At 39.8% G+C, this 144179-nt stretch overlaps 2 protein-coding genes across 7 annotated transcripts in view; one reads left to right on the top strand and one right to left on the bottom strand.

Moving 5' to 3' along the window:
- Positions 1-43886, bottom strand: part of sema6a (sema domain, transmembrane domain (TM), and cytoplasmic domain, (semaphorin) 6A) — a 134883-nt gene extending 90997 nt beyond the window's left edge. For both annotated transcript variants that reach the window (XM_042487873.1, XM_042487874.1), the window contains exon 1: positions 43552-43886. The gene's annotated coding sequence lies outside the window, so the exon portion shown is untranslated. The remainder of the gene's footprint in view (positions 1-43551) is intronic.
- Positions 43887-67699: 23813 nt separating this feature from the next.
- LOC121944183 (dmX-like protein 1) lies at positions 67700-140971 on the top strand. 5 transcript variants are annotated; one of them, XM_042487890.1, is made up of 52 exons: positions 67700-68048; positions 70353-70578; positions 72649-72774; positions 77277-77354; positions 77814-77892; positions 78909-79053; positions 80113-80179; positions 81178-81362; positions 82853-83054; positions 87159-87339; positions 88298-88462; positions 88612-88850; positions 90303-91020; positions 91362-91483; positions 91971-92060; positions 92522-92624; positions 92761-92880; positions 93226-93447; positions 94901-96117; positions 96692-96947; positions 98086-98219; positions 99307-99493; positions 99618-99728; positions 101806-101975; positions 102991-103088; positions 103239-103404; positions 104578-104706; positions 104851-104989; positions 105823-106619; positions 108273-108371; positions 108811-108978; positions 112157-112348; positions 112967-113043; positions 115833-115954; positions 116562-116819; positions 117923-118125; positions 118669-118817; positions 119082-119167; positions 119293-119494; positions 121144-121261; positions 121650-121712; positions 124304-124390; positions 125713-125831; positions 127165-127333; positions 129670-129730; positions 130210-130337; positions 130899-130976; positions 131168-131259; positions 131462-131514; positions 133422-133639; positions 137042-137295; positions 137397-140971. In XM_042487890.1, exons 2-51 carry the CDS (start codon positions 70492-70494, stop codon positions 137279-137281), a joined length of 9315 nt encoding a protein of 3104 aa, XP_042343824.1. In that variant the 5' UTR covers positions 67700-68048; positions 70353-70491; the 3' UTR covers positions 137282-137295; positions 137397-140971. The 5 variants fall into 5 exon arrangements, with proteins under 5 accessions (XP_042343824.1, XP_042343825.1, XP_042343823.1 ...); XM_042487891.1 differs by having other exon boundaries at positions 127165-127312; positions 137042-140971; XM_042487889.1 differs by having other exon boundaries at positions 137042-140971.
- The last annotated feature ends 3208 nt before the right edge of the window (positions 140972-144179 follow it).

The raw sequence follows: 144179 nt of genomic DNA, 5'->3' as shown, positions 1-144179 counted from the left end.
CACAGTCACTGACTGACAACACATTGTACCACAGTAGCTGTTGTCTTGCCAATGTACAGAATGAATCTGTCTGAATGTTGTTATCTCCGCGGACCATATTGTAGGAGTGATGCAGCTCGCATCCAGCTGTAAAACTAATGAACGAGATGACAATGCTCAGGCAGGCAGATCATCGAGACACCCCGCCAATGTGAAAAACAAAATGTATGAAAAGAAAATGTATTACACAGCGTTGTATAGCCCAGTGCAAATAAATGTTGTCAGTTTGCAGCAGAGTGGTGATTGTCATTACCATTATGTCACAACAAGATGAGGTAACACAACACAAGAAGCAAAGTGATCAACATGGGAAATACTTTTGAAGGCTGGTTTAACTGCCAATAAATAACACTGTAAGAGGAAAGATGTGGAGGAGAGAGAGGCGGGAAGAAACGGAAGGAAGCAGAGGGACAAGGTTTAAAAAAGATTCCTTTAAAGACACATAACAGAAGTGATATAAGCACGTAATCCCTCAGGAAACCAGTGTCTCTGTCTCTAAACCTGATTAGAGCCAAGCCAATCAGTGCAATTAGACAAGTCGTGTCTCTGTACACACAATGCTGCAGACTAGCATGAGTGTTGCTAGCTAGCTGTCACTTCTCATGGCAACAGGAATACAGCCAAGCCCACACTCACACCCTGTTTACACTTGATTTTAAAATGCTCTCCACTTATCTGAAGACAAGCAGACAGCCAAGACACATCGGCGTTCACACCTGTGTCATGCTTCTTCAGCTGACCACTTGTGTTCAGTTTCATTGTGTCACTAGATGTTCACAGGGCCCCACGCCAGAGTCCTGCACGGGTCTGATCAAGACTCACTCTGCCAACCCTACCAAAACCACACATATGACTAATTAGTACCACAACCCAGCCCGACCTACTGATACAAGATCCATGGCCCAACCTGACAATCCATGCGCTTTTCAAATGATTTATTTAGACACAGTTAAAGTGATCATTCGGGAATATTTCATACATGTGAAATTACAATGATATATTTTAAAATAAAGGTGCCCCAGGGATGATGTTTTTTTTGTAGGCCGACAAAGAAGTTAATGTCACTCTGGTTCTCTTTTCAAAAAGCCTGTGAGATTTTTGGATTTTTGTAGAAAATAAGTTCGTTGTCAAACAAACATTTTTGATTCTTACTCACTTTGTTCAGCAAGATCATTTGCACAAATGAATGCTGCTTTTAAGATTTTTGAAGCCTAAATGAAATCGCCAAAGTAAGATAGTTTTTATTTTATTATTTTCATAGTCTGTCACAACAGACATTATAAAGGTAATTTTTAAGGCAATAAACAAATACACTACAGTCACATGATTTAACATTGCCACCACAACAAGGCTATACAGCCATGTTCGGCACAGCTCGGCGCAATTATGTTATGTCTGTCTCATTTAGCCACTTATTTGCCACCGCTTTTTCTAAGACACACAAAAGCTTCAAAGTTCATGAATGGGGTATTTTACAATATTCTTGGATATTTTATGTATTTTATGTTGAAAGTCTCTTAAACTTTACTTAACCATAGATCTTAGTTTAGCCATCTAACTAAAACCCATTCAAAAAATCCATTGACTTCAAGACAAGGTAACTGGAAGTGCTGAAATACTAACTTATTTCTGCATTTTAGGACCCATTACTGGGGCACTCTCTTCCGGAAATACAACTTTAATAAATATTTAGTAAAATGTATTTCCCAAACTGTCTCTAAAAGGCAACAGATATATTAATGTTGCCAAAAAATGCAGTTTTCTTATCCAAAATGTTGTCAATACATTGAAAGTAGGCAATTTATGAACTCAATATGCCAGTGACCTGTGTTACAAATACATCATGAGCAAGCATAAAGAGTAGCCATTAAGCTATAAATAAGTCAAATCTATATGCAACATGCTGAACATATTAACTACAAAGCCTTCTTAGTAGCATAGGCTAATTATCCATTAACAATTACCTACGAGCCTGCAACAAAATCCCTTTAGGTAGTACGTACATGGGGCTGGATTATGAGTTAACCTCAGTTAACTCAAGATGTGTTTATGGCTGCTGTGCATGCAGCACTCTGGGTCCTGCATGCACTCATTTGACTACAATTAGCATTGCAACAAACAAGTTAAAAAAAGTACATGATGTTTTTTTTAATGTCAAAGAGTTTTTACATGCATGACTGGCACCGAAGCATAAGTTAATAAACACTGAATAACAGGTTTATGTAATGGGCTGTATGAATAGCCTACTGGTGCCACAAGAGAGGTACGTGCTCTATAATGAGACCACAAAATCAATACAGAGAAGCAGCTCTGCAGCAACACCAGTTCATTTATGCAGCAGTGTAAAAGACAGCCCCAGGATAAAAGTAAATCAAGTAAAAAATGTTATGTGATCAGCATGGGGAAAAGAAATACAATTCTCCATATGTTCGTCCTGTTGCTGCCTACTGTAAGCGATGTAATGCAAGTGCCTATAGCACTTTAAACGCTTGGCTGTTTGGGTAGCATGAGCAAAATGCACACATGTTAATTATAATTGTACAGTCATGTGACAACTAAAAATACATGTTGTTTTCTTAAGGAGAGTCATTTTGAAACAGACCAACATTGAGGTCTCAGAGTTGACACAAAGATACGTTTTATAAAATGAAGAAAGATAGTACAGTATGGTGAGAAAACAAAGAGAATCTGACCTTCTGTTTGTTTAACAGCTGTTTGAGACTGAAATGTGTCTCATGTGCACGGTAATTATGCTATAATTACAGTGTGAGGTTTCAATGAGCACTGGTTGTACTTTAGAGACTTCAAAGTCCCGAACAAACTGGTAGAGAGCAGGATGAAATTACATCCAATTCACTTCTTTGGATTTCATAAGTGTTAGAATATGTAGAACCTAATTGACATTTATGTTGAATTTTATTTGAAGTGTCACATGAGACTTTTTACAAGCTACAAGATCCCTCTCAGCATCTCGCTCCCTCGGCTCTGCCCTTCCACAGGAACGTGTACATTGCAGTCTGTGTCTCTGCCTCCCGTCACAAATTTCAGCAAAGCGCAGATGACGGTTCTCCGATAAGTAATTTTCCATGCTGTGTCACAGCGTCTTTGTGATCGCTAACTTCTTATATCAGCTGTGTCATGCAATTTTTCTAATGGAAATGTTGCATTAATTCAGCGGCTACGGCTATACATCACGGCTGTAAATTTCCCTTGCGAGGGCTGAGTCGGACCAGGCCAAGCCAAACCAGGTTAGCTTTCAAGGAAGAGGCCACATATGAAAGGACTCCGTCTGGACTGTTTAAAGCTCACTGCTGTCTTTGTATCCAGAGAGGACACAAAAAATTAAAGATAGAAAACAAAAGCTGCCCACACACTTCAAGAAAAGAAAAACACTTTTTTGTTGCTGTTTCTGGTTCATGAAAAACAAAAGAATGCCAGCTGCATTTTTTAAAATTTCATATTCTGATTTCAATTGAGAAGCACTTGCATGATTTAAAAGATTAGGATAATTTCATCATCAGATAAAACTTTAATACCAGTTACATACAAATAAACTGCGTTTTGAGAACACCAGGTTGTTTTTCTTTGCTGATCATGGCTGACACTTTAGAAATGTAATATTGCCACCCAACAACTGAGAAATATGTGTGGTCAAGAGTTAACAACTAGTGCTTTTAAAATAGTTAAACAAAGATAATGGACTTTGCAGAATTAGTATAATTTCCAGAGTGCAAGTGAGCAATGAACTGGAAGAAAGCACTGTTAACAGTTTATGATAACTCTGCATAATTGCTGAAAACTTGCAATCTGGAAGGTGGGGGACACAATTATTCTTTCTAATCTATTTTCTCTTTTTCACACCATAACTCACCAAGTGTTGTTCCTCCAAAGTGATAAAAGCTTTCACAGCCTCCCATTTCACGCTTACAAATCCTGATTACTTTTTTATTTTTTAACTTATTTCAGCCACCGGCCAGAAGACAAAGAGTTTATATGAATACACCACACCAAAGCCATAATTATACATATACTGGGTGGGCACATGCCGCCCAATATTTAAATATGCTTAAAATTTCTCCCAGTATATTGATAAGACACATAAATATAAATAATACAGTAATGGTATTTAATTATTATCAGCAATAAACTTACCAAATTGCCTTTACTGCTACCATATCTAGTATTATGGTGAACTGCAGATCTAACACATTCTCATTCCAACTATTCAAATATCGGCACTTGGAATTTCATGTCTACATTATAACATCTGTTGTTGACTTTCCAGGACGCCGTTAAACTTACGTTAAATGCATTGTGGTGTTTCAAAATACACTTCATCTCGTATTTCTGTTCCTTTCCTTGTTCAACAACAAAAGCATGTGGTTAGGTTTAGAAAAACACATCATGGCTTAGCTCAACACTCAGATGGGAAGCCAACAGCAGGCTCCTGGATCAAAGTCCGGGGTTTGTTAGACCTGTCCACCTCCCATTCCACCCACCCAATTGGGACCTTTTGGCTCCTTATATTATGTTGTGACTGATGGCGTTTGAAACTGATGCCAGCGGTGGCGCATCATACTGCCAGGAAAGGTGCCGTCCGGCCATGTTATAAACCAATGACGCCCAGTCACCTATCATGCCACCACAGAAAATATAAATTCATGCTGCCAGGCTGCGTATTACACCACCGTGAAAGGCACCCTTTTGCATTTGTGTCTGATACCAAAATCACTGCCAAAGCAGCAATATTTGAAGATTTGGGAATGAGAATGTGCTGATATTTCTGTGTGTGGTTTGTCCTAGTGGGGTTGCCATACCTCAGCAGAACATGGCTCACAAAGTGTTCAACTAATGTTGCTATCTTTATTTTGTTACATTTGTCTGATAGCTCACATTAAGTCTGAGTAAAGTGTCAATTATTTATGGTGCACTGCATATGTAATTTGTGTAAACAGTAGTAGTTTTATTTATTGCATATTTTTATGGTGTACTGTATAGCCGAACGAAGTTATGATAAATAGTATGATAAAGTTGGAAATTAGTTTTCCCAATCATGAATTTTTTCCCAGATCCCTTGGCGCCTATCCCCACCCCAAATGTTGACTCCATGGTTCCGGCCTTGTACCACACACGAGACCTCTGCAAAAAAACTCAATTCCTCTGGCTTTCATCTTTAACCTCGTAACCCTCTAATCTCTTCTGTTACCCTACTCTGGCAACATCTAAAGATCTGCTTTTACAACTTCCTGTCAGCATAAGGACGGGGGGGGGGGGGGGTTAGAAAGCAAAGGGAGCCAGACGGGAAGGTGGCGAGAGCCTCAGCCCTGACCTATTGTTCTCAGTCTGAGTGATAATGAAGGATGGAGTGTGAAAAGACTCGGGAGAGAGACTGCAGTGATGGTTTGTTTTGCGATCCAGCATGTGGCTATGTGCTTGCCCTTGCAGGTGTTCTGTTACAGTCAGTCGGTCAGATGGTGGGCGTGTGCCTACCTGCAGCTCCCAAGCTTTACAAACAGAGAGGGGAAACCGGAGCCTGTCAGGCCCACTCACTGTGATGTTAGGCTAATGCCAAGATTACTGCTTCCCTTCAATCAAAACCATGAAAAAAATCAAGCTATTTCTCTGTCTGCCCGCCTCTTTGTCTTTCTCTTTGTCTGTCTCCTGCTCTGTCTGCCAGACAACAAAACTACAGTGCGTCAGGTATGAAAATGGTTTAAACCGGCTTCTCTTAATTATACGCTCTTGCGGTTCATGGAGAGATCTGAAGAGAGAGTTTAAAGAGAAGTTAAGGAATGGTTGCTGAAGTGTGCAAGAGAAGGGGCGGATTTAAGTGAGAGAGAGAAAGCAACAAAAAAAGTTGCCTTTTTTGGTTAAGCAGACACATCTATCATAACTGCTTATTCAGTGGATGAAGAGTTGTCATGTCAATCCACTTTTCAGGAGAGTTTGATGAATCATGCAAAAGGAGGCCCCCTTTTTTGTCTCAAACAATCTAGTTTTTGAAAGAGACAACACAACAGCTACTCTTTCTGAACCTGAATGACTGAAAGCCAGAAAATGTTGATATATGACTGCAGCAGCAGGTCTGTACACCTTTATTTTGCAGTACATTCTTCTATAGATGACTGATGATTGTTGTTTTGTTGAATGTCTACACCAGATTTGGCAATCCATCACATAGTTGTTGAGATATTTCTCTCAAAACGTCAAATACAGAAAAGACAGAAAAAGGCAGAAGATCTTCAAAGTAATTTGGTGTATTTAATGAATGTTAGTACAAAATGTCATAGTGATACAGCAGATAGTTGTTGAGATATTTCAGTCTGAACCAACTGACCAACCAGGTTTAGGAACTTCTGCTGGTAACGGCCAAAGCTGAAATCATCAGACATGTTCACGAAATGTAAAGAAACACTGTTATTTATGAATAAACTGGGAACAAGCTACATAACCGCGGTGTAATCTACGTCATGTCCTGTCTGCCGAGGCGTCATCTCTCACCAACACCTAACGGAGTTCTTCCAGTTGGTTAGAACATTTCTGTCATGGACAATCGCCTGTTTGCTGCATTCATGTGTGAAATAGAAAGTCCAAACAAGATCCGGACTTGATTTTACAGACGACGTGTGGCGTTCATATGAGAAAAGTGTTATATAGACATATTGAACTTGCATGGAAAACAAATACTGGTAGCTTGTCATAAATAAAATCAGTCCTACCACAATTAACTTAAGGCCTACATTTCAAGTAAATGAAACGAGACAATCCTCTGAATAAAATTAATGTAAAGTGCCTCTTTTTTCTTTCTTCCCTTTCTCAAGAGAGAAATGTGCATGTGATTGCCCTGCCTGTTGTTCGAATCTTGGCTTGAATGCTTGAATTTGTGCCATTCTCATGCACATGTGTACACACCCATCAGGTAATCCTGGAACAGTACTTGATGTTTTTGTGTTCATAGCGGAGAAAGCTGACTCTCAGCTGTAAATCAATCCAAACATGGTCAAGGTGCTACTTTGGTTTGACCAGGAAACACAGTGTGTAGCCACAAAGTCGCAGGGTCAGTTACACCATGCCGTCATCTCTCACATCTCTCTTACACTGTTGTTCTCTCTAGTGAACTGTCTTTGCACGGTAAACAATTGATTTGATTGGCTCAATTGAGTGAAGGTATTAACTGGATTAGCTGTGGCCATGGTCTATAGCCACGACCGTGGAAAAAAAAAAAAGATGATCATTTATTATCATTAATTTAATAGAAATTGGTCATGGGTCTGGATGATACAGTCACCCGGTCCAGGCCTGGACTGCGGTTATTTAGTGATAACCTGTTTAGAAGAATCAGCAGGCATGAGAAAACATGCAGCCATTATTTCTGACTTTAGGCTCCTGCAAAACTCCCATCATTAAAAAAAGATCGAATGAAAGGAAACAGCGTGCCCAAAAGTTTTCTTTTGTTTTGTGACAGCATATCCTGAGATTTGAAAATATGGATTTGCACGTAAGGCCAGCAGCCCACGCAGTCTCTGGTACACTGTGTGAATATCTCCTCTTAGCTCGAGAAGCAAACACTGTCCAGACAAACACACACCTACTTTGTGCACAAAGGTCAGCGGAGCAGTGGCATTTCATACATTTCATCCCTCACTGCGGCAATATATATACATGAACAAGCAGACAGCAAATATAACTTCCATTTCCTCAGTGATTTGTTGCATGATATCTGGGCGAGCATGTGTGCGTCTGAGTGCGTCGTCCTCCGTGTGTTTGTGAGTTCTAACTAACCATCTCATTTCCCCATAGGAAGACTTAGTCTGGCTGTGACTGCATCCTCTGGCACACTCGCATTAACATTTCATCCTGATTGTCTCTGTCAAAGTAATTCATCATCATCGACTGAAAGACTCTAGCTGGAGCCTCCCCTGACTCCACATCTCTCACTCTCTCTCTCTCTCTATCTCTGTTACTTTCTTTCACTATTCCCATTTCTGCCCCCGTCTCTGGCTTCCCCTCTCTGTCTTTACCTCTCGCTTCCTCTCTCGGTGTTTCTCTATCTCTCTCATGTCCATCTGGCTCTTGAGATAAACACAAAGTCTGGCTCTCCTCACGCAGACAAACTATCTATAAAGATGAGGGTAATCACGGTGAACTGCGCTGGTTTGCCTGTTTAGTCCGAGCGACCCTCCGGCAGAACATAATCCATCTGTCTACCTCGTTTTTCCTTACCTCAATCGTGCTTTTTTTTCTCTCACTTCCCTCCCCTCGCCCTCGCTGCAGTTCAGATTGACAAGCAGATTATATCCAGGGGAAAATGTGATTAATGAGTTTGTCTGAATAATGTAAATCAACTTAATGGAATTGAAGACACAAAATGAAGAAGGGAGGAAGGGAGAGAGGAGGAGAGGGTTGTTCAGGGTTCAAATATCCACTCAGCTAAAAGGCAGAAACAGTACGCAGGCCTCAGTTGCTGTCACACCGGCCTTGGAGAGAAAAAAAGGGAGGATAGGCAATGTCCTCTTTTTTTTCCCCTTTCTTCTTGTTTCCCTCATTCTGTTTTTTTTTTTTTTTTTTGATGAGTCCCTCCCTGGGGTAACCTGCCCCTCCCTTCCATCCATCCCTCCAATCCTCCCTTTCATCCATCCAGATATGATCCCATCCAAACCATTACCACCAGCACCACCACCATCTCTAATCCAAGGACAGCGCCCACTGCATCGCACACGCACCTTCACGTGCACGCAATCACAGAGAAAGCCTGCAAGACAGCTCTTTACAGTCTGCTAGCTGCAACAATGAGATCTGCGCTTTACTGACAGAGTTAGGGTCCCTGAAGACATAAGAGGATCAAATTGCTCATCCGGTAACTTAAACCATTTAACTGTTTGTGCATTTAATTCCGAAGACATGCAATTTTTAAATGGAAAACAATGCAAAGGAGCTATCTTGTCAGACAATGCTCGGGCTTAATACCCTGATCAAGCTGGCTTAACGGAAATACTCCGGCAGAATTTAGAAGACTACTTATGTGAAAGGGACTTTGACAAACCAAGCAGTCATAAAGTTGCAATTTTCTTGTGTATTTCTTCCACTATGTCAAAAGGACTTCAAAAGCTAAAAGCTCCCTGAAACCAAAACTCAAGAGTAGCCTCTTACTCTGAAGGCAAACTTTGTCTTTGTGTAATTGACTTATAAGCTGTAGTGCAGCCATACGGATCCTCCACATGCATCCAGTCTCTTTGTTGTTTAAGGAGGATCTGCGGATTATTATCTCTACCTTAAGCCTCTGTGGAAACTAAATCTGTAAATGGAGGATAGTACAACAATGGGATAATTAGCAATACAACTAAGAGGTTTTTTAGACTTTGTCTCACACAGCTCAGTACTACTGTACCTTTTCAATCCGAATCATCATGACGTCGTGCTAACACTCCACACATATCCATTGTTTTGAATTAAAGAGATTTGTAAAATCAACAAACTTGTTGATTTCTGTTGTCACTTTCAACCATAACCATAACGTCTGAAGATATATATTTAAACACGGTGGTGCGACCTACCAGACGTTTCTGTTGTGAAAATATTATGTACTGCGTTGTGTCTATGATAAACCCAATCTGCCAACATGGAAGCGAAGCACTATACTGCTGGGGGTGACCCCATGCTGGACGAGGTACCCACATCCTGAAAACGGCGTTTGAACATGATCTCCTCTGAACTACTCTTAGTTTGGCCCCTCCCCCAGGACCACTTTGCCTTGGGGGAACCTAAAGCCCCCAGAATCACAGGGGCACACAAACCCCTCCACCACATTACAGTGGCAATTCACGAGGGGGCCAGCTAAGGTGGTTTGGGCATCTGATCCGAATGCTAAAAAAACTAATCAACTGATGCATTGTTTGCTCAGCACTGTTTTGGTTTATATACTTGACACAGGGGTTTTCTAACTGAAAGTTGTTGTAAACAAACAGTGATTTTGACTATATTTAGTTCCAATATTATATCATCTTAAAACATTGAAATTGAGGGTCTTAAGTATAAATAACACCAGAACTGCAATAAGACCAGCCAAACGTGTCATGTGTTGCATGTGTGCAATTTTAGAATATAAACCTCAACTCATTAAAATCTCCGAATTTGCAGCAACAGTATAGAGAACATCACTTTTGTGTCCTTAATAGTAACAATACAACCACTAGTCTTTTACAAAGTATTTTATGTCATTCAGCTGTAACCCTGATTTTACAGGTTGTCCAAAATACACCAGCACCACTGCAGAAGATGTGAACTTTGACAGAATTCATTATCATGTGTTAAAAACATTTAATGTACTGTGTGCCTGATCATTAACTATCTTTTGTTTCTTTCTCAACCCGGGTTGTTAATCCGTACCAGTTCAGCAGTTTCTGAAGGAACAAATTCAGTGTTAAGTTTCCAGAAGACTTCATTTTTCATTTTCATTTTTCCTCTGCAAAGATAAGCCATCTGTGAAATGATGCTGTAGAGATTCACTCTCTTGTGGCATATTAATGTGATGAATTAAAATCAGGCACTGACAGGTTAAGAGACAATTACTACCGATGGTTATGAGGATTTATTTAATGGAAGTATTCAGGTGGATTTGGCAGAAGGAGTTCAACTTTAAACACTACACATTTAAATATTTTTAATCGGCAGGGAATATTATTGTATATTAGAGTTGGTGTCATGATAAATGTTATCTACAGTACAGGCTGGTGTGGATATTGTGTGGCCAGCATCTTTCTAGGAAGGGTAACTTCTGTATTTTTCAACCTGGACAATATTTTCCCATGTTTTGTGTCTAAGTGACTAATGGGAACAATTTTTGAAGTTGGTCCAGGACTGAGCAAGAAGGCTGCAGCCATATGTTGCAAAACAGACTGCATGTAGCCACTCAGGAACTCAGGACATAAGCATCCTCTTTTGTCCACGAGAAGCGATTTTTATTTATTTATTTATTTGCCTCAGACTGGCTCAGATTGTTATTCTTAGGGACTGGAAAGTGTCCCTATACATAAACACATTTTTGTTAAAGAGCAAGATTATTTTGATTATTTTGCCAAATGCACCAGACTCCATTTAAATAAACTGTCATTTTAAAGCTTATAGAGCCAGTGCGTTTTTACATCTAACTGGGTGAAATAAAAGTATATTTCAACCAAACCAGCATTGGTGATAGTTGGAACAGCGAAAAGATGAATGAAGACAACTTTTGTGAGTTTTATTCTGTTCCTGCTGACTTTGAAAAAAGTGTATTTTACGATGATAAAATTGCTCTTTTTTTATTTGGAGTCTGGTGGCCTTGGTGATTATGATTTCTGGGCTGTTCCTGGTTAAAAAAAAAATCGTACTCTTCTTCAGAAAAAGTCTACCTCTGTAGGGATCATTTCTATCATGTTGTCAGATACTTAAAGTAACAATATGAGCCTGGCAGTGACAAAAACAAGCACTTTCAGTGGATGTAAATCATCATAAGAACATGCCTTGAATGCTTACATTGCAGCCTGTTTTGTGGCTTCACTCTGTAGTGGATGAATTTCTAAAATTGTTGTTCATATTAGTCACTTAAACACAAAAACAAGTGAAAATAGGGTCCACATTATAAAATGTACCCTTTATAGTTACCCTTTAAAACTTGGTCAAAGCACTTCCTCTATTGGGGTGTAGGGAAACATAAAAAGACACTGGATTTTTTTGAAATGCTGACTCTAAGCAATTTCTGCAAAAACAGTCCAGGACACACAGGTATGCCTGCTTCTGGCATGTTTTTGAGAAGCACACAGACATCTCCTTTGCCCTTTGACACCATTTCTACATCTGTCAAAAGACTGAAGCTGACAACTGAAGTGCTGTCAAAACTGTCTGTGTGAAGTCAAATGCTCCTTCAGGACTGCTCGACTACAAGTCCACTGCTGCCTCCTTGGTGTCTGTTGACTGGCTGATGAAATCTGTTGGTGAACAAGACAACACCAACAGGCAGCAGCAGCTAATCCCCTCGTGCCATAGCAGGAGAGCGTGCCACGAGGATACACAGCTGACTCACTGGAGGTGGGTCCAGTGAGGAGAGAGGTCAAAGGTGACAAGTTTTAAAAACAAAGGCTGCTACAAGTATAGGAGACCTTCACATTTAAGTAGCATGGTTTTATAAAGGGACAATTTAAAAATTTCTCTTCTAACCTTTATTATGTAAACCTTTTTGCCTCATAAGAGTTCACTGTGAGGTCAAACCATACGAAGAACCATAGTTTAATATTAAATGAGCCAAAACGAACTGGTGGAAAGTACATTTACTCAAGTGCTAGGCTTAAGCACAAATTTGAGGTACTTGTACAAGTATTTCCATGTGCTGCTTCTTTATACTTAAACATAAATAATCAGTTATTAAGAAAGAATTGTGATTTTTACTCCACTACATTTATTGGATAGTTTTAGTTACAAGTAAATTAGATTAGTAATACAAAATATAATCAACAAATAAATTAGGATTTATTTATCTGGTTCGCTTTGCTCTCAATGTACAGGAATTAAACATTAAATATAAAAAAATTAAAAAATCACAACAGATAAAAACAGAAAATTATAGTTTTAAATTTACGTATGTACAAGTCCTAATTAAACAATTTCAGCTAATATATATGAGTCTGTGTGCGTAATAGTTCCGTTATAAGGAGTGCAAAGATGCTGAGATAAACTTAAACAGGATAACGAACGTAACAATGTGGAAATTTACACAAGGTATTTAAAAACAGTGCATAGGGTCATATGAGATGAAAGGTTATTGCACAGCGATTTTTATCGCATCAATAATCACAGTCCATTACTGTATTAAATCTGAATTGGGCCATTTTGCATAATGAGTACTTTTACTCTTGATAACTATATTTTGATGATAATACTTTGCAATTTTACTGTACAATTTCAAATGCATGACTTTTACTTTTAACAGAGTACTTCTATTTTTATTCAAGAAAAAGGCTCAGCTGAGGCTCAGGAGGTCGAGTGGGTCGTCCACTAAATGAAAGACTGGCAGCTCGATCCCCAGCTTCTGCATGTCAAATTATTCATGGCCAAGATACTGAAAACCAAAATTGCAAATATTGTGACTGAGTGTGAATGCTCAACTGAGTAGCAGCTGGCACCTTGTATGGTAGCCTTGGCCATCAGTGTGTGAATAAATGGGTGAATGTGACATGCTTTGAGTGGCTGGAAGATTAGTAAGGCACTATACCAGTACAAGTCCATTTACCATAAATGGTATAAGTACGACTTCCACCACTGCAAGTAAATGTCAAACATTGTATCTACATGACCCTCATACGCACTCTCAGCCCTGTTGTGGTTATTTATTTTGGTGCCTTCTGGAAATGTTATGTTCATATACTATTTATCTGCAACAGAAAGAAATATCATATCCATTTTGTATTACCATAATGAGGAAACTTTGTTAATTAACAAAGACAACTTTCATTTGTTTCCCTGCTCTTTTGTAAAATCGGCTCTTGCATACAATACCTCCTAATAGCAACATTCCCTGACCACCCCCCTATCACTTGAATGCAGAACGTAAAGGTAGCACTTGGGTTGCCAGGAAACATAATCCAGGCGGCAATTACGTTTCTGTTCAAAGCATAATTGGAAAAATAAATTAGCACTAAATAAATGTAATTTGGAGGAGACAGGGTTGGACGAGGGCCACTTGAGGTCAGAACATGATTTGAACGGCGCCTATGTGTATTTACATGTGTCTCTATAAATGTGTGACCACATCATTAAAATGCATATAGTGCATCGCATTAATCCAAATGGACAGGATAATCTAGATGCTGTGTGAAATTTAAGCCCTTTCAAAAACACAGGATATGTCAGTACAGTTCATTTCATTATCACCAATGATATTACAATCTCTCAGATGACAGCACAAGCAGCGGAGTGTGCTGTGAAACTACAGTAAGATGTGAATCAGAATTCAACCAACCACATTTGCCTTACATTTTTCAGATGGGTCAGGGTAAAATTACCCTCCCAACAAGAGCCTAAATACAGTCTGAGGGAAATGACATAGAAATTGCAGCCAGAGAACATCACTGGGCGACTTTTATTTGCAACACTGAATACTATTTTTAAGAGAGCCCTGGTGGCTGACTTCAGCATGAGATAGATCCACAGATTACAATAAAAATGTGATTTCAACTTCTTGTTGCTTTTCACTCAAGTGTAACATGAGGCAGGAGGAAGCTGTGTGTGCTCCTTTAAAAGCAATATATGTTTAGCCAAAAGCTTAAACGTCCCCAGATTTATGTTTTCTTTTCACTCTGTCTATGCACACCCCGAGATTATCACCACACTCAACTCACAGATAAGCATCTTACCCTCATATGCTCTGCTTTCCTAGTATATATAACTGCTGCATTTGCATCTCGAGCTGGTGCTGTAGAGCTGAGGAGATGCAACAACAACACAAGCTAATCCGAGCAATGTGCCTCAGAGGGGTTTAGCTCATGGGAGGGACTTATGAGAGAGTGAGAGAGTGAGAGAGGGAGAGGGGAAGAGGAGAGGGACTTAAAGCAGTCATTGTCCCTTCAGGAGCAGATTAACTATTTTAAAAGCAAAGGTGACGTCTATTGCAGGCTCGCTGTGCAGCCCGGAAAACGCTCTCAAACGCTGTGTGAGACGCCGTTTTTCTTCTTTGATTGTTTGTCTCTCCTTCGTCTGCACTCTTCCCAGAGCAAACACATCTTTTGCTCAGTCTTTATCTTTCTCAACTCACTCTCCCTCCTCACTCTCTCTTTTCTTCTAATCAAGTAGGAGGCCGGCATAAGCTCGCTGAGAGCGGCTCCGGCAACAATCAGGATCGCCTGTGCAGGGAGCTCAGCCAAGGCCATAATGAAACACTGGGAGCTAAGGGAGGACTGACGATTAAAAGTTGCCACGATGGCACCAATGAGTGAATGGGAGACGAGGAGCCATGGGGGCTCTGTCCACAGGGGAGCAGCACAAATGGGTGACGAGAAAGAAGGAAAGCGCACTCATGGGATACAGGGGAGCGAGGGGGGATGACACCACTTGAGAGAAGAGGGAGGAGAAAGTAGGGCATGAGGGAGCAGAGAACCGGTTGTAAATATAAGGGTTTCTTATGAATGTGTGGGGGGTGAAGTGAGGAGGCGCCACAAATAATCTACACAAGGGAGTAATGAGATAAGTGCTAGACTGGAGAGGTGGAGGGAGGGATGGTGAAGGTAGGGGGTTAGGGAAGAGAGGGCCCTGCACACAGGATACACTCATGTGTACTTAAAGGAAAACAAAGACTGGCACGGAAAAGCATGGCATGGAAATGCAAACATGTCCCCATCGCAACCAAAGTGTTTTTATTAAGTCTAAGAAGCAGCATGAAAGATGGAGGGAGGCGAGGGAGAAGTAAAAAAAAAAAAAAAACTCCAATCATTGCATGCCTTTTCTTTCTGAATATGTAAGAATGTGTAAACAACATTGTGTGCTGTAATAATCCACTATGGAGTCATACTTTTGTCTCCTCACACAGAAAACTAGTCCTCTTGTGCGATCTGCATTATGCATGAGTTCTGTGTATAGATTGGTCAAGGGAAAATTGTGCACAATGGAAAGCAAGCAACCTTGCATGTATATGTGCATAATATGTAGTCCTGATGAATTATTATATAAGCCCTTTAGTGCTTTCGTAGAAACTGTACAAGTCCTCTTTCTTATGAAGACATCCTATAAGAGTTCACTGAGAAGAAACATCCTGATGATACACTCCAGCACTCCTGCACATAGGAATACCCCAGTAGCAAGGCCACACACACACACACACACACACACACACACACACACACACACACACACACACACACACTGAATGAACATGCTGCACATGAACACACATGGAGATGAAGGGTTTTTGTCGTTGTATCTGCCTTTCTCTTGCTTTTTCTCAATTGCAATTATACAAACACACACACACACACACACACACAATTCAGCCTCATCATAATGAGGCCATCATGATGAGGGCAACAGAGTTAACAAACAGCCATTCATACACAGAGCTGTGGAGTCTCCTAAAGTCTCTATCTGTGTGTGTGTGTGTGTGTGTGTGTGTGTGTGTGTGTGTGTGCGTGTGCGTGTGTGTGCGTGTGTCTGTGGTTGTGGCTGCCAGGCAGGGTGGGCCCCAGTGTAGAGGCCTACATGGCATGACCTCAGCAAGAGACTTCCCTCCTCCAGGCCCTGGCACACTCACTCACACACACCAACAAACACACAAATACGTGCATGCACAAGCACACACACACACACACACACACACACACACACACACACACACACACACACACACACACACACACACCACACACACACACACACACACACACACACACACACACACACACACACACACACACACACACACAGTGTTCCCAGCGTTCCTGGCAGCACCAGTCAAACCAGGCTGCTCTTCAATATCTTTCAGTTACTGTCTCTACTGGCTCCCTTTGGGTCTGCCCTCATCTGTTTTACTGCCATCACTTCTATTCATATTTATTCCACCGAGAGACATAAAACACTAAGTAGAGTGTCCAGTCATATCTCCTGAGGACATGTTTGGCACATCATAAAATATCTTTGATTTCTACTTTTATTTAACTACCTAGAAACTGTAAAATAATTCAAGGGCAAGCAATGCCAGTTTCGTCATTCATGCCATTCATATCTTTCTACTGTCGGTCAGAAGGAAGAGCACTGGCTTTTTCCAAGGTTGCTATTGATGGTCTGCCGGCTACGTGGTCAGTCGGGCGGTCAGCTCGAGCTCTTTTGTTCTAAGAAGGAGCATGAGTAGCTGTCTTGTTATCTTTTGTCCTCCAATACAAACATTTGTCTTTCATCTGTGTGCGGTTTGAGCAGCATGAATGCATGTAGTCTGTGTAATTTAACTCTCTAGCATCTTCCAGTATATAAATCATTTCCTGTGAGCTTTTGCTGAAGGCAGAATACAAGATTTGCATAACTATGGCCGGAGACGCACGGTACCGTTCTGTACATTGCTGCTGCATAATTCATCTCCGTTACAAGGTATCATCCAAGGAAACTAAATATTAGAAGCTTGAAAACAAACTTACAGATTAAATTTGAATGAGGTGATTTCTGAATAGCAGTGCCGAGGAAAAGACACAGATCTTTGTTTAAGGACAAACAAACTTTCTTGTGAATATTTTATGAATGAGCCACTTCATCATGAGGACAGATTTTAAGTTCAGGTTCCAAAAAAAGCACCAACCAACAACCACATGCCAGATTCCCAATCTCATACTCTACGCATAATACCAACACTAAACTAGACCTGAATCAAGGTTGAATGAGGTGATTTTCAATGCAAATAAGGTCACACACCAACAAGAATACTCAGTTGAGAGGAGTTTGTGCTCGAATGTGATGTTAGGTTGCCATGCTAACGAAGAGAATGAATTATAGATAGCCCGCATCACCCCACCAACCCTCTATCTGTCTCTTCCTCTCTCTCTTTGTCTGTCAAAATGTGATGAGCTAAGAAACTCAAGAAGCAGCTTTGGGTGTGAAACTGTATCCCTCTCTGGGGGTTTCAGCCATTTTGTTGAATTTGCATCTTAACAACCTTTCTGAGTAATTGAAAAAGTGGTGTCAGAGCCCAGAGTCTTGATCTCTGATATGGTAATTACCTTCCATTTATGCCAGAGACTTTCAGGGAGTCCTGAGATCCAGAGGCAGCAGCTGTCTTTGAGGAAAAAGCGTAATGGCCTGCATATGTCTCCCTCTTCTTGGGAGCTATCAAAATGCATTTGTCTGGGCATTTTCATCTGTGGTTGACATCTCTGATTATAAGATCCAGTAAAGTTGTCTAATCTTCTAACAGCAGTGGAGAGAAGCAGGCAAGGGTAAAAGAAAAAGAGATGGAAGGATGGGGGTATGGGCGGAAGGATAGGGGCAGACCTTTCATGTGGTTTTACCCCACTCTAAAATGGGTTGCAGAAGGGAGCTTGCAGCACACACACAGCGCTTAAGTCTAAGCTTTTGATGACATGCTACTGGTTTTGTGTGTGTGCTGGAAGACGCATATGAAGATTGTTCATCAACAATAACCCACACAATGACACACTGGGTCAGAACCATGTAATCCTTTGTTTTTAAAGAAAAAGTCAAGGAAAAGCAAGAACATCAGCCAAGAAAAGAAGCTTTAACGAAACAACATGAAAGTGTTGCTGAGTGAAGCAGACAAAGCATGTAAATCAATACTTAGCCATACTTTCTTCAACGCTACAAACAATTAACTGCAACAACGCCTTTGATATGAAACTATAATCTAAAGATGCCACCTAACGCTTCCACAAAGTCGTTACTGTCCAACATGAACAAGCGTTTGATCTTTACAGATATACCTAAAAACATGACAGCTGACATACATCAGCTGCCTGTGAGAAGCCTTTATCATTCCTTTCAGCACCATCTTTTCATCTATAACTGTGGACACCAATGCTGCAAAACGTCAAAACAAATACCTCGGAGGGACTACTTCAAGAAATGGAGATCTGACAGATAAATTTGTTTGCCTTGGGTAATGTAAACATCTATTTCAGTAAGTGTGTGCATGCATGCAAGAACATAATGAAATACATACAATATGGGGCAATTTTACTATCTTTAAAAGACTATGGCATGGTAATTTTTAAGCAAGTGAAAAGACAGTGGTATCTTGTGAAACTAGACAACATAAGGGCTCATTTATGCTCAATGTAAGATGTGTGCAAGGACACAGATGGGGCCTCTTGTGCATTCATTTTGTACAAATGTATATTTTCTGAAATCTTACATATGCGAATGAAACAGAGCAGTGACACAGGATATTGTGGGTGCAATGTAGCGTAGTTCAAGCAAGGTAGGGCCAGGAAAGCAGGAACACATTTAAAAAATTGACAGAACAGAACAAAATGATAACATAGTGAAAAGAGATCCCAGTCCATATGTTATGTATTTAATTGCCTCAAAGACCACCGCCATTTACATCACTGCCTCATTTAAAAGGTACATTAGTTCAACCTCCTACACCGTTGCCGCGTTTGTTCTTGCCTGAAACTTTTGGCTCTGACTTCTTGTGCCATCTATCGGCTGTATCTATGCCGGCAAAAAAAATGTATGAACGCAGTGACATTTACAAAGTTTGAAACAGAACAAACATCTATTTCTGTACAACGGGAGAGTATAAATTAGCCCTACAGCTACCATTAGTACCAACCATGTCAGCAAAGCTTATTGGTAACAGGACTGGATAACTAAACTAAATTTTGGTGAGGGAGCAACTTGTTTTGCTATATTTAAGGGGGTCCTTTTAACTCTCACCTCAAGATATCGGAATGAAAATGGGTTCAATGGGTACCCCCATGTCTACCCTACATTTGAGCGGGCCTATTCCCAATAAATGTTTTGTTGCTAACAATCAATGTCCTCCTTTAAATTAGAGCTATTTGCCTTTTTAAGGAAAAGGACAATCAACATTTGTGCAGAACGATGAATCACCAAACATGTACAGATGCATAACTCATTAAAACATGATTGTTTTGGAACTCAAAACATTATCTGTACCGGTATTAGTCCATGCACATCAGCTTATTCATAATACTTACTGTTAAAAGGGTAAAACTGTAAGAAAATAACATTTATAAGTATACGGTTGCTTAACTCTCACACTGACATAGTTTTCAATGAGTAATATACTTAAATAGCAGTATAGGATTCCTTAAATTCAGTAATGGCTTTTGGTTTTGGTGTTCCAACCCAAGATTTTCAGTGGCCCCATCCAGCCACCCCTATAAATTTCTGGGGGCGCCACTGCATATGCACTTTTTAATTGAGTGTGCGCTTGAGCTGCATATGAGGTAACACTTTCTCTCAGCAATTATCACCACAATCACTTGATTAGCTGAAGTCATTTATCAATTATATTGCTCTCTTTGAGAGCTGGGCCAGTCACTAATCATGGTCAAATGGAGAGGGAGAAACGGTGGAAGCGAGGAGAGAATGAGAATGTGTTAAATGATCCTTGATACAGTCGTTGCTCCCATTCCCTGATTTATCCTTTTTATGCCTTTAAGATAAACTATCAGTATCAGCTTCATCAGCTGCTTTTAACCGCCAAAAACACCGGAATCTTGATTGAATATTGGTGAGGGCGGACAGGCTAAAAGGCTCATAAAAACTGGCTGGGATAGAAATTATGAAATTAAGCTTTTACTTTTTACATCTTTCTGATTCGAATTGATGGTTTCGTCCTTTTACTATGTCCTGTGCAATGTCACTATTGGAGCAATGGTGCTAATCACATACAGGACATTATCCCATGGTATACATGTAAGTCCTCCTTTAAGTCTCAATCAATACAGAGTTTGTTAAAGAGCCACTAATGTCCGTGGCTCCATGCTTCGCAGACACTAACGACCTCGCTCTGGATCCAGCTACGACAGCTGAAGACACCCAGCACACGCTGCAATCGATATGTTCTCATAGCGGCCCAGCCGTTTTGCTTGCTGTCCATCTCACCATCTGTCTCACTCTTTCTATCTCTCATACCTATCTTTCGCTCACCCTTCACCTCTGTCATCTGAGTTTCTTATCTCGTCCCCCTCCGCTACCAAAGATGCAATCTCTCTCTGTCTCGTTTACCCCAAACACTTTCTATCTCTCCATCTGCAACCGTTCCCATCCTCTCTCAATTATTCACTCAGTCCATCTCAATCTCTTTCTCCCTCTCCCCCCTCCCTTCCCTGTCTCTCTCTCTCTCTCTGCCCAGCCAACAGCTTCATTGTCCTTGGGTCGGGGTGAACAATGTCAGCCCACATGGGGCCCCAGTGCAGTCCCAGCCGAGAAGGCAGGGAGCACCAGAGAACACCCATAACTCAATGTTTCAACTGGGCTGCGGGATAAAGGGAAGCCTCACACATGGCTGACTATGTGGGTCAGCCTTGGATCATTTGTAGAGGAGGAGGCCAGCAACTGGCACCAGAGTCCCCCACTGAGAGTGTGTATATGTGTGTGCGTGAATGAGCAAGTGAATGAGTGTGTCGTGTCCCCTTGCAACCCAGTGGCGAGGCCCCCCTCTGGTTCATCCCAGCCAAGTATTCTATGGGAAACCTGCTCCTCTCTCCATCCCCGCTGCTGCCCCCCTCCACCCCCATCCTGTGTGCGACCGCACCCCGACGCCTTTGTGAGCACTGGGGACAAAACAGGGGGCTCTTTGGGGCCACCAATTAGTCCTCCCCCATGGGGTGACATGGCCGATGAATAGAGGGACCTCCAAACCGTCCACGCATATAATCTCAACCTTCCCTTTGGAGGCTTCGCTGTCATCGCCACACAGATTCAACCTTGTTTTCAGAAAAGGTCTCCCTCTTGATTTAAAGGCACGGCCCGCTGGACCAAAAAAGCGAGCATCCGGATGCTAGTGAGTCACTTTGTCGGGAGAATAGGATGGAACTTGTTCTTCTCACTGTGTTCATCCTGGAAGGCATACAAGGATGGCTTTGGGAGGGGAGGGGGTTAAGAGAAGGTGAATTTTTCCCATCAATCACCAAGTGACATAAACAACAATAGGAACTTGGAATCCATTACCAAAACAAACAAAGACATAGCAGGAGAGTCTGCAGACGGAGGAACAGGCTATGTAAACTAAAGTGGTGATTGAGGAGGCGCAGGGGGGACTTTTGCACGATTGCTGGTGAACCAAAACACATGTCAAAGTGACGAGATGTCTCAATAGTTGCATTACCACAGCTAACCCCTCCCCCACCGCTGATTGGAGCTGGATTAGCATTTAAGGGGAAGAAAGGGTTTTTGCAAGCCATCTGATTATATTTATTTCAATATCAGCATTCACTGAAAAAGCAAATTTCTCCCCGTCTGTAGTTTGGATAAATGCTTTCATGAGTCAAAATGATCCATTACGTCTCGACTAAGACTCAAGAGGATTTCATCTGAATGACTTAGCTTGAGCCTTTCAACTATTTTAACATTCAGACATCCCTTAAGTCTCCTTGTCTTTTTGAAAAACAGATTCTATTGACTATTTATATGAGATATTAGGAGTGAGAGCTACATGCAGACAGTTTGGAACCAACCTTCTCTAAGGACACTAATACACACATTTGCACACACACAGTTCAGGATGTACTATGCCACTTTCTCCCCTCACCTCCTCCTAGACTCACCATAGGCAGAGAGCTCAGTGAACGTAACGCCAGAAAAGAGTCAGACAGAGAGAGAGAGGGGAGGATGAATATAGGATATTTGCAGGCCTTAATTTTCTGCAGGGATCCTTTCTACTGCTGCTCCCCCATCTTCCCCCAATGTCACTAAACTGAGTGCCAACAAGCCAGAACAGGTGAAGCTTGCAAAATGACCTCATACCTGGTCACATAAACTTTACAAGTCATTGGAAAAAAACACTGTGACGTTTATTGTGACATTTATAGAGAATTTTATGTGCAATTGCAATTAGTTCACTAAAAAAACAGGATAGAAAAAAGTTTTGATGTTTGTCTGAGATCAAAAAGTTGATGCATCAATGAAAACAAAATGCAGCAACGTGAGATGGAAATGAAATTAGGGCCTAAATCATTATGTACATGAATCATGTTACTCAAATAACCATAAATGCTATATTGCTCTCAGGTTTTCTACAGTTTACCATAACTTGAGGTTTGAAATGTGCTCTTTAATTAGATCACCTTCTTCTGCAGTGGCTTAATGGCACCCAGCTAGACAATGTGCATCACAGGCTGTTAATCTAGATGCCCTCAACACCTAATGTTCCCACGCATTCATTCACAGTTTTTGCAGATTCGAGGCAGCCGCTGTCTTTATTATGTGTAATTTTAAGCCCTAAATTTAAACAGGTGAGTTCTAAAAAAATTCACCCCAAGTACAGTTGTCATGAATGGGAAAGTTTACTGTAGAGACCATGTTTACCAAGCTGCAAACATGTTTATTTCTGCTGTAAAGTTGTGCATTTTAACATGGGTGTCTATGGGGATTGACCATCTTTTGGAGCCAGCCTCAAGTGGCTGTTCAAGGAATTATCATGTTCAGAAGAAAAGTACTTTTTTAAAGCCAAACCATGATGTTTTTTCCAAATGTTATTAATATAGCGTAACTGGAATGGAAATGACCTATTGTCATCTACAGCATTGAGAAATTCATCTTAAATTTGCACAACATCTGGATGACTGACTGTAGTGCTAAGGCTCATCCAAAGCTTATGACGTTATCAGTAATTTCACTGTGCATTTTCCATAGACACAGCTTCAGATCCGCAGCTCTGTAAAGGGTTATCCAATGCAGAAAATGTGCGTAGTCACTCTTCAGTTAAATGATCCACTCCAAAAAGTCTTTATAATAAAGAACAGCCAGCAGCTCCCCTCTGAACAGCAGCAATACAGTAAAAACAGAAACCAAAAAATATCTACTTCTCACAGAGAGGCTCATGTGCTCTTTGTTCATCATCAGCAGCAGTAGTGCTCGGCCAGGCTATTTAATGCTTGGCTGGAGAGTCAGGCAGCATTTTATCTTTGTTTCACTCCACATACCTGAGGAATACTTTTCTATTCCCCGACGCTGCATGGGGCAAAGGTCTCAGGGTCTATAATTTATGAACTACAATTCATAGCAAGCGTTGCAAACGCTAAGCAGAGCCATCATTCATGGTGTTGTGATGTCAGGCTGATGGACTTAACGCATTTTCAGCTGATTTTTTATTCACACTGATATTTTGTTTCCTCACAGTATAGCTGGTATGCCATCTGAAGGTGAAAGCTGCAGGGTAGAGATGCTTTGTGGGTTCTCAGTGAAAGGAGGAGGGGCTGGGGGTGCAGAAGGGCTGCGAGGCAATAGATCAATGACTTCGTGTTCCCACTGAGAGATATAGGAAGTACAGGGCAAGCAGCAGCCGGCGCCTTAAAATAGCTCCGCCGATTGCAGCTCAGCTTTAACCCAAATAATGGGGAGGCTGACCAAGGTCTGTGGAGGTCTACATTTTTGATTAGCTCATGACCTCGGGGTAGAGTGGAGACAGAAGACAGATTTCACACTAAGGTGATAGAAAAATGGCACAGGACTGATTATGTGACTCGTTCTGTCTCTGTCTGCGGCCTTGACAGTCTTTTTTGAACTGTTTTGCAGAACATTTGAGTAAAAGATCAGGGTGGAAGGTGACAGTGCAACACACACACAAACACATACACATGCATTGACTTATTGTGTGTGTGTGTGTGTGTGTGTGTGTGTGTGTGTGTGTGTGTGTGTGTGTGTGTGTTTGGCTGTCTGACATTCCCCTAAAGCCATTACTAGGTAGGTCTAATCTGACAGATGTGATGGATGATGACACAGATGCACACACACACACACACACACACACACACATAAACACACACATAAACACACACATAAACACACACATAAACACACACACACACACACACACACACACACACAGAAAACACACACACAGTATCTCTGTCCACTTAACACTTTGTGTTCTTTAGGAAAAGAAACAGCTTGACATTGAATATGAAAGCTTAGACAAATAAAGTATTATCAAAGCTTCTTCCAATGGGGACTGGTGCAGCTGAGACTGAGTACACATTAAGATTAAACTTTAATGATCTCAGTGGGTACGGCAGTCCCAGTAACGGCTCTTTCATCACAAAATTGTGAATAATAGTTCAGTTAAACTCAGCTAGATTGCCAGGTTGGACATTTAAATTCTGTTTTTAGCCATGCTAGCGGTGTCGTTCTGGGCAATGACGGCGATGTCAGTCAGTCTGGAATATCTCAAAAACTATTAGATGGATTGCCATGTGTTTCTGTACAGACAATTATGATTCCCAAGAGGAATAATCCCAATGACTCCTCTGACTTTTCACCTTGTACCATTTGACGATTGTGGTTTTGAGTGAGACGTCGCCCAGTATTGGATAGATTATCACAAAATCTAGCACAAATTTGCATTTCCTGGAAACACAAAGGAATGGTCTGCCTTACACTGCCTCTGACTGGCTTATCCTGAAATTCTTTCCTAACCCTTACCAATATTACTCCTCTAGCCTAAACCTAACCAACCATCAAAGGCAACAAGCACTAGCCAATCATTGGGAGGTTAATTAATGCAAATTAGTTAACGGTACACATGTGGTACATACATGGAAATGTCAGTTTAACGCACACTACAAGTCACATTCATCCATTCATGCATACATTCATACACTGGTGGCCAAGGTTTTCATACAAGGTGCCACTTGCTACTCAGTTTTTAACCGTACGTACACATTTACAAAGTAATCGAAAAGCCATCGGGAGCAATTTGGGGTCAGTATCTTACCTAAGATAGGTTGGCTGGAGGATCAAACTGCCAAACTTGTGGCTAGAGGAGGACCTGCTGTACGCCTGAGCCACAGCCGCCCCAAAGTACAGCAGTCGGCACCTTTAAAGTGCCTAAAGTACAGTTAATACCCCCATGAAGAGATGCTCCGAATAAGGAGACCTCCACATACTATAAGTACAGGTCCATGATCCCATAGAAATCTCTGTTTTGCCAAAAACCTTTCAAAATGTTTCCCTGCTGAGCCACAGCATATTTTTGACTGTTATCTTAATGTAGCTTAATGAGAAAAGACAAGACTCAGCTTTTTCCTGACCCAGAAAATAAAAAAGCGGATCAGCATGCAATAAACAGAAAAAGCATAAATGGAACCATAAATAAAAATGAAGTAAATAATTAGAAAGATGATGATTCTGGACAAGTTGGCTCATTAGCAGAAGATACTTCAGAGGAATCCATCTCATTGTGCTGTGCGCTCACCAATAAGACTTTTCCTGTCGACTGAACAGATAAACAGATTCCAGCAGAGAGCTGCTTCTGCCATAATGAAGCGTTCGCTCTTTTCTTTCTTTCCGTCTGTCTCTCTCAATTTATCCTTTTTCTTTTTGTCCCCCACTGCTCCGACCATTTCTCTCGCTCCCTCCCTCTTCCTCTGCCTCTGCTTCTTTCTGCACTCTCCTCCTCCTTCACCCGCCTTCGCTCGCCTTTCTCAGGGTCAATTAAGCTACAGTAACTAAACAGCAGTGCACCCTGTCACATTCCATCCAGTCCCCCTCAATGAGTGACTACAACTTTCACTAAAACAAACGGGCTTTGAAGGAACCCGCTCCAGCAGCTATTACCATATGAACAACTCACTTCCTACCACACAATGAACTACCTTGACAGACCTTCTCTGGCCTCAGGCTGTCCTTCGTGGAACTGTGTTATTAATGGGGTATAAAGAAGGGTCTGTGTGCAGGTTGTCTGCCCTGTTTTGCCTCCGCTGCTCCGCTGCTCCGCTGCTCCGCTGCTCCGGCCCAGTCTGCCTGGCTCTGCTTTCCCAGAGCCGCAATATTTACTTCATGGGGGGTCGACAGAGCAGCAAAGACGCTCGCTTACACACACCTAAGTACACACAAGCTCACAGTGGGGCGGGCATACGCACAGAGAAAACACATGAAACAAAAAAATGTTTGATGTACACACACTCGCACACATGTTTGCACTAACACACGCACACACTTTCAACTACAAGAGCACCATACTGTGCACTTGAGAGGCCAACCTCCACCAAAGGCAGATCTATTTCTCTTCTCTCCTCATCCACCTCCTCCTCACAGAAACACTTCAAATCTTACAGTATGTCAACAACTGAAATCTTTAAGAGGGAGGAGAACAGGTACTTCTTGCTCTCCTTTTTTTTTCAATTTTCAAGCAGACATTCTCATGTAAATAGATGTTTGTTTTGCTATCATTGCTGATCACAACAGAATTGTGATTCAGCTGCTGCTCTGTTCGTGAAAGCTTTTTCCATTTGCTTTTCTAAGGACCCAGTGGAATTCGGACCTTTTCTTGGAAGCATCCTCTTGTGCACAGTTGATGTAATTCTGACAATAGGTTTGTATAGAAAAATAGAAAAAGAACAGCGCAATTAGCATGAGATAAGAACAAGACCAATCTACATTTTTTCATTCAAATACAGTAAAGCTAAATGTTCCTGTCTTGTCTTTCCTACACAAAATATCTGCAAGGGCAAACGGTAAATGTGAGTAATGTTTCCTGTGGTGACAAATCTGGAATTCACACCCTGCAGGAAGGTAGATCTGCTTTTATCGCGACTCGATACCTTCCTCTGCATCTCTATACCTTAAAAGCCAAGAAAACAGGCGTGCTACATACAAAAGAACGGCCGTATCGACTGTCAGAGAGAAGGAGGAAATATCATGCCGGTTTGTTTTTCTTATCTATACATTTGATCTGTTTAGGGGAGGAAGTTTCTTGAATGGCTCTTTGTGATCGACCGCTATAGCTTACATCCTCAGGCCGCAGGGTGGGTGGGCAGAAACACAACCAGATAGGTTCGATTGAACACCCAAAGGAATCGTGTTCTTCTCTTTCTGAACATGAAAATATCAGATTTATGGTATGTTTCAATACAGGAAACACAAAATGCACCCTGCAATCAGATCTACCTACACCCACCATGACATGTCTTTTCATCACATCACAAAAGAGGGAGAAAGGCCATATTTACCGCATTGCCAAAAGCTGTAATTGAGGAAATTGTCATGCTGTTTCAAACCATGACTCAGTGTTCTTTCTTTGGCCGCACTTTGATGTTCAAATTCGCGAACATATTGTAATTGAAAGAAATTGGGAACAACAGATGGTGTGACAAAGTGTTATATTATGCAGCAGCATTGTGTCATACCTTAGTGCTCCCAGCTGAGTTGTAGGGAGTGATGGTGCCAAAAACCATCCGCCAGAACAATCTTCTGATTGTGTTGAATGTTCGAGATTCACCATCCTCACTGTGACTGAGGCATTAGATTGATTACATTTTAGATACCGGTCCTGCACTATGAGCGGGTAATATGGATAAAATGTTCTACCTTGATAAATGTTATTTTATAGGATGGTGATGATTGCAGAAGGGCGTCACTTTGTGTCAGAAAGTGGTAGAGACGTAAGGGCCCAGATGAAAAAAAAAACTTTGTTAGATGGTCTTCAGCATGGGTGATTTTAGGCTATGTAATGGAGGGATCAGTATGAGGTCAGAGTACATTATTACAGTGGGAAAAAGTGACCGTCATACACCTCATTTCCTGTATTCTGGTGAATTTTCAAGCCAGTATTCATGGCTGGAAACCACAAAATTCAGGTGCCAGGTGACAATTCAATCTACAAAAATAATTGTTAATTTACGTCTTTGTGTAAACTTTTTTTTAAGAACATTTTTAACAAATTGTATTTTCAAAAAGTTGAGGGGACATCGCCCCTGTGTCCCAAGTGTAAACAAAAGATGCGTGATTGCATGATGCATTAATGATTTTGAGGACATACTAATAATGATTATTACCTTAGAGATTATCACTTTGTCACTGAAAAATAGCCAATATAATTTTCCAGAGCCCATATGTTCAGTTCAATATCATATATGACAAAGACAAACACCACATCTTCATAATTGAGAAGCTGGACAGAGTTGTGCATTTTCTAGATGATTAATTGGCTATCAAAATATTCCTCAATTAACTTTCCATTGATCACCTGGTCAATTAATCCACTAATGGTTTCAGTTCAGTTCTGACTCACCTCTTTCATCATTTCAATGTGTTCATCTGATGCCAACAAAACAAAGAAAACCTGAGTCAGAGAATGGAGCTTCTCACGGATCAGATCTTCATCTGAGCACAGAGTCATCCGACCCCGAGCACATGTCCGACTCACAGACACCTGATACACAGAACCCAGCCCAAAACCCTGAGAGTAGATACCAGAGAGGGATACATATGCAGCCAAGCCCATAGCATATCTGTGTAGCTCTCAATGTATATGTGTCATTGAGAGGCTCTATCTATGATATACGATTGCTTGTGTGCACATACTTGCATGCCTGAGTGTGTGTGTTCGCATATGTGCGCTCATGCATGCATGTGTGCGTGCACTCTTGAATGCACATCATCTAGAATTTCCAGCCAACCGTCACAATGCCATAAAAGCTTGTCTAAAGCTTGTTATCTCTCACACTTATTTGTTCATCAAAATCATAAAACCCCCTCAGAGGAGGATAAAGTTCCATCATCCAGCAGGTAATGAAATACACTATTTGTCCTCTTATACAAATGGGTGCAATACAGGTGTGCTCTTCTCCGTCCATTTGAGAGATAGCCATCAGTTAAAGGGGTAACCAAAGCCTCTCCACTTGTCGGGTCTCCCTCTTTTCTCTGCATTCAGCTCCTCATTACATCCCACTGTGAATAATATCTCCTTTTAGCTTTGTTTACTTGAGGCATATGGCAAGCCTACTGTAGTCAGCAAGCTGTTCCAATGACTAACCTTCCCGCAATGGTTTTGTTACTGCACTCTTATGACCATATCATATGATGACGATATCGCAGCACATTTGAGCCATAAATTGAACTCGTGATAGCAGCAGTTTGGTATAAAAGAGGAAGGAAGGCAGTGGTCATGAGAAGAGGAAAGACAACAGTATTAATGCTTCTATTGATTACAATCGCACGATCATCTCCTACACCCTCCTTTGATGTAACACAATGCATCCCGGGGAATGAATAACTATTGCTAATGGCTATAAAAAGCTCCAGAGAATCAGCTACCGTTCCAGCCACCAAAATCGATATCTCCCCCGACCACAATCTTTATTTAATCTCAATATAGTGGCACAAAGAATTAAGGATGAAAAGCGGATGAGAAATTGCTCAGCCTGAACAAAATGGGAGACTTTGCTCCTTTTGTGTTATCCCAAATTGACTGAGGCGCTGCCAGTACATCCTACTACCTATTCAAAGTTTGCACACTACAAGAGTATGTTAAGAGACTGATTCACCCATGCTAAAAAACCCACTCTGTTGCCATCCGGTGAGGTGCTTCAGATAAAAATAGCGCCCCTCTTCCTCTGTTGTGTCAGACTGACTCCAATCATTCGCAGAGGATCCCAAATAAAAATCAATTAATTAAATGCATCTCCCTTGTGCTCACCCTTCCCATTCAGTTGTTGCTGTAGTCGCAGCCCAGGCGGTATTTACTATAGTAATTAGCCCGGTGTTACAAGCATGGAAATCACCGTGATGAAGGAATAACTATCTGACTGCCTCCAGGGTGGGACAGGCAATGAGAGCACTCAAATAGAAAGTCACGCCTTATTATGCAAGTGGTGGAGGTAAGGAATACAGCCTCCCGAGGTAATTGAGGCCACGTAGGTTGCTTCCAACAGACAATCACCCTGAACGAGGCTGAGACGCTGGTGTAAAGTGGAAATGTAAATAGCTGAAGCCCCGCAGTTTTCTGCCCTCCGCAATCAACATATCTCACGGCTCAGACTGCAATATGAACTATTCAAATATTAGAAATCGGGGAATTATGAGTGGGTTACACTATAGGTGAGTGAATTGCCTCGATGAAATTTAAATAACATGCTTGGAAATGGCTGACAAATTATTCATAAATAAGCTTATCTCAGTTTTTAGTCTTAAAGCAACCATATACATTGTACAAAATTGTGCTGAACATGTACTAGAAGCACATAAAACCAAGGTAGCCATAAAAAGGTGGAATCCCAGCTACGCACTACATTCTGCTATGAGATGTATTTCAAACCTATCATTTAATTGCTCAGCTGACAGGTTTATCAGCTGAATAGAATAGAATAGAATAGAATAGAATAGAATAGAATAGAATAGAATAGAAATACTTTATTAATCCTGTGAGGGAAACTGTTTCGTTTCAGCAGCAAATAAGAGAGCAGCAACTGAATAAAATATTTGTTAAAAAGGCAAAGTAATACAAATATATGTACAATGGAGGCCACTTAACATAGAATAAAATGGAATAGAATAAAATAAAATAACAATAATAATATTAAAGATATGTACAGTATGTACAGCGCACAAAGAAACACAGAAACAAAGAAACAAAGCAATAAAAAGATTAAATAATGTGCCAATAAGTGTGCAAAAAGTGAAGATGGGTGTGGTTCATGTGTTTGTGTTAATTTATACATGCTTGTGTGCATACGTGTGCATGTCAGGACACGCAGGCATGGGCAGATTTTGAGACAGTGGGGCCCCTGGGCACAGACATGCAAGACGCCCCACCACCTCTCCTACACAGGTGCAAGACACAGACTTTGAGGTGGTTTTTCCTTTTTTTTTTTGTAGTTTTGCATCTATATGTGATTCTTTTGCTTGTTATTGTAGTTGCTGTGTGTCTCTTTGCAGATCATTTGTATTTCTTTGTGGCCTTTCTCCATCTTTTTATGATAATTTTGAGTCTATTCCTGGTTGGTAATTTGAGTGAAATTTTGTAGGTGAAGATCAAGGGGGTCCTGACACTTTGGGCCCCTGGGCCTGTGCCTGGTGGACCCATTCAGTAATCCATGCATGTATGCAGCGGTATGCAGGAACTGTGTAGATCTGCGTTCAGTGTTGGAATGTAACTTCGTACATTTACTCAAGACTTCTACTTAAGTACAAATTCGAGGTACTTTTAAGTTTCTTTCTCAGCACAGTTATAAACAATGGGGTTTTAGTGAACATGCATGTGTCTGGGAAGTACTGAGCACATGTCTGGATAATCTGGATCATAGTGCACAAGTTGTGGGAGAGTTAATATGTTAGCTGTTTTTTGTGGAAGCATGTGAGAATCACAGATTTCCTTCATCTATTCAAGGTAACACTGCATGGCTAACTGTTATACAAATGGGCATTTTGTGGGTGAAGTATTCCTGTAAATAAAGAGAGACAACTTCCTCCACTGTCTGTGTACATGTCATTAGTAAAGTACACAAGTGATCTAATAATCTGTAACCACATACTCATTCTTCGCAGTGTTGTAATGACAGCATATATCTTTGTCTGAGTGCTCTGTGCTATCTGTGACTGTTCATTTACCAAAGTCTGGGTCACCCAGAGTTGGACAGCTTGAGTAACACAAGAGCACACACACACTTACAAACACACACTAAGTCCTTCACCTGTTAATGTGTGATACAAATGACTGCTGCAGCGGTGCCAGTGTGAACACACCACTATGTCCCATCTTATCAGCTGGCTGCATGAAAACCTGTTTGTTCTAGATAGAGTCTGCAACAATCCACCAGTCAGCTTGAGGGAATTCAGCCGGCCCTGGATGACTGCGCCTCACAGGACCGAGCCGAGACGCAAATCCACCACACAGGGGGAAGGATGAAGATGAAAGTCAGGTACAGACTGAATGACAACAATAGGCCTACACCGCAGGATCAACTCAGCGCTCCAAACTCAAAATCTTATCTAGGTCAGAGCTGCACCTCTGAAGACTCATCCCACCTCCTTTCGTTGCCGTCTGATTTCTTTGTTGTCATGTGAGGTGATGTAACATACTGTAACTTTGCAGTGTAAACTCGAGATGGAGACGAGGTGGAATCATGTGATGAAAACAAGACAGAAGCAACGCTACTCTCTCTAATAACCGAGTCACAGAGGAGGAACTAAGAAATGGTGTTGAAAAACATGGACAAATTGTGGTTTTCTAATTCACATTTAAAAATAGCTGAAAACATGGTTAAAATCTCCTGATATGGATATTAATTAAAAACAAAAGACAAAACATAACCTAAAGAAACTTAGTTGTGCAAAGTTATAAAAGTAACACCCAGCTACGCTGTAAATGATTTACGGATGTGAGTCTACATCGCCTCACCTGCTGTCCTGAGTTCCTATCTAGTTACCAGGCTAGCATTACTAGACTAGCTAGCATTACTAGACCATGTGCTCCAAGACAAACATGCAGAAGGACAAAGAAAGATAGGTGAGAAACTGAAGAGGGGGCGGCTAATGAATTGGCTGTTTTCTGTTTTTCCTACCTGTCCAACAGCTGAGAGCAGCAGTTTCAAGCCTTTATGCAAAACAGGACTCAAACACACACAGTCTAATAATCTCCAAAAACAGGAATAATTCTCTTTGATGATGTCTGACCAGTTTTGACTCATCAGACTCTCTTCAGAGAAGCTGGGCGCATAGCCATGCCTCCTTCCTCAGACTCCAAACCCAATTAAATAATCAAGGGTTCAATTGCAGTATAATACTACAATCAATAAAACTGAGGATTTGTTGGTTATTTGGATGAAATTTAACAGATCCCACAAGAAACAATCACGGAGAACTTATCAGTGAAACAGATGAGACGGTCCCAGATTAGTTGAAGATGGGAGTAGATCAAAAGACACAGCGTTTCAGTATGCAGCTGCTGCGCTGCCCAATCAAACCAAACTACTCAGAGACCAAAATAGGCCTCATTGCAGAAATCTCAGTCTCTACACACACCAATTTATGCACCAAGTGTGCATACATACACAAATAAGACTCTAGCTAAAAAACATAGCACATAGCCTTACACACCTTCACAAAAGCCAGCAGCAATCACCTCCTGATTAATCCAGTCAGCGCACAAATCAAAACCTTAACAGGTTTAGAAAAGCAAAGAGGCTTTTTAACAAATAATGTAAAAAGGCCCCCAGTAGACTGTGATGAATGAATCAAGCCAAGCATGCTGCGAACATTATCAGAGTGGGGGATGAATGAATGCATTATCATGCAAGGCACAACTTCTCTTTTCCTGCTTCACAGCTTGTCTGTCTTCCTGCCTATCAAGCGGCTCGGCTGATTACCTGCCCACATACAGAGCACCTTTTGTCCAGATTAAAGGGGCATGGATGGGGGCGAGGTGAAATATTATTTCTTTTCACAAGAATTCATTTTGAAAAGGAGATGTGTTGAGTTCCTTTGCTCTTTGCGCCTAAAAACCCAATCGTCCGCCTCCATTGCTAACCGTCCAGCCTCTTTCTATTACTCTGTCTGACAGGCAGCCTTCCTCTCTACCTGTCTGTTTTAATGTCCCAGTTACCTCTGTGAGTCTGGGCTTTCCTCTACACACCCCTAACCCCTGAACATCTCCATCACCGTCTGTCTTTTTTCCCAGCTTTTCCAAAATGTTTCCTCCTGCTTCCTGAAAATGTTACAATATTGTGGAAAAGTCTTAGGCCATCTTAAACGTTGTTATTTTAGCAAGGTTTTAATGATTATACATATTTATTTCTTAGTGGTCACTAAAATACAACAAGCACAGGAAACTGTATACAGTTTATTATTACAGTTTATTACAGTTTATAGTAAAAAAAAAAAACAATTTCAACAGGCTAAAGTTGCAAGTATTTAGTGTGACCTCCTTTTCCACTTAACATGCCTTAAACTCTCTTGGGCAGACAATATGAGATATACAATACTAATCATCTGGTGTATTTACACCTGGTTGCGTTCAAGACATGTCCAAAGCTCAGTATTGATTGCCTGAGCCACCTTTTGTTACGGTTGTACAATTCCATGTTTCACACTAAATATTAACTTCAGTCTGAAGAATCCATTTTATTCTGATTTTTTAGTGTTTTTATGCATTGTACATGCTCTCTGTATTTTTTGTTTGTATCTTCAAAAAGAGACTAAGACATAAACGTCAATATCCTCATTACAACTTTGCTTAAACAACAAATCTATGGAGACTTAAGACTTTTGCACAGGGCTGTACAACTACAGTCGTACATAAACACATTTTCAAGAAAACATACTGATATAAGAGGAAATGTTCATATTGAACATATTGTACCATATACCACAAAACTGCAATTTTTTGGGGGGGATACAACTCTCATGTTTGTATGGTAGATATAAAACTGCAGCCAGCAGCCAGTTAGCTTAGCATCAAGACTGGAAAACAGGTGAAACAACTCGTTTAGCTTTGTCCAAAAGTAAGAAAATCCGCCTAGCACCTTCACAGGTTTACTTAATATCTTGTGTGTTTAACCTGTGACACCTTGTGGTTTTACAGTGTTCTGTTCGGGGAACTTCCTTAAGTGTCTGCTGCGGGAAGTTACTCTAGCCAAAAAAACAGTCTGGCACATAACCCCCATAAAACCACAATGTGTTGTTTTAACACTATGGATAAACTTTATTTTTTTAACTTCAGACTGAGCCCCCTTTTTGTGCAAACAAAGACTGGAAACAAACTATCTACTGGCTATAACTTCATATTTGCCAGACAGACATAACAGTGGTAACGTTTTTCTGGTCTAACTCTTAAAATGTGCACACTGTACGATTTAACGGTGTTGAAGAAATGTTTTTCTTTAATTTCAACTTCTACTGTGCAAGTCGACCCCTGAGAACTGTTCTGGCTATTGAAATTTTAGATTTATGAATAGATCAATAAAGATTTGTTTGAAAGCTTCAGGCAGGTAAAAGCATGTTTGCTAGTGGAGGTCTATAATGTCATGGCAGCATGGTTCACAATAATGTCTGGTTTAAATAGGTCGTGAGAGGTGGAGGAGGAAACATTAAAGAGGCATTTTTGTTGTTGCCACAACTCAACTAACTTCGCCTCCATATTTTCTATCCACATGCCGTATCTTGTCGCCATGGCACTTTCAAACGCTCTACTTGTCAATCTTGCAGTGAGAAAAAAAGGCACTGATCTTGGGGAATCGACTGGTGGCTCTGCTGTGTTAGAGCCTGAAGACGGCTGACCAAAACTTGATATGTCAGAGAAACATCCGAACATCAGATGACCAGTCAGAAGCAGTCAGCTGCTCTGTGATTTTTTTTTTTTTTTTTGCTCCTCTCTGTACTCTGCACTGTGGACTACAGCAAACGGCGCCCAACGAAGACCAATGAAGCTAAAATTCTTCCTGACTCTAAAATGATTCATGTGGTTCAAAAATTGGCTCAAATCATTCAGTGTATGCCTGGCTTTTGCAAGAAAGTAAATTGTTATTTCCCAAAATGTCAAATTATTCCTTTCACATTTTTAGAGTTATGTTGAGGCAACTCAAAGGGCTTAAGGTTAAAAGTGTGCTCTTGGTTTAAAACTGAAAAGGTCAATGCTGACTTGAGGCTTAGATGTGGAGAGTGCAAGCCAACTTTACCAAAACCACAATTTTATTCTGGGTTTTGCATACCAGTCATTCACCTTGACCTTTTCTATGTGACTTCTGCTTGGTATGAAGATGTTACACTCCCTGGACTGTGAAAATAGTACCAGTAAATACAATTGATACAGCAACTGCATTTCCTCTATGAGGTGTTTGGCCAAGCAAATTTAAAGTATTGAAATGTATTTCACTTGAGATAAGGTTGCCCTTTTACCTGTCTACCTGCTAGTTTGCCTATCAGGCCTCTTTCCTCCCAGTGTCAGCTCAGGCAGCTGTCACACCATACATTTAATCAGTCCAGCGGCCCTGGCTACATCGAGCAGCCTGCCTGTGCTGACTGAATTGTGTGTGTGTGTGTGTGTGTGTGTGTGTGTGTGTGTGTGTGTGTGTGTGTGTGTGTGTGTGTGTGTTTGTGTGTTGTGTGTGTGTGTGTGTGTGTGTGTGTCTGTGTTGTGTGTGTGTGTGTGTGTCTGTGTTGTGAGTTGGTCTTTTGTGAGGCCTCCACTCAGCAGAGTGATGATAAGTACTCCCAGCCCAGCGCTCCGCATGAGCTGATGGACAGACAGGCCAAGAACACTGGGGGCCTTGTGGTTGGGCGTGTGTGTGTGTTGTGGTGAAAAGAGGGAAAGGGGTAGACAGTGGCTGGGGACTTCAGTGTGTGTGTGGTGTGTGAGCCTGCTTTTTTTCTTCAGCGGCCACGCCACCAGGCCATGCCACATGGCTGCAATTTGTTCATTAGCTATGTAATAAATGTACACACACACACAGAGGTAATATTGTTCTGAGTTCTGCCTGATTGGATTCTGAAATAGAGGACCCTCGGGGGAATCACTTGTAGTCTGCCAGCCACTGTGACCAGGAGAAGACTGGTTTCTTAACAAGGTTTCAGGAAAACTGCAGAAACACATGTAGACTGTGTTTGTCTTTTAGCTGTAAGGAAATCTGCAAATATAAATAATGTTAATAATGTTGTAATGTTTCAGATTTTAGTGACTAACTTGAATGCATCTAAATTTCTTTTGATTGCTTTCGTATGTCTCAATGTGAAACTCTTTCCTTATTACGTTTCATGTTTATGTGTCAGAATAACTACAGGTCATTGTAACGATTTACCAGTCACCTGGAAATAATTAATATTCACCCAGGGGCCAATTACAAGCCATTTATCATCATCATCAGTGTGTCAAATGAGCTTGGGACAGTTGTTACAAATTACCTGCTGTCTAGGATATCAGTTAATGCTTGAGCCGAGCCGAGCCCATCCTGCCAGGTTTAGGGCCAGCTAATAAATGTTTGCATCACCAAATAGAAAGCAATATTAGATTATGTGAAACTTCATCCCCGCTGACAGATAATTTGAAAAGAAATGTTGCATTGGAGGAAATCCAGAAACATGGATAATAAACTAGGTCTGTCTAGCCTTGTTTGGCCAGCACGTGGAAACCAGCAGCGGGTCGGTGGAAGAAGAAGCTGCTTGTTCCACATTCAGCGAGGCTTATAGCCTCTGGGAGAGTATGACTGCCGCTCTGCCATGAGCATACAGATCACCTTACACACTGGCTTTCCTCTGCTTTGATGACTGATGCACACACACAAATCCAAATCCACATACACACAGTCATGCATGCCTGCTTCCACAGATACTCAAGAGCATTACCACGGCAGATTTGCACACATACACACACACACCTTTACCTCATCCCCCCACCTGGATTAATTCACCTGCTGCACCTGAGAATGCGACCGCTATGATGTCACCTGCAATCCCATCACTTCAAAGGCACAAAAGCACCCTGGTGCCATCAGCACAAAAAAGCAAACGCACCCTATCACTTCCTCCTTTGTCCTTCTGTCTCCCTAATGGTAATTCCCCTGCAGAAAGTCCATACACAGTGAAGGGAGAATTACACTCTACAATCAGGTACTCTTGGGTTTCTGCCCATTGGCACTCACTGTGCACCACTGCAACAATGACAAGCTTTCTTTTATTCCTCTGACATGAAAGAAACCGCTCCAGTGCGCGAATATGTGTGCACTTACATGTGTCTTTTGTGTGCATATGAGCAAGTTTGTGTAATTGTGTATACACGCGTTTGAGCGAGAAGAGGTTGCGTGTGTGTGTGTGTGTGTGCCCTGAGTATCCCATGATTACAGTGCTGCCCGCTCTCCAAAAGCTCCCATTGGAAATGCTCACTAGCAGGGTATGATGTGATGAGACAAGGCGATAATACAACCACCACATTAGTGCATGGTTAGCCATTAAAAGACCCAAATGAGATTATGAGGTCATATGGGAGGTACAAAGCCTACAGCCAAAACAAGACGCTGTTCTCTGAAAGTAGCACTGTGTATTCAGTATTCCTTCTGCACGGAGGGGAACAAAAAATGTAAGAGAGAAAGAAAACAGGACAGGAAAGGGGAGAAAGACAGGCAGATAAGTACAGAGAGACAGAGATGGAGAGACATGGCCTGACAGCAAGAGGTGTTCCCCGCCTTGGAAATTTCCATTGTGGTTTATTTCCGTGGTAATCCATCATTGAATAACACATGAATCCAGCATGATTTACCATCAACACATCCAACTGAGCATGAAACAGGAGGCCTATCTTCCATCTCAGCTCAGTGAAAGAGCTCTCCCCATTGTAAAGCAAGGTGAAATAACAGCCGCTCAATGTACTGTAACACACTGGAGATGCACCAGCCCCACGAGCACACTATTCACAAGATGATGCCTACTGAGAAAATATTCTTCTGCTCTCTTTAAGAAGGAGAGCACAGAGAGAGAGAGAGAGAGAGAGAGAAAGATGATGCACACACAGAAGGAGACAGAGGGTTCACTGCTGAGATAAAAATGGAATCCATTTTGGTTCTTGAAACACACTTGTGCACCGTGTAAGGACCTGCTCGGTGCGTTAGCCCACCATTGCTCTTTCAATCACTTCCTCCTCTTTTCCTCCTCTGTTCTATTTCAATTGTACTGCCTTCCCCCTTCGCTACACTGTTTACATCCTCATTTCCTCCACAGTCACACCTCTTTCCTTTCCTTTCGTTTCCTTTCCTCCTCCTCTTCCTCTCACTTCTCCTCTCTCCAGGCAGCCAGGCACCCCAACACTGTCTCAGGTCCTGAAACTATGGCAACGGAATGAGAGAGCAAGCGCTCTCTATGATTAATAGATGAGAGATGCAGTGCCAATCGCAGGGGCCTGGGGAGGAGGGACAGATGCACTCGAACAACGGCACGCAAACATGCACGCTTAGTCACAGAGTCACACACACTGAGTACACACACTCAAACCCCCCAACCATTAGCCACCCTGCGTGCTTTGTGGAAATATACACACAGAAAATGGGAAAGGACTTAACACATTGACACACAAGTGATCAGCAGGGCTAAAAGAGCAAAAGGAAAAGTTTAACATCCTCATGCCTCCTTATTGGCTTCCAACAAGCAAACTAACCGCAGAAATAACCACAGCCCTCAGCAGCGGATGCAGCCCTAATGAGTCTTAACAGACTGTGGCTCCCTCTGTGACTCACCGCTGGCCGCTCTCACCTGTAAAAGCACAACAGCAGGACAGGAACTAGGACATCATATTTTAATGCTGTGTGCTGCGATTTACATCATCTGATCCGTAGTACAAGACTCGGCTCTTTTCAAGGCCAGTCATTCATCCATCTCCCAGGCAATCACACAAAGCCCTGCTGCTTTTGGATTATCCCTGCAAATGCATTTCCTATCTGTTCCATTTGAGTAATGACAGGCGACCAAACTCTGCTCCAACAAAGGTATTACTGGGCGTTAATGTTCCAAGTATTTAAAATTCCCATGAAGAGAAACCTGATGTTATAAGCTGATTTTAAATGTTTTCATTTGGCACGCACGTGGTAAAAGTTTGGCTCCTCAACAATCTTCCTCTAGATGGGCTGGCTATCACTTTCTAATTCACTTAATTTCCAACAACAACGCTTTGCCAAAGGAGCAACAGCCAAAACACCAACAGACACGGCGCCAATTCTACCACTGACTTGCAGCGCCTGGCCCAAATAAGCCTTTGCGCCCATTTCTTCATGCCTCTGGCTTTCTTGGCATAGACAACACACTCAATCAATTATGCTAATGTAACAAGTATGAAGAGTGTTTAACACATGGGCGGTTAATTCAATGGATGCACAGTAGAGTCATTTATAGGGAGCCGGAAGGGTTAAGGGTAAGTGGAGGGAAGCAGCCAGTTAGAAGACAATGAAGCACCGTGCATCCGAGCATGTGTGTGTGTGTGTCTGAGAGAGAGCATGAAACAACAGGCTGAAGCAAGTGATCAGCGAGTGATTACATTTTCAATGAGCCATGCTGTGTCTAGAGCACACCGGACCATACAGCACGGTGAGATATATTAAGTCTAGGTCTAGGGAGTATCATTTATCATCTGCTATAAACAAGGGGGCGATATGTTCCAAGTTAACTTGAAAGGATGGTGGGTATAGAGCGAATAAACAGCTGGCGCAAATATATAAACAAAGCACGGAAATCTGAATGTAGGTGTGCCATCTCCTCTGATCCGCTGTAATATCATTCAGTATGTTTTCTCAGATGAAATGAAAAGCATTTATCAAATAATGGGTTCAACATCAGAGGGTCAGGGAAATCAAAACCAAAAAAAAGAGAGATGGAACAGCAGAAGGTTAAGTAAAATGTTTGTTCAGAGAGGAAGTTGTGTAATTTGTTATAGCATGTCAGAATCTCTTCCTGTTTCTTTTTTTCACCTTCTGAATCACAACAAACTCCCACTGACTCTGCCAGGAGAGCCAACTTGGGCGCAGCTAAAATCAGCAAATGTGCAATGTAACATCTGTGATGGACAGCTCCATTAAAGAATTCTTTGATTACGCTGACCTGAAACGAAATGTGCTAAAACACAACCTTGTGATTATCCCTTTTTTTCTAAAATGTTCCACTAGACTAGAGCGCATTTGTCATTTATAGGCGGCATAATTGAAGCAACTGCAATTTAGAAAAGATGCGGAATCTAGAAAATGGGTTAAGCATCAATAAATCACATCCAGATGAGTGAGAGTGGTTTGATGCTTTCTCGCACTTTAATTGTTTGAAAAAAAACCTCACCAGCCAGCCCACACACCAAGGACAAGCATCAATAAAACATGGCTTTTATAAAATATGCATAAAAACACACACTATTGAATGCTGGGTATTGACACTATGTGAATGAGGAGCAATGGTTAACAGCAGCTGACCGCTCTCATTGTTTATAATAGAGGGCCAATTTGGGAGTAAAGCCATTCATCAATTATTCAAACCTACTGTATTCACATCGCATCTGTCTTTAACTGGCAAAGGTAAATACTAACTCTGCCTCTCTTTCCCTCTCTCACACACGCACACACATGCAGTGTGACAAATCCACATCAGTCACACACAATGCCATCCCCATTGCTATTGTTAAGGGATCGGCGGATCAAATGCTCCACGGAGCATTGCTCCAAATACAAGCAACAACTCTGCTCCACTCTGCCTCTCCAGGAGGAGAAGAGGCGGGCGGCTGTGACAAAGGTAATCATGCTGTAATTCATGTATCAGCAGCACCACAACATGTCAATGTATAATGTGTTAACAGCAGGATTAGCACTCTGGTTTGTGGTGTTGTAGCCTTTATGAAACAGTGGGGTGGGATTTACAGCCCCGGCAACATCTCAAAAAATGCCTCCAGGACATTTGAATGCCTTCAGGCTGATCTTGTAGAATGAGCAGCGGTGAAATTCTGTTATTTCACATTCGAGATCTATGTGTTATACCCACCATAGTATGGATGCTGACTGCAATAAACACAGGTCACAGATGAAGATAATATGCACAGGAGCACCAAATATTTTCACGATTTCAGGAAAAAACAGATGAAAAACAACAGCCTTTCCTCCCAGAGCTGGCTTGAAATCTCTCTTTTTTTCCTTTTTTTTGTAAAGGCTGATACTAGAATCATGTTTCCAAAACACTATGTCAGCTAACAAGAAATGCATTTTGCTGTGGGCATTCAATACTCCTTAGATTCACACATTTATATCATCACTCCTTGCACACTTGGTAATCTATAACCTACATTTAGAGTTGCTGAATCCTTTTTCCAGCTTTTCCCCTGTGCCTCTGGAGGAAAGGGGTCTATCATACTGGGAGAGGAGAGGAGAGGAGAGGAGAGGAGAGGAACCACTGGGAGTGACTGGGTGTTGGCAGTTGGGCTGCTGGATGTGGTTTGTGAGGCCTCTATCTCCTCTCCCAGCTTGTTAAAGAAATAATGTGTAGCAGCACTTCATTTAATAGCAAATCCACTTCTAAGACCGGTGCAATTTTGTCTCCCGGTTCAGAATTACAAACATTTGATTGATCTTTTGGACCAGAGTAATGGTGACCACTCCGCCTCACGGTAGCTTGATATCCCTGAACACACCCTAGCCAGTGTGTGTGTGTATGTGTTTGTGTGTGTGTGTGTGTGTGTGTGTGTGTGAAAAACACAGAGAAAGCCTCCAGTCTGCAGAGTAACTCACTTAAGAACGATTAAAATCTGCATGTAAAATGGCCAATTAATTCACAGCACATCTCTGTTTCAGATTAGTTTTATGGAAAGAATGAAAACAGGGAGGAAGACTGTAAACACCGGCTGCATCATTAGTCCACATGTAAATTGCTGCTCTAATTCAGAATTTCCAATCATGTGAAAATTAATGGCAAATGAAAATCCCATCATGCACTGTAATAATGGAGCAACCACTTCAGTGTTTCGTTTTAAATCAGGCATGAATATGTTATTGGGCTAGTATATAAATACTGCAATGTTTCGTTTTTATTTTTAATTGTTTTTTCTGCAGTTTTAATACATCTTTAAGAGTCAACGTGGGTGGAAAAAGCACTTTAGACGGAGCACCAAGAGGACAACAGTCGGTCCGAGCAAGTTCCCACAAGCACATTTCTTATTTGCCGTTCATGTACCTGCTACCCGAGATGATACTGTTATTGTTTTGCTTGCGTTTAGACTAGATGTGATCCGCAATTGATCCTCTGAGACTGACACTTCTTTATTCCATATGGGTAAACAGCATAAAAGGGATTACGCACGAAATTGTGCTCTGTTTGTATCACCAGAAGGTGTTTTACCTCGCAAGAAAGCATCGCCGATCTAATTTGAATTGTAAAATAAGCACTTTATGGTTATTTTCTAACTTCAAATTGCTGTATAAATACGCGAAATCACACAGAGTTATTAAAGTAACCCGTGTGAAGCGTGTGCACTTGTCGTCCGGCAGCCTGGCTGTACAGAAAACAAGCCTCCGGGGCTGGAGGAAGACTGGTACAGGCTCTAAGCGCACCTAAAGTTTGAAAAAAACAAAGGAATCTTACCTTCAGCTCATGAATGGATATGCCTCGGAGTGGTTTTACAGTTCTGTCTTTTAGTAATCCATGAGGTACGGCTCTCAAAAGCAGTTCAGACGGTGCTCGTTTCGGAATAACAATACGAGCGCTACTTTTCTCTCTCATGCGCTTCTTTTTGTTACATGCCGCGCTCAAATCACACCTCTTCAAATCGGAATATCCATCGGAAATCCACTCTAGAAGAGAAATAAGCGACGTTTTGGCTTTTAAACTCCCTTCAGGTACAACTGGGCGAACCGGGTGTCCCAACTAGCTACGGAGCTGAATGCAGTCCCTTCCACAAAAGCCGACGGTCATCCTATTTGGAGATGAAGCTTCTTACCAGACTGGAGCGGAGCGCAGCGAGCCCAGCTGTCACCCACCCGCTACACACACACACACACACACACACGCTCTCACACATACATAGGGAGGAGCTACGGCCCTGGAACGGGAGGTATTGTGTCAATGGGTGCCAGTTATGGACAACTGTATTTCTATTTTTACGCAATGGCATTTCATAAGAATGCGCGTTGAAGAAGGAGAAAGCCTGGGCGCTATTAATAGTTTTGACATGGAAAGGGAAAAAAAGAAAAATGTTCAGAGGGTAGTTTTAAATTCTAATAAGATTAAGTGGCGTTTTGTAGCCTTTCACTGACTCTATGTCATGCAACCTGTCAGAGATGATTTTGAAGACACAATAAAGATTCAGGCTTTGTGTGCAGACGATGCGGATCGGAATGTGATCAGGTTCAAAGCCTCTCTTGTCCATTTCTTTCTGGTCTCTGGACTGGACCTTTCGTCCCTGGTGGTCCCAGGCTGGCACGCACGCGCGCACGCACACAGGAACACATGCTCTGCAGTTTTTAACAAATGGGCCCTTACTTTCCTTGGCACTGATAACATCAGAGGGCATCACCAGGTGAAGCCTGAAAACGACAGCAAAGTTCAAAAACGTGGTTGCTTTATGGTACATTTAGGCCACAATCTGATGTCAGGAATGCACACTCCTCATACTTTATTTCTCACATGCAAACATGCACACTTACTTTCCTTAAACCCAGCCAAAACCAACACCAATTTGTCTGATGGAAAACTGCAAGCCTGCCACAAAACACAAATTTTCTTGCACATGCTCTCAAACACGCAACACACACAGCGCTGCACACACCTGTGTGGACATCATAGGTGTAGATTTAGGGGGACACATGTCCCTCTCAATATTTAGAATATGTGCATTTGTCCCACCACCAATTAAAACATGAAAGTAGAAGAGGACTTCATATTTAACAAAATTAAGGGAGCAGTGTGTGGGATTAAGTGGCATCTAGTGGTGAGGATAGCAGATTGCAACCAGCTGAAATTTCTCCCATGTGCCAAGTGTGAACTCCCAGTTAGGATTCCTTCAGTGTTTATCAATCAGGAGGTTTTTATTGGGAGCGAGAGGTCTCTCCCTCTCCAAAATAAATGCACACGGTCATTTTAAAACAGGTAAAAAGACTGAATAAAGCATTTTAATTTTTCTCTTTGGCTCATGGCATACAGGCCGGTAGCCCATCTGCTAATGTGTGCTCGCCTATTTTCTATAACAATTTAAGATCCGGACATTAAAGAGGTTTTTACCTTGAACCAAATTATCTGCAAGAGGTATTTTCTGTTCAAAAACAACTGGTAAGTTAAACCAGTAAAAACACAGAATAAAGCAGTTTAACATAAAAAAAAAACTGTTTTTGCAGGTCAATGTGAGAACGTGAATGGACTCATCTAGAGCCAGTGTTTGGTTTGTCCGCTGTGGGCTACTGTAGAAACATTACAGTCCAACATGGCAGACTCTGTTGACAAGAACCCCTTCCCTATGTAGATATAAAGGGGTCATTTAAAGGTAACAAAAACAAGGTGAATCTTATTTGCAGGTGATTATACACGAAAGAAAACATACTTATTATATATTTTTTTCAATTTCTATCAATATAGCCTATATCCTACACACTTAAACTTGAAAGACATATACACTGTAAACTGATGCAGAGAGGCGTGTCTTAGTGCACAAAAATTCACCACAATACAGGAAAGTCTTTGCCTGAATGTAAAAATTTTCTGGTGGAGGATATTTCATATGTGAGACCCACCAATGTTGAAACAAAACCTACACCCTCTAAATCAAACAGCAATAGAAGCTGCAGAGGGACAAAGGTAATGTGTGTGAGTCTTTGGGTTTATCATTATATAACAGGCCACCTGTGAAAGCAGCAGTGTGTGTGTGTGTGTGTGTGTCTGCTCCTGAGTAGTGGCCTGTCAGGCACTATTGCTGTCTTGTTACTGTAACAGCTCTGTACAGTGCTGCCTCCACAGGCCTGATGCCAAACACTATACTGTAGTTCTTCAGTGTAAACTAATGCTCTCATGCCTGCCAATCCTTTCCTCATCTGATATCATTTAATTTGCTTTAAAAGCAAAAGTCATTTACCATCATGCACTTGAGGCATCAGGCAGGGCTGTGCACGTTATGCAGGAAACATAATCACTCTGTTGTTTCTCTCAGGCAGATTTGGATTCTGTTTGTGCAGTTTGTTGAAAACATATCTTATAAACAGACAAGTTAAAATGTGGTTGAGGCATATGCAAATACAAGCACTTCTTTGGCAATTAAGTGCCTGCAGTGCGTTCATATATCATACATCTCATTTTACAGTATAATGTACATCAGGCTTCATTAAAATTCTGTGTGAGTGATGTATTTGAGTAACTGTGTGCTGGTGACACATGCAGGTTTATCATTATAGATACTATACACAAAACCAGATGTGAAAAGCATTTTGATCTGCAAACATCAATGCAAATGCGCAGAGCCTCTAACCAACACAAACTACATACAACAACCCTCCTGTATTTCACACACTCAACTCTTTAATCTCTCTTTCTCTCCCTCTCTCTTTCTCTCGCTCGCTCTTTCTCTCACGCTCTCACACACACACTTTGAAGTGGAAGTGTTGCTAAGTGTGGGAGGCGGGCAGGGTATAATTCGAGCTCAATAATGTCAAGATACACACCAGTTAGTTTGAACTGTGGAAATATGCTCGTGTCAGAGCTTATCTCGCTTATCTTGCTAAAGTTGTCCCAGGCGCATTAGGACTGTGTGTGTGTGTGTGTGTGTGTGTGTGTGTGTGTGTGTGTGTGTGTGTGTGTGTGTGTGTGTGTGGAGGGGAGGCAGTTGAAATAGAGCCACCATCACATCCCCGACTGGGACAGACAGCAGGCACACACCAGCAGGGACTCAGCTCAGCTCCAAACCCGAGCTTTTTTATTTCCATCTCTTTACTCGACTAAACAGCAGCTCTTAAACCCGCCTGTCTCCTCTGTAACCCCTGGATCTTGATCTGAATATTACCTTCCCAGTGTCACACACATCTGCTCATTTTACTGGCCTCCAGTAATTCCCCACAACTGATTCACACCTCTGTGCTGCTCTGAGAAGATACTTAAGGAGCTGCGCCCACCTTCCTGTAGACAATGAAAATCTTTGTCACAACATGCAGCAATTTCCTGCATCTCTCACACCTCCTCTCCTCCTTTCTCCTACTGATGAGAAGCTGTCACCCCACACAAGAGATGGAGGAAGCACTCAGATCTTAAACTCAAGTGATAGTACATTAATGAAAAAGTAATGTATAACAAGTTAAAGTCCAGTATTCAAAACCATACATTAAAAAAGTATGAAAGTGTAATCAGCAACATATACTTTATATATCAAACATTTTTTTCTGCAAATAAACGCCCCCTGGATAGATTATTACACATGACATTATTACATCTTTTTAAAAAATAATTTTTGCTTTTTTGTTAAAGGTGTGATTAGGGCCTTAGACACACACTGAGAAGAAGATATTGAGTACACAATTTTAGAAGTTTAGACAGGAAAGATGGGAAAATGTCTCTGATGGAACTAATCACAACATGTGTGTGAAATGTGGAGTATTCAACTCAGTGTTGCTTAAAAATAAAGTTGAGAGACATTGGTTTTATCTCAATGTGTTGAATTTTATATAAAATTTTGATAGCACTTACTATAATGCCCATGTCTATAATATATAAACATACTAATAATGCCTTAGATTGCATTGCTAATAGCAGTGTATAATTATATTATAATAAAATGCTTGTTTTATAACAACAATCATAGCAAATTATAAAACATTTTAAAATGACTTAAAAGCTCAAGTATCATAACGCTACATAATTTCTGGTAACTTGCTGTATTGTTTTGCAAGCCCTTGTCTTTAATGCATTGCAAACAAAGCTATATTGTGTCATAACTGGCCTAGAGCAATGTATATTATTGGTTATAAACACTCAAATATGCAAAATGCTTTATAACAATTATCAAGCATTTCATAATTGCTGATCATTCACTGAAATTTCACAAGTCATTAAATATGTAATGCTTTAAAAACATTTATTAGTGCTTGTAATTTATGATTATACAGTGCTAGAAGTCAAATATAATGCATAATAAGTAGGTTTATAATGCATCGCATACATGAGGGTCACAGAAAATGTTGCCAAAGTGCTAATCTGTAAACTAACTGCAGCTGTCAACTAAATGTAGTGGAGTAAAAAGTACTTAATTTGGGTAGAAGTATTTAGAAACATGATATATAAATAATCCAATTAAACAGAAGTACTTTAAAATGTCACTTAAGTAATTAAGTACATGTAATGAGTTTCTTTCGATGTAAATCAATTTCCTTTTAAAGAAGTAGTGAATGAGAAGTTAAGTATAAAGTGGCATAACGGAAATACTCAAGAAAGTACACCTCAAAATTTGAGGTTTCTGTAAAAACAGAACTTGTAAACAATTGCATTCTACCATTGGGGATACATTTTTACTTAATAAGACATAATTTAAATACAAACACTGACAATCTCCATCCACACACAAAAGAAAACCTTAGAATAAGCTTGTTAAGAAATAACAAACCCACAGACAGCCTGCAGTGTGTCTGTGGGACTCGGCAGGTTCAGGGTCTGCTGAAGCACTGGAGTCGCAGGTGTTTTGTTGTGCTTTTATATCACAATATGATATAGGTGATGGGATGTCTATTCAAAGCCTGCTGAGCTGTGTGTTTTACAGCTGGACCACTGGAGGAGCATCATTTGTTAAAACTGCCACCACTGCTGCTGCCAGAGCCCTAATGGCTGCTGCTCACCTGTGGATCATACCGACAGCTGAGAAAGGAACAGAGCCCATTTACAGTGGTAACTGCCATTGTACTGTTGCAGGCCAATCACTGAATCTGTCTGCTACCGCTCCTCTCAGTACTGGTAATGGGCACCGCAGCTTGTTTATTTTCCCCAAAGGGTGTAAAGTGGAAAAGAGTAAACATGTAGTAACATCTAGAAATTGTGGCTAACATACTGCTGATTGCTAAACTTTTCCATATGTGACTTCTGGGAGCACAACAGCTGTAGCCACATTTACAGCAAAGACTGTATTCTGCTGTTTCTGTCATCTCATAATTGATACTCACTTCTGGATCATGCTGAAAACAGACAGGAAAGTGGGGATTATAAGGATTCAGTCAACACTGGTAAACAGCCACAGGCTTGAAAGTGATACCGTGAGTTTTTGGAAACATGGTCCAGGTTCAGTCCACTGTATTATGAGTCTGCTGCGCTCCTATTAGAGGGACTTAAGTATTGTATGAAAGTAGAAGCTCCTTTATTTTGCCGGGTATTCATTTTACTACAGCTAAAGTACGGTAGAAGTCTAATAAAATTGGGGAAATGTACACTCTTTGCAGAAGATTAATGTTTGATGTGCATTTCTAATAGGACTGTTCACTGAGAGTGGCACCAGGCCAATTTATCAACATAGAAGTCTGTGATGATATTAGACAGCTGTACAGTTGAGAAAATCCATCTGCTTAAATGTAATATGTCACAAAGTAGACTACAGATGGGAATTATGGAGTAGGGAAATCTGGCAGGATGCTTCTTTTCTTCTTATGTGACATTATGTTGTTGTATATGGTCCATGATGAATAAATGTAACTAAAAACTAAACTAAACTAGACTATTAAGGAAAAGGAACAAAATCTTTAAGTGAAACAGCTGGTATCCCAAAAGCTACAATTTTCAAATTCAAACTGCATTTCCACAAGAAATGCTTAACTACTGTAAAATCAGAAAATAACAAGAACAATGGGATTTAATTGCTTCCATCTCAGTGGTTAATTTTGAAGTATGAATTGATTTTTTTCCCCCTTGGGAGATAATGAAGTGCATATCATAAATACTGTAAGTAAGCAGCACGCATGGCTGCCTGGGTGTGTTTGTGTGCTCTGTTATTCTTGTTTTGTTTGTTAATTCTGTGTTTTGCTACAGTACCTGGAGCTCTTTCACCAGAGATGAGTTTAAGCTTTTATTTTCAGTTTTCTCTTGCTGCGTTTATGTTAAGCACCAAAAAACCAAAGCAAATTCCTTGCGTGTGAAAATCTACTTGGAAATAGCCAGTATTCTGATTCTAATACTAATACTCATTCACTTCATCATGTGGAATCATAATAAAAAACCAAAGCACTTTACAGACAGTTTACCACCAAATGTATGTATGGATAAATGGATGGGCACGGGCTCAAAGTGTCAGGGACCCCCTGGCCTTCATCTGCACAATGTCCCTTAGATTAACATGTGCCAACCATGATGGGTCTCAAAAGAACACAAAGAGACACACAATGACTACAAAGAAATGCAAAAAAAGTTGCATAGAAACACAAAGAGACTCACAACTACTCCAAATAAAGGCAAAACAGCCTCAAAGAGACACAAGCTTATTAGACAAAAGACTAGATCACCACAAAGAGATGCAAAGCACCTACAAAGAGACTCTAAATGTCACAGAGAGACAGAAAAACCACAAGAGACTCAAGATGACCAAAAAAAGAAAAAACAAACTACGAATAGACCAAAAATAAATGCAGAGACAAAATGACCACAAATAGACACAAAACCACAAAATGACCACAAGGGTGTGCAAAATAGCTGAGAAGGGACACAAAGAAATTATTAAGAGACTCAAAATGACCAGAAAGAGCACAAAAAAACCACAACAAGACACAAACTGACCCTAAGGAGACAAAAAAAGGCTCACAACAAACACAAGTAGTGGCAAGACCACCAGAAAAAGACACAAAATGACTACAAATGGGGGCAAAACAAACAGACACAAAACTGCAACAGAGATAAACCCACAGACGCAAAGAGACGCAAAACAACTATCGAGATGGTGCATGTCGCTCAGGTTGCAGTCTCCTAATCCACCCATGCTCAAATGTAATTTTGCATAAAAGTGTCCCATACTGTGGACATTTTATAGAAATTGCCATTTAAATGTGTTGGTTTTTAGTGTGGCAACAAAGCCCCACACTCAATTTAATGTTCTAGAGTGAAATGAATAATATTACAGTATAAGGATCACAGTTTTTCATCATGAAAAAATTGTTTGTAGAGCCCATGAAATTTGAAATTAATTGTACAAACTGCACAGAGGGTAGGAAAATAAAGCGTGTGTTCCAGTTAGACACTTTGCTCAGCGGTGTACACAGGTGTCCCAGCTGTATTTTAGGCACTTAGGCTTGATAGAAGGAAATGATTTAGCTGTTGTCACTGTACATTATTCACTCCAAAACCCTCGAGTCTGTTTGCAGCAGAGGTTCATCAAACAGAATCAAAAGTAAACTAATGAATAAACTGAACTCTAAAAATTCATGAGTGTATAAACAGCTAGAAATGAAGTTTTTTTTAAAAAAAAGTTCACCCCCAAATAAAAAATACATATTTTTCTCTAACCCATAGTGCTATTATCAGTCTAGATTGAGATATTGGTCACAGAAATGTCTGTCTTCTGTAGATTACAATTGAACTAAATGGCACTCAAAAAAAAACTCATCAATGTCTCTTTCCAAAAATCTTGACCCTGATAGTCAGAATAATCCACAGGACTTGTTGTGTGGAACTCTTCCTTTTTGTACCGAACTACCAAATTATACCTGCCAACTGTATCAACACGAAGACACAACACAACGAGATGTAAACATGAATCGCGTCCCGTTTCACTGAGCTGTCACTTGAATAGCTCAGCAGTGCTACGAGAGCAGAGCAGAGCAGAAGATGCTGGCGTCCTTCTGTGCAGTGATATGGTTGCTGGGTGTAGTTCAGAAAATAGTTCCCTCATGAAACTGCTCACAACAAGGTCAGTGGAATAATCTTTAGTAACTGGGTTATGATTTCGGGAAAGAGACATTGCTGTTGAGTTTTTCCAAAGGTATTTTTGGGCACTTCGAGCACCACGAGTGGAGTGCCATCTAGCTCCATTATATTGGAAAGAAGGCAGGCATCTCTACGGGCAAGTCTCCAACACTCTGCAACTCACAGCAAAACAATGTAGCCTGATAAATAGCAAAATGGCAAGGTAAGAGGAAAAATTTGTATTTTTGGTTTCAGGGTGAACTGTCCTTTTAAGAATGTTCTGACTGGTGTTTTAAACAATTTTGGCACATGGGCACAATTTGGAAAAGCTATTGTATCACAGCAACCAAAGCCAAATCAGAAACTATCGTTACACCAGGTAAAGCAGATGCCCCGTTATATATTTACAATAGCAGACAACATCCACATCTGTCTACATGATCCAGCTACAAGTCTTCCTATCAACTAAAGTTGCAGAAAAAAATAAACTGCATTAAAGTAAGAACTTGTTGGGAGATATTCTGTGTATTCATTTGTGTATTTCCAGCGTGCATGAGTACATTTTAACCTACGTGTGTGGGTAACTAGACAGCACTATTCAACAGATCCTGCATGATGGACTGTCAGTTTCTAGAAAAATAACAGACTAAACCGAGATACTGTTGCCCCTGAGCTGCTGAATAATGATCATTAGTTATCTCAGGCAGGGAGATGTCACTCAGACATGCACTCAAATGCATGTTTGTGTGCACATTGACACAGATTAACTCACACAACGCATGTATACCGTATTTGCAGTTGTAAGCGGAGCTTGGAATATATCATAAAAAACCCTTGTAGAGTGACAGTTGGATGCCCTAGTTATGTATTCAATGCTGTAAAGATCCCTCACCCACACACACAAACACATATATGCAGTACAAATACACATAGTGTCTGTGGTTATATATTATGATAATTAGTAGCAATAGTATGACTTACAGGAAATAAGAATCACCCAGTGTCACAGGCAGAGCATTCACATATTTTAGCACCATCAACTGGCAAGCAACTGGTGCTTTCACACAATTTTAATTGGTCTCTAAGAAAATTCTAGCTGACTGATTTTTTTCAGCTCTACAAGTTCAAAAAGCTCTGCTACTGGCGCGAAAGGTTTGGGGTAACTGATTTGTATTCAGAGATGACTGATACCTGCTGAACTTCCATACAAGCTAATAAAAAAAAACAGCCACTTATCACTATTTTCACCTGTAAACAGTGACACGTATAGGCTTGGTGAGTATGTGTGAATGTTCATTAAACCATTTTAATTTTTCTTTATTGGTATTAATAATAATTAACCTGCTGGTAAATTATTTGCTGCTATGCATACAGGCTACTAACAGGGTCTTGATCTAGGCGTTTCTTAACCAACTAGGTGCCATCATCTGAGGGCTACTCTTTCAGGTAGCCTACTATCCAGATTTTGAGGGCTGTTTTTGGGATTGTTGTGGTGTGAGGTGTCTGATTTCAGTGCAGTTTTACTAAAATAATTGCGATGTATGTTAGAGTTTTGTAATGACATTGCAAGGCAAGAGAAATTTGCAAAAATAGTTGTGCTGCTGTCTCAAATTCAGAACTTATTATCACCAGCATTCAGTGTTTTCCACAGAATTACAAAATTGTATCACATAGCCATTGAAGGCATTCGACGCAGCACTGAAGGACCATCTCCGTGAGCTGCTCTAACCTAACACAGAGCGTGATCTCATCCCTACACGTCATATTTTGCCAGTTGGGCAATACACTGTCCACAGCTCTACAATGAAATAAGATTATACCTGTTTTAAACAGTCACATTTGTTCTAAAGTTGCATTGATTGGATAAATTGCAAGGTCACGCAGAATTCAGGGTGACTGGTTGAATTTGCGTTAATTATTAATAATAATTATAAACTATCAGAAAGAGTGATGTATAGAGTGATGTGAAAATGTGACGAGATAATGCAGGGATAAAATGGATTCTCCCTTACTACAACACTGTATTTTTATCCTGTCATCAATATGTAGTCAACGGTTGCCAAAAATATTATTAGCCTTATTACAAATTGGCTCAGAGCGTGAGCCAGAGGCGTCTACGTCAGCATTTACAGTATATCCTGACTGTATGTGTGCTTTACCTGTAATGGCAAAATGATGTAAAGCAAGGCTGAGTAAGGTACAGTAAGCAAATCATAGTACGATAAAACACACCATACAAACCCACACCCCGCCGAGCCTCGCCCCAGCCAGCTTCAGTTTCCTCTGTGCATCCAGGTTTGCATGAAAGCCATGAATAAGTCAGCATTTCTGCATGATAGGTCTGTAACTAGGAGTGACAGTTAGAGAGCATAGTCTTTCTAATCTCAGATGGGACTCTGTGTGTGTGTGTGAGTGTGTGTGTGTGTGTGTGTGTGTGTGTGTGTGTGTGTGTGTGTGTGTGTGTGTCGTGGGTGGGGGGGCTGAGTGCTTGTGCACGTGAGCCTGTGTTCTCCCCCTTCCCTCATCTACCACACAAATGGACGTCAACCTGCTGATGAGGTCTGAAAGACGAGAGAAAGAGGTTTTTGACGTCAGCTGCAAATGGAGCCATAAGGTAAAGCGGGAATATTACTGAGGGTTCAGGTAAACAAAGTGGGTCATCACATAAACAAACGCTGATATTGTTGGATTATTATTTTTTATACATTTATCTAGGACGAAATATTCTAAACTCAATTTTCATCCAGCGGAAGCAATTTCAGATAACTAGTGGTTGTATATGGGGAGGTCAGACCCAAATCACTTCTGGTTCAGAAATAGTTACAGTGATATGTATTGCAAAGTCAAAAATGAATCCCCATGCACAAATCTTATTTTGTTGTCTCTGATTGTCTATTAAGTGTTGTATTGGATTTGGGATATCAATATGCTGGATAAAATTTCACTGAGAGACCTCAAAAAAATCATTTTTTTTTAAACCTGACTTATGACTTATTCATTCTTTTTTTGCTCATATGTAGGTTACTTACAATATGTATGGCTCTATCCATCCTTTTGATGGCCTGACCTGTTACCACTCAGCAGATTGAAGGACCTTTGTGGAACGTTTACAGGGATTTATTGGCATCTAGTGGTGAAGATTGATGACTGCCTCCAGCTGAAACTTCCCCCAGCTCAAACTCCTTCAGTGTTCATTGTTCAGGAGGTTTTAACAGGGAGCCAAATTATCTACAGAAGTTTCCTCTTCTCCAAAACCCAAAAACAGTTAAAACACTGAATAAAGCATTCTCAGGTTTCTCCGACACTGTTCAGCATGACAGAGACAGGCAGCTAAACCAGCACCTGCTAATGTCTGCTCACCTTTTTTCTCTGATAATTTAAGATGTTCAGGTTTTTTTTGTTGTTTTTTTTTACAGGGAGCCAAATTCAGTGCAGAGGTCTCTTTCCCTAAAAAACAAAGAAACCTACCTGATCATTTCAACTTGTAAAAACAATTAATGCAGCAGTTTCCTGTTAAACTAAACTATGTGTTTTGGCAAACTTTTTCATCACAGAGTGTCTGCCAACTACAAAGGCTGACACAAAAACGTGTATGGCCCAATCTAGAGCCAGTGTTTAGTTTGTCTGTTCTGGATACATGGCAGCAAGGGTGCCCAGAGCTCACCAGGTAGAGCGCGTGCCCCATGTACAAAGGCCATGTCATTGCAGAAGCAACCATAGGTTCAGTTCCAGTCTCGGCCCTCTGCTGCATGTCATCCCCTCTCTATCCCCCTTTCATGCTTTATTTGTCCTATCAAATAAAGGCAAAAAGCCCCAAACAAGAAACACAGCAGTGCAACATGTAGATCTCCACAGACAAGAACACGCTCCCTTTTTAAATAGATGAGGTAATAAAACACAGTGATTGTCATTTTCAGGTGATTATACAACAAAGAAAACACACTTATTATGTTATATTCAATCTCTGCTATTATATCCCACCCTTACACACTAAAAATTTAAACGCTAGTATCCCTCCTTCACACACTTTAGTTTTCTCAACAGCTTACACTTAAAAGTTAATTTTCTCCTCATGAGTTCGATCTTTTAACCTCATGCACATTGCGCACAAACAGATAACTGATGACACACAGCTTTTGTTTCATACATCACACTCACAGTTTTGCATTGTTGGCAGAACATTAGTTTCTATTTGTAGCCCACACATTTCGTGAACTTCTGTACAGTCTCACTTTAGTTTGTCTTTAGATAAGTTTGACTTCAGTGTTTATGAATTGTAGAAATGGCAAATTCAAAACTTTGAAACATTTCAACACTTTCAAACCAATGTTTTAAAACGTCTCAAAACCTGTTCGCTCAACATTGGCATCCACAGGCAGAAGCCGTAGTGTAGGATATAGTGACTGTTGCTTAGCATTATTACGTGACCGATGGTGGTCCTATGCTATAGTTAGTTAATAGTACAGACACCTGGGAAAAAAAAACACAATGCATGTTTTTTGTTGTTGTTTTGTTGCTTTGATGGCTATAGGATCAAAAATTTAAAGTTTGAATGGGCTTCAATGTTGCATCTTTTCTACTTGTTTGCAGTGAGCTGGAAATTCCCAGATTAAATAGAAATTCATGGCATATGCATTAACACAAACAAAATTATCAAAAAATGAAGAATGAAAAGTAAGGGTCCCCAAGGATTAAATTATCTATCTATCTATCTATCTATCTATCTATCTATCTATCAAGATATCTGACAACTGTAGCACAGTCCTCACAAATCTCTCTCAGTTTGACCAACACAACACAACACAACACAACACAACACAACACAACACAACACAACACCTCAAACGCCAGCATTCCCTGTGGTCCTTTCGTTTAAAACCCTTTGTCCGGATTTGAAATGATCACGTGACATGAGCAGTTCAAACTTTGGTGCCGAAATTGCCATCTCTAATGAACTGTATTTCTTTGAATTACCTGTGCTGCTGCAGATCGCTGCTACTGGAGGGACATCTTTCCAGGCCGAAGCAAAAGATGCGCAACTTCTTGTTTCTATCTTCTTTTTTTTTTTTTTTTAATGATAACTCGCAACCGGGCTGAGCGTAATCGCCAGATGCGCACCTTAAACCCTGGCGCTATTTTTAAACAGGAAGGGGCCGATCAGAATGTACCAAGTGTCCGTTATTATGGGGGGTGGGGGTTATGTTTATTTACACATATATAGATATATATCAGTTTTTTGGTCTTTTGGTTTTATTTGATTGCTATAACAATATGTATACTGATGGAATGAAAAAAAAGTCTGATCTGCTAGTGTATATATCTATATCTATATCTATCTATCTATCTATCTATATATCTATATATATATTCCCCTTTGTGGTCATTCAGTTTGTTCAGTTTATGTTATTCTAGCCTGTTCTCTAATTCTTCTGTTCACACATTTTATTGGCCCAGAACATATGTTTGTAAATTGTTTTTCATTTTTTGGTTAAAAAAAAACCCTGTCGTTGAAAATCCACCAGGGACTCCTCATGCCTGCCTGCTTGGATTCCTACAATCCTGAAGGGCTCCATTTGTAATTTGCTTCCCAGTTGGTGGTGCTGTCAACACAAAATCACCTGTAAACACTGATGTGTCTCTGAATGTGAGCAGCGTTTAGGCATTGTTATGATGAAATATCTTGTTTTGACTTTTGTTATTCAAGAATCTGGGTCTTTGTGTTTTTCCCTTTATGACTTTCTTGGTTTGGGGAGTTCTTGCACCAAAAGAAACATTTACAAAATTAGTTACTTAAATTGCCTTTTTTGCCATGTGTCAAGCCTGTAAAATACTGTGTTAAATTCATGTGTTAAATAGCTTTCTTTTTTTTTTCCTTTTGTTTTTAACCAGCTGACACTAATGTCTTGGCCCTGCTCCTGGAGGCCTTCTTCTCACAACAAGCCAAAGCCCAGAGTCATGACCTTAGACCAGACAAGCTGTGAAGAGTATAGGCCAGACAGTCCTCACTCCAACCAACTCTTCAGTTCAGCCTCATCCATCCACACTTCATCCACACTTCACTGTTATCCCATTTTCAGTGTAAGACCTGCAGTAAGACATGACTTCAGACAATACGTCTTACTCTTCATAAAATAAAGGTAAAAGTATATTTATTGTTAATTTTACCACAACAGTAGCGTGAAGGTAAGATGATTTTGGAGGTCAATTTATAGCCAACCCAAACACTCGAAAAAATGTTGGCATTGTATGTTTTTGCAAACCTCAGATGTGTTACTTTTGCACATTATTGTGTTGTGTATATATTAACATTTTAACATTGCTGTGATTAACATGTAGTTAGGTTTAGGCACAAAAAACACTTTGTTATGGTTAGGAAAAATAATGTTTTGGCTTAAAATACCTGGTTTTGGGAGCACAATTGCTACTGGAAAGCAGCAGTGTCTCAGAATTACTTTTTAAGGCACTAACCATGGAAAAACAGCGACACGTCACTAAAACACACCCATATTTGGGGGCTGAAAAGACACTGGAAAACAGCTGCGGGTTGCTAAAACAAACCCATATTTGGGTGTAAAAAAGCCGATGGAGAAAGCGTTGCGGGTTACTAAAAACACCAATGTTTTGGGGGCTGAAAAGTTGCTAGTAACAGCAATGACTCACTGAAAAATAACCGCTTTTGTTATTTGTTGGTCTGAAGTAGTTGTCTCCAGTGGTCTGTGGCTTGGTAGGTGTCTCACCTTGCTGGCACGCTATTCACCATCTAGGCCACTTCCTGATGAGAAAGTCAGCTCATATTCTATGTCACTTGAGTAATGTTGATACATGTATAAAACGCATAAATGCAACAGCATGATTTATTGCTGATTTTTGGGAAGAATATTTGAAATGTTTGCCCAGCTTTTACAACCTAAAATAAATTTTTGCAGGAGGCACTGCTGACCTTTGTCTCCTTGCTCTGGCTACATGAGCTGGCAAGATATTTGTGTACACACCATGGGAGTACAGTGAACCTCACCTTACCTTGTTGCACCTACGAATGCATATCAGGTGTTGAGTTGAATTGATTTTATGAGGGAAATGATGCCACCTAGCACAGTATAGCTCAGGAGAACTACAATGGCATACAAAGTGGAAGCAGATGTTCCCCTGACATTGCATATTATTATTCCCATCTCCATCCCGGCCCATCGATGCAGATCCAAATCCAGATCGAGATTCAACCCCAGTGTCTCAGTTGTCTCACTTAGCTCCAGCTTTAACTTCACCTGGGTGGCTGCATGTGGGTAGTAGCTGATTTAATGACATGTACACACAGTCCCTACTGAATAAGTCATCCAGCCTTACACACCCATAGTGCTCATCTATTTTTCAGTCCATTGCATTTCTCTGTCGTTCTTACTCCCATTCTGTCTGCCCATCCATCCATCTCAGCATCTCTCTCTGACCCTTGCTGTGTGTAAATAGACTGTTTTAATGCCACCCAACTGCATTCAGCTACATATTCAGTCATCACTATTGTCCACTGAGTCATTTTTTTATTTTTAAGAGTCTGCAGGGGTTGTTTCTATTTGCATTATCTCTGCACTGTGGTTGTTTGGATGAAGGGGTCAATATTACAGGGAGGAGAAGAATTTGTTTAAATTGGACCTTGACCTTGAAAAAAACAGTATTTGCATCTCCCACAAGCCTTGATAATGGCTTACTAAGTCATCAAAACCACCTGCTTCCCATTGACCATCTCTTGATGTATTTGTAGTTTGTATTCCATTTTATCTGCAGCGCTTTGGCGACAGCACCTTTAGATACATAACATTGGACTCTTTTTTTCATCGTGCCATTGGAGAATTAATGCCATTATGATCAAACCTGCTGCATTCCTCCACAGACAGACCTTTGCTTTGAACTGCTAAATGATTGATGGGTAAGATGAAAGTGAATGTAGGTCACCGTGGGTGAGGGTCGACAGAAGCGGTATAAATCAGACAGGCATAATAACCAGATATCATGGAGGATAATGACCCAACCGGAGCCATTACAGGTATATTTAACAGCCATAACTCAACAATCTGTCATCAACACTTAATGCCAGATTGCACATTTCACAGATAATTTGATGTTGTTGAAAAAATGGACAGTCTAGTGTTTAAACATGATATAATTCTAGATTTGAGGTCAAGTAGAGTGAATTTTATTAAGTAATACGATATTCATCTAAATTTAAGGGAAGCTGCCACAAAATGTTAAGAAATTTGCAACCTTTTTCTTGTGGGCTGAATTTGGGCATGTGAGTCTAGTTTCCTCTGACAGAAGACAGAGTAATGCCTGTGCTAAGCGTTTTTTATCCCACGACTCAACACTGTATCTGATTTGTTATCAGATGTGTGTTGTTTGAGAGAGATGTGTTCTGGACGTCTGCTCTGTGATCTCTGTTTAAATCATGGAAAAATATTCTTGTCTCCTCATTAAGCAAGTTCACTCCACATTCCCTCAGACAGGAGGCAAGCAGGCAGACAAAGAATGATGCCAAAGCATCTGATGATGAAGAGACCTGAGCTCAAACAAAGTCAAAACACATCTAGGCAAATATAGCTCAAATACAAGTGAACCACGGTGCGTCTTAGTGCTCGAAAAACAAGGAGGGATCTGCGGTAAAAAGATGTGAACAACTTTATGGAGTTCAAATCCGATAAGCAAGATGCAATTCATTAATTTGGGGTTTTGAGTGGCAAACCTAACTTTTTTTTTTTGAAAATATTGACATTCTGTCAATATTATCATAAAACGTGGATTTGGCAAATTAAGTTTCCAGGCAGCTGTCATGCTAAGACGACTGAAAGATTTCACTTTGCATGACACAGAGTATAAAGACATCAAATTATCACCTCTGTTGCTCAGCTAAGTCAATTCCCATACATTATTCTATTACGGTACATTGTTGTGTATCATGAAATATTCATGATGACATAACATCTATATTGCATTACCACTTGCCCCAGATTTTAGCTGTATTTTTGACACACTTTAGGCTGTGCTCTCAGGCTCACAATACACAGGCAGTCCTCTCTCCTCTCCCCTCTTGCTAAAAACTCACCAGAGATCCTCCTCTGACAGAATTCAGTTCAATCTCCAGTCTGCCTGTGAAAGCAGCAGTGGGTGTTTCGTATCTCTGTTGCAATCTAGAGATCAGCTGCAGACTCAACAAAAGATCTCAGAAAGAGAGACCCCTGAGTTCTCCAGCTGTGTGAGAGCAAATGACAGAGGAAAATTGGGAGTGATGTCGGGCTATCAAAAGAGCAAAAAGAGGCAAATAAAAGAGAGCTGGGGAACAGATGGAGAGGAAAAAAAGATGTGAAAATCATAAAGGCAGAGTCACACAAGCACAGAAAGAAAAGGGGGCGGGCGCTCATAAAGAGCTAAAGCTGCTTCCAAGAGGAAAGGTTGAAGAGACAGAAGAGAAAGTTCTGTTGTCAGCAGGGAGAAGACGGCAGGTGATGGAAGGATAATGACAGAGGGAGGAGCCTGCTTGACCTCTGACGACCTCTTCCTGGGAAGAGTTGAAGGAAGTGGGCGCAGCAGAAGCCCTAATGTGATGGGATATCCTGCCTGCCTGCCTGCTAACCCCTCTTCCTCCGACCGTAGTGTCTGTTCCCATCGTTTCACAGTCACCTCTGCAGGATGAAGCTCAAAACAAACACACACACAGGAGATACACTCATAGACACCTCGTGCAGTGACGCACACATGTTCACATGCACTCTCGCTCAGATGGATACACAGCCGGTACAGCAAATGCTGACAGCCAAAAACACACACACAAACACACCTCCAGTTGACTCAACAACATTGCAGCCAAGGACGCTTTTACTCAGGTCACTGCTTTACACAGAACTGGAGGACAGTGTTGAAATTATAGTACAGAAGAGGAAGGATTACAAACACAAAATCTGCCAGAGATGGCACCAACAAAAACAATATTATCATGCAGTGCAGTGCAGCTGGTTTGGTTTACTGAGTGCAAACAAAGCCCATTATCCCTCTCAGTGCAGTTTTACACGTATATACCAAAATGACAGCTTATCATTTGATGAGTGTTTAAAGGATACTCGTAATTACCTGAAATGAGAGTATTTATCATTTTGTGATTACCGAAGCCAAATGTTAAACTGTTAGTCTCCTCAAAAGAACAGTTGTTTTATTTGCCATTATGCTTCATTATGGTTAGTTGCTCCCGTCCCTGTCAGACAAAGTTCAGCAACTTGTAGGTATTTTCTCCTGTGGAAAAGCGAGCCTCGCCTTGCCATACTCCCCCTCCCCGCCCACAGAACATCAAAGCGTGGCCACACTGAAACTTCAAGCCCATTTTGGCATTGCCCTCCTACCTCCAGATCCAGTAATTACAGCTCATACAAGACATCAACATTATTACTCGTCAAACCACATTATAATAATACCACAAAACACTTCAAAGAGACAACTCACATTTCAAGGGGAAAAATAAAAACTCATGGATTATGCATTAGGAAGGACTGAATCAACCTTTTAAAGCAGCTGGGGCGCAGTTCATGTTAACTGGAGCGAGACCCAAACTTGATAATCAAGATTTATGTTGGTGTAATTTGCAAATAAATCTGACATGATTGTTAAAACTGAGCAGGCCAGTGGTTTGGCATGTTCTTTTTTTTTTCTACCAGCCTGTGTTTTGCATTTGCAATGAGCTTATTTCACATGTAACAATAGGACTGTGCAGCAGTCAAGTGTGTATTTGGTCATGAGGTTAAATTGCAGCCACTTGATAGGTAGGACAACCTGGCCGCATAAGATTTTTTATGTTTCAATACTGCCCTCTTGTGTCTTGTGTTTTCAATGCAAAATTGTGCTCTTTCCTGTTTTCTCCTTTATATTATTTTAATGTCGCAGTTATATCAAAATACGACCATTTTGCACACCCAAAAAATGAAAAAAGATTAAAAAAAAAATAAGGAGCTATCTGTTTTCCCCCTATATTTTTAGTTCTAGGAATGAGCAAGTACATCATTATCTGTATCTGTGTTTGTATCTGTTCAATCAACTAAACTATCTGTGTGCATATCTGTTCTCGTAACGGGCAGTTTAAACTGGAAATAGGTGTGCATCAAACCAGAAATGGGTGGTGTCTAATCTGAAGTTGTCATTTGAAACTTGAAATTGATATAGATTGATCAGACGTTATTTTAATTATTTATCAGAAAACTAATTACAGAACAGCCTCAGGACTGAGCTTTAGACAACAATAAGAGCTGGACACATTTACCCAAATGAGTACAGACATTGACACATTTTATTTTGATGATACTTGCAAAAAAATACATTATCTGTACCAGACACTCTTTTCATCTGAGTATTGATCAAAAAATGATTAGATTTTTTATAATTAGTACACATTATGAGCATTAACAATACACAAAATGAAATAAGGAAAAACAAAATTAATAAGTACCAAATACTGTTCACATAAACCACGAGTGAAAATTGTGACAAAAGTCACAAATTAATTAGGAAAGGCAGGGAAGCTGCAAAGTTGCAAGTGGTATTGCTTTGCATGTCTGTAAAAGCAGTCAGCAGCATGATATACAGTTACTTATTGCATTCATATTGGTGAAATTAAAGCATTTGAATAATGTTTAAAAACTATTTGTTATAATTCATTCATACAATATGTGTCAGTGTCAGGTGTGAAGAGTTGGCAACAGTGGCTCAGTCTGTGGGAACTTGCTTGGGAACTGGAGGGTCTCTATACAGACTAAGTATGGTGTGAGGGCTGGCAGGTGAAAAAGTGCAATTTCATACCTTACATGTAGAATATAACATTCCTTATGTTGCTTTGCATCATTTCATTGTGCGGGAATGTTTTCCTTTGGCTTATTTTAGGATAACACAGGACAGCAAAGCCACTGAGACTAATTTAAGTGAAACATTTAGGCTAGACACTTATGTTTGTTGGACTTTTTGACTTTATTGCCAAGTTTAAAACATTTGTTAGAAAATTAAAGAAACGTTACATTTCTAACAGTATAACTAGTCACCTGTCCATCAACAATCACATGGACTGTGCAGCCTCTGTACTGTCCACAGTCTATTTTTACTGTCATTATTTTAGAATGATGTCGATGCCCATTTTCTTCTCCTTCTTCTTCTTCTTCTTCTTCTCAGTATCAGTCATCTCTTGCTGCCAAATTTATCTTGGACCATGCACACAGATGATATTTTTAGGACCTCTTCTAACTTTTAGCTCTCTGGCCCTGCCACTGAAATAACAGCCAAGGCTGAAAGAATGGCTCACAGTAGCTAAAAGCGCTTTATACAACACAATAGTTTTAGTCAGTAATTCAGTAATTCAGTAACAGTATCAGCATCTGTTGTCATTGAGACCATGTTCTGACACAGGAGGGTTCTTTAAACTAACCTAAACTTAACTTTATTTCTAGTTTCAAAGGGGCGAGAGTGGAACAGAGTGTTTTCCTTCTTTCTTTTCAGGTGTCTGTGCTGAAAAGAAACTGTTGCTGGCAAAGAACGAGGCCCTCTTTTACACACACACACATACACACACACACACACACACACACACACACACACACACACACACACTCAGAGAATTCAATATCACACTGAACAGCAATATCCTTTATACACCACGGACTAGAGTTTGTCTACGAAAAAATTCTCTTTTATTTTCTCTGTGGCTGTTGTTCAAAGTCAAACCCACTGGTAGAAAACTGAGATGGTAAAGCGAGATAGGGTGATGTTATTACATCAGGAAGAACTGTGTGTGTGTATGTGCGTCTATAGGTGTGTGCACAAGCCTGTGTGCAAGACTATCATGTCAGTTTTTTACATCTAGTGCAAATAAATTTAACCTCTAGTGATACAGTGGTCACGTATGTTGCTGTGTTAAAAATGAAAGCAATGTAATATTTAGCGCAGTAATACTAAAGAGCTACATCTTTAATAATGCTGTGACCTACTTCCTGACTGGGAAGTCAACAGTTTCATCATCGCCACCATCCAACTGCCATGACGATAAATGTCGCCAACCCTCCCTAATGTCACTGACATGTCAGCCATTTTAATTATTCATGGAGACTGCCTGTCCCATTTATCTGCACATGCTTTAATTGAGTTTGAAGCCTCCAACCCCCCATCCTTATCCATCTCCCAATTCAGCAGTGTTTTACACATTACAATGGAGCCTGAGCAGAATGTGTGGAAATAGGTGCAAGTAGAAATTAAGAAGTGAGCTGCAGGCAAATATTGTGTAGAGCACATATGCTCTGTATATTCAGTGTTCATTAAACATCATTTTGCATTAACCCTTTGAAACCTGAACAACTTGGCTTAGCGGCTTAATTTTTTTCCAAAACCATGGGGAAAGGGTATTGAGCAACTTAACAAGAAATGGCCCGAACATTTGCAAGAAATTAATAAAAGGTTAGAAGAAAAATACCCTAAAATAAAGAGACCCCCCCCCCCCCCCCCCCCCCACCCCGGCCTTTTTCAACAAACAAGAAAATAACCTCAAGAAAATGCTAAACAATTAAATTTGTTTTTATTTAGTATTCATACATGCCCACCTGCAGAAAAAAAGAGAAATATATTTAAAAATACCACAAAAGGAAAGGAGAGGAAAGGAAAAGAACACAAACAAATGGTAAGAGCAGGAGTGATAGTCCAAGTCCACCATTTGGACTGGTCAAAGTAAACTGGAGTCCAGTATATTGAGCAAGAGTGACACCGTGTGGTTATTTGAGCTTAATGCGAGGGCTTCACACCCCCCACCAGACTCCTGCCCCTCAACTCAGACATGGATGACGTATAAAATATCAATTTAGATTCAATTTACTCATGAAAACCAGCATTGTGGAATATATTTAACATCATAAAATTAGAAGTTAAAATTTATAGATTCAATGGCCTTGGTATAGCAGCGACGAGTATATCTTGGTCCTCAGCAAGAAATCAAGAGAGCGTGACAGTGCACATAAAAAAAACCCCAACAACACTTGAACAGAATAGTAAACAACTCAATGTTCAACATGACGCAAAGCACATTCAAACAGTGTGTCATACAGCAATAATACAGCTGAAAAGTAGAGACAGCGACATATACTGCTGTTCAAAAGTTTGAAATCAGCAGCCACAAAAGCCTGATTGGAAACAGTCATATGGCTGAGAGCACTCTATACTTTTGAATGGTCTTTCGTGCTTTTGTAGAAAGTGTGATTTGAAACACAGATTGACAGATTTAATTAGGAACAGGTGCCTGACTCAGTGTCAAGTGCACAATAATTCCTATGACAAGGTGAAATTAACAGGCATGTTGCTTTACCAAAGCTGTTCTTTAAATTTTACAACAGAAATAGAAAATTATTCTAGTATCATTGGATTTACACAGGGGGTATCAGAACTGACATATCACAGTTTAAATCTATCCAATCTAACTACTGAGTTGACTGCAGAGGGCCCAAAGAAAGACAGTTTTGCAAAATAGAGCTAAATGGCACCACTGTGGTTCAGTAATTATCAAGGGTCACATACACTTTTGTGGACTGAAAAACAATTTCAAAATCAAAGTATATTTGGAGGGGAAAAAACACTTTGGAAACAATCACTAAATTGAAGTTTTTAATCATTTCATTCTTCCTCTACAGGGGAAAAAAACTATTTCAAATGTAAATAATAAATTTGGTGTCCTAATTATATTGTTTTAATTGCTCTTAAAATAGCCATTACTGAAGGAAAGTAGAAAAAAATATATAACAGGTGGTTCCAAACATTTGAAGAGCTTTGACTTCTCACCTGGCTGGGGGTGATGTAGAAGTGTACCTGATGGTCTGTCAGTGAAACCCTGACATTGCTGCTGGGTGTGGTTACACCTTAGAACAGCTATTGTTTTTCTTAGATAGGTGTGAAAAATTTAGGTTTCGATCAGATACCCAGTAATACAGGGCCAGAATCGTCAATAGCGATACCAATATAATGCTTTTCCTACTTTCATAAAGCTTGAATACATCAGCCAAAAGACTGAACTTTAAATAAAAAGATAACAGAGGCTCTCTGAGACCCGTCTCACACCTTAAAGGCATAGAACTGTTTAGTTTGCCCCTGCACTGTATCTCTCCATAGTGAGTGACTGTTTATGCTGTTGAGCACCAACATAGGCTCACAGTGTCATGTCTTTTTGCTCCCTTTTCCTCATTTCAAAAGACTAGGCGTCATGCAAATACAATCAAACCGTCAATCATTTCTTTAGTTTTTGTAGGATATGGTGACTGTTGCTTAGCATTATTATGTGATCTAACTATGGTGGTGCAATGCTATAGTTAGTTGATAGTGCAGACACTCAGAAATAACACAATGCATGTTTTTAAGCTTGAATGGGTTTCAATGGCGCATCTTTTCTACTTGTTTGCAGTGTATTTAAGACTTATTGTAGGAGCTGAGCTAGAAATTCACAGATTAAATAGAAGTTCATTCCATTTGCATTAACACAACCAAAATTTTGAAAAAATGAAGAATGAAAAGTAAGGGTCCCCAAAGGTTAAATTACTATTATAATTAGTAAATATAATAACGATAATAAGACATATAGATATCATTTAATATATATGATATCTATCAACTGTGCTACACAAAACAACACAACACACGCCAGCACTTCCTGTGGCCCTTTCGTTTAAAACCCTTTGTCCGGGTTTGACATGATCACGTGACGTTTCGAAACCCGTCTCGAACATGGATCTATTAGGTCTCGAAAGAACTGAAGTCAACCGGAAGTGACAAAACGTTTCTACAAAACGGAACTACAAAGACCATAATGCATTGCAGTGAAACAGTCATAATCATGACACATCTTCAACATAAGGAAAAGCTTCCTCCTTGGAAGCTAACATTTGCTAACCTTGAGGAGAGGTTGGCTCCTTCTTATGGTTACCGTTTTGAGAAGTAAAAAGCGACTCGTCTGGGCAATCGGGGGTTGTCAGGCACTAAATGTGTGCCTTTAGTGACCTACGGCTAGCTTTCTAGCCCAGGAGCTCGCTAAAAGACAGCTTCACAAGCTAGTTCGTGCTAACGCTAGCTAACTGAGGAGAGCGAATCCGTAACATTTAGTTAACGTTCGGGAGCTACTTTCATCAAATAAAGCAACTTACCGGGGTGTTATCGTGATATTTACGACAGGACATGTCACAAACTTGCAGCACAAGGTAAGCAGCTAATTACTGTGTCTGACACTGGTTGTGTTACGGTGTTTATGTTAACTGCAGATAACTAGCTAAACTTGACAGCTAAGTTAGCATCATGATGCGACAACTTAAAAACAGGTAGCAAATGTGTAAAGTGATTGATAAAAATCATTGAGGCACTGATGTATCATATCTGTACGGGTGACAGTGTTAGTCAGATGTACTGTCATCTGCTGTGTGCTAATGTATTGGCGTGTGAAACCTTATCACGTGAGTTGCCACAGCACAGGAAACATAACTCACATCTTCTCCAGTTATAAAATAGCCCACCGTTACTGCTGCACGTCGAAGTCATGTTATTGACCAAACTTTGACATTCAAGGACTTGTTTTCCACTTACTGAAAACATGTTGCTTTATGTTGTAACGTTAAAATCATAATAAGTTATGCATCTTGCGCTCCAAACGTGAAGCATACTGTATGTATCGATTAAGCTTGTGGAGACGTGATATGCATTTATTTGTTGCAGTTTATTTACTTTTATTGTGCATGTTTATCACAATAAAAGTATCAGTTGACCCTACTTGTGCCTGGAGCAAAGTCTAGCTGACAAACACTGCTAAACAAAGGAGATTAACAGTGCTAAAGTAAGGTGTGTACTGGTTTGACCCACTTGGCTAACTGACACCTGCTCTGCAAACTTTTAACAATGGCTTTTTGTGCCTATTGGATTTGCTCTGCTACCAGGAGCACACAGAGGTGAAATACTGTAAATACACAGGCATTCCTTAAGTCAGTGCTGGTATTGAATCATCACCATGACATGACTTTAGATATCATCCCAAATTTGGATATCGTAATATTGTTAGCGTTGTCTTTTCCTGCTTTTAAAGGCTGAATTACACATTGTATTATTTTCTGATATCACCACACTGTTCTATTATTTGCCTTTGCCACTTATTCATATTCACATTCACATTAATCACATTACTGCTGATTATTCATTAAAGGTCCAGGGTGTAGGATTTAGGTGGATCTGTTGGCAGAAATAGAACATGATATTCATAACCATGTTTTCTTTTGTGTATAATCACTTGAAACAAAGAATTGTTGTTTTTGTAACCAGAGGATGACCCATTTATATCTACATAGGAAGTGGGTCCTCATCCATAGTGTTTGGCATGTTGCACTGCCATGTTTAACAGAAGGGCTAGGGTGATTCATAGATGTAATCAACGTCACCACAGAGTGAGCTGCAGCTCATGGCTGCGAAGATGGCAGCAAGACACTTCCATCCTATTTACTTTGTGTTCAAACTCGAGAATTATAAATTAGGATTATCATCATGCAGAAAGTGTTTCTGTCAGTAGTAGTAACTTAAACTTTTTGTGCCCCTGCTAACGTTACACCATACATCGCCTAACGTTGTTATTTAGCTATTTAGTGTTTTCTGTTTATTTCAGCAGCCATGTACAAGTGAGACAATGGCTTAAACTATCTAAGACCACTGTTACAAAGTGAGACTGCTGTCACAGTCTGTAAATTATTTCTGTTATATTCCTTGCCACACACTGATGCAAAAGTACATTTAGCGGTGAATATTTCAATTGCATATTACTATTTGATTTGATTTCTGTTGCCAGTAACACAATAATTTGACTAACTTCCATGACTCCAGTACCTTGTCAATCTAAAACTCTACACAATCACTAGATTTACATTGCTTTAACAGTCACTGGTACATCATTGGCTACTACAGTATCACCTTGCTTTTCCTATTTCTTTAGGCTCCCTGGAAGCCCTCTCCCACAATGACCCCATGTTTTCTACCTGGTGGTCATTCCAGTTCCTATGCATGCTAATTTATTTGTTTTGCAGTAAAAGAACTCTCGATGTTAACCAGCTGACACTAATGGATTTTGAGATAGGCCACCAGGATCAAATAACGCCAATATGCCTTTTGTCAGCTGCCTGTACACCAAAAAATTTTAATACTTATTATTAGCATGCCTTGTCACAATTCTACCAGTGCATTTTCATGCATCAAGGTTCCATTATGAGCCTTTTTTCATGCAGTTTTGGACTAGTGAGGAAAATGTTAAGGATCTCTTAATGCTCTGTGTGTACAATATAGTGCAACGGAAACAATTTGCAGATCGTCTGTCAAGGAGGAATTCTTGATAACATCACACGCACTGAGTGTTTAATCAATTTGCAGTCAATATCCAAGAATTAGTTATGTGCTTTGGGCTTAACGCTTGCTGAACCAAAATATTCCCTGTTTATATGGCTGTTCTTAACTCTCCTCTCCTCTCTTCCTCACAGTAAGCCTGTAGAGACGCTAAAGTGAAATTACAGGCTAAAGACGAAGATGAACGCACCCTTCCCATGGTTTCCCATGAATCTCACCTGGAGTGGGAGGGTGTTGTGAGAAAGGAACACAAGGAGACTATAAACAAGAGTCATGAATCTCCATCAGGTCCTCACAGGGGCTGTCAACCCTGGAGACAATTGTTTCTCTGTAGGGAGCGTCAACAATGTGCCATTCACGGTAAGATATTTCAGGCTCTGGAAATATTTCTGTCACAGCCATTTAGGAGCTCTGATTTAAAGGAGGTGAACAAACTAATCCGTCAGGACAGATTTTAGTTCATTTAGTTTTTTTTAATGTAAATGTATTAGGCGAAGTAAAAGTACAATATAAAATATGCACTGATGCCAAGCAGTTTTTGCTGTGGGTAGTGCTGCCCTATAGACCAAGAACAAAATGGGAATCTATGATAACTGCCTAAAAATGGAAGAATATAAAAACATTTCCTCTTGCCAGAGTGTCACTGTTTAGAACAAAACAAAAAAAACCAACTCATTAGTTCTCATGACACCTCAACACGTGGTTTAAAGACCACGTTTATTGGTTTATTTAAATAAAAAAGAGACAGTGCACAATATATGTATTTCACCAGATATACCACATTGCCCACTTTCATTTGTTGTCCCTGGGTGTGAATGTAGCACTCATACAACAACATAAAAATGTCACTTTCACGTAGCATTGATAAATACATACAACTGTAGGGCAGACCAGTGCAAACACAGTGAAAGACATTATCAGACCATTCTTTAACATTAGTTTTTAACTGAGCAAAACGAACTCAGTCCCTAACATTTGGAGAGAGGGCATTTCACTGTTTTGTTACTGAAATTGAAAAATCAGTTTGAGCAAAATTAGTTCAGCAGTGTTTTATATAACAGTTTCCCCTTATTGAGGATGTTGTGATGTTGAGGAGCACACACTTCTATCAAATGCAGTACAGTATGTGGCACTGGATGCATCAATATGTTTAATAACGTTACTAATACGAATAACGTATTGGTGCAAAATGCCTCTTTTGTTGTCTTATTAACTAGACCTATGAGTGATAAAACTTACATTGAGCTAATTTGACATTTCTGAATAAAAAAGGATAATATTTTATTTCTTTCTACTTGGTCGTCATAGACACAATACTTTTTCTCTGAAAACAATAGATCAGTAGTTCAGATAAGATTTGTGTGAAAGCACCAACAGTCAAACACAAAACATCATCATTATTGATTTCAAGATTGTGGTTTTCCTCCAGGAAGTTGTTTTGTGGAAGTGATAAGTCTTTGCTAAGTTGCTGATAGCTTAAACAATAGCTGCATTCATTAAACTTGCAAGTTATTGTGTGTAATTGTGCCTCGACTCTTTTTCCCAGGCTGTTCAGTGTTCCAGTGTTTGAATTTTTATAATGTAGGTGTAGGTGTTGTTTCAGGTGAGGTTGCACGCCTTCACTGTAAAAATCAACGAAAAACAAGTGGACTTTCACTTTCTCATAGGTCTAAGATCAACTCACTGCATAGAGAGAGCATTAAACCAGCCAGGGCTGGGGGCCTGATGCCAAATGGGGTCACCGTTGCTTAAAATGTATACACCCGTGAAGAAGAATTTAAGGTCAAGGCATTTGCCATGTTGCAATTGATGTAGTGTGTCTGTCCCCCATGGGATATAAGGACACAGTGAGCTCCCCCACATCATGCATTTATAGCAGATAGTGCTCTGTTGGCTTGATTTTATCAATGCTAATTTAAAATTGCATTAGAATGTAGCCTATGTCTTTGAGTTATATTAACTGCTTTATAATTTAGATCTTGCTTAATAGTCCAAACCACTTCTCTCTACTGGAGGAAGTCCTTGAAGGTTTAAGGACTGTGTGTCTGAAATACAAAGGCAGTACCTCTGACTGCTTTTGCACTCTGTGATCTTAAAGCAGACTCTGTGAGGTACCTCTGCAACGCTATTCAGAGAGTGGATCAATAGGAGAACTATTTCTTTTTGTCTGTCGTCCTGTGGAGGAGGCAGAGTCACACTGAATCACAGCTCATGTGAAGATCTCCTTCTGAGAGCCACAGAAGTAGAGCGTTGAATTCTAATCTCATCTGCTTGTACTTCACAGCTGTCATACGGTGGCACGCTTGATGCGGTGACACTGGCTCCAGGACAAGTGACGTTCAAGTGACCCTTCCTGTAATTCTCTCTGGGTAGATCTGAGTGTCATTCTCATCTCTCTCCTTTTCTTCTGTCTCCTCTGTCTCTTGATAGGCCTATGCGTCAGGTTGTGACGTGGTAGTTTTGGGAAGTGACTTTGAGCGACTGCAAATCATCCCAGGGGCCAAACATGGCAACATCCAGGTCGGCTGTGTCGACTGCTCACTGCAGGGTGGACAGGTAAGATTAATGGAGTGGTGTTTTGTCATTTTGGGTCCTTAGGCTGATGTGCAAACTAGTATGTTCCTGAAAGGACTTTTTTTTTCTTTTTTCAGTACAAATATTTCAGTTTAAATGTATTTAAATTTATTAAAATGTAAATTAGATGTATTCATGCTGTGTCTGTAAACACTGGGAAGGCATATTCAAATGAAAATAACTTGATTTGTTCTTCTATGCTGTAAAAAACAAGTCAACATTGAATTGTAGATCAATGGAAGAAAAAGGATTTGCAAGTGGTCACAATTATTTGGTGAGAAGTATTTCTAACACATCAGAATCTTTTTCCTTAAACATATTTCCAATGCAGCTATTCACATGAAATTTAGACCAGACATTGGTATTCACTCAATAAGACTACACAGGTGAAGAAATCATAACATTTTTTAAAAAAAAAGATTGATTTTTGTTTTGTGTCTAATAACACTCTCCTAGTAATCTATAGGCTTGTCCAATGGTTGTGTTGAAAACTTTTAACAAGCTTTTCAGTGCCATGTTTGGAGGAGAAATGGCTCTGCACATGACTGCAAGGCTAGATCCAAAGTAAAACATTTTAGTTTTAAAACATGTAACCATTGCTACGTTTACGCCTAGCATATACACTACTCCGGCGTTTTGCAACCCTTAAAACTGAGACCTTTGAAAATTCTACTGACCCCATTTCAGTTTTTAAATTTCAGAGTTGCATTTCAGTCTGGATGGGAGGAAACAGAGACTTTTTGAAACAATAACGCAAAAAACCTACCTTCATACCTGATAGGTCTTATCCGTCACTACCTGTCAAGCCAAAACAATATAGCTAGGGCTACATATTTTTTGTGACTTTATCCTTTTTTTGTGCGCACTTGTCCCATTGCCGTAGTTCCCTACAGCGATGATAATAATCCCGCTACCTCTCTCAACATTGTTGTATTTTTTGCGCAGGATGTGTGTAATACATTAATAATGCACTATATTTATACTTAACTCTTAGTGTTGTCCATTGATTTGGCAGACATCATAATGCAAAAACAGAAAAATTGAGGGTGCTAAAAAGTGGGTTTTTGCACACCACTATGATGTACACTTCTCCTTCCTTTTGCACCACATTATTTTAATGACACCACAATCAGGGTTAGTGGAAATATGTTTGAGATAAAGTGTAGTAGGCAAGCTTAGCTCACAGTGTCAGCAAAATCTTGCATATCTAATAAATCCTGCTGAAATGTTGCTAAAATGTCCAGGTCTTTGTTCTCTGATTTTGTTATAGAATAATTGCACTGTTTTGCAAGGTACATTAATGGCAGGCTGTCTTATTAAGAGTTGGCAGCGTATGTTTTCAGGAAAGAGATTTGCTGGCAACATCAAAGGCTATTTTAATGAAACTGAACTTCTTGTCATCGACTCCAAGTGAAAGGAAAGTCTCACAGCAAAGCGAAACAGTGGTACAGCAGGCACATTCATTGATGCAGCGCCACTGATAATCCCTTCATTTACGCCAAAATGGGTTTAAGTGTTGCTACAAACAAAGGATCTGTTGTGATGTTTTTTGTCATTTGTTTCTGGGACAGATCTGTAAAAAAGGTACTAATGTTTTTTGTCTTTCTGATGTGTTTTTTTTTTTTTTTTATTGAACTGTGTTCTGAGTCCATCTGTGGCACAGAAAGACATCAAGAGAATTGCTTGCGTGTACACTTTCGGTTTGCCACAGAACAAATCTAAATGTAGAACTGGATCAAATTTTACTTGGATTGGCAGATTTTCAGGTTGACTTTGTGAGGGAAGGTGGTTTTGGGGGTTGGTCCTATTTGCAAAAAGTATTTAGGAGCAAGGAAGAATTTTTCTGTATATTCAAGCACAGGCCTTTAGTTTGGAAGTCATGGTTTCACGTCTATGGTGTAAACAGTTAAAATTTTATGAGTTTTAAAAGTTAAAAAACTGAGATCTGAGCATTGCTATAAAGTAACGGGAAGCGGTGGATTTATAACACAAAACGAGAGCATCACTGCAGAAGGGAATGCCCAACATTAATATTTTTATCCAGATTATTTTGATTTCACAATTGTTGAAAGTGGAAATCAGAATTGAAAATAAAATTTGATTAAATACCCATGAATCTGACAAATTCCTTCATAACGATATTAAAGGCAGATGTCCTCTTTGTCAGCCCATCACTGTAATTTGGTCTTATTTTTTAATTGGGGATGGTGGTAGCTTGTTAAAACAGATGACAGGCCTGATTTTAATTCAAATGAGAGAAAAAGATTGCTCACCTCCTCACCATTCCCCTCATGTGATGTTAAATCCAATTTATTTGGGCCAGAAGTAACCTCACATGCCTCCAGCCGGGTCTAGCATCTGTTTAAGCATGCTCAGTTGCTATGCTTGCCAGTTCCACCTCACTGCCCCTCTCCACGCTGTGATATTTGCAATGCTATTAGTTTACACGGCATTGTTGAGCACAAAGGCTCTGCGCTCACACTGTGCAGTAGCACTTCAGATGCATTTTTGTAAGCATTAATGACCCACTACAATGAAACATGCATTTTCTAAAATCATTATATTGAAGGTGTGATTACTTTTAATCGATGAATGCATCATTGTTGTGAGTCATTTCTAAAATTATAGTAAACAACATAATCACTGAGAAGAACACCAACCTGCAGTGAGGCTCTGCACAACATTTAATGTTGTGCTCCACCCAGTTAAACTTTGCATTGCTTAATGTATTTAAGAGTTTAGTAGGAATAAAGTAATATAAATCACAAGACCGTAATACTTTTATTGTTGAAACTCTGTTCGACTACATCACAATTTTAATGCTATTTGCTGTTTTCAACATCTTGCATAAAGATTTAAACAGATGCATGCAGAGCAGCACTATAAAAACTGGAAAAGGGAGCAACCTCCACCAACACCAGAAGGCAGTGGTATTAAATCAACCTTTATTTTTGTTTTTTCTATAATGGTTAGCTGGCTTAAACAGCAGGCTGTTCTTGGTTAAGTAGCAGCAGATTTACCTGAGATTTAAAGGTATGCTATGCAGGAATTGTCTGTTACTGCTTGTAAATGGTCTTGCCAGCAAAAGTGAGAGTGAAAGCCAGCCCCAAATTCACTCTCGTTTTAGATCGAGCTTTCATCTACTTGCCGTTTTGCGTCTTTTTTTTTGTAGCATCCTCGTCTATACACCCTGTTTAAGATCTGGCACCTGGTCTCTACCTTTTCATGAAGTCCAGACCTCAACTGCTGCTAAACACCCCAGCCACAGCAAAAAGAAATACAGGCAGAGGGCAGAGTCTCTGCAGATAAATACACTGTCATACACTTCTAGTGGGTCATAAGTGATGAATGAGAAGGATAACTTTTGTAGGAGTCTACATTTTTTTTAGGGAAATCCAGCATAGTGTATCTTTTAAGATGTCAGTTGTATTATTCTTGCAGCATAATATTTTTGCTAAATAAAAGTCGGGGTTTTATGAAAGTGTGACCAAAGAATTGTCATCATTATAACTACAACTCACCTTTTTATTTTGCTTCTCACATAACAGAACTACCATATGTTGACTTGAGTACTTTTTTCCCAGGACTAGTACTATAGTATATTGTTTGGGGTTTTACAGCATAGATGTGAGACATTTTCTCTGCACTGGAATTTGATTAAATCTGAACTGTCCTAAAAAAGAATACATTTTTCTTATGTTTCCTCATGCCATGAGAGAGATTTTATGTGACCGAGCTTTGTGCATGTGATTGATTGCATGTGTGTTCCTTTGTCCGTTAACACAGGCACATTTGCACGTGAGAGTGTGTGACTCACTCTTTCTCTGTATTCACTCTGTGACAGTCGGCATATTATTTACCCCAACAGAGACACAGCTTGTATTATCCAAGACCCGTACCTTATTAAGCTTGTTATTTGTGTTCACTGCCACAGAAATTTCGCCCATTCAGTCTGTTTAACATTGTGACTGTGGCTCCCATGGAAAGCACTTGAGCATATAGTCCTAACCAATGCATGAATGGAATGTGTGCATACGGTAGACAGGACAATGTTGACTCATCATCGAGATGTTACATCCTTAAGACATTTTTGGTTTGTTGTCAGGGATTATACTCATTTTCTATTGATATGTGCCATGGTTTATATGGCATGCTGCAGATTGTGTTTGTTTGCTTCCAGTTAAGATCTTAAATAAGGATCTATGCTCATTTTTCACTGTCCAAATTGTCACAAGAAATATGTATGCTATTTCAAAAACATACATTCAAATCTATTACATAAACTTTATGTTCATAATTTTGCTGACTCTGTCTTTCAAGTTTTGTCAACTATAACAGTAATTTGAATAGATTAGGTTTCATCGTATTAAGGAATGTAATTTGATTATAGTATGTGGAATAATATGCAATTCTTGCAAAATGTGTTCATTCTGTAAACATGTCTTAATATTTAACATGTTGCCTTTTCTTTTCTCTGCTTACAGATTGCAGCTTCCTATGGAAGCATTGTGTGTGTCTTTGAGCCTGTTCAGCACCCGGATCAAAAGGACACATCGCTGACTGTGAGTTGCCTACATTATCTTTTAGTCGCAGTGAAGTCAAGTATGTATTCAGATCATCCTGAAAAACCAGACCTCTCTCTTTCCGGCGTCGCTCCCTTGATATTTGAAATAGAGCAGAATATTGTTCCACCAAACACATCAGAAAGTCACCAGGGAGGAGCTGTTGTTCTACTGCTGTTGTTGGAGAAGTCAAAGAATAGTCATAAGGCATGGAAAGATTATACACAACCCAGTACCTCTTTTATTGCAGAACTTCCCTGCAGAAGCTGTTGTCCATGTGGCCCAGTCACATGTGGCTCACATGGAATCAGCTTCACTGTTGGTTTTTGTTATGCAGTTATAAGTTATAATATAAGGGACAAAGAGAATTATTTGTTTCATAACCTGTCCAATTTTTAACAAAAATGCTTTTTACTGTTTTTTAAATGTTGTCTTTGTTTGTTTGTTGTTTTTATACAGAAGTTGAACTGCCAATGGCAGAAGACTGGTCAATTTGTATTAAAGTCTATGGTACGGAACCTGGCCTGGCACCCCACAGGTACTTTGATACATAGTGCTCCCTTAAAGCTGCTGTATGTGACACTCAGAGCATTGATATAAAAGCAAACCACTATTTGCTATGTAAAGACATCGTGGAGTAATGGCGTCCTGAGAAGAGAGCGAAGTCTTGCATCCTCTGAGTATGTTGCAATCTGAGATTCTCTGCTCTTTGTTGTGGTAGCTGGTCCAGCTGTGCATGCATGTGGGTCCTTGGAGTCTCTGTGTGCGTATCCCACTGGCTAGCTAAGCGGCACCGCTAAGGCTGCAGCGATATATCAGTGTCAGGGTATAACGTGGTATAAAAATTGGTGCATATCATCTACGGTATTGAAAAAAATGGAAAAGGATTACAATGTTATTGTAATTTTTTCAGGAGGCAGACTTTCAAGTATTATTTCAAGTAGTAATGTTGTTTTTTTGTTTCTTTTTTAAAGCCCTTCTTTTTTCATTTCTTTAAGGGTCGCTGTTAATGACATAAATAGTGGTTCTGTAAAACTGTGGTAATTTGACAACACAAAATTTTCTGAAAGGGTTAATATTTTGTGAAAATGTTATACTGTTGCAACCCTAGCTGCCACTCTCTACTGCGCTCATATGGTGGTTACCACTGGTGACTAAGGTGGTGACCAAAGTGGTGAAACAGCGTCATCTCGGAAGCGTAGCACTTATCCTCCGGTCCCCCATCATGTTAGCGCTGTTAGCTCTGTCACTGCTATTGCTGTTAGCACTGCTGGCTGCCAGCCGCCAGCTCAGTTACCTCCATGTAGAGAGCCGTGTGTGCTATTATTCTGGCTTGGACTTCATAGATATGCTCTGAATGTTGCATACAGGTTATTAGATAAATACCAATGTGCTCAATTAAGTACAAATTAAAGTGTTTGGTTGGTACTACAATGCCTGTATATCATTATTTCTTGCACTATTTGATTCCATGTTTCTTTTTCCTTTTTTACAAATTATTTTGATACAAGACCTGTCTGTCCTGATGCTTTGAATGTGTTTTTGTTTATCCAGGCAGCACTCTCTTAACCGGCTCAAGCAGCCTCCAGTTGTGGTCTAATGTCGACGGAGTGAAAGATGAAGCTAAAGAAGTAGGAAAGCAGACAGAAATGACCATAAGAGACTCTCATTCTGCCTGGAGTTGCATCTGGGAGAGCAAGTAAGAACTGAAAAGTAGAAACTCTGCACATGATGCTCCCTACATCTTTAAATCCCTACTTGCAGGGGCCTAGTATTACCTGGGGACCTTCAGTAGTTTGTATAATTGCGTAGGTTGTCTTTAATTTTACTCGTGCGAATCTGCCATGTCTGTAATTTATCAAGTAAAAATTCCACCTCAAATTACCTTCCATGTTTTGCCAAACACAGAGGTGTGATAATATGATTCCTGTGCCAATCTGCATCTCTGTGATTTGAGGTTATATTTTATTTTTTTTTGTCAAGTTTTTTTGTTTTCTATTTACCTTTTCTGCCTCTTCCTAGCTGAGAATTATGCAGGCTGCGTAGCCATTTATAGTTGAAAGTTTTGACAGTATTTGGTTGCAAATTCAGGAGGCTCATCTCCCTACACAGCATAGAGACCTATTCGCTGAAAGAGCAAGCCCAAATTCCTCAGAAGAGCATTAGACAGTTTGTGTCAATTGATCTTACATATAACATGGTCCAGTTAATCAAAATGAGGACACATAAATGGGTCTCATCTAGTCTTCTTTTTGTTTTTGAGGCTGTCATGGTACTTCCTTTGCTGTCAGTCTGGCCTTAACATCATATTCGGGCAATAATGTCATTAAATTCGATTAAAATACAGACTTTGCTTATCCTGTTCGAATGTGCAGCATAAACACAGATGTTGGTGTAATTTTAAATCTCATGAGGTCCCTGGTGATACTAGTCCTGTGTGATTATGGCTTAAGGTGGTGATTTTATTGCTCTCAAAGATTATTATTTTTAACAGGAATTTTGTTTTTCCCAAAATGTTCTCAAGCTGTATAACACATTACATCATCAACACTTTTTTTAGTTATGTGCTAAAAGGACAGATTATTGTTGTTTTTGTAATTAATTTAAATTTGATATATTCTATTTTTAAGAAAAGGTAGATTTATAATTTAGAGTTAAATTAAGAGTTGCCACTATTTACCACGTATTTATATCTGAAAAAATAAAACTGATTTCTGTAGCATTAAAAATAATGTCATTTGTTTGTTTTTGTCTGAAGGACGGCCTCTCCAGTTAGTTTAATGAAGTTCTCTCCCGATGGGGAATTCTTTGCTACTGCTGGACAGGTAAGACTTGCTTTTACCAGGATTTGGATGCAAATTAGTATTTACAAGTCATGTTTGTAGTGGCTATTCATATTGAAACAGCCATGCATTGTAAACTTAACTGGAACTGTTAATTATACTACAATAGTTCAACCTTTGGTGTTTGTTTTGTTGGTGTTTGTCATTTTAATGATCATACTTTTTTATTGTAAAAGTATTTTGGTGTCTACCAGAATATGTTTGCATGCTTTAATGTAAAAATAAACCACCTCCACTGACAACAACAACACTCTTTTCTTGTTGAGGTACCTAACACACTGATCTGATACTAAAAGGTGGAGCTGTAAACACTGTAGTCTGTTTATTACAGTCCTGGCACTCCTATCAGGAAGCCTTTGCAAGTTTTTTCATACATTAGTAAACTATAAATATAAAACAAAATGATGTCTTGCCTCCTCTAGCAGCAGCTCTAGACTGAAAAAAAATTAATTCACTGTGATGAAGCTGGCAACTTTAAGGTGGAGCATTTACTTCTTATTAACTTATGAAAAAGCCGAGTCTGCTCTGATTGGTCCGGATCTTGTGTATCTTGGCATCTCTGCAATGTCATTCCAGCTGAGGAATAACATATATGTGCCAGAAGTTAGCATGTAGCTTCACGTAGCAGGGTAGGCTAGGTAATATAAACACTTGCATGCCTGGTGCAGATGTCCATGTCACAAGCTGACGTCAGCTTGTCTCGAAAGTAGGATAAAACATTGGAAACAGTATTCAAAACGGTGTGAAACCTGAGCTTTTTGCTCACAGAGTTTACTTTTACTCATGTTTACCTTTAAAACTTTGGCCACGTTTGCTATAAACATCCAATATCATCACATCATATACATACTATATATGACAGAACATAAGGAAAAGCATGATAGGTCCCCTTAAAGGCCTACAGACGAATGGCTTTAACTTGTAATAGCACATCCTACAACATGGCATCAGTTACATCCCTGTTTGTCTCCCATTCTCAGGATGACTGCCTAGTAAAGGTCTGGTACAGCACCAGTAAGTGGAGGTCGGGAGTTTCCAGACTCTTCACACCTCCAGAACCCAGTGTCAGTTTCCAGGGAGAGCTGGCCTTTTCCTTTGTCTACCTGGCCCATCCTCGTTCTGTTGCTGGCTTTTCTTGGAGGAAGACCAGCAAATACATGCCACGGTATGAAAGCCATCAAGGCAACATTTCACAGCCCCCTCTCTGCAGCTGTGTAAATTTATATTCTCAGTTGGTTTGTTTTGATCTAAGCTCACACAGCTTAGAAAAACAAAAGATAACAACTATACAATAATGGCATAACCTGTTTAACTAGGTAGACACTGGGTCACATCTGTTTTTCTGTTTATATAGCTAGACATAGTACAGTATGTTGTGGGCTGAATGGAAATGACAGCACTCTTGTAAATAGGTCAGCCACTATGCAGTACTACAGTCACACACTATACTAAAGCTCCCAGTTCTGCCCTGCTTTGTTACAGCATTGCTAATCTTATGTGACCTGTAATTCTTCTATGACTGAAAGTATAAGTATGTGACACAATTCAGTGCAGACTGTGCATCAAGGAGTATAAATTTGGAAATGACTATGAGGAGATTATTGTTACTCTACAGTGTAATGTTCAGGCAAAATTTTCACTAAGCTTATTAGCTGTCATAAATTCGGCTTTATGAAGTATTACAGTTGTCATCCTGGTTGGGCTGATATCAAGCAAGCCTGTCAAAAATAAAACAATGTCTCTTATGTTACCTTTGGCAACCTGCATTGTTTGTATATTCCAGTTGTCCTAAAAATTGTCCTTTCAGATAAACTGGTGTAGGGCCGCGACTGACAATTATATGTGTTACCGATTGATTTGTAGAAAAGTGGTGACTTTCGGGTAAGATCAGCTTAGGTTTTGTTTGATATCTATTGTCCGGGAAAAATGTTGTTGCACATTTACGACCCATATCTGTTAGCTTGTGACTTGTCTTTCACACTGGAGCCTGTTCAAAATGTATTACTTAACTGTCAAGTCCAATTCGACTGACTGAATTGTGAGTTAGGTACAGCCCTTATTGAAATATAATGCATGCATTACATAACATGGTTTGGGGCCGCACAAAATGTTTCTGAGGGCAGCCATTGGCCCACGGTCTGCACTTGGAGCAACAATGTCCTGGAGCCCAAAGTTATTTCATCCAATGTCCTGTTTGGTTCAATCAAAATTTCCAAACTCAAAATATTAAATGTACTATAAAAATCTTCAAAAATCGACAAAAATCTTCTCATTTGAGAACCTGGAAATATAATTGTTTTGGACTTTTTGCTTGAAATAGGATTCAAATGATTAATGCATTAAAAAAATGTTTGCCGCTTAATTTTCTGTTGATTGAATAATCAATTGGCTAATTGTTGCAGCTCCTAACTGGTGGGACATGTTCTGTAATCAGAAGAGATAAGATTAGGTGGTTTCTTTGTGACCAGTGACATTACTACTCTATTTAATCTTCACTTTTTGACCTTTACATTATCCCTCTATAGGTTTTTCTTCTTGGACCCACTGCTTAATAGTCCTGTCAACATTAGATGATAAAAAATCGTCACTGATTAGTTCAGTGCCCTCCAGACTTCATCGTAAACCATTTCCCATGTTCCTCCTCTCTCCTAACAGAGGTGCAGTGTGTAATGTTCTGCTCACCTGCTGTAAGGACAGTGTGTGTCGGCTCTGGGCAGAGACACTGTTGCCGGGTGACAGCCTCCTATCAGGTTACCATAACAACCATGCTTCTGGTCAGCACAGTGACACACCCAGATGTGCTGGCCCCAGGAAAGACACCTGCAATGGGAAGTCACAAGGAAGAATGACGCAGGAAGTAAGTCACTCTTACAAACCTTTTGCTCAAAATACAATAAATAAACTTTATATTTGTATGACTAGTTAAAACAAATACAGTTTAACGTAGATAGTTCCTTCATAAAGGTTTTAAGCTGTATTCAGTTTCTGTTCAAACAGTTTGAGAGGTTTAGATTCAACTTTATGGTTGTGTTGAAGGCTGAAGTTACAGTGCAATCAAGGTGTATTATATTGCACTGAATGGTGTTTATAATATTTAGTTTACCCTTACTGACAGAGACGTGGCACATTATGACAAGATTTAACTGTAGTAGCTAAAATTACCATAAAACTGAATTAATCTACAGTAATTTAACAACAATGGAAAATCATCACCTTAATGAAGGTCGAATTTATTCCTGGACTGTTGTATTAGACCACATTAGTTATAACAAACTGGCAACTGAGAGTATACACTCATCAGCCAAAGCATTAAAACCACTGACAGGTGCAGTGAGTAACATTGATCTTGTTACAATACTATGTTTGCTGGGAAACATTTGGTCCTGGCAGTAATGTGGATGCCAATGTGGGAATTTGCAGGCTAGGAGGAAGTATTAAGCTCATTGTCACCTTCCTCGGGGAGGACGAGCAGTTATGGTGTGGCATGGTGAGTTGTCCTGCTTGGGGGTGGGGTCCAGAGCCACGGGGAACTGCCATTGCCATGAGGGGAGAACTTGGTTTGCAGCTATGTTTGTGTGGGTGGTGCGTGTCAAGTGACATCTACATAATTTCCAGGACCCACGGTTTTCCAGCAGAACATTGCAATGTAGCAATGTTGTTCACTCGCCAGTCGTTTTAATGTTCTGGCTTATAGGTATTTATATATCTAGAAAAATTAGAACTAGAATCTAGTTAAATTTATCCAAGAAGAGAGCAAGGATTCAATAATTAGAACCCAGATCACATAAACAAGTTTAATTTAATAGATACATACCAATATAGCAGAACATTGAAATTTATCTATATATATACATATATATAAAAACAATAATGGTGTCAAATATGTGTAATAATACATAAAGGTATTATCAGTTTGTAGATATACATATATGCACATGGTTAGGTGAAACTTGCCAAATGTTAACGAGGTAAATAACTTTGGTCAAAGAAGTGCTTTCTTTAGCCAACAAAACTCTTTTTGTTCAGAGTGGAAAAACAGTATTTCTAAATCTGCATCACAGTGAGAACATTATCCATTTGGTTAAAATATGCAAAAAGAATCACCATAGCGGGGAAATAATTGGCACAAATGTTATGATCGCTGGTTTGGCCCATATGGCCCTGACGTAGAAGCCAGACTACTGTATTTTCACCACTGCTAATTTAGGACACTGGGGTGCTGCAGAGATGAGGGAACAAGAGCAAAGGCAGACTGAGAAAGAAAAAAACCGAGGCTTAGTGGACTTAAAAGGAAAAATTAATTGGCTATCAGACATGAAGGTAGTTTTTGAAGCTTTGTTGGGCTTAAGAGGAGCATCAGTGAACAATATTGGCCTCCTTTCTGTAATCTTTGCAACACATCCAAATGATAACTTTGACTTTTGATGGCTATTTTTCTGTTTTATTTAGCTGCTACAAACTCATATCCTAAATGATGGTGTCTCCTGCTTTGAGTGACTTGCGCTGACAGCTGAGCTCGGCCTCAAACATAATACTTAACATCCATTTTGATATGGACATTTAAATCGTTATGGGTCTCACTGGCACTTACAGAGCTCAGGGCACATTAGATTACGGGAAAAATAGGTATGCAAATTTCTCCACTGTGCCTTGAGGAGAGTCTGTAAGAGTGCATGTGTGGAATTATTCATTAGAAATAACAGACTGAGCTGGATGAACCAGGCAGTAGTCTCCAAAGTCCTCCAAAACTGAATGGATACTGAGAGAGCTCCATTTTAACTCCATTTTAATATGATGCCTTAGGGTGGGATGAACCCTACAAGATTTCTTGCAAAATCAATGAAATGATTAAGCCCAAAGTTTCTTGATAAGGAGGCTGTTTGAGAACCTCCAGTGGAGTCAAAGATAAGGGATTTTCACCACAATCTCATTTTTCTACATAGATATTAAACCATTCAAAATGATGTGTATCTGCTTTGCGCTCATCTGTGTTGCACATGCATACTCAGATGTTTAGTTTACACACATTTCTTATCAATATTTGACAAAGACCCTCTTTGCAGGGTGTAACAGGGTATGAGTGCATAAATCTCAATAACACTTAGAGAAACTGCAGCCTTACAGCTTTATTACATTACTCATTCTGGGACAGAGAAGCAGCATAAAATCAGGGAAATTTGAATCCATTATTATGTTAAATAATCTCCATGAACCTTAAGATGCTCTTTCTTTCAAATTTTTGGCTGTAATTCATAAAATATGAGGCTGCTGTTTCAGATTAATACCTTATGAAAACCAGAGTTTTCCACACATAGACTTTTTTTTTAAACAAGATTTTGATGTCTTATTATGAAAGTATTTAAATATTTTGCACTTTATAGTATCTTTATGGAAATGTATACAGTCTAGATCTACTCATCTTCTATTCCCTAACATTAATCGAATTTCATTATTTTATGAGATTAAATGTATATTGCCATACCTTTTGTACAGTAGAATTATAATCACTGTTGCCTTTATTGTTGATGTTTTGGAGTGGGCCTGTTGAATTGTTTGCCCATCAGCATGTTTACTTAAAAGGCACACCAGATGGCAATCAAGCACAGAGCAAATCAGGTGAAGCAACATGCGAAACGTGTGGTTCATTCCTTTTTCTAAATTTAAGCTGTAATTTAAAAAATATGCATATTCTTGTGTGCACTTGAATTTTGATTTCCTTTTTGTTTGTGGCTGCAAAATTGTATTTGTCAAGCTATCTTAGCATGTTTTATTGTTATTGTGTTACATGTCTAAGAGATCAGTGCCATCCAGCATTTTTAGATGAACCAGTGGACAATACGCCCTCCACCACTCCTGTACCAATTCATTCTGCTACCAGTCCGTTCATCTGTCGTATGTGGTGGTTGGTTCAGATTTAGGGGATACCCATGTCAACATAGAAACAGTCTGCACCGACTCGCAATTTGCAGCAGTAGTTCTGATGTCTGGTCTATTTTCTCTGTGAACCATGTGCGACTCTGGCAAGAAAACACTGGCAATATGTTGATAATATAATGAGGACAGAAATCTGTCCATGAACTATATTGATCAGACATCTCTGGTGTCACTGGTATTTATGATGGTGTTTTATAAAGACATAGTCTACTTATTCCAAAAAATGTTTAAACAGAGAGCTAGAGAGATAAAAACGAACACACACCCACAACCAGATCAGACAGATGATTAAGTTTAGCTCCATGTATGCTTAGAAAAGAGCATAATTATGTCATGTTTATTCATGTCAGGCCCGTGGGAAACACTGTAAGCAAACACGCTTAAGTGCAGAACCATAGATCTTTACATGTCACTGCAAAAAAACATAAAAAATCCAAATTACATAACATTAGTACCAAATTATGTTCAATTTAATTTAAATTCCCTTTACACGCCTCTCTTGCTCAGCCATTCCTGCATGCTGTCCGCTTTGCTCTGGATCTTTTTCAGACAAATTGGGCTGTTAACTTAAATGTCGTTATAGCGTCTATGACGTTAAATTAAATCTCATCCCAAAGAGAAAAACCTGTTCACCAAAACAGAGCAGCTCATATCAAGCTGGGAGGAGAGCAGGGGAGCTCTGTTTGTTCACACAAGTCGATTCATTAACATCAGCATCCAGAAGCAGGTTTAACCTGCAGCGTAATGTCAGCCTGAAAGGGGAAAACAAGGTAATACAGAATGTCTTTTAACTTCTTCCTTTGCCACCCAGTAAACACACTTGTTTTTCAAGTTATAGAAGAAAATCTAGATTGCTTGAGATTCATGCAAGAACTCATTGTCTCTGTGGCGTCTATATGCATTAGTAAGCTACCTCTGTACCCACAGTTTATCCCATTTTTATTGTCAGAACCTCCACATGTAAGAGCAGCACCTTACATTCTGTTACTAAATGATCTAACTGGAACAATTTATGTTTTCCTCACAGACAAATTTTCAAGAACCATGGCACGGCTCCTTGTATCGGGATGTGCCCCAGCCCTCTCTGACAGGCTGCCTGCCTCACCATCAGAGCCAACACTACAACCACAAGAGGAGCAGCAGCAGCATGCCCCGTGCCAACGCTCTCTGCCATTTCCACATTGCCGCCAGCATTAATCCTGCCACAGGTTCGACTTAACACACTTGTTTCTCTGACTAGTTGAAATCTTGTTAATCCATCATCTTACACCAAACACATTTTTCAAACTTTTTCAAAATTTTGTGAATCATTTCAAGACGGTACAAAGTAGGGCTGCAGCTAGTTTCATTGTCAATTGATCTGCTGATTATTTTCTATATTAATCGAATAGTTGTCTGGTCTATAAAATGTTAAATCAGTGTCTCAGAGAGCCCAAGCTCAGATGTCCTCAAATATATTTTTTTGTCCACAACACAAAGATATTCCATTTAATGTCACAGAGGAGTAAAGAAACCAGAAAATATTCACATGTAAGAAGCTAAATTTTTACTTTATTCCTCTTCAAAAATTTACTCAAACTGATCAATCGATAATCAAACTTGTTGGAGATTAATTTTATAGTTTACAATTTATCAATTTATATTCTTGAACAAAGTATTTCTTAAAGAGGAGTATAGAATGTATGATACCTACAGTGTCGCAAATATTAATTATCCCTAAACCATAGACATGGCACAGATAGCTCTGCTTGAATGAAGTCAGATGGAGGTTAAAGGGCTTCAACTCACTGTGTCTTATGGCCAAAAATGGTGTAAACTATGTAGACTGCCTGAGATTGTTTTTTTTTAACATCCCAATGAGCTCAGACCAAAAGGGAAGGTGTTTTTATTTTGTCCCTCTAAGTGTTTTGTGAGGCAGTTTAATTTGACCTGAATCAGGGCAAAATCTTGTAGACTCTTACAACCTCAAGGCTGAGAAATCCTGAAGAATGGAATTTGCATGCTTGAATTATATTTCAGCATACTTCAAACCATACTCATATTCATAAAAATTGAATGTGCTCCAGCAGATGTCTTTTTGTCCTGCATGGCCCCTAATTTAATGCAATGTAAATTTCTGTTATTCTTAGCCTTCTTTTTCTAAATGTCGTGACCTCTTTATCACAGACATTCCTCTGCTGCCCTCTATCTCCTCCCTGGGTGCTGCAGATGATGAGGAACCTGGAGGTCCTTTTACTGTCCACTGGCTCAACAACAAAGAGCTTCATTTCACTTTAGCAATGGAAGTCTTTCTTCAGCAGCTCCGAGGCAGCCTCGAGCAACAGAACGAAGGTACAGAGAATCATTTGGAATTAACACTTTATGGGAGGGGCTGTGTGCATATAAAGCTGTCACCTTTTTACATTGTGTGCTTTAAGCTTTGTCTTCCATACTGATTTTAGAAAATACATTTGGGCACTGTGTTTTGTTTTCTCCTCCAGAGCCTGAAGATGAAGACTATGATGAGGAGGATCATAGTAGTAGGCCAAGTGACTCCCAAGGACCAGAGGCTGCTGAGCTTCCTCTGGCAGCAGTCAAGCACCAGGTGGACGTGCTGTTAGAGGAGTGGAATAAAGGGGCAGACATGTTGTTCAGTATCCACCCCATGGACGGCTCTCTGTTAGTCTGGCATGTTGACTGGTTAGATGAATATCAGCCAGGCATGTTCAGACAAACTCAGGTACGTTCACTGTTACTGTGATGAATATTTAACAATGAATATTGTTTTTTATGTTGTATTAGCAAACCTTAAAGGTCCAGTGTGTAGGATTTAGGGGATATATTGGCAGAAATGGGATATAGTATAATAAGTATGTTTTCTTTAGTGTATAATCACCTGAAAATAAGACATGTCTTGGTTGTCAACAAGCCTTTTATATCCACATAGGGAGCGCATTCTCATCCACAGTCCACCACGTTGTTTGCCAAGTTTCTACAGTACCCCAGAGCTGACAAAACAAGCATTGGCTGTAGATTGTTTTTTGCGTCAGCCACCGTAGTAAGCAGCCTCTCAAAACACTGATTTTTAACATGAAACTGCTTTATTCAATGTTTTTACCCATCTAAATCACCGGTCACTTTGTGTCAGAGAGGAGGAGTCCTCTTTGGGTAATTGGCCTCCTGGTAAAAACCTCCTGAATGTCTGCATTTTAAATCATCAGAGAAAAATGGTGAATGGTGAATGGTTTTCTGTACTATGTGGTTGCAATCTGTGATCCGTGCCGCTAGATGCTACTAAATCCTACACACTATTCCTTTAACCCTTCATCTTTTATCAGTCTAAAGATAAAGAATAACAGATCAGATAAAGAAGTACAGAGACACAGAACTATTATGGTGTGAAACTAAAGTAAAGCAAACGTTAATTATATTTTTACTTTATAATTCAAGTTTTCCTTTGGTCACTCTTTCAAACGACTTGTTTGTATTCACAATTTCAAGAAGCGCTTCCTGGGGAAAGAATTAATTTATCTTCTCAATAAGGTTGTGAATCATTTTGACAGCTGTGATTGTCTAGCTTATATTTCAGTTGCTTCTCATCCAGCCGTTCAGACAATTATATTCTAATTATGTGTGACTTCATATCATATTCAGAAGTCCCTTGATGCATTTTTATTAGCGGGGAAGTAATGAGAGCCTTGTGACATGGCAGTTAGTCAGTCATGCAAGGCAGCTGAAACAATCCTAAGTTTCACTGACATTCAGGTTGATTAGGCTTGACTGCTCTAATTAGATAAAACAGACAGGATCCAGACAATATTATCTACACTGTGTTGTTGAACATCTTTTTTTTTTTTTTACATATATGAAGGGCCAATTTAGGAAGGTTGTATCCCTCGAGTCTCCATTGCTGTCTAATTTCAGAAAGTCAGTTGTCACTCAACTTCTGAAAGAAGATTTTCCGCACTTTGATTTAAGCTAACCCTTTTTAAAAAAAAATGAAGTCCTATTTTCAGTGCCATCTGTGTCATTACCACATTCACATGGGAACTTAAGCTTTTTCATAATGTATGCTTAGTTCAAGCTAAAATAGAATTAGTTGATTGACTGGGTCCTTTTTATCACTAACTCAGAGCTGCAAGTTTGAGTTGCTCTCAATTTCATTGCTTTGATGTCTCTCTTTCTCTCTCAGGTGTCGTTTGTGTCCCGTATCCCTGTAGCGTTCCCTACAGGTGATGCAATCTCCCTGAGCCATAGTGTGGTTATGTATGCCTGCAACAAGAATGTGGATCTTGCAATCCAGCATGGCAGACAACGACCGCCTGGGAGCACATTGTCTCAAACCAAATCTGCTCTAATAAGCTACGGAGGTCAAGGAAAAGCTGCACCCAGCAGTAGTCTTCGACTGAGCATTTTCACCCCCAACGTTCTTATGATCTCCAAACATGCTGATGGCTCCCTCAACCAGTGGGCAGTCAGCTTCGCAGAGGACTCTGCTTTCTCCACTGTGCTCAGTGTCTCTCACAAGTCACGGTACTGTGGACACCGCTTCCACCTCAATGACCTGGCCTGTCACTCATTACTCCCTCTCCTCCTCACCACCTCACACCACAACGCCCTGAGGACGCCTGAGGCAGACAGCATCCTGGCTCCTCCAGACGCCTACACCTCTGGTTTCTCTCAGACAACGTCTGTGCCCCGAGGGTCACGGTCCAGCCGGGCATCCCTTGGTGTGGTTTCCCAGGATCCCAACGCGATCTACAGTGAGCTGATTTTATGGAGAGTTGACCCTGTCGGCCCGCTGTCTTTGTCAGGAGGAGTCTCCGAGCTAGCTCGGATTAATTCTCTCCATGCATCAGCATTTGCTAATATAGCCTGGCTTCCCACGCTCATTCCCAGCAGCTGTTTAGGTGAGAAAATACTTTTTATTTTTTGAGGATTGCTAAAACAACAGAGAATATTTAGCAATCAGCCATTTCAGTTAGCACAGTGATTTTGGTTAAGTAATATAAAGGAAATGGTCTTATATTGAATAACTGTGACCGAATGAAGAATAAGTTTTTAGCACAGTCCCTTTTTTACTAATTTTGACTCTTAGCACGCATTTGTGATATTTTTCATGTTTGCTTGTGAAATGTACTATACTGCAGTGTTCTGTTTATTTGTGTTGTCATTTTTTAATGTTTATTTAAAAAGAAACAAGTTTAATAATGGATATCTTTTTTTTTTCTTCCTCCCCTTCCCCTTGAAGGTGTGTATTGCAACTCTCCCAGCGCCTGCTTTGTGGCAAGTGACGGCCACTCTCTCAGGCTGTATCAGGCTGTTATTGAAGCTAAGAAACTCCTGAGTGAGCTCTCCAATCCTGAGATATCAGTAAGTTATCAAACTCCGACAAACTCTGCAGGGTATAGTCAGCATTGCAATGACAATTTTTATGCACAAAAACAATAACACATCACTGTTCCCCTTGGACCCTTTTAAGAATCAGTGAGACAGTAATATCTTGTTAATTTGCAATCTTACCACTTTGTTAGTGGCTTGGGATGACTTGGTAGAAAAGTTACACAAGATTACAATTTAATAGCGTGAGTAATGTGATGAAAAGTAGTGATCCTAACCTAATACAGCAGAGTTGACTCCAGCAAGAAGTAACAGTTGATATTTGGTTTCTATCATGTGTAAATTTGCAGGGAAAGTAAATGTTTTTGTAATAATATTCTTGCATTGCATTTGAACAGCTCTGTATATTCTTTAGCGCTGATAACAACTATATTTTTCTCTTTTTTTGAGGCACAACTTGTACACTAATTGTATGTTTTGACTGTGCATGATTAATGTGAACATTTTGACTTCTCTTTAGAAATTTGTTGGCGAGGTGTTCAACATTATCAGTCAGCAATCAACAGCAAAACCAGGCTGTATTATAGAGCTGGATGCCATCACTGACTTTGTAAGTATACATAAAGACAAGTGGAGTGCGTTTAATCAAATTTCCCATCCCTTCTCTCTCTGATCATTTTCAGTAGAGAACGACTTAAAACATCCTGGATGAAAAGGATACTAAAACAAACGTCTCCCTTGAAATAAGGGCTATATAATCTGTAATAGATTTAAAAGCCATTCTGGACCACTGGTAGCATGAAACACTTGCAGTAGACTTCTGAGTCTCTGTGAAAGGTCAACCATGATAAAATAAAAACAGGTGCAGAGCAAAATTTCTTTCATCCCTTCAGGTGCTTTTTGCTTGTGCAGTGTGCGTGTGTGTGTGTGCGCACGCGCAAGTGAGTGTGTAACATTAACACAACTTGTGTCTATGTCAGTGCGTCTGTATGGGCTTCACAGTGGATGAAGCATTTTGTTCAGTGTCTGTATCTGAGGCAGCTTGATAATAGCTGCTGTTATTCTCCACAGCAGGGGAAGGAGACCCAACTCCTGCATGTTTTTGAGGAGGATCTCATCCTCGGCAGGGAGCGAACAGAGAGCACACAGGAAATTTGTGATTCTCCTCACACTGGTATTGTTAAAAAAAAATTCTAACTACTTTGAAATGTTGATTTTTGTCAGGTTTTATATCAAACATTTGCACCACCCTTTAACACATTAGTAGAGGCAGTGTTGATTATTCTCTGTGTGTCTGTTTTTCCTTGCAGCCTCAAGCGAGGCGGCGTTCTCAGCAAGGTTTTTCCTTGTGGTGGTTGAATTGACCCCGACAGGTCGCTCACTCCTCCACATGTGGCATCTCCATCTTGCTGCTCGACCCATCACCATGGGTGGGTATAAAATAAGACTTAAGGACGTGGGAATGTTTTGTGTCACATTCAAATAAATAAAGGTTAAAAGAAAGTTTTTCCCCAAGAGCTAGAAGCCTGGCACTTTTTATGCCCATTAGTGAGCCATAACTCACCAATGTAAGTTCTGAATTTGGTTGTTTTGTAGAACTTGTAATTGTCTTGAAAAACATAAGAAATACATACATTTACTGACTCTTCAAATGCAAATGATGACTCTAATGCAGCATCTGTCATCTAGTAATATACAGAAACAAATAATTTGGGAGGGTTTTGACCTTAGCTTTTCTAAATAATATTTCCTTCCTCCTGTTTGTGTTACCACAGAAGAAACCACACCGGAGAAGGATGCCACCACATCAGCTTCTCCTCTGAACAGCTCTACATTTAGCTTTGACACGTTCACTTCTCCAGTGACTCAGAAGAGTAAACCCTGCACTTCCAATCTGCAGAGTGCCTGCCGCCTCAGCCTCACAACACACAGGCTGTACAGCCAAGAAATGGCTCTGCCAGAAGGGGTGGAGGCCATCAGTGTTACACCTTCCGCAGGTGAGGGACAGTGAGGACACACGCACACATACAAATGACAAAAGTCTTTGAGCTGCCTCTGCTAGCGAATGCAGTTTAAAGTACATAGTCCATGAGCACACCATAAGGGATTTCAAGTATTTAAGGCAACATTGAGAGTAGTAGCAGCACTGTTATTACATTTCTTTTAGCATTTAAAGAATGTTGTGATAATTGAACCAAAACAGGGTGTGAGAATGCTGAGCACTGAAAAAGAAATCTAGTGGCCAATGATCTATTTACTGACGCCAGTATTGACTAACCCAGTGCACATTTTATGTTGCCATGGGAACTTCATTTCTAAAGAAATGGTTCTTCAGTGAACATGAAATGACTGAAAGCATTGATTAAAGTAACCTTTTCAGGAACCTATAGCCATTTCTCTATGGACCAAGAAAAAGCAACTCCTATTATTGCAGGAATGAAAAATAGAAATGAACAAACACAGAAATATTTTTTTCAAGGATTTACGTTGTCAGTGTGGAAAAGGCTTTAGAACTTCTACTCAAAATGAACAATCATTTTCAAATTTAGAAAGCCCACACAATATCTGGAAACAAGCACACACACATTTTTTAAAAATCATGCTAGGCAACTTTAGCCTGTTTATAATCTTTACCTACATCTCCACCTGCACAGCATTTATCTAATAAATATTTTTGAAAACAGACAAAAACCCTCAAATCAGTTCAAATAAATTTGCAGAAATTACAACATATTGAATTTTAGAATTAATAGTAAACTTTGGTGTTTTCCAACCTGGTGCCCATATTCCCATGTTTTTGTGTCGTAAGTGACTAATGGAGACAACAATTTTGAAATTGATCCAGTATTGAGAGAGAGCGCTGCAGCAAGCTAAACAGGTTGCACTGGAACCACTAGGGGCAATTGTGCACAATCAATTTATTTCCATTAAAGCTGCTTGTTTTTGTCACTGATAGGCTCAGATTGTTAATTTAAGTGTCTGACAACATTACGGAAAAGATTCTACAGAGATATAAAACCTTGTGTTTGGTCGGTCTATTTGTTATTGTGTGTAAAAACAGGTCTGTACAAGAAGAAGTCTCACCCTGAAATCTATAACACTAAGTTCCATCTTCTTCCCATTAATCCTCTCTCCAACTCTCACTAACTTTTCCACTGTTGTGTTTTTACTGCAGTAAGTCACCTCCCTTTGAATTTTGTACATTTATCACTGCTTTTGGCATCGAAATTGATGGTGCAAAATATCCAAGGTATTTGCATTTCGACCTGTTTTACCATTGTGGCTGCAGCATGCTCTGTTAATACTAGACAATTTATTTTTTAAATTACTGTCTTTATTAGTCACTTAGAAATAAATCATAGAAAATAGGGTCCAGGTTGAAAAAAAAAAGAAGTTTCCCTTTAAGAGAAACTTCCATGCCTAATAGTGTATTATCAACTCTCTTCCCAGGTCACCTGAGTGCGTCATGTTCTCTGCCGGCTGATCGTGTGCCTTACCTCCTTGCTACTTCCTGTTCTGATGGAAAGGTGCGCTTCTGGATGTGTAATGTCATTGCGACAGAGCCTTCCAGCATGGACAGCTTTGTGTACCAGTGGGAGGAGTGGCCTCTGCTGGTGGAGGAGAGGCATTCCAACTGCAGCGCAGTAAGCGTGCAAGGTCGTCCTATAGAGGTCAGCTGCTGTCACTCTGGACGGATTGCAGTTGCCTACAGACAGATGCAAAACACACCTCTGAACTCAACGCCCTATTTGAACTCTCATGGACTGTTGACTTCTCCTCCTACCCTGGCTTCCTCCCCTCATTTGCACTATGGCGGCAACACCCACCTGACCCCAACTCTGACTGTGCAGCGTAGCCCAAATCACACCCCAATCCCCAACCCAGCGAACACTAGAGAGCCATTGGTCCATATAGGCATCTATCAGTGTGAGTCAACTGGTGGTTCTCAGTGGATTCTCGAGCAGACCATAGTCCTGGACAACACAGATCCCACAGCCAACATGGACTCGCCGATACCTAACGAGGACTGTCCTGGTTCTACGAGTAAAAGCCTGGTTCATTTGGACTGGGTCTCCCAAGAAGATGGGTCACATGTTCTGACTGTTGGTATTGGGACAAAGATTTATATGTATGGCCGTCTCTCCGGGAAGCCTCCAGAACTCGGTTTGTCATCTGACGCCAGCAGAGACCAGAGCTTGTCTCGCCTGGTTCTGCTTCGATCGGTTGATCTGGTTTCCTCTGTTGAAGGCTCATTACCAATTCCAGTCTCCCTCTCCTGGGTACGAGATGGCATCTTGGTTGTAGGCATGGACTGTGAGATGCACGTCTACTCCCAGTGGCAGCCTCCAATGCCATCCAAACCAAATGCTGCGACCACCCAAGATACAGACATCAGCAGCAGCGTCTCCTCCATAATCTCAGCCGTCAGGCAGAGCCAGGAGGACGGTCTCAGCCCTGGGGCCCCCATGTCTTCTCTCGCCCCTCCCAAAAGGGCCCTGACAAGATCGATGATGAGCCTGGCTCAGAAACTCAGTGGGAAGAGAACAGCTTATGATCTGCCTGTCGAGATGGAAGATTCTGGTCTTTTTGAGGCAGCTCACCAACTGTTTCCCACTCTGCCCCAGTACCATCCTGTACAGCTACTGGAGCTCATGGATCTAGGGAAGGTAAACTAAAGAAATTACTGTCTGTACTATTTTATCTTTTCTTTCATTTTTTTTAATTTAATCACCAGCGTAATCACCAGCGCCACATAGTACAAATTCAACGTGTTACAAATAACAAACATACAACTAGTGTTTCACATATATAGCGATTGTTTGTTTCCAACTCCTGTCTCTAGTTAGGAATCCACAGACTCAGGCTTGTTTCCAGGTGGAGGTGTGCAGTCTAATGTGTTAGAAGCTAAGCACCTGTAAAGTCCAGCTTGTTGTTCTACAGTCCATGAAGGTGTACTTCAGGGGTTTTTTTGCTGCAGTGAAGACTTAAATTTATTGTCCGAGATCCTCACAGAGACCGGAGCTTCTCTCACTTGCTCTTTAGAAAACAAAAGCTACTCCTCTGTGAGGACAGACGCCTTGTCAGTTGAGGATCTGATTGTAAAGAGAATTTAATTTCATATGGTTTGAAGCCAAAGTAAACAGACAAATACATTTAAAAAGAAACTAAATTTGCCAGGTCAACATTTGTTGTGACTTATATTGTAAGTATAAATGACTAACATAATTTGTCTTTTTTAAGGTTCACCGTGCCAAAGCTATCCTCTCCCATCTGGTGAAATGCATTGCTGGAGAAATTGTGACACTTAAAGACAGTGCCGTCAATCCTGAGAAACGAGTGCGCTCTCGGACCATCAGCGCTGGAGGCAGCACAGCAAGGGACCGGAAGATGTTTAGCAAAGCAGAGAACTCCTCTGACTACACTGAAATAAGCTCCATCCCTCCACTGCCGCTGTATGCCCTTCTGGCAGCAGATGAGGATACATCACCAAAACCTGGTGGGTATACAACATGTGGTTTTAGAAGAATGATGTTCGGTAATGAATAAAAAAACAATAAATAATAAACTTTCCCAGTAGTTCTCAAGCTAAATAAGACACTAAAAATGTGACCATATTCAGAAAATATGAAGTTGGAAAAATGACAAACATAGCTGAGAAAAAATGGAAAAAAGATTCAAATTGAAGAACTTAATTGTCATTATGCAAGCCTAACAAAATTGTAACTGTGTAATCCTCAAGTGGTGCATTGTAATAAAGACTTCACATATATTTATAAAGAATAAAACAAGGCACAGGTGAAAGACAATGAATATCCAGTGATAAAAATTACAGAATCTAAGCAATATAGAAACAAAATTTAAGCAGTATTAAGTACAAATACAGTAATTTTTGTAAAAACGTTTAAATAAAAAATCCATACCATGAAAAGGGTATTGATTAAATGAAATTCAATTCGGGAGTTTAGGCATTACCTTAAATGTTTTGTTTTTTGTGTTCTTTTTTTAATGTAGCATTTTCAGAGGTTTTCATCTGCGGATATAAAACACTATGCCTCTGCAGATAGTAGCCCAATCATAAAGCTGAATCTGACCCACTCCTTAATTTAAAAAAAGCAATTAACACAATCTCAAAATCATTTGAAAAAAACTTGGAATGTAGAGATGCTTTGAGATATCAGACTGTACTAACCTTGAAAGGCTGCACTTATGGATAACATAATACGTACGATAATGTAATAAAAAACTGAAGAGTGTAGATTTATTTTCTGTGGGGTTGAATTGAATAGGCTGCAAAATGAAGATTGAAACATCATAAATGTTTCCTGCTTTTAAGCAGGTACACAAATCATATCAGATGAAATGTACAGTGGAAAGCAACTGCTTTTGCTGCGTCCCTTAAGGTGTGAGAGATCAAGAATACCATCCTGCTCTTTGGTCCTCTAGCTTTGCCCCATTATGTCTCTGGTACAAAGAGAGAAGAATGAAAGCAGAAATATGCCGACTGATAAAAAATGTCCTGCTCTTTGGTGTTTAATTGAATCTGCTGTTTCCCCAGCAGGAGGGGATTTATCTGCATGTCTCTTATGAAATACACGTCTTGTGTAATTTAGCTCTGTTTGGTTGTCTCGCTACAGATAAAGTGGGCAGTGTGAGTGGAGATAGCGGACATGGTTCCAGTCATGCTGATGTCTATGACGAGCTCTTTCATACACCTAGCATTGTGGACCTGGACCCTCTGGACGACGATCAAGAGGAAGCAGGGAACAAGGTCTGTCTCTGCCGGCTTATGCTCAGTTTAAATGAGAATTTATAAAAATGATGATGGACAGCAACATTTTTGGCTCTTTTGGTATTGCAGTTTGAAGCTCAGACATGCATAATTGCTCATGTCAGTGTTCATTTGAGATATATTGCTGCCTTAAAAGAGAGACCAGTCAAAGCCCATAATTGCTCAAGCTAATTGATCAAAAATCTAACCCTGTGATGGCCAAAGGGGGGTTTCTACCAGCAGGTCGGCTCAGTTCAATTCACTTTGAATTTTTTTTTGTTTCCATTATGAAAATTTGTGGATGGTTTCTTTAGTACCTTTGGAACCGTCCCCATTTTTGGTCACCCCTCTGCTTGGGATACTTAGCACACAGATCCGGTACTAAAAGGTGGAGCTAGAAACCCTGCAGTCCGTTTATTGGTCAGTAAAAAAATCAACACTGTGCTCAAGGCTGAGCTGTGACTGGTTTTTCCACTGTTCATACCATGGCAAGTTTTTCATACATTAGTTCACTAAGATGAAATGATGTTTTGCAGCCTTTGACAGCAGCTGTAGACAGAGAAAAAAATAATTTCATTCACCGGGCCGACTGCCAGCAACTTTTCAGGTGGAACATTTACTTGTATTGTTACTTAATGTGTGGGCTGTCGACGAGAATCCATCAACATACCTTCAATTTCAACATGACAACTTTGACCACTCCATCCGTTTTATTGTCTCTCTTGGGTGACATACACTCATAGTAATGAGTGAATCTTCAAGTGTTTTAAAACTATATATTTATTGCACCTGGACTGTGTGAACTGCTTTTCTTCTAATCCTCACTTGGAGAAAAAATCGTGCTGAAGCCTAATAAATACAGTCTATGGTAGGAGCTTTGTTCAGTGTGGTTGAGCAGCACTGAAACACTGCTCTTGCCTGACAAGGAGTCAGTGCACAAACCCACTGTTTATTTTTTTGTTTTGTTGTGACTATGAATCCAGCCATGCCACATTCTCCCTTTAACACAATGTCCTAACTCTGTTATGTGTTGAAATACCATATAATTATTTTACAGTCTGTCCTCTGTGTTGTTCCCTGTCTCCAGGTTATTGACCTGTCCCAGTACAGTCCAACTTACTTTGGTCCGGAGCATGCCCAGGTCCTGTCCAGTCACCTACTTCATTCCAGTTTGCCAGGCTTAACCCGTATGGAGCAGATGTCTCTCATGGCGCTGGCTGATACCATCGCCACCACAAGCACAGACCTCAAGGACAGCCACGGCAAAAGCAAAGGTACTTCACGGAAAAAAAGAAGCCTATTTAAATGGATAGAAATGCAGTAGACACATGCTCCTTTGTTCAGGATTATGTTTAGAATTAGTAATAAGAGCTGTGTGTCCTTTTTTTTTTTTACCAGGTGGAGAGACGCTGGATGAGTGCGGTCTGAAATTCTTGCTTGCGGTCAGACTCCACACCTTCCTTTCTACCTCTCTGCCTCCAGCACATCGAGCGCAGCTGCTACGGCAAGGTAAAGACGGATTTACAAACTATTTTCACGAGGGGGGCATTCAAAGCTGACACAAATATAAAGGGGAAGGCCCTGATCAGAGAGAATGCATTTTCGTAACCCTGGTTGGTTATTGTTTTAATTGAGAACAAAACATTTTGCTTATAGCTTTTGCATTTCTGTGTCCTGCATTTTTCTTTTCTATGTGCCTCACATTTTTGCCGGAGTGCCCTGAGTGCCTTGAGAAAATTAAAAAAAAAAAAATTAAACTAAGTGGAATAGCACCTGACATCGCCTTTTTTCCCACTGTCCAATCAGATGAATTGAGAAACGGGCTTTTTGTCGTGGCAACGACATGCGGTAGTGTTCATGGTTTGTGTTAAGCTTACGTTAGCTCACTTTTATCCTCGCCTAAGGCAACCTGCAAGACATATCTGGACAAATTGCAGTCTCAACTATTTTCTCACGATTTACCAACCGTAATTAGGCCCGACAGCTAACAGCAGATTGTCAATCTGTCCCTGATTCATCCTAAAATAAGCCTTGAACTGACCATCATCCAAGCAAGGCTCCTGGAGCAGCTGGTGGTACAACCTGTGATTTCTGCTCTGTCTGATGTTCTCATGTTCCCACATGGATCTCCATTTCCCTGTGACCAATGTACTATATCTGTATTAATACAGATTTTAAGGTATAAATTTCTATGTTTACTTCAAAATAAAATAACGGTTAAGCTAAGGGCAGGTGGTTTGGTTGTTGCCAAGTAAGCTGCAGAAATTGCTTCAACTTAAAGAGGCAGCGCAGTGAATTCTGTAGTATTGTAGTAGTACTGTAGTATTCAATGCACTGTACAGTGCCACATGTATTAAAAGATTCTTTTTCTAATTTAACAAAATTAGGCGGTCACTATATTTTCACCTGGTATGATCTTTCGAGGCATACTGTAAGTTTCCAGATTGCTGCTTAGATACTATATTACTCTGGCATCCATCTACAGTAGGTGTTAAGGCAGTAACTCTATAAAGACTTTTAAAGCTAGAAGGAGAGGTTACTAATGGTCTATTAAAACTCAGCTGAAAATTTTTTTGTCTTGTGTCTTTTTTTCACAAATAATCCAAACTCTAAGTTACAAAATAACTTTGGCTGCAGGAATCTTTTAACAGATCTCCCAGACAAGGCCCCATTTATAGTACAGCCCAGCTCATTAGGGGAAAGGGAAGCAACATAAATCCAGGTGTTTTTTGTAAATTAAAGTTATTTATTTAACCAAGAAAATACAGTGAACAACAAAAGGTGAGCCAGAACTAGAATGGAAAGAGCTTGCGGGTGCTGTTGAAAATCAAAGAAATAAACATAAGAAAAAGAGGGCTCTTAAACCAGAGCTGCTAAATTTATCTAATGAAAACAAATATGGAAATAAAATCCTGCCTATTCTAAAGTGTGTTAAAAATAAAAATATAGACTAAACAGCACTCCTAAATCCTAGTGAATTTAACTGAGGAAAACACTGCGGTATCGTGATTTGTATTTTAAAGACTAATACATGAGCCCAATCCAAGTAGAATTAAACTTGTGCCTCAGGAAACTCCACAAACATATTACCAAGTACTGACGGTATGAAGACTTCAAGCTGTGCTGATTGTCTGTCTGGTCAGGCATTTGAAGTGTCAGTGAGCCTCCACTGTACCCAGCTGATGGGCCACGCCAGCACTGAACACGGTGCTCCATCAGAATCTCCCTTTCGAAGACCCACACCTTTTGAGAAGAAACTAATCCTACGCAGGCACTGGCACATCCTAAATAGCATACACACACACAGCTAAACAAGACAAGGTTATCATGAGGCGAGGGGGTCGGCTGTGGTCATAACATGGTCTTAATTGTAACTTTTTAACAAGCTACAGTCTATTCATCAACCTTAACTACTTAATAACCCTTGAGCAAGGAACTTACTCTATGTCCACTCCCATTAAACACCTCACTGGTCAGAAGTGTTGCTTGATGAGGCAACTTGCTGGTTTGAATGTATGAAATTGACTGTGCTCCTGCATTTAATCACTAAACAGTTTACATATTGTCCCTCTCTTCCTCTCTTCAGGCCTGTCAACATGTCACTACGCCTGGGCCTTCCACTCTGAGGCTGAGGAGGAGCTGCTGAACATGCTGCCGGCCCTACAGAAAGGGGAGCCCACGTGGCCTGAGCTGCGCTCTATGGGCGTAGGCTGGTGGCTTCGCAGCACCAACAAACTACGCAGGTGTATTGAAAAGGTGAGCTGGGCTTTATGAGTATAAATTTTGGTGTTTTTGCAAATCTTATATAGAATAGAGACCCAGCTACATTTTTTGTAATAAATTGTCTAAATTTGCAAACTGTGCAGTTGTAGCAAATCATTGTAAAAAGGAGCTATACTACATAAAGAGGAAACGCCTGTATCTCTGTGGAGTTTACTTTAATATTCAATTTTCATTAAGTTAGGTAGTCTTGTTTTAATCTGGTTTTTCTGCATATTTGAAAATACAGTTGAAAGTCAATTGACATAAAATCTGTCACTAACTATTTTGATAAGTGATTGATGGTTTTAGTAAGGCAAAAATATACAAGCCAGTGTTTAGTGTGTGTATGTGACTACAACAAAAATTCTTGGTTCAGTTTAGAGAAAATATCATGTTTTGGATCAAAGTGTAGTTAGAGTGTGTTTGACACGGAATTACTATTGTAATTGTAATCAACATAATGTTACGTAAAATCAAAGTTGACAAATGGTTTCACATGAGACATGAACAGTGGCCTCCTGGATGAAAGTCCTGTGTTTGACCCGGCTACCTAGCATTCTTCCTAGCCTACATGGACTTTCTCTGTCTTCATACTGAATCAGTTGCTCTTAGCGTTGAGTGTTGTCAACGATGATTTACATAGGAGTTAGCTGAGAACATGATGCATCTCATCAGGACATGCCATAGGGCGTGTCAAAACGTTGGTATTTGACAACCTGGGAATGAGAGAGAGCTGTTTGGACTGTTGGTCTGACAGATACTTTAATGACATAAAAAGCCTCCACATAGAGGCTGGCCATCATTGTGTTAGCCTTGCGTGCCTCATATCGATTGCTTCGTTTAAAAATGAAGTGCTGTCTGGTAGGTGAAAGTGGAATTCTGCTGAGGTTGCTATGTAATACAGCACTACTTGTTCGAGCTACTCTCTGAAATGACCCATAAAGCTACAAATCGCTCTCTGGATAAAACCTTATAGGCTGAGGAGGAGCTTTTTTCTTTATTTTGTCAGGTTGCCAAGGCTTCTTTACAGAGAAACAACGATCCTCTGGATGCTGCTATATTTTACCTCGCGCTGAAGAAGAAGGCAGTGGTCTGGGGATTGTACAGGTAGGCAGAACTGACAAAATCGTGTGCATGTAATACACATGCAGTCATCACAATATTTGCCCCCTACTCTTAATCAAGAGTAGTTCTGTCAGATTACTGAGGATCTGTGAGACCAGGTCTGTTTTGAATCTGTAACGTCTATCTCTCCAGGTCTCAGAAGAATGCCAAAATGACAGAGTTTTTCCGCAATAACTTCAGCGAGGACCGTTGGAGGAAAGCAGCACTGAAAAATGCGTTCTCTCTGTTGGGAAAGCAGCGGTTCCAGCATTCTGCAGCCTTCTTTCTACTAGCCGGCTCCCTCAAGGATGCTGTGGAGGCAAGTGGAAAATAGACATGACACACTGCTTGCAAGAAGCACTTGTTCCTTCAGCTGCAAGTGCCTCTTGTCAGCCTGCAAAACCCAAGCTGGAAACAATGCTTTCAGTATGAGTAATGTCAAGTGCAGCTCATTTTCATTTATAAAATGTCTGTAGCATTGTACGTGTGCGTTTTTTTCCCAACAATTCACAGTCAAGGGCAGCGTTTGATGATACATTAAAAAGCAGAGAAACCACATTCACAAAAACAGAGCTCGGCACTTGTATTTCTGTAGCATGCGGCATCCTTTTTATCATTGATACAGCTCAATAGATTCCCACAGTGGTGTCTTTGTCAAGAGCTTTTAGCACAGTGCACTGAAGAATTATTGATGTTGGCAGTTGACTCGTGGGTGTTCCTGTCTTTCTTCCTATTTGTGGGAATTTTCAGTGATATGCTGTTACATTTCTAAACCAGCAGCACCGCACTCTTGTTGAAGCTTTGTAAATGGGGTCACTACCTACTACCTTAATTTCATAAAGATATATTTGCATATTTTTTTCTTTTATGCAGGGTTTTTAGAATGGTTGCTGTAGTTTGAAAGATTAATAAAGTATTATTTCTGTCATTTATCAGGTTTAAATTAAGCCACATAAACAAACATCTATTTGCTCACTTTTCAAGAGGTCTGCTTCTGGTCATCTTGTTTGCTTTACCTTTTTATCATCAAGGTTATTTCTGTATAGAAAGTCCCTGAAGCAATGAGTCACATTATTTCATCTGTGTGAGTAACTGGAGCTTCTCTAAGCAGTTTATGGAAATGAGTGTCACCCAGGCAAAGGGCTATCATTGACTTTGTTTAGTCTCTCTGGCTGGGAGGTAGTCTCATTGAAATGCACCTCACACCTTACAAGTCGTGAGCAGCAACAACTTCCAACTATCCACTAACTCTTTGCTGTGTGCACTGAATTTTAATTTTTTTGCATGTTTTTGGTTCCTTTTCAGCAGATAAACAAGGTTGTTACTCCAGAAGATCATCATGTTCTACTAGATTACATTGAGTCCAGAATACACATTATTTGTTTGTTTATGTCTTGTCTTATCTTCCCCCATTCAGTCCTGTACCAAAAGCTCAGAGGCTGTTTTTTAAATGATAACTGACTGTGATATCTTGCTTTATTTCCTCCTGCAGGTGTGTTTAGAGAAAATGCAGGACCTACAGCTTGCCCTTGTGATCTCCAGATTGTATGAGTCTGAGTTCGAGACAGCGTCCACTTACAAAAAGATTCTCCAGAGACATGTTCTGGGACAAGACAAACAGGTGCAGAGTTTAGGCAGAGCTTTCACTGTGGAAAGTTTTTACTGTTGAAAATCATCAGACTACCCGGTGTTGTTTGACTCTGCTGCATTTTATTAATTAACAGAGAGACCATAATAAGCCACTGTAATTCTCTGTGTATGTTAGATTCAAGCCCACCAGGATCCATTCCTGCGGAGCATGGCTCACTGGGTTTTGGAGGACTACAGCAGAGCCTTGGACACTCTACTCGAGCAGCCTGCTAACAACTCAAGATTTGGGTCCTCTGAGAGCAAATGTGATGCTGGTATGTCGGCAGTGTGCTTTATGCTTTTTTCTTTCTTTTTTTTGTGTTACACTTAATGCATAACCCACAAAATTGTAACCCCCTAAGTTCATTATTCCACAATTTTAGTATGAGCAAGCCCACCACTCTATTGTTATGTGCTTGTAAATTGTAGGAAAAGTAATTGCAGCCTACTGCACACAGAAGACCATTGAATTGAAGAAAATATACAAGGCTTGAGTTAAGAATAGATGAAGACCTGAACTTAATATGAACCTGATTTTGACTTTTAAGAGCCAAACCACTCCCAGATTAACATCCCTGTGCTACATGTGTTTCATAAATAATGTTTTCAAAGCCCATTTCATATGCCTACAGAGACAAAAACACTGGTGAACAGAAAGTTTCAAATGGTTGTTATACTTTATAGACTGTGTGCTGTCCTTGCTGGGTTTTCAGTTTGAGTTGTTGCTGGCCCTTTGACATTGTTTATACCTGTAAGAAAAAAGGTGAACGTAATGCATCACTTTTTTGTCCATCAGCTGCTCTCAGTAAGCTTTCAGTATCTGAACTCACAGCGCCACTCTCTGCTTGCCTTTAAGTGGCCACAGTGCTATTTGTCAGAGTCTAAGTGCTCACATAGCTGTGCGCTTCAGTTTGTTTAAAAGTTCAGCAAAGAGTCCGGCTATAGCTATATTTCTGTCTCTGATCCAATGGCACAGCTTGTCCTTGCAGGTCCTGTGCAGAGCCACTGAAAGACATCCATCTCTTTCAATAACGCTGGTCCTATGATCAGAGCAGCTTCTTAGCCGTCGCCGCATATAAAATCCAACTTTCTCTCTCTTTTTACCCAGGTTCCTTTTCTGTGTCTGCTTGTAACCCTGAGGTTTTCAACTTCTACACCTACCTCCGCACCCACCCACTCCTCCTTCGCCGCCATTTTGGCTCCTCAGACAAGGCTAAAGTTGGACTGACTGCAGAGGGTCGCAGGGCGGACTCCATTAGCCTGGAGGAGAGGAGACTGTTTTTCACAGCTGCTTATGCACACCTCCAAGCTGGCTGCCCTATGCTAGCACTTGAAGTCCTCTCCAAGATGCCCAAAGTCCGCAAGTATTCCAAACTCCTCAACCAGGAGGATACGGGCATCACTACCGAACTTAGTGTTGGGAGCAAGACTGGACAAACAGCAGACCCGGATTGGTCTCAGCCGACTCTGAACGGCTACGAGTCAGACGCAAACAGCTTATCCAACAGTCACTCAGATTCAGTGTTCAGCTTTGACTGGAGCCAGCCGTCAATGACGCATCCAGATGAGCCCTTGGAGCTGAAGTGGGACAGTGACAAAGAGGACGAAGAAGAGGATGAGGATGAAGAACAAAATAAAAATGTTAAAAGCAGTAGGACTGCAGACAGGAACAGTGTGTTTCAGGACACGCAGGATGCCATGTCACCACTTATGGAGACAGTGTCGGGGGACGACAGCGAGGACTGCCATGACTTCATAGCTCCATCTAATGACATCCTGGCAGCACAACTAAAGTTTACTGCCTGCCTGAAGATCATGACCAATGAGCTCCGGACGTTGTCAACAGGGTATGAACTGGATGGAGGGAAGCTGCGTAACCAGCTCTATCAGTGGTTGGAGAGAGAGGTAATAACACACTCATATTTACAACACTTTTACAGACGTAAATGCCCAGTCCTAATACACCCCTCATCCCTACCACTTAGCACTTGCCCCTCTGTTTGCATATTCACATTTAGGGGTAGGACGTCCTGATTATTGTTGGGTAGAGGGGCTCCATCCATCCATATAAACATATATACATATGTAAATATATATATATATATATACATACATAAATAAAAATCTAACTTAAAATAACTGTTAGCTTTATGTTGTTTCAATATATTATGGTCCTTTTCCTTTTAACAAGCATAACAAAAGCAATCACTAGTATGTCTTGATTCCATAGCTATCTAGTTAACGTTACATTGTTATTGCTGATTTGTGCATGACACTGTTACATTTAGACATATCTACATGTAACATTTCATCCTTTGATAGCATATATCACCTGAAATTTGAGTTAAGTCCAGGAGCAAAGTTTCTGCACTTTTTGGCTGTCCTCTAAAATCAGTGCTGACTGGCACAGGATGCCAACCTACAGAGCACAGTTAGTAGATTTGCGATTGATATCATGAAATTTAAGTAGTGAACAAAATACATGCACCCTGTAAACCATAAAAATATACCTATAGCCCATGCAAAAGGCAAAACCACAGAAGAAGATCTACTTTATGCATCCTCAAGGAGAAATTAAATTTTTTTCACTCTGACACACACAGGCCAGAAATCCACACACAAACATGCACACATAGGACCTATACATGCATTAAATGGAAAGGTTTCAGAGTGAGGGGGCTGGCCATGTCAGTCACCCTCTGGTTCCCAAGACAAGTCCCTGTGGGCTAAGCTACTGCAGCCCCGTGAAGACAGCATATTAGAAATGTCTGGCAGCGCTCATCACATCTGTTAACGTTAATGCTACCATCAGCAACTACTGATGACGCATCAGAGAAAAGTGGTCGCAATTCCATACAGGAAGATTTTAACCACCATCCCTTGTAACGCTGCTCTGAGGGCCTAAAGGGAACTCGAAAAATAGGGGTGGGGTGAAAGTTAAAAAAATATGGGTCCCTTAAGTACAGATGAAGCAGTATTTCGAGAATATCAACCTTCAGTTTTATAAAACGGGTTAGGCAGGAGGGATTTATTTCTGGGAGGAATTTTATTTGATCATTTAAATGTGGGCGTATCATAACACTAGGACTGATGGTGTTTCGGATAGCACTTATCTTGAAGTGAATAAGTTGCATGATATAGGTGAAGATGTGATCCAAAAAAGTTTAAAAGGAATTTTTCATTTCATCTTGACTTTAAGTGAAATCCATGGTATTTTTTCTCTTTAAATAATGTCATGATATCCATCTGACTGGTGAAGTGTTAGTCTGGGTGCGCCCTTAAGTTCACCGAATAAAACTTTAATAACTTACATAACTCCCACACATCTTTTCTGTCTTCATGTTCACTGTTTCCAGATTTTATCTGTCTGTGTGCACCGTGTCAGTGCATATAAACATCAGATTGGTAATAACTCCAGTGGTTTTCTCCTATTTTTTGCCTTTTCTCTCTTTGTGAATTTGGTGCAATGTTTTGCTTTCACTCCCACATATGGAGGATGAACTCCTTCTCCATACATTGATTTTAAGATTAGATTCTTTTGTATTCTGTTTAACACAGGTGGTGGCTCTCCAGTGTTGCTGCAGCTACAAACCCTGCTTGCCAGAGCTGTCTGTCCAGGGTGATGCCCCAGGTTCTGGGTTGGTGGAGGAGGAACAGGTGGGTGTACGTAGCTGGCAGCTTCTAGATTTGTCAGATGTTTATTTAAAAAAAGCAGTTCAACAACACAGTGTGTCTTGATACAGTTTGAAAAATTGTAAATTGAAAAGATTGTTTCACCCTTTTCCCTGCTCAACCTTTTCTAACATGTTGCTGTAAATTTTTGTCTTTTTCAGTTTCAAAAGCAAAGCTAATTATTACGTACGCTTGCACAGTACACTCATTGTGTACTTACAGATCAAAATTACATTTCAGCGACCCACTGAGTTATTTATTGTAGACAGAACAGATTCATATGCATTGTTTTAAAACATGGACTTTTCTAGCATGTCACTGTGGGCCTTTTGTTTGAACACCAGCCAGCTGGAAAATGCTGTCATATTAACAGGAATGTTGATTGCTTTGTGTATAAAACTAATAAAGTAAAATGTCTTTCTAGCCTGGGAGTCCTCGTGGTGACAGCCAGAGGAGTAGGAGACACTGGCTGCAGAGTAACCAGCACTTACTGAGGATGTTTCTGAGCTACTGCAGCTTGCATGGCTCCCACGGTGGAGGACTGGCCTCTGTGCGCATGGAGCTCATATTGTTGCTTCAAGAGTCTCACCAGGTAATTAAAACTGGCACAGATGCACACTAAAGGCCACAGATAGACAGAGCGTGACAATTCAGTCTGTTTAGTCTGGCTCTGGAACAGCTGCCACTCGAATAATTGCACTAACTAATTTTTAGGTTGGTGGTGAAAATGATAAAGACAGTAAATCTATAAGCCACTTGATTGACAATTCTAGATAGTGGAATTGATACAAATGTTGGTGATCCAATGGATCTTGAGATTTATTTGCTGCCCTTGCTATCTGCTTTGATTTTGTGTTTCTTAACATATAGAGAACGTTGTATGATATATCCAACATCAACATTTTCAGCCTGACATGAGCCAGGTCCTTCAAAATAAAGCACCGGGGGTCATGCTTTGATTTATTTAATCATAAAAATACTTTTTAAAATGTTGAAAATTTTGTTATAAAAGTACTTCATTTAACTTCTTTTTAACCGCATTTTATTAAATTTTATTATAACAGCAGTGTATTCAACTTTATGATATGACAGTAGCTAATTTATTTAACTTCATTGTAACTGCAGGTCACTCAATAATTTCCTATTTTAGTTGATAGCATTAGTTTAAAGGACATTTATTGTTTTTATGTAGTTTATTTGATAGGGATAATGCGAATTAACATAGTACAACTTTTACCTATTACAAACAGGCTATACTAGTTTCAAATTCCTGTCCCTATATATCGTATATCATGGTATAGCCTTAAAATATTGCGATATTTTTTGAGAGCCATATCGCCCAGACTTACCTCAAAGCAAGCAACCTACACACTAAAAATCTCTTTTAATGTTTTATGCAGTGTTTTCCTTTGTGGGGATTTAGCTATTTCAATGCCAGGGCTCGCCTCCCCATGTGCAAATGTTCCACCAAAACAACACTATCCTGGGCGTAGAGCCACCCAAGACAATTATGGTTGTAAAGAAAAACAAACAACCCAGTGTTTTCTTTTTTCTTTTGGTTTAGTGTATAATCATGTCAGCCAGATCGTTCTCCAGTGATGGCACAGGGCGAGATAGTTCCAGCTATGGCATTTTTCATTTATCTTATGAACATTATTAACTGTTTTGTTGCACACAAACTGACAGTAATGTTAAAGAGTTTATGAATGACAGTGTTGTGTGCACTAGAAAGAACCACATGGACAATACATAGAAACTACACAGAAAACACAAACAGTGAGCTTGGTCATATTGCATATATTACAGTAAATATATCAATCTTGCATTTTAGGTCACAATAAACATGAAGTTATATAGATAACTTATAGATAAGATTAATTGTGATCTTATTCAGGGATAGCTGGAAAGGTAATTTGTGGTCCCACTTTTTAAAAAAACATTGTTTCATATTTGCAACCAGGACATTTTCATTACAGACAAGTTTGTAATAAAGGTGGCAAACTTTATCTGTAAGAGTTTCTGAAGAGACCTGCCAACACCAACTAAACATCATTTGTCTTAATTATTACTAATTACAGAAAAATAATGAAATCATTCACACGGATAAGAAGCGCTGCAGTATTATTTAACTTATCACATGTTCTCTATAAGAGGAACGATGCTGAGCAGAAAAGGGGCAAACTGCGAATGAAATCATGAAGCTATCTGACAGCTTGTCTTAATGCAACCAGATTCCCAAGACACACGCGCACTCTCACACACATACACACACATACTCAGACCCACTTTTTGTGTGGTGGCGATTGTCTGCACACCTCCAGCAATGTGCTGACATGTTGTGCTGAATCTCCAGGCTCCTGAGGGAGGTCCTGCCTGAGGCTTACTATTAGAAGGTTGAGTCAAATTTTAGGAGGTAAACAACTCAATGAGGCGGCATGGGAACAATGCTCTTGAATGTTAGCACAGTCGACGAGCGCTGGGAGTTCTGTCTACTCTCTTGCATTGATTTTGAAATAAAAGCAGTTTCTTTTTGTCCCAGCTCTGGTCCCATGATTGTCAAATTTCTCCATTGTTGTCGAGGAAATTTCTGTATTTTTTTTCCCTTTGTCTTAACTTCAATCAGTTTGTAGAGCTTCTGTTAGGGAGGTTAGTGACAACTGAATGTGATTCATCAAACGTGACAAACATAAGCCTGTGGAAGTCTTGCACACAGTCAGGGATCTAGAAAACAAACACAAAAACAGGCACCCCTTTGTTGCCTATCTCTTCTTTGTAGCTCTTTTAATGTCATTCATATGTATACTGGAAAACACAGCATGCACTCTGTAAGTATGGGATCACATACGAGTTATTATGGCTTAGGAATAGTCTCTTATTTCACAGATCAAAGCATCACCTCTTATTTCCCAGATCCCTTTTCTGAGCTGTCCCTTTTACCTCTTATTTTGTGAGTGTACTGTGGTGTCAGTACAACATGCAGTAAAGCATATGTTCCTTTGTAGATGTGATGAGTTAATGAGTGGGTTTTTTATCATCATAAAACACTTCACTTCATTTTTTTCCAAATTCGACTCTGTTTTCATATGTTTTTGTGTGTAAGTGCCTATGGAAACAATAATATTTTTAATTGGTCCAATAATATGCATAAGTGTGCAGACGGCAGCCACGAAACAGGCCTCAATTTTTCTACTCGGGGCATGTTAGCACTGTTTATTTATGTCCTTTAAAAGTTCATATTTTTGCTTGTTTGACAAGCAGTAGCTCCAAAATCACCCTCACCAAATCAACCAGACTGTACCTACTCTGGATTGGTTGAAATGAACATTTCTTTAACCCAGTCAGATACAAAAATATGCCAGCTCTACACATGCTTAAATAACTTTATTTTATTGGAATCTGGTGGGTTTAGCAAAAGCAATTTTGGAGCCATTTCTGCTTAAACATAAGGAATCTTACTCTTTAATAAAAAGGTCTGTCTCTATAGGGAAACATACATATATAATGTTGTTGGATACCTATAATAACAATCTGAGCCTGTCAATGGCAAAAACAAGCACTTTTAGTGAATGTAAATTCACCATAAAGTAGTTACATTGCAGCCTGATTTGTGGCTGTCACTCAATACTGGACCAGTTTCAAAAACTAGGTTCCCACTTGGACAAGTTTATTATACTTAATCAACATTGTCAAACATAATTTTAGTGCACCTGCACACATACTGAAATGACTGAACCCATCTTTCAATATGCTGCTATGATTTCTCTCCACAGGATGACTCCACCCAGTCAGCAGTGACACCATGTTGTCAGCCAGCATCAATCCCTCTGCTGATGGCTTGCACAGCCAACGTAAAAACAGTGGTGGCCAATCCCATCGTCTACCTGACTAACCTGGCTCATGACATCTTGCAGACCATTAATTCACTTGACTCTCCACCACATCCGGATGTGGTTAACAATGAGGTAGGGCAGTCTCTGGACTCATGTTTCTGTTTCTACTTCTCCTACTGTTGATTGCATAAATTTACATTTCGTATTGATAGTAGAGCTTTAAATTTGATCAAACTGACAGATGACAATGATGCTGAGACGTGTGCTATAACTCTGATTTTTCACATTTTACAAATTTTGAGTGTCTCTATCTTAGCAGAAGAAATGCATTATCTTACCTTATTGCAGATATATTGGTATCAATATACTATATCTGACAGCCATAACCAATAAGAAATTGCAGCATAAATATGTAAAATATATGTTTAACGTAGTTTAAAAACAATTACATGTGAATTTTTCAACTGTAAAATATCCCATCCAGTACAACAATACTTTACAAATAAAGATATTAAGCTTTTAGAGATTCAAAAACAAAACTGCTTATTTAAAACAAAAATATCAGTTGATTTATCATTTTTAGAAATAATTAGAACTATTATTAGAACTAAAGTTTGTATTGTTTATCAATGCTAAACAAATGATTTGACATTTAAAGTTGTCTTTGTTCTTTTTGAGGTGTTTAATTTTGTTTGCACACATGCTTCCCAAACATTAATAAATAATAATAAATCCCTTGTATTATTTCAGATCTATGTGATGCACACATTGGCTGCCTCCCTGTCAGCTTGTATATATCAGTGTCTGTGTGATGGGCACACCCACAGGTAAGTGCCTCAAAAAGGAAATTTAAGATAAAGACACAATTCACAATCAGCAGGCAACCTGTCCTTTGGTGGTTGCTTTTTCATAAAAAAAAAAGTTGTATATCTCACATACCCAGTGTTTGAAAAGATGCTTTTATCCAGCCTGCCTCAAAAAGGTTTGAGTTCATAGTGGGTATGTACATTGCAGCATCTCTCCGAGCAAGCTTCTTAAATTCTTTATATGACTTCAAGCGATGCTTAACTTTGATACAACTTATTCAATTTTCCACCACATTCACCTTGACACGTCTCCATTAACAGCACTAGCCGCCACTGGATTATTTATCTATCAAGAGTGATCCGACTTTGTTTTCCTACTCTTAGCATTAGCATTTGAAAGACAAAATGCTGGCAAAAAATAATGTTAATTTGCATCCTTCGCTTGTGTGTGTGTCAGAAGGTTTTTAGACTTATTGGAGCAGAATAATAAGCAATAAGGGGGAAGGGACATGACTACTGGTAACCAAGCAAGAGGGTAATGCTCACATACATCTCAAGTCAAACACTACAAATGTAACACCAAAGTGGAAAATGCTTTTCAGGATGGCTTTTGTGCATGCAAAACCATCTCAGCACATGCTTCAGGCTGTTTTTACACAACGCTATAGTGGTGTGGTGTAAGACATGGAAAGAGACAAACATGCAAACCAAAACTATGACAGTCACTTTTCTGTTTTGATCGTGTTCAGAATGATTTATGAACGCTGCAAGGCTGCCGTTTGTCATTCTTATTGTAAATACTTAATTAGATTTTGGTTTTGACAGATGGGAACAACATTGTTTATTTAAGATGCCTATGTACCATAACTCCCAGTCACTTTGACAACAACCCAGTAGGATTTAAAATTTTGACGGGTGAATGCATGTGTGCGTGTGTGCGTGTGTGCGTGCATGCGTGCGTGCGTGCGTGTGCGTGTGTGTGTGTGTGTGTGTGTGTTTGGCTTACAGCTGTGCTGCTGTGTGAGTTCCTGTCACGGCTCTGCCAGATTGCTTGATTTTGTACAGAATCACTTTTAGTAACGCTTGACCAGACGGCAGTGCTGTGACCCCAGAGAGAGAATTGCTTGTATCAATTACATAATGTGTCAAAAAGGGAGCGTTTTCTTTAAGCTAAGAGAGAGCACATTCATTATTCTCTCAAAGCAAGATCTTTGTATTTCAAACCTCATGCAACTAAGCAATGTGATTAACTGAGTGCTTGGTTTTGTATCATCTTTATCCACCATATACTTTACTTACACACACACACACACACATACACACAGCCATCTATCACATACTGTTGGGAGTTGAACAGCCCAACTAAATTAGCAAGGCTATTTCTAATTTAACATCGTCTTTGTTATGGTAATTATGATATAAACTCTCCTAGTGTGTCGCTGCAGTGGTTTGATGAAGTTGTGCTTCTGTTTTCTTTCTCTTGAATGTGTGAGCGGGAGTGTAAGAGAGCGTGTGAATTTTTTAAAAGGTATTTCAGGATGTAGGTTGCGGGGGATGAGTGTTGCTGCCAAGTTGACAGTGTTTTGATACACGATTCTGCTCTTTTCTCTCTCTGTTATCATGTTGACTTCAGTTTAATCTAGTGAACTGTTCAGTAAACAACTCGTAGGTGCATCCATATGAAGGCTAAAAGTAGTAGTGGCTACTGTACTTCTACATAACAGATTAAATTTGTTGAGAGACAGTGACTGCCACTCCTTATGAATGATGTTCACTTTTTGATTCTGATTGATGTGGAATCAATTGGTTTTTTTTCCACAGAAGCTTAAAAGTGGACTTATGGGACGTTAAAAACTTAATAGACTCCCTGGTGGATTAAACATCCCATATTCTCTGTAATATTTCCTCTGCAACAATCCGAGTGTTTTTTTCTGTGCGTGCATTCAGAGTCACTTGATGTGAAATCTTTAGTACTGGCACTTCCTTCATCATAAAGCCTTTCTTCTCTATTACCAAACAGCATAGATATTAGCTAACCTGAGGTGGAGCCCATTTGTATTTCATGACTTGACAGAGCAGAGCTTGCCAGCGATGCGTCTTAACTTAGAAACATTTTCCCAGAATTCAAAGAAAAAGTTGAAACTTTTAAGGTAAAACCATAAGACATTATATATTTAGGGAACCTGATTTTTAAAGTTCCCCTCCAGACATGTTAAAAGGTTTTTCCACATAGGTAATAAAAAATAATAATAAATGAAAAGGGACTGAAAGCGTATCTACTTTTTCTCTCTCATTAAGAAATTCTCATGGATCTATATAGTAACTGGATACAGAGTTGGAGACTGGGCCTCGTTCATTACTATGAAAGTTGCTCAGTGGCGCATGAAGCCAAAAATTTTGACTTTCTGGGTGTAAAATCACTCTGGAATTGCCGCATCATTGGGCCCATGCACCGGCTACTTTCTGTTTATCCCTCCGCTAACTTAAATGGGTATCAAATGATTTAAGCTCTTCCGGACATTCGAAATGTTATCTGACCAAGTGGATGAAATGCAGATTGTGAAATGAGTCATTTTGCGGGAGTTGTGGCGCTCATAAATATTTAGCTACTGATTTACAGGCATTTCTTTCCCAGTCTAAATCTATGGGAAAAGGTACTTCGCCCAATGGCATCATGTGGTGATCCTATAAGTTGTAGTTACACAGTTTGGCCACTATGTCAAATTTTCTTCAAAGTCCAGTGTGCTTCCTGCCCTCATACTGACCCTGTGCTTTTCTTGTCTTTTTTTTGTTTTTTGTCTCTCCCACAGCCACGTGAACCAGTTCACAGGAGTCGTGTATCAGAGTGTTTTGCTTTCTCAGAAGCAGCCTCTCAGAACTGTAAGCATGGACGAGTCAGTTCAGCCCAACACTTCCCCTGCCCAGTGGCCAGGTAAATCAACCAAACCACAAAAAGAAAAACAAAAAAAAATTATATTTTTCTTAGTCAACAAGCAAAAGACCCGAACCAGTAATGTGTTTGTCTGTGTCTCAGTACTTACAACCTTAAAAAGCCTCCTATCAACGGGTGTTTTAGCATTGTTCTACAAACAATAAACACAATACAGTAGTAATCTGATTCTTGTGCATAAATGTAAAATGCTAATGCTACTGTGATGTCCACATCAAAAAAATAAAAACTTAAACTATAACTTTCCGGAACTTAGGAAAACTTAGTTGTAACTTATAATAAATAAATTAATCAAATGAATTGATAATAATAATAACGATATAAAAACAATAATTAAATACTAACAATTATACATATATTAAAAAATAAGCAATAGGTAGGTGATGATAAGGGCGTGATGAGAAATGAATAAAACTAAATCATGTGTGGAGGTGGGGAACTGGGGGGCCACCTAAATATTTTGGCCAGCTATTTCAAATATCAGTTTTGATAGTCTACACATTTTATATCCTTCTTCAAATGCTGCTGTCTTAGTCTCTTTTGTTCTTTCTCATTCCCTGCTGTCCTTCGTTCTCGTCCCTCTCTCCAGGTATCGCCTCCCTGATTCGCCTGTTGAGCTCAGCTGGCGAGGAGAGTCAGCCAGGCTTAGCTGTGCTGCTCTGTGAGATCCTGACTGCTGTCTTCCTCAGTCTGTTTGTTCACGGCATGGCCACTCACTCCAGCAATGAACTGTTTCGCATCGTGGCCCACCCACTCAACAGCAAGCTCTGGGTGACGGTGTTCGGGGGAGGCGTCCGGACCCCTGTCATCGAGAAACCCAACAGCCCTATAAGAACACCCCCACCAGGTGAGCGGGGTTTAGTTTGGCCAATGTAGTTTTCTTTCTGAGTTCTGTCGGATCTCAGTCTGCCGGAGTGGCTGTCTCTCTGTGGGGTTTTGCTTTTGGAGGTGACCCAGAAGCTAAATCAAATCAGCACTGCTAAATTAATTGGGTCCCAGTCGGTAGGTCATAGTGAAATCCATCAATGTGTTAGTGTGGGAGCTGTTTCCCTCACACTCTGTCTGTGCTTCTCTTTCATGGTTGGCAGAAGAAACCTAATATAATGCAACTTTAACTTTCAAACTACGGTTTCTTTTCTGTGTTTACAAAAATACTGCAATGTTTAATGCAGATATAAGTGAGTACATTTACATGCACAAAATATTTCTGTTTTCCCCTTACTCCAAAAAATGCAATATTCCTACTAAGCTGTTTACATGTCTAATTAAAATAAATATTCTACTAACACAAACTTTTACATGCAGCCGTGCGTACTTTGATTAATGTGCCCTAATATGTCATTTGTCATGTTAAAGTATGGAGAAGTAGATCAGCTGCAGCAGCTTGTCATTTTGCTTCTTTGCATCAAAGTTGGTTTTTTTCAGTTTCCCACCGGTGGTGACTTGTTGGACTCTCTCTTTCCTTCCTTCGCCTTCTTGAAAAGTTTGGTGCTGTGAAATTTGCACATATCTCATAACCTGTCAATATCCAAGTCTTTCATAAAGTTTAAAGTAAAAGTAAAGAAGGTGTGTTTGTTGTGTGTACAGTGTAGGCCTATCCATGTCAATGCACAGCACTGACCGTAAACAGACAAAAGGCTGTGTGTCCGACTGCATTAGAAAAACAGACAGATATTCCGAATTGGCTGTACATGTGCCCAAATAATTCTCCTAAAACCTAAATAATACTAGCATATCCCACGTGTCTTAATCGGAACAGGCTAAAATTTATAATATGTAAATAAAATATGCCGTTAAATAAATAACGGTAAATGTCACAAAATAAAAAATATTTTCTCTTTACAACATACAAATGTAGGAAGATAGCAATTACTCACTCATCTTTTAAGCATTTACGTCTTCAGTAAACCCTGGTGTTTAACAAACGCGCTTTTTCTCTCGACACCCCAGCCTCACCAAGTGGCTCAGACAGGAAGTCCAGACGATTCAGGCTTCTGTCATCACGCAGTGGTTCCAAGGACGAGTCTGGGATAGAGCGGGAGTGCCCGTCCAGTCCAAAGCCTTGCCCTGTAGTGGAACAAGAAGCTACCTCCATCTTTAAAGAACGATTTGTCCCTCCAGAGCTCAGCATTTGGGATTACTTTATCACAAAGGTAGTGCAGAATACTTTTAACATCCCTCAAAAAATCAGTAATTAACAGAAACCTAATGCATTCACTTAAGAATAACATTTCAGCTCTTTTTTCTGAATTAACAAAATTGTTATCTCAGTATCGTGACAAAAGTTTCATGGAAAAAAAATTCTGCTCTTGTTTTTCAGAATTAATGACATAATAATATTGTTAATTCGGAAAAAGAAACAGAATCTTTTCATCATGAAAACTTTTCTCATAATTCTGAGATAAAAAATGTCCTTAAGTCAGATTTTGAAAAAGTGGAAACTTTTTTCTAAGTAAATACATCTCGCTTCTGCAGGGTTTTTCTACCAGCATAATTGTATTTTGTTATGATTATGGTATTAGTTAATATCTCATGAATATAAACTGGCAATTCATAACCATCTAACTATGTTAAATCTGCTATAATATTCAACATGTACTAAAGCTGACAGGTAGTCAATTTAAGCAACAAATAAGAGTTTATTTTTTGCTTTGGTGTTTTTGTAGAGCTAATCAATATGTTGTTGTGTCTTTTAGCCTTCGCTGCCACCGTCAGAAAACAGAATTGAATACGACTCAGAGGAGAGCCAGGGCAGTCAAGATGAAGAGGAAGATGACAATGAATTTGAAGACGTGTTTGACCCCAGCTCTCCGCAAAGAGAGCATTCGAACCACAATTCATACAGGTGACGACACAGCACTAAGTGGATATTACTGCAGGGTGACTCATCTTCACCTCAATTCAGGCTGCCTCGAGTAAACGTGCTAATGTTTACAGCTGTATGTGTCTTTCTATTGACTTTGCTTTAGTCAGTGCTTTGCAATTTTGCTCCACGTCAAACTGAACACACCTTTATGCTCCTAGTTTCTTTGAAGGTAGCTTTGGACCCATTCAGAGTATTTCTGTTCAGAATTGCAATTTGATTTGTTATGCTCTTTTTTCCTCCCAGTTGGTGTTTGATGCGTCTTGCAATGGTTCAGCTGGTGTTGGTCAACCTTAAGTCCTTTTACCCAATGGCAGGATATGATCTATTAGGTAAACACAACAATTCACCACACGCAATGTTCTGCACTGATGTCTGGGGTGTACGTAAGTGCCGCCCCATTTCTCACTGCCTGTCTTGGCTAATCTTGTTTCCTTCTTTTTTCTACTGAACACAGATCTGCCTGTGGGCTCTCCGCTGTGTCATGCTGTGCTGAAGACGCTGCAGCGCTGGGAGCAGGTACTGCAGAAAAGGTTGGAGATCTTCGGGGGGCCCCCCTCCAAGTACATCGCTACCCCCCTCCAGGATGAAATAACCGCACCCGGGCCTGCCCTGCTCAGACACAAGGCCTTGTTTGAACCATCCAACACCCCGTTCAGGTACCACCATGAGCTAAGGATCAGTAACACAAGTCTAAAAAATGTATGAGTAGATTAAAATTTTCTTCAGTTTAGATTGAATTTGAATTAAATTAGTCACCATTAGTGTGTTATTTGGTGTATATGTCTATATTCACTCAGGAAAGCTCGTGTTTTTGCACAGAGAAAGTCAAGTCACTTTTATTTATATAGACCAATATCACAGATCACAAATGGCCCCAAGGGGCTCTACATCCTGTACAGCAAACTAACCCCTCTGCCCATGGACCCTCACAGCAGATACAGACCCCTCCCAACCTCCAAAAAACACTTTTGAATGTGGAAAAAAAAAGTCTTTTAGACAATTCATTTGACAAAACAATTTGTAGAGTGTAAACATATATGAAAAAGGTGGATCTAGAAGAATGTCAAGAAGTCTCTAAGTGTCCACAAACAGCTAAAACAAGAGCGACTCGACCTTCTCTCCACCATGTAACCTGGTAAGAGCATAGGCCACACACATGCACCAAAAGCAGGACTGAAGCACATAATTCACATAGAAAGGAGAAGAAATTGAAACAAGTTAAGCAATTATTCTGAATTTTCTTGGTTTCCCCTTCAAGCCTACAAATATATACTTCAGCTTTTAAAATTCATGAATTACTGATGTGGTTCAATCCATTGCATTAGCCTTCAGCACCAGATATATCTGTACAGCACATCTATACCAATAAAATGTATTTAGTAATTGTTCCTCGAGATCTCCACAGATTCAGAGGTTTATCCCTCAGCTGATTTGATCCTTATTGATTTCCACATGACCCGGGCAGTATGTACTGTGGGAATTTTCTGTCCGAGGAGGACTGTACTGTGCATGTTATGCATTTTTGCCTTGAAAGACTACCTCACCCCCAAAAGATCATTTGTATTTCAATAACTCACCTCGTGTTACATTAACTTTGTAAAGAGAACTTTGTTTTTTTTGTATTCTCATAGTCAGAGTACATTAACAAAAACAGCAATTTTACCTTGCTGAACACAGGGGCTGCAGGGAAACCGCTGTCTTGATCAGCTGATCATTTGTGTTATTGTATGACTTAAGTGAATCTGGTCTAACTATTTAAAAAAATCAAAATCACACAATGACATAAGTAACTAAACTGACTTAGGCAGCAGTAGGCCAGTAGATCTTGTGTTTAATGAAGTAAAATTACTTTTTGTCAATGGAGTCTGGCTTTTAATTAAGTTCCCTGTCAGAACTGTCTGTTCTGAGCATACAACAGGATAATGAGACTTGGTTTGTTCTGCTCAAGTTGGGTGAGAGTTTATAAACTGATGTTTCATACAGATTAGCTTTTGTTAAGCGTGGACCCCTATGACTTAAAGTCATTCAAAATTTTCTTTAGTTTTGGATTATTTGTTGGCTGGAGGCATGCAAAGAAAAGTAAAGCTTTATTCATAAATTTATTGTAACACAAGGTGTATAATTGATGTACAAATGGTCATTTGGGGGTTGATGTATTCCTTTAAGCACCAGTTTTCAGATCAGCACCAATGGCACAAATCCGAAAAGATATCTTCCAACGCATTGTGTTATGCTTCAGTGAACTGATGCAGTTGATTTAATGAGTATTAGTGTTAATATGCAGGAGGTGTTCTATTATTTTCAGGACGAGCCACCATTCAGCGCTGCCTGTGAAGCGCCTGTGGCAGTTTCTGGTCAAGCAGGAAGAAGTGCAGGAGACTTTCATTAGGAACATCTTTACTAAGAAACGGGACCCGAATGAGGTACGCTACATTTATACCATGCCAACCCACTGCATGAACTGCCTACATGTTGCACAGCTAGCACACTGCATTAATTGTCACTGAATAACACATTAACTATTTTGCAAGGATAAAAATCCAAGTGTCTCTTTTTAGCTCCAGGCACACTGCATCATTATTGCTTGTACATCCTTGTTGTGCTTTTTTTGTTCTGCATGCCAACCACATGTATTATTACCGCCTCCAGTTGCACGTTGATGCTTTATTCCAATAATTACACCCTGTTTGATTAACAATAATTAAGTTTCTTTGTTTGATTGCATGGATCATCACTGGTTGTTGTTATATGTTGTGTGTGTTTTGTGCGTGTGTGTGTGACCACCCTTTGCTGCTTCCCAAATCATTAAAGTCGGGTGAGGACCAGCCTGACAATATGAAATGTTCAGGGATGGAGGAGACAGGAAACAATCAGGTACCGCTGCTTCAGATCAATTGTGATTTTGACTTGGGGCGGGATGGGCTAGGTACCAAATCTCAGTACCAACTGAATATATTTGTGACACTAAGTACTGAAAACTCCCAAGACCCAAAATAAGCACAAGGTCATTTTGCAAATCTGTTCTATTAATAAAGGGTAACTTCAATATTTTACAACCTAGACTTTATTTCCCTTTTTTTTTCAGTGACTGCTATGAACATCATTTTTTAAAAATTGGTCCAGTATTGAGCAAGAAGTCTGCAGCCAACACAGGTGAAACAGGCTGTTAAATAATCCCTGCAGGCATTGTTAATGTATTATCACTAAAAGTGCTTGCTTTTGCCACTGACAGGCTCAAATTATTATTATAAAAGTCTGAAAACTTCTGGAAAGGATCCACACAATTTTTAAAACATTTTTTCAGCAGTTTAAGTGTGCACAGTGCCAGCATATTTCCACATCTAACTGCGTGAATTCAGGGTTTATTTCAACCAAAGCAGAGCTGGTGCTTGTGAAACAATGAAAAAAAACGAACAAATAATGATTTTTGTGAGTTCCATTTTGTTTCTGTGGACTTTTAATGAAGTATGTTTTAGTATGATAAAATTACTGGTGGCTTGGTTGATAGCAATTTGGGGGTTTTCTGGTTTAAAAAAAGTATCTTAATCTTAAACAAAAATATCTGTCTCTGTAGGGATCCTTTAAATGATTATGTCAGACATTTACAATAAAAACTTAGCCGGTCAGTTGCAAAAGCAGTTTTGTTGGATGTAAATTTACAGTGAACCATCGGCCACAGGAATTATATTGCAGCCTGATATTAAACTGCTGGCTGATGAACTCCTGCTCAATATTGACCCATTTTAAAAAAATGTTGTCTCCAGTAGTCACCTTAATGCAAAAACATGATAAAATAGTGTCCAGGTTGAGAAAATAAAGTTACCCTTGAAGATACTGGCACTGATATTTGGAGGAAAAAAAATATCAACTAGCTACTTAGCCCTAGAGGTGGGACAGACATTTTTGTGGTAGAGTCCTGGGGATTATAATACTGAAAATATAATGTTTTATTAAAAAAAAAAAAAAAAAAAAAAAATCATGTAATTTGCTTATTTTTGGAGTATATCATTAAAAACAGACTGCAGAAAATACTGTGAGATTATTTCGGTCATGAGTGACAAAAGGAAAAATAAAAACCTGCATGACTGCTTACACCATTTAGCATCACTAGAGCATCACTATACAAGTGGTGTCAGTATCACACCAAAATTAAGTTTGGTTCAGTGTGGAAGCTAAAACTCTAATTGAAATTTAAAGATGATTAGTTATGCATCCCTGCTCTACTGTAAACAAAAATGTGTGATATTTTTATTATTAACAGCAGTATTTCTGATTTGTCAAGACCCATGAGTGTGCTGTATTGTACTCTGCAGATATTGTGAAATTTTGAAACATTTTTTTCATCACCATACTGTTGTGTGGGCGTAACAACTGCACCATTGATTAAATATGAGAACATGCACATGATGTGCCTTGTTTTTGCCTCCTACAGTAGAATAGATGATGTGGCCTGCCACATCTAATCTAAGAGATACAAAAAGTGTGATCCTGACAGAATTACAGTACATATGTTTTCTGGGCTTTGAACTCTGAATGTTCCTGTCAGTGTTTTGTTATTAATCTTACATTTATCTGTCTAAATATTCATGTGAATGTGTACCATGATTCTCAAGTTGCACTGTACATTGATGCTTCATAGGGGTTTCTAATCTTCTGGCGCTCGCTGTGCAAGCTGCTACGTTGTAGCTACTCCATTTGGCTCACTGTTAATTAGCCCGGTCTCTCAGAGGACAAGCTATGAAGCTGAATAGCTTCTGATTAATGGGCCCAACACTGTCGCAGTGAATCTGCGCCCCACAGGGATTATGCGCTCCGCGAAAATGGCAAACCACCACATTTAGATTTCTGCAAGTCAAGTTTTACTTTATTCTTTCTGACAGAAAAAGACGTGGTCTTTTCCCCTTGAATAAATGCTTGAAAGACTTTAATTCAATCTCATGCTCAAAGGATGCCCGCCTCATTTTGAGTAACATCAAAATGGTATATCTCCATACAATATGCATAGATGCAGTATAGCCTGCTTTGCTGCTGCATATATCCCGAAGGACCTCTATGCTACAGTGTGTTTTTGTGCTCATCGCTCAAGGGTTGTTGCGCTGATGCTATCTAATGGCACTAACCCAATTATGTGGTCAAGAGGGTGGTCTGATGCACCTCTTCTAACTTCTAAAGACAAGGCAAACAGTGCAGATATTACACAGTGTAGAAAACAAAGAGTGGGCTCCGCTTGAGCTTTAGCTCCTTTGTAACATTCGCTCTGTTTTCTTCTACAGCAAATCATTTGACACCTCATTTATCAGTCCCTCTCATGGATCTTGTCAGATCATTGGTTCTGTAGCATGAAGGGAAATGTACTGTATCTGAAGTTATGGCTGTTATTTGTCTACAGGAATTGTTTACCAACTATAATGATTGAATCTCCATGGTGGTGATTTGTGTGTATGTGTGTTCGTTCCTTTGTGCAGACTGAGTCAGATTTGGGCTCTCCCGGAGGAAAAGCACGCATCATCCACAAGGAATCAGACATCATCACAGCCTTTGCCATCAACAAGGTACGACTCTGAAACACAGTTGTCACAGAACAATGCAATATACTGTGAGAAAAGCGAAGTGTGTTTTCAACTAATGACTTCATTTGTTTGTCAGTCTGTGTCACCAGTGCTGGTCTTTGCATTTAAACCTCAAAACATCCACCTCCAGGATAATGCATATAATCAATTTTTTCAGTAATGTTATAATTAGTCGGTATTAGGAAGGGTTACACATTTATGGCTTTTTTTCACTTGCCCAGTCAAGTGGGTCAGGAATCTACTTGGTTAAGTGATTTTTTACTTGCCACTATGCAAATTGTTTTATTCATCAGTGGTTATCAAATAACAACAAAGACTGAAGTAAATTGTCATGAAAAATGACCTTGTTTTATCCGCCCTGCAACAAATTGCATAATGCATAGTTTCGCCCACATAACTCTTAATGCTACCCAACTAAACTCCTTTTCCCTGGATAATGGAAGTGCGCACTTGTGCTTTGTTTCTACCCCGCCCCCTCCTACAAACATTTTTTACCCTACCTGCTCTGCACCAAATAGCTGAAAGATAAAGTAAGCAACTCACTTTGAACACAGTGGAGCATATAGCAGTTCAAGAGCCAGATATTTTCCTCAGAATTTGGTGCAAAACAAAAACACAGCTAAAAGGAGAATGAATATTGGACAAGCCAGAGACACAGTATAAATATTAATATTTCTTGATGTGTAAATAGGCAGTGTTTGTAATTTCAATTTCATAAGGTGATAATGTGTCAGTGTTGCGTATCCTCACGTGGCAAAACAAAATCAGTTAATGCTGATTTAAGTAGTTCAAGCCCAGCAGTGCATGGAAACAATGCTTTGTAGTATGGTAAAACAGATGTGCCATGAGCCAAATAAAAGAAAAATCTGGAGTCTGATTTTGAAGTTTTAGGCCATGGCTGATTCAAACGGAATTTTTATGAACAGGAATTCACTTTGACCAGCAGATTCAGAAGCACACAAGTCAAAACAAATATCAAATCCTTTTGGCCAATGGCACAGCTCCTACACCATATCCTCACCCCTTTGATGTTGATGAGCCCACGCGTTCTTTGCTTGATATAGGAAGAGGTTCACACTGTGGAATGTAGCTACTTATTTAAAGGGAAGCTGTGGTGCTGGCGATCAAAGGAAGGTGCACCTCAGGTCATCATTAAAAGCAGAAAGTTGGATGGTTTTGTGACCACAGGCAGAACAGAGTTTGAAAAAACTTTGTCTCACTCTTGTGGACCTTTAACTTGAGCCTCACCTTTGTCCTCTCCGTCACCCAACTTTCCCCACTTCCTATCTCTCTCTGTCTCGCAGGCAAATCGTAATTGTTTAGTTATGGCCTCCACACATGACATTCAGGAGCTGGATGTGTCATCCATCTTGGCCACACAGATCTTGACATGGATCGATGATGATGACGCTGAAGCCAAAGGGTAAGAGAGAAATCGGTGTGTGTTTGCGTGTGCACACTGTACTTGTGGGAGTTCATCCAGAGTAACACCAACTCACTTTTTGCCCTCATACAGAGCTAATCGCGTGTGGGTGTGGGCCAGTGTGATTGGTTCAGTAATGACTGTGTAGGCAGTGTGGATGCATCTGCAGTGTGTTTCTATGTTTGGATGTGCAGCATGATCTACATGTATGTCAGTGTGTGGTGTTAACATTGTCCTGTTTTCTTATTGTTTCTCTAAAAATGCAGACACTGATAACAAAAACAGTTTTCTTAACAAAACAATGCTTACTATTTTCCTCCTCTATCTATTCTAGTCTAACACTGCATTCTAAAATCTTCAAGTATTTCACGCTCTGCACGTCTCAGATCTATTTCTGAACTCAGTGCATAGAGATTAAATTGATATGTATCTTTTGTTATCTCTGTCTTTTTTTAAGGTATTATTCCCTTCAAGATTCCACTATATACGTAATTCTAACTGCATTCCTGCACAAAACTAAGCCCTCATTTTTAAAACTGGATCATTGTACATATTTAAAAAAAATATTTTTTTACTATATATATTTTTCTTGACAGTTTTGCAGTACTTGCTTTTATCTTTTATTTTTTCTTACTATGCTTATTGTTATGTAATCTCCATATTCGATTGTTTTTACTGTAATTTTGTAATGTTGGTCTGTTCTTTACACACAATATCTATTGCACATCTGTCTGTCCTGGGAGAGTGATCCCTCCTCAGTTACTCTATATGAGATTTCTTTCATCTTTATTCACACTGAAGGGATTTTTGGGGGGAGCTTTTCCTTGTCTGCTGTGAGGGTCCAAGGACAGATGATGTCATATGTTGTAAAGCCCTCTTAGGCAAGTTATGAGTTGTGATTTTTAGTTACATAAATAAAATCAAGTTGAACTGATGTGAATAAAAAGATAACTGCACATGCCGAATTTGTGAAACTGTGATAAGATTTTGGTGTTGGAAGTGTTTGTGTTTTTGTTTGTAGTCCGAGTCGTATTGATCATTCACTTCAGAGTGGCAGGTAAACAGTCCATGTGGAGAGGGAGAATACATGGACACAAATGCATTCTTAGCTTTTATTACATATTTCTAAAATCGGCTGCATTCCTACACAGATATCTCTTAATAGTGAGTAGCCAAAATGACTGGAAGAGGAAGTCTTGGCTTGGGTACCTGCTTGTTACACCAGATCTCCTGAAATACTGGCCAGTTCAGAGATTAATTTTCATGCAGAAAACACCAAAGCAAATTCCTTGTATGAATTAAACTGTTTCTTATCATTACTCTGTGTTTGCAGTGTTGCTGGTGATGACTTCCTGGTTGTGCACACACGTGATGACTTTGCTGCACTCCACGGCACCACCCCATATACTCACAGTAGCCCCGGCACGCCCATCAACATGCCATGGCTGGGAGGAGTGCAGACAGGACGGGGTGCAGCTGTGGTGAGATCTAAACCTGGAGTTGTATGTGATTATATTATCTGAGCCATTTGCTTGTCCCTCCTTACTTCTTCTGTTTTAGTGGGTTTTTTGGTTTTGGTTCTTTCCTTTTCTTTTTTCTTTTGTGTGGTTTTTCATCTTTGTCTTGGATTTTGCATGTTTTTCACCATTAACTGCTTACCTTAGGTGGCTGACAACTACTTTCTAAAGCCATATAACTTTGCATCCATAATATGCTGGTCCACACCCACCACACAGTCAATCCAACACAGTGGGAGCAGGGGCCAGAAGGATAGAGGTGATGAGGGGCATCTAGTCAGTAACAGAAAATTAATAAGCAATTATTTGATGAAGACCTAAAAAGAAAACTTTTTTTCAAGCAAAAAGACCAAATTCTCCCTAACTTAAGCTTCCTAATTGTATTTATTTGCTTCCTCTATTTGTCTTGATAAGACGATAAAAGAGCTACACCACGGCTGCATAACTTTAACTTTGCCACCAGAACAAGGCTGTAAAGCCGTGTTGGGCGTGATAAAGATCTTTAGTCCTCATTAGCCACTTGTTAGCAACCATCTTTTTGTTTTGTTTGGGGGTTTCTTGCATTAAAAAAGATTGTAGTTTAAGATTTTGGAGCATCTTTAAATGCAAAACAGTCACTTTTGGATATGCACTACCACAAGGTGATAAAATGACATGAAGAGAAGCTGGTTAGCTGTTCATTGGCTTACCTAAGTGGTATATCTTAGTAAATCGTAGTCTTGAAGTTTAGACATAAATCTGAAAACTACAGTATGTTGTTATCATTCATGATCAGCAGCAGTGTAAACACTGCTTATAGTTCATCTAAACCATCTAAAAGATCAGCAGTGAATACAGTAAAGATTGCCAGATAGGTTTGATCTATTCTTCTCTTCTTTTCTGGAATTAATTGATGCTGTCTGTTACACCGGAGCTGCCCCTCTTTGTACTCAAAGCAAAATCCTCAAAGTAGTTTAAATTACTTTAATTAATAATTCATTTTTTCGTCTCACTTTGCCAAAAGCACCATGGCTGTTAACATTAGCTTCCCTCATTGATTTACAAAGGAACAAAGATGTTGCTGACTACTACAGCTTGAGATACACCAAACCGCTATCATTTTATGCTTTTTTTAATGGAGAAGTCTGTAAAAGCTTTTTTACTGAGCAGAGAAACTTGGCGTTAGCAGTGGGGAGGGAGACTGATTTTATTCTGGTGGTAGCAGTGTCTCTGTATCGAGTCACTTGTGAGTCATGTTTTGTTGATATTAACCAGCTCACTCGTTGCTCTTGATATGCAGACTGGACAGTAAGAGCCACTCTGCATCGTAATTATTTTACCAACCAGTCAGGCAGTGTGCTCAAGGTTGGAGCAGAATACATTTAAAGACAATAATAAATAAAGTCCTTGGCAGACATTGCTGGTAACGTGTGCCTCTCTCGGCCACCCGTCATAATACTGGACAGGATATAGTAACTGAGCTGCAGTATATTACGAAAATTTATGCTGCATGCTGATACAACAACCTTCCATTTATGCTGTAATTTTAATGCAGCATTAAATATGTGCTTTGGCATTATGATTAAGATTTGCATTTTCCTGACCTTTAGGGATTTTAACTACAGATGAGCTCCTCTCAGACGTGCACCTCATTACATAAATGTTGTGGCACTTTTAACATTTACATTAAAGTTAATGGGAGTCCATTAGTAACAAGCCATTAGTTTAACACATAGAGGAAGCTAGCGATGAATGTATTCTGTGTGTGAAAAGGCTTTAGAATAGTGTAACACAGTTTAACTTTGTACTGCTACACAGAGTAATACCTGTCCCTACAAGTGTAGTTTAAAACATGCCCTTTCAGAACGGGTTGATTGCTTGGCCTGCGGTGTTGCTGCTTGCAGTTTTCATTCAGTTTTCAATTAAATTCAGTTTTAATCATAAAGCCCATTATCACAAATCACAATTTGCCTCAGAGGGCTTTACTCCTTAACTCCTGTGGTGTAAAGAAGAATTCGGTTGTAACATTATGAAGCCCCGCAACCACCACTCCACAAAGCCACAGAGAGACGTCTACTTGTTTATTCCAAGTTTATTAATATGCAATGTGTCATTTGTCCAAATCACACCAAATTCAGCACGACAAATCCTGGGGTCCCCAGAAATACACAAGCCAAGTGTGAGGTAGATCAGACAAACGGTTCTCGAGATATTGTAAAGACACAGACAGAGACTCCTTGCTCTGTAGTTAGATTTACCATGATAAAGTTCTGATTCGTTTTCTACAAATGTTGGCATAGTAAACACCTCCTCCTCTTCATCTTCACCTCTTTCTCTCCCAGATGATAAAGAGAAATATCAACAATGTGAGAAGGATGACCTCCCATCCCACACTGCCTTACTGTAAGTAACTCTGATATGTCTGTCAGTAGATTAGAAAAAGGAGATATTCAGACATCATATTTCTCGCGTTAAAAAAAGAGCCTTCAGGGGACGATTACATTCCCAAAAAAAGTTTCACATATAGATATTTAGCAAGTGGCAAAGTTTTGTATTTTTTTCTTATTGTCCCAGTGCTGCTGTTGATTTAGAAAAGGCTGAGTGAGCCCTACTTGTTACAACATTGTATTTTCCAGTCAAACTGCAGGATGGGGATTCAGTTGTGAGGTGTTTGGGCGGAATAATTCCCACTAGGTCGTAAGAACGTCTGTTGAATTGTGTGTGTGTGTGTGTGTGTGTGTGTAATAAACCATTCACCTCATCAATTATAAAAAAGATGATTTTAGGAACAAAGATGCCAAAACCTCATGTTGAGACCAGAATGTGCATCACAAATGAGCTGATGGCGCATTTTATTTTATGTTTTTTTAAATGTTTTTCAGACTTGACAGGAGCTCAGGACGGGAGCGTCAGGATGTTCGAGTGGGGTCACTCCCAGCAGATCATCTGCTTCAGAAGTCCAGGCAACTCCAGAGTCACCAGGATACGATTCAACCACCAGGGGAACAAGGTTACAAAATCAGTCACTTATATTGAGTATATTGAACACTTAACCGTCAATCTATTCTTATTTTTGGAACATAACTGCATTGTGATATCTGTCAGATCCAACAACATTTTCACACTTTGCCATTCAGGCACGATCCACAGTGGGGAGTTTGGCTTCAGCACATTTTGTTCTTTAGCTGAGTGATTCAACTGCTCTGAACTCAGGCACTCGCCTCAAGCTAATAACTCTCTCAGATGGTGCCTCTCCTGTGCCAGTACCATCTTATCTGCCTGTTCTGGCCAAAAGAGTGAAATATGCTTCAGAAAAAAATAAAAATAATTGGAAAGAGAGGACAAGCAGAGCGCTTGATGTTAGTTATGTAAGTGGTGCTTGAACTTATGAGGCCGTTGACGTGTTTTGGAGGATAATTTGAGAACAGTCCAAGTCACCAGAAGGGAGAGAAGGTTCTCAATGGGAGCATAAACACAGGAGAACAGTATGTTTTTGTCTGTCTGATGTAAAATAAGTACTTAATTTCATCTCAGCAAAGTCTGGTATGTGCTCACTGAATGTTTTGTGCAGTTCGGTATCGTCGATGCTGATGGAGGTTTGAGTCTCTGGCAGACCAACACAAGTGGAAACGCACCCAAGCCATACCTGGTAAGAAACTCACTGAGCCGATCAATGAGCTGCCTTTTCTTTCTCCAGCATGTTTGTTTTTAGTTTTGTCTGTCTAGACGTTCTCAGTGTCCTCGTGCTCTCTCCCTGTCATTCTCATTTTTGTTTACTCCTCTGCTGCTTCTCTATTACTGTCACTTTTACTAACCGACTCCTTTGTTTCTCTCTGCCAGACGTTGCAGTGCCACAACAAGACAGCTCACGACTTCGTCTTTGTGGGCTCCTCCTCCCTCATTGCCACTGCAGGTCTTTCAACAGACAACAGGTATGAGAGCTGGAAGGAGAATTTTGTCTCCAGTCTTGACAAAAATTGTCCTCTTCTTTTGAATTCTGTTTCATGAACTTCTAATTAAATGCTGAATCTTTTCTTTACAGCTCCATTGTACTGTGGCCAACAGGGATAATGACATTTTCTTTGATTAAAATGTGTGAATGGAAAGTAATTTGGTCATTTTTTGACTCTACAGGAACGTGTGTCTGTGGGACACTCTGGTGACTCCTGCAAACAGCCTGGTGCATGGTAAGATGCAGCATAAGAAAAACATTTGTTTTAATGACTCTGCACCAGCAACAGCCGTGACCAGAGGCATTATGTTTTTGAGTTGTTCATCTGTGCCATTCTCGTAAACTTGATATCTCAAGAATGACTTTAGGGAATTTCTTCAAATTTGGCTCAAATGTTTACCTGGACTCCAGGATGAACTGATTAGGATTTCTAAACACATTTTGGCCATAACTCCAGACTTGATTCACTAATTATGAAAAAAAACCCTCAAATTTCTAATAGGATAAAAAGACAAAGTGATGAAAGTCAGCTTCAATGTGACATCATAACGTTCTGCAAAAACCCTGCATAATGTTCTGGCCCGTCTTCAAAGTCGTAACTCAGAAGTAGAGGGGAAGACATTTGGTCAGTTATTAAACTGAACACCTTGAAACTGCTGATTGTGTAGATTTTATGTGCTGCCTGGTTGAAGATGCGCATGAAGCATCTGTTCACTCATGAAGTGTGTTTACATGGACATGCATAACATGTTTAGGATCAGGTTGTTGGAGTATTCTGTTTAAGTGATTGAGCATGTAAATAGCATATTCCATTTATGAGGCACCTGAATATGCTAGCTGAAGCACTAAAAGAAACTGGGGCGTATACATGGAATGTGAATAACCTGATTTCTCTGTGCTCATGTAAACACCATATCCCGACCATGATCATAACCAGGATAAGCCTCATAAACAAGTTATTCATGTTCATGTAGAATTTGTAGCCTCTTTGCAGTAACATCCATATTTGAGCAGGATACCCACGATCATTTAAAACCTGAAATAGTCATGGAATCTCACAATCTCATTTTCCAGGCCTGTTAAAATCTTGGAACTAGTGCATACTATTGGAAAAGTCATGGGATTTTGTTGTGTGTAATAAAATGAATTGTCACAGTTCACTTCTGTGAATAATGTTCCACATAAGCGACAAACATAAAGAATTATTAGAGACTGGCAAAGGTTGCTGGTTAGTTTTCATACAATAATTGACATTCAGAGTAAAGTATACCATAAAGTTTTGATTTTTTTTCTCTGAAATTGTGTGGGAACCCTGTTTGAGGCATTGTTTACTGCCATGGCTACAGTTTGTGTTTTCTCGTGTTCCTCCGGCAGTTCAATACAAGCTCATTGGTTTCGCTGATATTGAGCTTCAGGTTATTGTCGTTCTACCGTGTGACGAAGCTCTCTATCAGTCCTCTGTGCTCCTCTGTAAAAACCCTCTCCTTTTGAAGACAGCATGTTTCTCACTGGAAGTTGTTCACTTGAATCATACACAACATTATATTGATAACTTCCATTTTTTTCGAAATAATACACTTAATACCCTTTAATTAAATTCCTTGAAAGTCTTCACTACATTTACTTTATTAGTCTGGATGGACATAGATGTAAACTGCAAACTGCCTGCTGGGACTTTGGAAATTTCTGATGGATGTTATTTGCTATTTTCTGACATTTTATTGGCAGGAGTTAATCAGTTATTAGAAGAAGAATAAAACTTGATTGTTAAAATAAATTTTACTTACAGGCATGATGTCAAGTAATATATTGATGTTAAAAGTTTCAAATGAGTTGTACATCAATTATTGGACGAAGACAGAAAAAAATAATGAATGCATATTTTTGGGACATTTTTGCTTTTTATTAGTTTGTCTGCAGTTTAGAGCAGAAAACGAGGAGAGAGAGAGGAATAATCACCCCTGCCGGGCATGATATGTGGATGATAAATTTATTATATCAGAAAATGATTTAATTAATAGTAAAAACAAGTTTTTGCCCACCATCTTTTTCTTTCCATCCTTAATGCATCTCTCAGTTCTATCCCTTTCCCTCCATCTTATTCTCCGCAATACCTCAACCATTCTCTCTCTCTGTCCTCAGCTTTCTGCTGCCACGACTCCGGTGCTACCGTGCTCTCGATGGCTCCCAGGCAGCAGCTGCTTGTCACAGGTGGGAGGAAGGGCTGGATCAGCGTCCTGGAGCTCGCCCACAGGCACCAGCGTCAGAGCTTCCAGGCGCACGACTCGCCGGTCAAAGCACTGGCTGTCGATCCGACTGAGGACTGCTTCATCAGTGGATCAGCTGAGGGCAACATTAAGGTAGTTTTATTGGTTAATTAATGCAATGCAATACATTTATGCTGAATAAATATGACATTTTGAGAGGTATATTCCAGGGAAGTGAGAGGTCAGGGAGTTTGATAAGACGTTTTTGGAATATATGAATATTTATTAGCATTTGTTGATGACTTTCAAGGTCATTTGCAAGTGAAAACCAGACAGTTTGCTCTGTTAGAGAATCTCCCTGAAAAGCCCCTTTTCTCCTTACTTTTCCAAGTTTCTTGGAAAAGTAAGGAGAAATATATCATAACAGTCATGATCATTACCTTTGCATAAAGTTAACCTGTACCTAACAGAGCGGCCCTGCAGGGTGTTTGGCCTTAAGGTGTGAGTGTCTCTCCCTGCACATCAACAATTAGATGATTGTTACATTTATCCGTGGCAACAGTGAGACTTGTCAAAGTCAGTCAAAATCAACGTGACACTGACAATTAACCACCTGCTCGGGACATCAGCGTGAAGGATGGAGAATGAAGTGTAAGGTGAAAGCTGGGTGACACGGTAAAGGCAAAGGAAAGTGTTTTAACTGAACAGACAGGAGATGTGACCGTCTTATATAATATATTTCCAGAGACAGCAGGTCTTTCATCTTTTTGACTTAAATATGTTGGCGAGGATCACACAGCTGTCACTCCAAGGATGAAGCCACTGCATCACACAGATGTACAAGAAATGGTGCAGTGCACAGCTGCTTGAAATTCAAATGACTTTCTTACTGGGTGATTGCTCACAAAAACCTCCAAAAGCATGTGTGGTGTTACTCATCTGAAGCCATTAATTTTATAATGGCTGATTGAAAATTTAACCTGATTGAGCAGCAAATTTATAAGCTTTTAAAGTGTTTGATGAGAGTCCATGGAAGTGGAAGATTAACTAATATGTACAGACATCAGTCTGTGAAATACCTTATCAAATAATAACGCTCCCAGGGTGGGAATAGCAATCAAACACTACAAGTTACTCTGAGATATTCATGGATCTGTGTTTCACACTGAAGATGTAAATCTTTGAAAACAATTAATAAATGTATAGTTAAAAAGACATCAAGGGCTTAACAGGAGTAAATAATGTATTTGTTGGGAGCTGTGGAACCTTACTAGTATATAGTATATTTGTGACCATATATGTCTTTGGGATCAAATAAGAAATATTACAGGACAAGTTGTATGTTCCTACACGTTTTAATACCTCCATGAAATCCATAACAATCCTGGAAGGTAAAGGTATTATCCCACTTATACAGTAACTTATATGTAACCAAATAAAAAATAACAGAACACACAGTGGGTAATCTCTGCCACTAAGAGCCTCTCAGTCAAAACAGTGGTAAAAGACAGACTTTAATGGGGTGTCAAGGTAGCGTGGGATCATGAGAGTATTCATTATTAAACAACCACCACTGGAGATGAAAATCTATCTGACGTAACTCCAGCAGAAATCATGTTTGTGGATTAAAGTTTTATTCACATTTTGTCATTTCTTCTGCTGAAATAACCGCAAGCAACGTTAGCTAACAGAATGTTAACTGACTAACTTACCATTAGATGAGTTGACTTTTACTGAGTGTAATTCTGTAACATTGTGTGACTCTTTTCTCAAGCGCTGATGTATTATCTGTTGTTTCCTATCTTTCCCCGGAAGTTAAAACAACAAGAGGAGGTAAACGGGATATGACGCCATTGACAGGCAACCAAATGAAAAGCACCATTACTTCAAATAAAATCACAGATTTCTCTGGGTTTGGAACATTGTCAACAATATTTAGGATAATGTAAGCACACAAATATATGTATATGAATGAATGGATTAAATGACTGACTTTATTTTGAACCAAAAATTTAAACATATTATAAACAAACAAACAAAACAAAAGTAGAGTATGCGAAGAAATGAGTAGGTAGAAGTAAAACTTATGTATCCCTACCTCTTTTGCACTTTTTTTCTTTCAACTCATATATTATGTCAACAAATTTAAAGTTTATTTACAAGTGTACAAACAACTATACCCAGTTTACTTACTACCAAATTAAATAAATAAATAACTTTTCCAGAATTATTTACAATCCAAATATCCCCCGGTGTTACAAAATAAATATAAACACCCCAACACAACCTTTAATTCACCATGTAACAATTCTTTATTTTTATTTTATTTATTTTTTTGTTGTTTTTAAAGTGTTTCCTCTGTGTTGTAAGGCAACATCTAGCTACACAGGAGATGGTTTCCGAGGCTAGGAAACCTAAATCCTGAAGTTTAACATTGTGAGAGAAAATGTAGTGATTCTTTAACACAAGTCTTGGATATACTCAGCCTACCAGAATAGAGAATATTGCTTTATCCTGATTTATTATTCAAACTGTCTTTCCAGCTGAGATTACGTTACGTAGCACTGTTCTCTCTCTTCCTCGCTCTGTCACTGACAGTGACAATTCTCCATCTCTTTCCCTCCCTCTGCCATGACTTCTTCTCATCTCTCTTTTTTCTGTTCTGTTTTGTTGACATTTCTCTGTGCAGTCCTCTCCTTTCCACTGCAGCTGTCCCTAGGACCCTGCAGGCTACATACTTCGCCACAGCTAACATGAATTTCTGATGTCCTCTCTTTCTCTCTTTCCTTCTCCTATCTTTCCTTTTTTTTTAGTTGTTACACATGTAACCTCAGTGCAAAGCTCTACGGCGAAGCCTCAGTGTTGCTGTCTTAATCAACTGTTTATAGCTGATGCATTAATTAAGAAGTGCCTGTGAATACCTGTGTCATAAGTATCTGCTTATACTGTCCAGTAACTCAGCATTAAATCCACAGCTTTCAGCTAATTAAGAATTTTCAGTGGCTATAATCCCCCATCGGGTAAGCAAACTTTCTGTTGCTGCTGTTACACAGCTGAAGGACTGTCTCCTCAGCTGCTTTCCTCCCGGCAAATAGTCAGTTCAGCATTAGCCCTGTTAGCACAAGCTAACACAGCAGCAGCTCTTAAATTGTCTCAGCAAACTCACACTGATACCGATACTCCTGCAGCAGTAGTCTTCTAGCAGCGGTCCACGGGGTGCACTGGCTTGTCTAATAAGAAAACAAAAACACTTTTGGTAATTGCATTAAGAGCAGGAAAGTGAGATCTGATCACAAGTGATAACCTGAGGTGCATTCGGAGATGCATTCTAGTGTACAAAAGTACAACAGCAGACTTGAGCTAACCATCAAGATGTATGCAAATAAACAGGCTCTCAGGCTTTGGCTATGCATGCTAGATGACTTGTTCGTAGGATCAATTCTTGACAATCAGGTGTTGTCAGCGCACAATAATGAAAACGGACTATAACCAGAGTTGTTCTTTAATATGCGGCACTGTTTAAAAGAATCTCTTTAACTGTCACCTTCTCCCCAGATCTGGAGCCTGGCCACGCAGTGCCCGCTCTACACCTTCCCAAATGAACACGCACGCCAGTCGCTGTTCAGGAACCTCGGCACAGGTGTCATGCAGATAGAGGTGGGACCAGCCAATCACATCTTCTCCTGTGGCGCTGATGGTACCATGAAGATGAGGGTCCTCCCCAATCGCTTCAGTGTCGTCAACAACAACAACAACCACAGCAACCTCAAGAACGATGTCAAGTTCATCATATAGACAAAAACATAAAAGTAAGGTGTTCTTCAGCTCAATTTAATTACATAATGTGAAGTCGCCAGCACTACTGCTGTGGAAAAACCTGACTGGAATAGTGTCATTGGTTCATTTTCAGGGAACAATGCCGTGATAGAACAATGAATCCAAGTGTTATCAACCAGTGTAAATGAAGAATGAATTTCACGACAACACAATGTGGAATATTTACTGGATTTACAAACTTTCACCAAGTGAAATCCCGTCGTCTGATCAAGAGGCCCAAGAGTGAAACGATCACATCTGCTGCTCTGTGTGGGACACGAGCTCGAGCCGACTAACCACAGGAGCCTCTACAGGCATTTTATACTATGGAAGTGGGCACAGAGTAACAACTGAGGGCACAGTCAATCGTAATAAACGGAGTGAGAGACAGTAAAACAGCTTCAAAATCTCCAAAACAAACTGCCAACTCAGCAAGGGCTGATGCGAGGAGCCTTTTTTTGCACAGGAAGTGAAGGTGAAGAAGGAGCTGTGAAGAGTAACGCTGCAACATTGTTCCTCTTATCCAGTATCACCATATCTATTAGTTTATATTAGCAAAGCAGTCATAATAGTGGAAGCTGAAATCACTGTTCGAGTGTTCAGGTGATAAAATACAGTAGACTGTGTCCACAGTGGATCGTACAGGGACATTCGGTGATCCCTGCAGAGGTTCGAGCATCACCAAAAGACTTTACAACACTGCTGAACTCGCTCAGCACAATGCAGTAAGGCCAGTGGACATCGTACAAAGCACATTATATCCAGTCTCAAGGATTCATGGCGCATTCTTGTGCTCCATATACAGTTTTTACTGCGACCAGAAAATATAGATCAAATCACACTGTTGTTTTACAATAATATCTGGGTAGAACCTCCCCTCAGCATGTTAGATTTAAAATAATTTTACTGCTTTACCTTGCTGTGAGACAGATTTTTCCATCTGGGAAATAGAAGCCTTTATCTCAAAGCCACCAGACTCCACTGACAAAAGCGGTAGTTTTACTTTACAGTACAGTAGCCAGTTGATCGCTGCCTTGATTGGTTTAGGGTGTAAGGTAGTGGCGAGTGGAAAAAATATTCAAAATAAAGCGTAAATGTACAGTGATATAGATTTTTTTTAGGGTGCTAAAATACATTTGTTGCAGCCCCATCTAAAGCGGTTAATCATCTAGCTTTTATGGTTGTAAATCTAGTTTCTCAAAGATTTGCGCAAAGCAACACAGGGTGTGAAAATAAGCACAGCAGAAATATTAGACAGGTCGGACCACAGTGTTTAACTATATATTTTTGCACATTGCAGTTTTGGCTGAAAATGACAACAAAATTAAACAAATATCAACCATCTTCGCAATTAAAATCAATTGCCAGTTTTCTGCCCAGAGGTAATTGTTTTAGTGCGACATCACAGTAATTCAGTGTTAAGTTTGCTCTGTTGGTCGTTTGGTCACTTGGTCCACAAAAATTTCCTCAACCTTTGGCGGCCAGATTTTGCTCCAGAGGACTGAAATTTGGCATCAGACCAACCAGTTTGGTTTGAAAATCAGTGGATCAGGTGTTTGTCTCGATTAAACCACACTTTAAGAATTATAGGACATTTCATATTGCTATTATCATCTCACATTTTGATTTTTGCTGCTTGACTGATGCTCTTTTTTCAGCACAACTTGAGCTGATTCTATAAAGGAGGACAGAATAGATGTGTCATATCTCTTAAATTGAAATCGGTAGTTTTTGGGAAACGTTAGATGAAAAGACACTATTCTCCATTCTTATAGTCACTTAAATGTAAAGCCAGCAGGTGGTTTGCTTAGCCCACCAACCAGGAGCAGTCTTCGAGCTTAAATGACCGTCTGAGTTTAATGAGTCGTACAAAAAACTTCTACGGATTAAATGAGCAAGACACAGCGAGTTTTACAGGTGCTCGCTCAGCTGGTTCCTTGTTTCCGGTCTAAGCTAAGCTAATTAGCAGCTTGCTAAGGCTTCATAGTGGTGTTAATCTTCTCATCTAGCATTAACTCTCTTTCCCAGAACTTCAAAATACTCTTTTAATCAAAACTTGTGACTTATGTTTACGTGTGTGCCACTACCCGGCCTTTTCTTATATTTTATGGACTACCTGAATGCGCCATTTTTCTCACTCTATTTGCACATAAACATGAAGCTAAATTATATGTAGTGTAATGCATATAAGTATAGGAGGCTGGGTGTCAGTAAAGCAGCTCAAGCCTTAATAAGATGTACGATGTTGTTTATCCCGGCCAAGATTAAACCAGTGGTATTATTATTAAGTGTCCTTAATCTCTGACAACTTCTTCTACCATGCTGGCACAGTACTTTAGTACTGTCGGTCCTGATGATATTGATTAATATTGATATTAAATTGCACAAAGTAGCTTTAATTTAAAAGGCCCTTGTTGGGACACAATGAATAATACCTTCTCTGGCTGTGTTTAGTTTTTTGAATATTAAGCTTAAGAACATGTAGCAGGAAACTTTGCTGTTGACAATGGAAAGGGGTTGGGGTGGGGCAGTTAAACAAGTTTTAATTAATTTTGTTGTGGAAATATTCTATTCCAATAACAATGCACTTCCCTTTCATTGACTCCAACCTTTCGTTTTCCATACGGACCATGATTGAGAACTGCCTTGGAAACAATATTGTTTGCCTTGTAGTAACCTCCTTTTTCTCACAGGAATAACCTTCAACTTCATGGTTTTTTTTTAGTTTTTTTTTTTTTTTTTAATCACATACTTGCTTTCTATATCATCCAAATGCAGCACATTGCCTTCAGTTCATGCTTGGAAAATTTTATCTAGGTTGGTGTGTTATAAGATGTGTCTTCCACAGAAATAAGGAAGATACTCGTGAAAACTGTCCTATAGCCGTTTAGTCTGAAGGAGTATAATTCATGAAGCTATCTACCCACAGAACCTTGTTGTGCTGCTGTAGGAAAACAAAATGTACATTAGCTTTGATTTCAGGGAGGACAAACTGAGGAAAACCTTTTAGATGAAGCAGATTTATTGCAGTTATGTATATACATAGATCCATACACTAGGTTTCTCATTATGACTGCATAATCATAGTCGTAGATATGACAAAGGCCACTTGATGAAGAATATCATTCTGTACAAATACAGGTATATTTATGAAATATGTTCATATTTAGGATTATAGACTGAGTGATCAAAAGGTAGATGTAATGTTATTTCCTGCTTTGTTCCTCTTATGGGCTCATCATTTATTTTTTCTCATTTTTTTCCTTATGCGGGCTCAAAGAACCACATTGCTTTTTTTGTTTTCCCCGTATATCGAAGTGGTTGGGAAATCGTGTATTTCTGCAGCAATTGGAGAATTAAATACTTTTTATGAAAGCCAAACTATATGTACTCCTACAGAAACTGGAGAATAAAGTTCATTTTATCAAAGCAAGTGCTTTTTCCCCTAGATAATGCTTTCTTTCGCTTGACAAACAGATCAGTTTGTCGGTGCGCAGCTGTTGCATGAGTACATTAAACACACTCACATTCAGCTCTGACCCCCCCTCCCAAATCTTGCAAATGTGAATTTGATCAGATAATTCTAATTTTATAATAAAGATGTTGTGTAAATCAATGTATTATATACAGAAAATGTACCGATGTAATAAAAAAAAATATGTAACACGAGCAGATCTTTTTATGTAAAATTTTCACACCACATACAGGTCAATTCAAGTGAAACATATTTCAATTATTTCTGATATAAATAACGTTCCACGCTGTGTTTTGAGGCCTTTAGTTTCAAATATTGAGATTTTTTTTGCGAAGATTTTTCACTCTAATTTTTGAACCCTTCAAATTTAAATGTCAGCTATGTTTAATTTTTGTTGCAAAACCTCCAATTTATACCTCTAAAAGATGCAGGGAGGAAACACAGCAACCACCCCCACACTCCCATGGCATTTTTCAAGAATTTTTTTTTTCACTCACTATACTATGACTTATACTGACATTTTTACTCCACACTGTACTATGACGTTTTTAGGCCTTTTTACGTCTTTTTTTATGCTATTTTGAAAGAAAACCTATACTTATGACATATTTATGCTATTTTAGATGACTTTTTTATGCAATTTTGGATGACATACTGTAGTATGACGTGATATTTTGGCAAATACTATAATATGACTTATGCTATTTTGGACAGCAAACTATAATATGACTTTTTTTTGCTATTTTGGATGACATACTATGCAATGATATTTCTGTGAGATTTTGGATGACATACTATACTATGATATTTTACATGACATACTAAAGTTTGACTGTTATTTTGGACGACATACTAGTCTCACAAAAACACATATTATGGCACGTCAAAACATGTCATTATGTCGTATGTAGTATGTTAAAAAACGTCCAAAAAATTAATAATACAGCATGTTGAAAAAACATCTGAAAACAATATAGTATAGCATGTCAACAAAACAGCCAAAAATGTCAAAATACGACATATCGAAAAAACAGCTGAAAACCACATAGTATAGCATGTTGAAAAACAGCCAAAAATGTCAAATGTAACGTCGTAAAAAACACAAAAAACAACATAAAATATTATGTTGATAGCATTGTCTGTCGAAAAAACGACAAACAACATAGTATAGTATGTCAAAAAATGTCAAAATATGACATGTCCAAAAACGTCTGCAAACCACATGGTATAACATGTGGAGACATGTCAAAGTATAACATGTTGAAAAAAACGGCCAAATACTTAATAATACAGCATGTCCAAAAAATTACCAAAAACATCATAGTATAGTTTATTGGAAAATGTCAAAACATGACATGTCGAAAAAATCGTAATATAGCATGTCGATATAACAACCGAAAACAACATAGTGTCATGATTTGGGGGTTTTGTTATACAGTGGACTTTGTTTTGGGGTTTTCTGTTTTCTAGTTATTCCTTTTTTCTAGTTACTGATGTTCAGTTTCCTGTTTTATTTTGGGCCGAATGAGTCATGAGCTGACGCCGCAGCGTGCTTCATGCCTTCTGGCTGGGCAGATGCCCATGGCCCCTGTCCAAGCTCCCTGGGTCCGACCAACCCCTGACCAACCCGAGTCTGGCCCGTGCCTGGGCCGATCCTAGTCCCAGCTCCTGTCCCTGCTCAGGTTGGGCCGCAGCCATCCTCTGCTCTGGTTGGGCTGCTGGTCCCAGACCAGCTCCAGCGGCCTCCTGGCCCGCCCCCCCGAACTGCTCGGCCCGCCTGGTTGGCCTCCTGGCCGCCCCCCTATACTGCTCTGACTGCTTGTTCCCCCTCCGACCCGTTTTTGCCCTGTAGTCCTGCCCTCTTGTTTTTCACCGGACTTCCTCTGCCTTGTTTGCCTCCTCCGAGCCCCCTTCCCCCACCCCGCCTGTTTTGGACTCTTTTGTCTTTGTTTTTGGTTTGCGATGTCTAGGATCCATCCTTTGAGGCAGGGGCTCTGTCATGATTTAGGGGTTTTGTTATACTGTGGACTTTGTTTTGGGGTTTTCTGTAGTCTAGTTTTTCTTTGTTTCTAGTTAATGATGTTCTGTTTCCTGTTTTATTTTGTATTTTCAATCCTCATGTATCACCTGTGCTTCTTCTCTGTGGCTGTGTTCGAAACCGCCTACTACACTAGCAGTACGTACGGATTTGGTCAAAATGTAGTATGCAGTATGCAAACAAAAGCGAAATTCACAGTATGTCAGAAACACCCGGATGTCATACTGATTCGGAAGAAATCCTCAGTATGCATCGGACCAGTCAGCCTAGCCTACTGTTTCCCACAGTTCATTGCGTGGAGAGCGCAACTGTTGTTGTCGTGCCACCAGTGGCTGGAGCCCAGCCATTACACAGCTGGGCAGGCCTAACCCACCCGATGGGGTCCTTGGCTTGCCCTGGTGTTACACTTTATTAATTAGGCTTTGTCAAAATTGTCAAACATGACTTTTATCAGGTATGCTAAAAAGAGTAAAATTATACAGGAGACATGAGCGAAGTTATTTTTATTTTTTAAAGATTATTTCTTTGGCTTTTCATGCCTTTATTATAGTGCAGTTAGAGAGTCACAGGTCAGGGGGAGAGAAAACGGGAATGACACACACGAAAGGACCGTAAGCCGTAATCGAACCTGGGCCGCGGCTAAAAACTTAACCTGTATGGGGCATGAACAAGATACAATCACAAAATTTAAAAGGGAAAGGAAGTTGTCAGTAATGTGAACGTAACGGCGGTACATCTGGTCACTTCCATACGTTACAAAGGCGTTATTCATCTCACAAGCCTTCATCACTATCATCTATATATATCACTTGTTTACTCCATTTTAAACAGTAAATGGATGCTACGCGGTAGCGGTTTTGCTATTGTTTGCTTCCACTTTCAAAAACCGCAAACCAGCCATGCCTGGCTCAGCATACAAAACGGATCAAGCTGAACAGCCATACTGCATACTACTGTCGAACGCAGTATGTAGTATGTAGTGGATACTGCATACTGACTGCAACTGTAGTATGCAGTATGCCGTTTCAAACACAGCCTGAGTCTCCCTGTCTCTGTGTCTCTCTGTGTGTCCCTCTGACTCTGTTTCCCTGATTTGTTTTACCTGTTTTATCAGTCTTGTCTGTCCTTCCCTGTCAGTGTTCCCTGCACACCTCTCTCTGTTCGAGTCTTGTTTGCCCCAGCCAGTCACACCTTCTTTAGTTAACCAGTTCCTGTGTTTCCCTCCTGCTCCTGTGTCCACCTACCCAGCTTTGTCTCATTGTCTTGATTAGTCCCTTTCTGTATATATACCTGTGTTTCCTTTTGACCATTGTCAGTTCATCGGTCTTCCTCGCCATATTCCTGTTGTCCCTGCCGTCCCTTCA

Source organism: Plectropomus leopardus, chromosome 6 (assembly GCF_008729295.1).
Source record: "Plectropomus leopardus isolate mb chromosome 6, YSFRI_Pleo_2.0, whole genome shotgun sequence".
NCBI classification, from domain to species: domain Eukaryota; kingdom Metazoa; phylum Chordata; class Actinopteri; order Perciformes; family Serranidae; genus Plectropomus; species Plectropomus leopardus.
Note: the sequence above shows the minus strand (reverse complement) of the source record. Positions and strands in the feature narration are given on the sequence as shown.

What these genes read in the sequence shown, in the direction of transcription:
- LOC121944183 (XM_042487890.1), top strand. Translation starts at nt 70,492, where the DNA reads ATGAATCTCCATCAGGTCCTCACAGGGGCTGTCAACCCTGGAGACAAT. An exon ending in TCTTTGCTACTGCTGGACAG is followed by an intron (nt 80,180 to 81,177) that starts GTAAGACTTGCT and finishes TCCCATTCTCAG; the next exon opens with GATGACTGCCTAGTAAAGGT. An exon ending in CCATCCCACACTGCCTTACT is followed by an intron (nt 129,731 to 130,209) that starts GTAAGTAACTCT and finishes AATGTTTTTCAG; the next exon opens with ACTTGACAGGAGCTCAGGAC.